The sequence below is a fragment of the Acartia tonsa genome, chromosome 5 (assembly GCF_053477335.1).
Source record: "Acartia tonsa isolate MP-2025a chromosome 5, ASM5347733v1, whole genome shotgun sequence".
NCBI lineage: Eukaryota > Metazoa > Arthropoda > Copepoda > Calanoida > Acartiidae > Acartia > Acartia tonsa.
In genome coordinates, this window is record NC_137264.1 from 44,310,267 (window position 1) to 44,454,445 (window position 144,179).

Genomic DNA, 144,179 nt, shown 5'->3' on the forward strand with positions numbered 1-144,179 from the left:
GACTTCGCGTATAAAATTCTGCGTAGTTCTCTTTGAAATCAGCATTCCAAAATTCCAAACACAGACGCCAAATCATCATCTAGAAATGGAATTCCAAATAGTTATATATATTTTTAACTTTTTAGGAGTCATCATGTAAAGGTTGAGCTCGATTGGACATTTGTAAAATTCCTAAATTCATGATCGGGTCTATCTAAATTACGGGTGGACGAACGAACTGACCCTGAAAGTACATAGAAAGCTTCTCTTTAAAAGTTATCAACAAATATTATAGAAAAGGGCAGCTTTTAATTTTCATTTCAACTTAGAACAATTTAGTTTGGGGTTAAGTTCAATTAATATTGGTTTATTAGAAGTAGCGCAACTTCTCTAGAGTTAGTGTCTGTCCATATATCCAAAGCTCACTAACCAAAAATGTAAAGATATAAAATATGTCTTAAATTGAACAGAGACCAAGAGTTTCAGATTAGATTTTGAAAAATCAAAATTTGTTTTTGTTGCGAACATTCCTTTTAATAACAATTCATAAAAGAATTGATAAAGCTGTGATATTTATGGACATACATATCCTTGTTACAAATAAATTGACAGTTATTTTCCTCAAAGTTTCTCCTCGAGCACTGAATACCCCCTCCACCTTATTTTTAAAATAATTGAGGATAGCTTTTCGTGTTTTACTTACATTAGGTCAGTTTTTGTTGAGTACTGTGTAACCCCACTCAAAATTAAAGAGGGGGGGGGGGGGTCAATATTCGATAGGCAGTTTGATGGAAAGCACAATTTGACATATAAAATACAAAACTTGACAATATAAAATTAATAAAGATGACAATAGAAGAAAGACATAAATTCTAAACACAAATTTATGAATAAAATAGATTTTTATCGAATCGTATTAAAGACAGCTTTCCTTGAATATCAAAATACCAGTTTTGTTGGCCCCAAGGGCCAGCTGCCTTGCCTACCAAAACTGGTATTAATTTTACGATTTTCATTTAGTATTCGTAGAAAATTGTCTGTATTACGATGCTATACATGTTTTTTTTTGTTATGGTTGAGGACCGGTTATAATCTAGCGGATGTCAATCAGTTTGAAGACATAAAAAAGACTTTACCCAATAAAACCATAAATTTAATAAAGCGAAGTGTTTACCTCCCTAGAACAAATCAATTGTTGGGGGAGGGGGAGGGTGGTGGGTGCGAGGTTGTAAAGTGCTATCTGGGTTGTTAACCCTTAACGGTCGGAGGGGGGGGGGGGCGTTGAACGCCCCCCCATCCGGTTTTTTCTATCTCATTTTCTGTGTGTGAAAGATAAAGAGCCCAAACTGCTTGACTTTTTAAGTATGGGTATGACACATAATTGAGAGTTGGAATTTTTTTAATATCTCCATCCTGGCGGGCACAGGATGCCAGCAAACCTGGCAGGGTCATCCAGGTAAAGAGCAAAAATATTTTTTTTGACTAAAACAAAGCATTTTTTCGACACACAGAAAACTGTCCCGAATTTGTATTAATTTTGAGGAACAAGACTCCAGTTACGTCATATTTTTCTTTCCCGAAAAAGGGAAGGGGGAAAGAAAAAAAGTGATGGGGGGAAGAAAAAAGAGATGGGAGAAAAGGGGTTTTTCCCCATCTCTTTTGAAGAGATTTTCTTCCCCCCTTCCCTTTTTCGGGAAAGAAAAATATGACGTCACTGGAGTCTTGTTCCTCAAAATTAATACAAATTCGGGACAGTTTTCTGTGTGTCCATTTTTTCATACCAAAATACTAAAAAATCCTCTAGTAGTACATCCTTATATGAAATACAGGTGTTAAAGTCACTTTCAGGTTCCAGGTATGATCCTGCAGGTCCTGATCCTCCAGGTCTCCAGAAATCTTTAAAAGGCTCCTGTGGCCGCAATTTTTGACTTAGAGACTTCAAATTTTAAATTTAAGCTTTTCTTACATGTTTACATAGCGTATTAAAATTTCATGAAGATCCGCCGCCGTTTTCCCGCCGACCGCCGACTGCGGCGGCTGGCAGCTGCCAAGTACAGCTGCGGCCGCTGAAATTTATATTTTGATATTTCTAATGTAAAATTTACATAAATATAAACATTTTCTGGAAAAAAAATTTCTTCTAGCTTCAAAAATAAGAAAATTACAGCCGTTTGAAATTTTTAAGTAAAAAAAAGACCTAAAAACAAAGTTTGTTAAATAAAAGGGTGAAGGAAGCGAAAATTGACTTAGACTTATAAAAGGTCGGAAATTCATTATCAAACAGGGGACTTGCACAAAAAATTTACCCCATTAGCTCTAATAGGAACTGAGATAATAAGGGGAGGCGTTGAAGGCCCCCCCCCCCCCCCGACCGATTAAGGTGCGGCAAGGGGCCCGACTGTAAGGGGTTAACATTGCTGAAAAAAATTGGTGATGTTTTAAACAATGTTTGTCCAAAAACTCCTCATGTACGTCCTGCCATGCATGACATAAATTATTATGTAATACTAAGTCATGCATCATTAATAAGTTTATTAAAATAATACATTTTTTATTTTGTTTGATTAATAACAAAAATTACTTTTGCTTTTTTGTTATATTTTTAGTAGCTCAGCTATTCTATAACTAGAGTTTGTCCGAGCGACGTTCGTCATTGTAAGTTTATTCCAGTTTGTTGAAAAAATTATAAAACTTTCAGGCGATCATGTCATAATTAGTGTAAAAAATTCATGACTTGTGTATTGCATGAATTACTCTAATTAAAAGAACCATAAAAAAAGAAAAACTTTTGAATTTCAGATATTCAGCTTTCAAAGCAGCGTTTACCATTACCTCGCAAGGGCGGGATTCTCCTTCGATTTAAGTTATCATCTTGTTATCCTAGCGTTTAATAGGATTTGATACTCAAGGATATTAGGTTAAGTAACATCCATCAACAACAAACCCCTTGATTTCACGACCTATGTCTGAGAAGTCCTAACTGTACATGGTAATAAGTTGTGCCTGTTTTTAGGCCAAGGCATTCCCGCTACTCTTACTATTTATGTCGCCCACTTGACTTAGCAGCAGTAGGAACTATTTTTGACGACTTTAGATATGACGCGGTGTCGGACCTAGACTCAAACCTATCACCCCCCCCCCCTCCTCCCCCTCGCCAACAACGAGTATGTCGCGACTAATCCTAAATTTAAACCCGATTGGATGCTTAATTTTTTTTTTTTTTTTAAATAGGGATTCTTTTACATAAGTCAGGTTTAGACTTCCAGAATTTAGAATTGTAAAAGGTTGATTTCCCTGAGGCTTACAGGCTGTTGATGCACGGATACAAATCCCTGTTTTTTTTTATTATCAAAGAAACATAAATATTAAGAATAGTTATTTATCGCATCCTATTAAAGACAGCTTTCCGCGGATATTAAAATGAAAATTCATAAAATTAAAACTAGTTTTATGATTTTTGTTTTCTTATTCACAGAAAATTGTCCATACTACGATGCAACACACGTTTTCAGAATAGCTGAGAACCGGTTTGGAAGCTATAACTGAAAATTTATTTAAGATTTTGATATTTTCTGTTGCATAGAGTTTAACATCTCCTGCATCCTCCTGATCTCCTCATCCTTCTGCTGGAGCAACAGGATCTTCTCAGGATCCTAAATAATAATAAATGTATAAATATACAGGGAGTAAGGGAGGGGGCAATGGGCAATTAATTCAACTTAAGAGTATTTGCTGAAAGACCTCGAAATCCAGATTAATCCAGAAAATATGGAGGAAATTTCAAAGGGAGAGTTAATACAATACAGAAAACAATAAAATAAGAAGAAAGTTCCAAGTAAAAAGCATTAATTTGAAAATTATATTACCAGCACATCAGACTGACGTAACTATTATGTAATTAATAACTAGAAAAAACTCCCTGGAACCTATTCAACCCATAGCCCCATAACCCAAAATTTAATTGGATTCTTAGATTGCTTATTAAACAAATATCACAATAAAGTTTTTATCTATGAAATGATATTTTCTGGAGAGAAAAATTTTTAAAAAACCAGCCACATCATAACAAATTAAGTTTATTGATACTTGTCTGCAATATTCAAAATTAACAAACGAGTTAGCGGCATTCTGTGCACTAGTACCCAAAGTCAGTCAGAAACAGCTAAATTCTTGCACATTCCCTTTAAGCCAGTACCCAAAGTCTGAGACTCATAAAAATTGAATATTCGATCCATTGTCCCCTCCCTTACTCCCTGATAAATATAGATGTATAAACCAGAAAACTATCTGGATCCAGTGTAGGGGACCTTTTTCTTCTGCTATCAAATTTCTTTCGGCTCATTTGTAGCGACTTGGATGTGTTAACATTTCTGACGCAATTGGCTGATATTCAAAGAACCAATTGAAAGTCGGCACATGGTACATGGGGGCCTTTAATTTATTTAACCCTTTCATACTTTATTGTTTTACTTTTATTAACAAATACAGGGTGAGTCAGAAAAAACTGAGTTTTCCAATTTTCTGATACAACCAATAGGAATATGGAAACAACAATTAGAGGTTCTTGTTCTCTATAAAAATATACATTAAACTTAGAAAAGGTGTTTTTGAATATTTCTGAAAACAACGGTGCTTATTAGAGCATAAAGATTTCAAAAAGTTTGATGTGCTTTTATACAGAGAACAAGGACATTTAATTATTTTTTCCGTTTTCCTTCTGGTTGTTTCTGAAAATCGGAAAACTCAGTTTTATTTGACTCACTCTGTATATAATTAGGTTTTTTTTTATATTTAAAGGGATAAGACAATGGCCGATAGATTGATATACATCCGAAATGGAGATACACTCAATAACCATTTCTATGGATAAAAATTAGTGGTTGAAATGTGGTCAAAATGCAATAAAATTTCCAAAGTTGTCAATATTATTTTCGGACGCAGTACAACAGGGTAAACTAAATCTATTTTTGCCAACCTCATAAGTTTCATCTAATCTTTCTGTAGACTTTGTAATATCAGCTGGTTGCTCTATACCAGCTGCTTTTAGTTCTTGCAGACAGGCTATCCTAAAATATTTAGCAACAATACAATTTTATGTTGACAAATAGCGGGAGTGTTATGTGTTAATATGTTTAAAATGTCAAAAAAGTTTAGTAGACGATTGAGAATGAAAACTTTTGTTGTTGAAAAATATATATGGGTTATACAAAGATGTTAGTTTAGTTGGATAAAGTAGTCTTGGGTTGAGATGGATCAATAGCTTTTAAAAATAGGAATTTTAAATAAACTAACCCCTTCCCAGCCCCCACAAAAAAAGTACATAATTACGCGGAAAATATGAGATTTAAAAAAAATGGTTTAAATTAGATCTTTGAGATATAATCATAGTAGTTTGACAAACAGTAGCACCAGAGATCTAAAGGGATAAGGCAATGGCCTTTAAACTGATGTACATCCCAAATGATTATACACAACATTGCCTCTTCTGTAGATTACAATTAGTTGTTGAAACGTTTGGACACTGAACTGAATGTACCAACCAATCAAATTCAATAGTCCCCAAGATTGTTAACGAATAAGAAAACGTTATTAAACAACCCAATGTTACATACCTCACTGAGAAGTACAGACATAATTGAATTACATTTTTTACGAGTTCGCTTTAATGGGTGTTGTTAGTCATTAAAAATTCACCTGAAGTTTTCATAATGAACATCATGGGTCACATCTTTTAAATCCTAAAAATATATTAAGAAATTAATTATTTGCCTAATATTTCAATATAATTATTTTGGATTCTTATCAACATTATTGCCAAAATTAAGTCCTTTTTGGAATTTTGCATATGCTGCAATGGATATATAGTACGAAGATAGTGTGAAAGATTCTTGCAAACGCTATCTAATATATAAAGTAGTATGCTTTTTTTTGTCTGTAGCGAAGGATCTCGCTAACCGCTGAACCGATTTGGTCCTCTTTTACAGTGAAGCTACTTATTGGTCTCAGGATGGTTTTAGGCTATTTTATTTTTATAAAAAGTCCGGGTAGGTAGGTTTTAGGCTATTTTTCTGCCCTTCCATATTCCTAAGATATAGAGCCCCTAGATGCTAGGGGCACAGCCGCTAGTCCTTATAATAAAGTAACAGGATGTCTCTTTGTTTGTCTGTGTGTTTGAATTTTTGTACCGAAGGATCTCGCTAACAGCTGAACCGATCGGGTTATCCCTAACAGGGTAGCTTCTATTAGGTCCTAGGGAGGTTTATAACTATTTTTGGGGAGGGTACCACAACCCTGACAAGAGAAATCGCCCCTCAAAATTCTCCCTTCCCCCCCAAAAAATTGGTTTATCAAATTCAACTTTCCCCTCTTCAAGTGCCCCTAGAGGCCTCTAGAGGCGTAGCCGCTAGTTGATGATATTCTACTTCCAGCTTGTTATATAACAATACTCAACATCTACTTCCTTAACTCCCTTCCCTTATCCTGGAGAATCGAACTAACCAATAAATGAGGCCAACTGCAGCAACCTAAATTGGTGACAAAATTTCCACTGTCATAATCTCCACATATTCTCCATTTCTACCGCATAACGCTATCAAAATAGTTCTATGTATATTCCATTATATAAAGTAGTAAGCTTTTGTTGATGTAGCAAAGGATCTCGCTAACCACTGAACAGATACGCTCCTCCTTTTTAGCGACACTTCTTATAGGTTCCGAGATGGTTTTGGGCTACTTTTTAAAAGTCTGGGTATGTTTTATAGACTATTTTTCTGCCCTTCAACATAACTCCGGATATACATAGAGCCCCTGGATGCTTGGGGCGCAGCCACTAGTTGAAAATCCTCTGTGAAAAGTAAATTACGTGTAAGAGATGAGACCATGTAACATAAAAACCATGTCAACCGAAAATGATTGATATGCTTAAAAAGAACATCAATTTTACAAAACAAGGATGACAAAATTTATGTTTGTGTAACTGTTTTGCTTTTTATACTTAATTCCCTCTTTTGCTTTTTATCCACATGAATTTTCTTAGAAAAGGCTCATATAATAGGTATATGTATTAATATTATGTAAATAACTTCCATTATTACATAAGTAAACCAGCAGTTGCGCCCCTAGCAGCTTGGGGCTCTGTATTTTGAAGTATAGGGACGGGCAAAATAGCCTAAAAACATCCCAATACTTTAATCTAAAATTAAATCAACCTAAAAACACCCCTGGACCTATGTAAAGCCTCCTTTAAAGGGAAAACAAAATCGTTATATTCGTTATCTAAATCTTAAGCTGCAGTCAGAAAAATCTTATTAATTTATAACTCGTTCCTATGATATGAAAGGTTATAGATATAAATATAAGTGATATTGCATAAAATTAAACAAAATAGAAATTCAATAAAAGTCCACAAAGTTGTAAAGCCACCAAATTAGACAGCATTATTATAAAACTAATAATAATCCTAATAAATAGTCCAATGTTACCTTTTCTGAGTCTTGGGCCAACTTACTAAGATTAAAAATAAAGAATTTAAAAGATCTGGATACTTGATGTACAAACATTTATCGGTCATTGTCTTATCCCTTTGGATCCCGGGCTGAAATAAATTAATTTTGTATTGCAACATATCCTGACAATATCACAGGTATGTAATATGCACACATACTATAATACTTAATGAACCAACTAATCAAAATCCAATAAAAGTCCCTAAAGTTGTTAAGTCAACCCAAAGGAAAGCGGTTACATAAAACTAGTGTAATAAACATCACAATGTTCCCCTCCCTCCTTGATTTTACCTGCATATGAGTCTGAATGAGGAATCTCTTGAGATGCATGAAATCACTGTGATTTGTATCCTCGATATCAACTATCCCCCATGGATATTGGCGTCCTCGTACAGTCTTATTTCCAACCTAGAGCAAAATGTTTTTGAAGATTTTAGATAAATTTGTTTATCATTTCTTATAAGGTTCTGTGATTTCGTCTTTAGTTTGGTGCTTTCCCTCAAATGGGCTGTCGATCACTGTAACCCACTCCCACCCATTTTTAATTGTAATTGTAATTTATTTCCTGTGCAATAACTCGTTTTATTGCACTGCAGCATTACAGGCCTAAATGACCATTAGCATCACGTTAATAAAATATGGCCCTACTTATATTAGAAATAGTGTACATATTTAATAGTAATAATTTTCTAGTAATATTTTTTTAAGTAGAATGAAAATAATGGGAGGGGAGGGGAGAGGGGGAGAGATGTATATCCCCAATGATGACAAAGTATTCAAAGTTTTAAAGTAAAAAGGGGGAAAGCTTTTTTTAAAACTTAGGGTAGCAACCAGTTTAATGTCCTCTCCCAGTAAATCAACCTTTTTACAACAAATTGGTATCCGAGAATTTAAAATAAAAGAACATGTTCACTTGGGTCTTTGAATATCACCAATATTGTCAGAAATATTAACACAGCCAGAAAGCTATTTACTTGCAGACGAAAATTTTTGCCACGACTGGATCCAGGTAGTTGTCTGGTTATACATCTACCTATATGTATACATTTAGTATCCAAGGAAAGGTTGCGTGATAATATATAGAATCACATAAACAAATCCTGGAAAAAAAATTGTAAAGTTACAATTTACAAGGATGACAACATCCATAAATAGCAATGTCCCAATATCAGAAATATATAAGCAAACGATTAATTAAAGACAAATTTTTAATACTTTTAAGCTTCATGTGTTCTTACATACCAACATGTAATCTTAGTTTATAAAAGAATTTATAATCAATTGTCTTATCACCTAAAATGCCTGCAGACAATACCTGTAAAGTTGTGTTTGCACCAACGACTGCAAAAGGAATACCACTCTTTAGTCTCTCATTTTCAGCCTGTAATAGTTATTCATCGTATAGACAGCTTTCCGCGAATATAAAAATATAAAATCATATCCAGTTTTGTTAGCCCCGAGGGGCTGAAGGCCTTGGCTAACAAAGGTGGTACATATATTATTTTTTATTTCAATATTCATGGAAAATTGTCTGCAATACAATGCTATACATTATTTTTTCAATATGGTTCAAATCCTGCGGATATTAATCGGTCTCGAGGACATACTAAAGAATTTTTTTAAAAAGTTTTTTTTTACAAATATAAATAGAAAGTTTTTTCTTAAAACAACAACAAAAAAGATTAAGTAAACATATTTCCGTCGTTATGATTTCGCTAACTAATGAACCGACTTGGTTTTTACATTTTATGGACGCTTCATGTAGTGGCTTTAATGGTTTTAGGTTATATTATTTTAAATTCATGTCTTTGGATGTGGAATTCTAGTAGTTAAATCATATTAAAATCTTAAATTAAAATATAAATAGCCTAAAGAACGTGTCCGACCTTTTGTAATTAAAAAAAATAGCTAGTCGGTGCTTTTAGTAAATAGTATATTTAAAATTATCCATAGAATTTAAATATGCAATCGTTTTTTTTTGTAGACCTCTTATTTTTGAAATTATCTAAATTTAAAATTAAGTTGGTTTTAAGGTACCATACGCAACTAAAAAAAATTGCCATTATGAACAAAAATTGGAAGGTCTTAAATTTGACACCTTACTTTTTTAATTCTGTTGAGTCTTTATTAAAAAAATCTATTTTGTTAAACCTTCTGAATCAAAACTTTTACTTTGGGAGCTCGTCACAAATGGATTAAAAAAATCACAAAAGTTAGGACACGTTCTTTAAAAGAAATCTGAAAATTAGTGAAGAAATGATATTATATAAAGTACCAAGGCTTTTTATCTGAAGCTTAATATTTCAGTAACAACTGAACCGATTGAGTTCTCTATTTGAGAAAAGCTTCAAATAGGCTCCGGGAGCGCAGCCGCTAGTAAGTTAAAGTTCACCTTAAAATCTTCATCTTCGTCTGAATCTGTGTCAGGAAATTGATATAGTTCTATACCATGCTCAGCTACAAAAATATTTAGCTTAGTTTTATTGTCCCTTTGGGTATAGTCCCTTTCTTGGCAACGCGCCTTAAGGGACGATTCTTCGTATTTTTCACAGTAGCTTTTCTCCTATTTCTAGCCCCTGCGGGCCGCTCTAACCCTGCGGGGCTAATTGCCTAACCCTGTGGGGCAATCACCTAACCCAATATAACCTAATTTAAAATGACATATAAAAATCCACGAAAGGGACTATTCCCGTCCCTTTCTATATCCCTGGAAATTTTAACTGTTTTTTATTGTAAATCTATGATCCATCACCAAATGCTCAGGAATAAACGAATGCTTTATTTTGAATCAATTTGTATATCCATACATCTCTAGGAATGCTGTAGTTCATTAACATAAGATTTTTTTAGCTCTTTATCTACAATCTATCAATATTTCTGTTCTATAACATCATCAGCTTTAAACAAATTATTTATTTGAGATTGATTGTCCATTCCCTAAATCCTGTGTAAACGGTGCACTGTAAAATAATGCGTAGATGTTTAAAATTCAAATTGCGCAGCTTGTGTTAATAGTAGAAAAATGTAACGAATACTGTTAGAATCGCTAAGCAGTATATTTTTAGGAAATATAAGAACTATTCTAATGCTACGTATAGTAAGGGAGCTACATGTTAAAATGTCCCTACAGACTTAAAACTCGACTTGCGAGTAAATTTTGTGACATTTTACCACCTAGCTCCTAGATTATTTGTAACACAGGACACAATGGCATAGACTCGAAATAAAGTATTACCAAACTTTACCACTAAACTGTATAAAAGAAATATGATAAATATACAAGCAAAATAACAAGTTAATGTTGAGATTCAAATCCTTCTCGTCCCTTCTTGACCATAAAATGAATTTGAAAATTTTGAATATAGATTTTAATTTCATTATAAGGATGTTGTTTTTATATGTCGTCTTTATGACAGGTAAAAATTTCATGAATATATTTCTTTAATTAAATATATAAAAAATATTGTACGATAATATCAAATTAAATTAAAAGTATTTCAATTTGTTTCATTTTTTTGGTACTAAAATCATCCCTGACTTGAATGAGAGAAAAAGTTTGTTTTGATTCAGATTGCAGAAAGAACCTATTATTAAGATACACAATAGTCTCTTTGTGAGTTTAAATTTATAGCATTATTTTTAGTAGCGAAGCTACTCTATAATTTGAAATGTCCGTCCGTCCGTCTGTCCGTCCATAATTAATGAATTGGGGGAAACGTGATTTTCTCGGCTCCTATAAAAGATAGAGAGCTGAAATTTTTTTGACAACATTCTCATCATTAAGAAGCACAATTAACTATAAAACATCAATTGCGGTCGGACTGCTTTTTAGCAGGTTTTAGGCAATTTTTTATATTTTCCAAATTTTCCCCATATCTTTGGTGTTTATGAACCGATTTTCAAAATTTGTTCAGTTAAAGATTTCAAATTTAAATTTCCCATCATTTGAAGAAAACAACAATGACGGTCAGACTGCCTTTTTGCAGGCTTTTGGCTATTTTTATATTTTTCACACTTTTCCCCATATCTTTGGTGTTTATGGTCCAATTTTCGAAATTTTTTCAGTTAAAGATATCAAAATTAAATTTCCTGTCGTTTGAAGAAAACAACAATGACAGTCAGACTGCCTTTTTGCAGGTTTTTGGCTATTTTTATATTTTTCACATTTTTACCCATATCTTTGGTGTTTATGGTCCAATTTTCAAATATTTTCAGTTAAAGATATCAAAATTAAATTCTGGCGTTTTAAGAAAAGAAACAATGGCGGCCAAACTGCCTTTTAGCAGGTTTTTTGCTATTTTTATATTTTTGACATATTTCCCCATATCTTTGGTATTTTGGTCCAATTTTAAAACTTTTTTTGCATTAACAGTTTCAAAATACTTTTTCCATTGTTATGTGCATCTAGTATGTAATTTACTTTAACCGTTTTCATCATACAAAATAAAACAAGGTTTCGTGTTTATTTTCTCCAATAAATCTATTCTTGATTTGAATAAATACACTTTAAATCTACTTCTACGTATTCCCATCCACAATTCTTTGTGCTTCACTACTTATGGATGTTGTCATCCTTGTTTGTTAATCAATTAATGAAAAAAAATTTGTTTCAAATTTGACTAAATGACATCTCGTATAATATACTTTACATTCCATCTTAAAAATAAATCTGTAAGGTATATATATGTTTAAATATCTGTAAACCACCAATTTATGACTATTGAAATTTGATCAGCTGATAGGTTTGAATACTAGATGTTTTTTTAAGTAGTGCAGCTACTCTAAATCTAGAGAATAAATCTAATTTTGCTAAGAATTTACTTTTAGGTGTTTTAAACATTGTTAATTAAAGATTTTATTTTGATAATTAATATTTTACAACAATATCTCTTATAAACTGTGAGGAAGTTTGATAAATTTACGTTTATTTTGCAAGCTTGTTTGAAAATACTTCATTATTTTTATAATTCTGACAAAATAGATTTTCTATTTAAATAAATAACATAGCCACAAAAAAGGTTTAAGTAGTTATTGAAATATTTTATTACTATTCTTGCTAATTAAATATTTGCTAACTATGTTTAATTTGCATCTTTAAAATAGACAAGAAAAATATCCTACTTAAATGCTAATTTTATGAAGTTATCTTAAACCTTTTCCAAAAGTTTGTTTAATAAAACTATTTTATTTTTCATTGATTTTAAAATTATCAAAAGTATTTTTTTAAAGGCTATAGATTAATTTTGATTAATTTAAATCTGAAAAAATATGCATGTCTTTTCAAAGAATAGATTATATAAAAAACAAAATTAAATATATTCAGGCTATCAAAAAGCAAAAAATATTCTTTTTTACCATTTAATCGCAAATATTTAAAATCATTAGATTTTAAGCTTATTTTGAATGGAAACACACTTTTTCAGTTATTTTTTTCTCAACAATGGATCTTAAATGATTATTACTGAAAACTTTTATGAAAATGTTATTAACAAAAACTTCAAATAAAGGAAATAAGTGAAGTTTTCGAAAATGTGTGCAAAAAGTTGCCAATATCTCGTTAGAAGGGACTTAATGGATTTTAATTCTTACGGCTTACGACTTAGTGGACTGTAAACTAATAGAAAAGTATGACTTTAAGGTGAAATTTTGAGGGTCAACTTTTTTTCTTTTAAAATTCGCAGTGAGGAACCGTTCTTACATTTCCAAAACATAGAGTTCATTGCAGTTCTAACGGTATGCGTAACATTATCTACTGTTAATACAAGCCGCACAATTTGAAATCTAAAAATGTACGCATCTCTTTTTGCACACCCAATTTTCCAATATTTAGTTATATACTCGCAAGTCAAGTTTTACGTCAGGTGGGACACTTTAAACACTTAGCTCCTAAACTATGCGTAGCACAAGAATCGTTTTTATATTTAATACAAATAGAATTCTTAGCGGTTCTAACGGTATGCGTAACATTTTTCTACTATTAACACAAGCCGCGCAATTTGAATTTTTAAAATCTACGCATTTTTTGCACACCTTTTATGATTGTAGGTGGGTTGATTACAAATGTCTTGTTTAAGTCAAATTATGAAAAACTTACCTATTTCGGCCATTATTCGTTTCTTTTTGGCAGCAAGCTCAGTCTAAAAGCAATTTTAATATATTCAAAGCATTTTCATATGTTTTTTTTAACATTTTTAAAATAGTTTTTTAATATAAAAGCAGCTCTACAAGTCAAATAACTTTTAGTTGTATTATTGTACAAAGGTGCAGTTTTCATATTATTTTATTTCTTAAAATTAAGTTCTTATAATTTCATTTCATATACTTCCTATTTTTTTTTATAACATACGTTAGGTTGGTTAGGTTATAATAGGCAGACTGTAACCCTGTAGGGTTAGAGCACCGAAGAGTTAAGGCACCCATCAGGTATCTATAATACAAAGTAGAACGATGTCTGTCTGTTTGTTTGTCTGTCTGTCTGTTTGTTTGTAGCGAAGGATCTCACTAACCGTTAAACCGATCGGGTTCTTCTTTACAGGGTAGCTTTACTTTAAAAAAATCTAAAATAAGAAATTGGGTTATTAAATTCGACTCCCCCCTCCTCAAGTGCCCCTAGAGTCCTCTAGGGGCGTAGCCGCTAGTTAGGCATAAAGTAAAAAGTATAGGAATTTTGATCATATGAAAAAACGTAACTTATAAGAAATAACTATAATTATATGAAACAAATTATATAAATTGACATTAAATGAATCGATACTGAATCTTTTTGATCTAATCTAGTCTAAAACGTCAAGTACGTAGATACAAAACGAAATTTTTTTTTCTAAATTTGAAATAATAGTTTTTTTTAAATATTATAAATGTAGTCACTCTACGTTTATTGATGTTCGTTTATCCGTCCGATTGGTTAAGATTGGCTTTAATTGATATTGTCATCCTTGTTTCATTAGATTAACCCCCTAAAATTTCTTACTTTTGTCAAGGAGTCAGCTTTAGCAATAACAGGTACTAGGTTGACTTTATACTGCAGCCGTTTCAGAAACTCTAACAAACAATTAAGATTATGCAAAGAAAAAATCAATGATAATTGCATTTCTCGTATTCATTCGAATCCGGTGGACAGGAACCGGTTCTCATCCATACGAAAAAAAACTATGTCTAGCTTCGTATTATATCCAGTTTTTTACGAATATAAAAATGTACAATCATAAGATAAAAACCAGTTTTTTAGCCGATTTTTCTTATGATTGAACATTCTATATCCGCGGAAAGCAGTTTATAATACGATGCGAGAAATAACTATTATCATTACTTGGATCTAACACTAGATTTTCATGATCTCTAATAAAGTAAAACATGCAGCGGGCTAAAATAAAGATCCCCTCCCTTCCTACAAGAAAAATTAACTGACGTGATTAATAAATCACAGGGAAAATAGCAACCTAACTATTAGAACTAATGTGCAGATTTAGAAAAACCAAGAATAATTTACATTTGAAACGGGAAAATTGTATATAAAAGCTGTAATCAGGTATTATAATGCCAAATTGCAATAAATAACATTTTACTTTTGGTACTCATACCAAAATGTATTCTTTTTTTGTTGTTTAAAAATGTCTTTCCAAAAGAAAAACCCTTTGCAAAGCCTAAAATGTTTTACAATTTACTACAAACCTATATATTTGGAAAAATGACAATATTCAAAATGCTTAAAGTTCAATCTTACCGATATCTAAAGGCCTCAAACCATGACCATAGGGTGAAAGGAAGTATAGGCAGCAGTGTACGCGACTATCAGTCATATTTTTCCTTAATATTTTATATTTCCAGAGCTGGATCTTTAAATCATTTTAGTGGTGAGCCAGTTCGGGGTGAGCCGAATTTTAGCTAATCACAGCGCGGCATTTCATAAAATGCTGTGCTCTCATTGGTGGAAAGTTGGCTCACCACTAAAATGATTTAAAGATCCAGCTTTGAAACCGATTATTGTCCACTGGATTAAAATCATGTGTTGTATTATACTTTAGCCAGTTACGAAAATTAAAATAAAGTTCATGATATTTTAACTATTTTGTTGGACCGGGCCTTTTTTATTTTATAATGTTTAATTTTTTATCCGCGAAAACATGACTTTCCACTAAAATCTTAAAGAGTTAAAATCTTCCCAAAGTTTTATAATAAAGTTTTCAATTTTGTTGGCGAAACAAATTTGGAGACTTTTCTTTAATTTTGAATTTTAAGTTTAAGTTGAGTGTCAAAGCGTTTCAACCAATAATTGTAATCTTAAGAAAGGGTAATTGTGTGTATCATAATTTGGGATGAACATCAATTTATCGGCCATAGTCTTATCCCTTTAGCTCCCTGGTATGCTAACCTGTTGACACTATTTTCAGATTGAAAGTAGAGGCCTAGTTGGTCGTTCACATATTTTAAACAGGCCTAAAATTTAAACATTATTTATTATGGCTTCGAAACCGATTAATATCCACTAAATTAGAACCGGTTCACACTGAAAAATTTTGTTATGTGTTTGCCTAGGCCTTCGGCCCCTCGGGGCTTGCAAAAATGGTTTTAATTTTGACAGATTAGATCGACGGAAACTTATAGTTACGACTCATTGCTAAGGAGAAAAATTGCCAAGAAAAGCAAGATTTCAAAAAAAGGCATGCATTATTAAAGCAGAGTTTGTCAGCCGCTCATAAGCCGCCTGAAAGCCATAGGGATATCAACCTTTTACAATTTTTAAAATCAGCAGAAATTCTAAACTTGATCCAAATTTTACAAATCCACTAGTAAAAAAAAATTTCAAAACATCCAAACAGGTTTCATTTGGAGCTTAGTTGTGGCTATGGCGTAGATGCCGACCCCTGTCTTAAAGTGAATAAATTAGTACCTGCCAGGCATCAGCACCCTCCAGGCCATCTCCAAAGCCTGGCGTGTCCACGATAGTCAACCTAAAAGTACATCATGCCAAATTTTAAAAAAAATTTTGCCACAATTTACAGCAATCCTTATATAAGAGTAACAGGATGTCAACCTACGGGAGGATTACGATAGACGATGTACTAATATGGGTTTCCTTTAAAGTATAACTTCCCAGAGTGAAGGTTTTTAAATATTTTGGGGTAGAGTAAACCACCGCCCCCCTCTAAGTTATCAAGAAGGTGACATCAATATTCATTGTAGGATTAGCAAATGAATGTATATATATATCTTATTATGACTGAAATATAATGAGGCTTTGCTCAATTGGAGACAAAGGCTAATATGATTACATTATTTCAAATGAATGTAATTTCAACCACTAACTGTAATTTACAGAAGGAGTAATTTTGTGCATAATCATTTGGGATGTACACTAATTTATCGGCCATTGTCTTATCCCTTTAGATCCTTATGTTATACCTAAGTTTGACTCCATTTTCTTCAATTTCCAATTTTGTTTTCTCAATATCTGTTGTCTTGGTTAGTCTCTCTGAGACTGGGGGCAGCTTACGATTACTTAAAAAAACAAGAGTAATCTTATTTTTTAAAAAATAACGACAAACAAAAATTAATAATGATAGGCCAGTGTCTATTGTAATTAACCTATGGTAAAATGTATACTGGCCTAAAATTGGTCATTTTTTGTATGGCGTTATTTTAAAATCCTATAGCACGTTTGCCAATGTCTAGTTTTTTTCTAACTTACTTAGACGAGCGGACGGACAGACATACAAATGACAGAATGCGGACGCCGTAATATCCTTGATTAATTAGACTTTATTATACGATTTTAAACTTGTAAGAAAAACAGAAATATGGAGAACAGGCAAAAATTTATGGGAACATTGTTTCAGATGTCCCAAAGGACATACTAATGACGAGCATAGCTGAGAAGTTCTAATCCATCGGATAATAATTGGTTTCAAAGTCATACTGTAAAATAACTTGAAACTGGAAACATAACTCAAACCAGCTAAGTAAAATATGGTCTGTACGTTCGTCAGTCACGTATTTTACCTGTATAGGTCTGTAAGGAAGAGTGAATTCACCAGTGTTGACTGAAAATAAAACATTCTATTAATAATTCATATGGTATTAGAATAAGTCAAACATAGACGTCCAAGGGGGGTAAAAAAAATTTGCGGCGCATTTCCCCCCCTCCAAAAATTTTTTTTTACTCCCCTTAAAATAAAAGCTTGGACGCCGAACTCAAAACTTTTATTATATAATCTTTATCTATCCTGAACAAGAAATTTATAGTAAATACTAGGGACATTACTTCTTCTTATACTAAAGTAACAGGATGATTGTCTGTTTGTTTGTCTGTGTATCTGTGTGTCTGTGCCGAAGGATCTCGCTAACCGCTGAACCGATCAGGTTCTCCTTAACAGGGTAGATTCTCATAGGAAGGTTTATAACTATTTTGGGGGAGGGTACCACCACCCTCCCAAGAGAAATCACAACAAAATCGAAAAAGATTGAAATATTCCCGCCGCATAGTGTCGCTTGCGTAGTGGCGCTGCGTAGAAACATGAATTTAACAGCTGAATGACCATAGACAAATTATTTCTTAAATTAGATATTTAAAAAAAAATTAAATGCCATTAGAGGCCTCTAAAGGGCGTAGCCGCTAGTTAATTACAATAAAGGAATGCAACAACCATGGTGGGTGTTCATATTCCACCATCCCATAGGACCTACAGGAGTAACTGGTCAGTGAACATTGAAAAGAACAGAATATGTATAGAGGGGCAGACAAACTTATAGAGAAGCTATGCTCCCACCGATAATAATGTTCTTGTATATAATTTACTTGAATGAATAATGCTTTTTTAATATACTCTATTTTAGAATTTGCCACTCCTTTTCCAAAAATATTTAAAAGGAAGGGATCACGATCCTGTTTAACCCAGTAAATCAAATCAGTATTGTTTTGTTTGCCTATAAATAAACCTGTATCTAGAGACTCTGTGTTAATGGGGATGGAAGCGAAGCTTCTCTATATTTCATACATTAGTAAATCAGTCTGTCATGTCAGCCGTTCATGCTCTGTACGCTAGGCATGTACTGACAGTCCATCTAGGGTAATGATAGTCATTTCTCGTATTCATTCGAATCCGGTGGATAGGAACCGGTTCTCATCCATACGAAAAAACTATGTCTAGTATCGTATTATATCCAGCTTTCTACGAATATAAAAATGTACAATCATAAGATTAAAACCAGTTTTATAATTGTACATTCTATATCCGCGGAAAGCCGTTTATAATACGATGCGAGAAATAACTATTACATACCTTTCCAAGGCCGGATTCTCCAACGACCATGAGGGTGAATTCAAATCCCTTTTTCACTGTTTTTCTTTGCAATTGATCCGCCAATAGTGAGAATCCTGCACACATTTTCACAAATTATTAGTTTTTAGTCACAGATCATTTTTTTAGAATATATGTATAACCAGATATCTAAAGAGATAAGACAATGCGCGATAAATCAATATAAATCCCTAATGATTATAAACAAAAATACTATTTCTGTAGCTTACAATTAGTGGTTGAAACGTTTGAACACTCAAATTAATGAACAAAACAATAAAAGTCCCCAAAGTTGTCAAGCCAACGAATAAGAAACGGTTATTATAAGACTGGTGTAATAAACAGCCCATTGTCCCCTCCCTCCTTGTTTTTGTAAAAAATATAATGTAAAATTTTAAGAAAATTAAATACAGGTGTTTGATAGGTTTACATTAATAATATTTGCGCAAGGATTATGAAAATTATAAAATTAACAGAACTTTACACAAACAAACAAAAAATACACCGAATATCTGTACAAATTTCCTGTTAGGAAATTTAAAGTTTTTTTCACTAAAGACGGTAGTTACTGACTAACCGAAAAAGGAGTGTTGACGTTTTAGTTAATTTTGTAAAAAGTTTTAACGAATTTAAAGTGCATTAATGATAAGGAGAAATCAAATACGTTAATTTTTTTTATTTGCGTTAGAACTTATCAGAGACTTATAAGACAATGGCCGATAAATCTATGTACGTCAAAAATGAAGAAACATAAAATTACCCTTTTATTGATTAAAATTAGTGTTTGAAACGTTTGAACACTCAACTTATTGAATCAATAAACCAAAAAATCACTAAAGTCCCAAAAGTTGTGAAGCCAACGAATAAGAATACGTTATTATCAGGGAGTAAGAAAGGGGACAATGGATAGAATATTCCATTTTTAGGAGTCTCAGACTTTGGGTACTGGCTTAAAGGGAATGTGCATGAATTTAGCAGCTTCTGACTGAGTGTGGGTACTAGCGCATGAAATGCTGCTACTCGCTGTGTTAGTTTTGAATATAGCAGACGGAAGAATTTGTTTTGATATGGCTGGTTTTTTTAAAAAAAACTCCAAAAAATATAATTTCATAGATAAAAACCTTATTGTGATATTTGTGTAATAAATAATCTAAGAACCCTAATCTAATAACCTAAATTTAATTCTTGTTTATAGTGACATTTAAAATCTAGGAAAATGGGTTCAACGAGTTCCATGGAGATTTTTCTAGTAATTTATTACAGATGGTTACATCATTCTGATATACTGGTAATCTAATTTTCAAATGATTGCATTTTTCTTGGAACTTTCTTTCTTATTTTATAGTTTTCTGAATTTTATTAGCACACCCTTTACAATTTCCTCCAAAATTTCTGGATTAATCTGAATTTCATGGCCTTTCTTTGAAAACCCTTAAATTGAATTAATTGCCCATTATCCCCTCCCTTACTCCCTGGTTATCAAAAACCTTTGGGGACTAGTGGAATAAACAGCCCCTTGTCCCCTCTCTCTCTCTGTAAATTTATGACAGGCTATTTCAGGGTCCTAATTTGTACATAATAATCTATGAACAATTCATGGTTTCTTAAGTTTTACATATAAACTTTATGGTTTTTAAAACTCACATATTATATTTTGTAAAACTAATATTATGTACAAAAATGGGACTTTCTAGTGTATTTTAAAAAAATATCTAGGAATGTTTATTAAAATGTACAAAATACAGATAATAAAATTTTTAATCAAATACTAATTTCACTTGTATAGAAGCAGTATTTCTGTATTTTTCATTTTTTTTGATATTTATACTTTTTTGGACTTCACCTACGGACTGAAATTTTTTTTGTAATAATGCTCATATATGAATTCGGTATCAACGTTTTTATCAAACTCTTAAGTTTATTATCCTATTACATAAAGTAGTAATGTGGTTTTATTTGTCTGTAGCTTAATATTTCTATAAATAATGAACCGATTGAATTCTCAATTTTATGAAAGCTTCACATAATTGATGGGATGTTTTTAGGTTTAAGTTGTGGGATGATTTAAAACTATTTTTGTCCCCTTTCTTTATGTCTAAGAATATAAAGCCTCTAGATAATAGGGGCACATTTGCTAATACGATTAAAAGAAATGCCTATTGAAAAGATAATTTTATAATTGAATTAAATAATATATTTCTCCGCTATTAAAAGATGTAGGTTTTCTTGTTTCAAAAAAAGAATGACAACATCCATTTAAGTCTGACCCATTTATAGAAAAGTTTCGCTTTTAAAAAAGTAAGATAAAAATAAATAACCTACCAATGAAATTTTCTTTGTTTTCTGACATTTTAAACTGTTAATAGTTTCACTATACAAAATACAATTTTTCTAGTCTTTAGCCGGCGGCGTTTAATTGAACATTATTTGCTATGATTAATGGATTTCTTTATTGTGAAAAATCTGCAATTTTATATAATTTTTTTTTGTCTGGTATCCATCTATCACAAACACTACACTACTAAACACTTGCTTGTTTAATTCAAACTAAGATTAAGATCTGATATTGCATGAGTAAATGTTATTTGAGTATCCGGTAGTCTGTCTGTCTGTATGTGTGTTTATGTACCAAGATCTGAATTTCTTTGGTTTCCGAAAATGTATAAACAAATGGTTAAACAGGGGTAAATATATTCTATTTGGCTCCGTATATGTTTTAAATATGTATAAACTGTTAAGCTAAAATATGTCAAACTTTGAAATAATTTAACGATTGTTTTTGTATTTGATTAAACCTAAAAACATTTTAGAGAGTTTTTATAATATATTATATATTAATTATAACAATTTAAAATCATAATTAACTGAATTCTTAATAAAATTATATTTTGATAGTTGTTGAACCCCTAACCACATAAAACTCTAGCGGCTGCGACCATAGCATCTTAAGTATTGAGCGGGGTTAGAAAATAGCCTAAAACCATCCTAAGAATTAAATCTGAAAATTAAATAGCCTAAAACCTTAAAAAGACCTCTATGAAGTTTACCTAAAATAGAAAACCAAATCGAATCAATAGTTGTTAAGATCTTAAGCTTCAGACCAAAAAAACCTTACTACTTTATATAATAGGATATCATCATATTTATGTTTTAACATAAAAGAATATATTACCCTGGTAAATCTACTGGTACTATGCATGTGAGAAAGCCTACTCGGCCGGGAGAAAGTCCAATTTCAGCTGGGATACAGGGAATGGCCATTGGAAGTAAAATATTTCTTCCACATATCGAAATACAATAGCAAACAAATAAGGCGTTTATATCAGAGAGAGAAAGAGAGAGAAAGAGAGAGAGAGAGAGAGAGAGAGAGAGAGAGAGAGAGAAAGAGAGAGAAAGAGAGAGAGAGAGAGAAAGAGAGAGTTAGAGAGTGAGAGAGAGAGAGAGAGAGAGAGAGAGAGAGAGAGAGAGGTCTGTTTATTACACTAGTCCTCAAAGTCTTATTCTTATTCGTTAGCTCAACAACTTTGGGGACTTTGCTTGGTTGGGTTATTAATTTGAGTGTTCAACCACTACTTGCAATCTACAGAAGGGATAATTTTGTGTATAATCATTGGGGATACATTAATTTATCGGCCATAGTCCTCTCCCTTTAGATATCTGGGTTACATAATTTTTATGTTTGAATGAATAAACTTTTCTAAAATACTTATTACTTAATCCCTGAATACAAGATTCTCGCAAAACCATTCCAGTAGAGCTACACTAGATTCCAGTAGAGCTACACTAGATTCCAGTAGAGCTACACTAGATTCCAGTAGAGCTACACTAGATTAAATTATAGTGAGCAAATGGAAAAGGGAGAGACGGGATTGAAATACAGGTATCTAAAGGGATAAGACAATTGCTGATAAATTGATCTCCAATGATAATACACATAATTACTCCTTCTGTAGATTACAATTTAGTGGTTGAAACATTTTGACACTCAACTTAATGAACCAACCAATAAAAAAAAACAATAAAAGCCCCCATAATTGTTAAGCCAACGAAAAAGAAAACGTTATTATAAATGGGAACAGTGTAATAAACAGCTTATTTTCCCCTCTGTCTTTTGTAGTAAGTGGATACATCTATGAAAAGATTTCAATCACTTTATTGTAACGAAGCTCCAGTATATAGAGCGTATGAGAGAGGGAATTATGAAGGGGGGAATATTGAATATGGTTTTCATGCTACTTACTTACTCATGGAGGGATAGGATAATGGCGCCTAAATTAATATACGATTACACCAATTTCTTCCTCCTAGAGGCCTCCAGAGGTGTAGCTCTAGTATTTGATATAGTTATTTAAATCTAAATTCTAAATGGTTAAAAGGCCTTTAAACATACAAAGTATCATATTTGAACATATAAATACCAAACAAATAATGTTTGATTCAAACACTTCTTTGTTCAGTAACTAATACAATTTTAAGTAAATAATACAAGAAATAAAATGCCTCATAAATGAATTAAGTTTTTAAATTAGAAAAATTTATTTATAAAAAATACCTTAGTTATTGTATGTTTTCTTCGAGAGCTCCTTGGAGTAAGAGGACATTGTGAAATTAGATAAACAAGAGATGAATTTTTACATTCTATAAAATTAGCCTTCAATGTTAGAATAAAAAGGATTAGAACATCTATAAAAAAAGAAGCCAAAATCAATAGGAATGACAAACAAAAATAACTCTTGTAAAGTAAAATATACATAAATTTGTTGAAAAATTTCGTAAAAACAGGATACATTAAAAGGACATTGTTTCATTCAAAGGATTTGATTATAGTGATTATACCTTGTTGCCCTAAGAATCATTTTAAAAATTATAAGAATAAGATAATTATGTTACACAAAAACTCATATTAACCAAAAAGAATTCAACATGTTTTAAATGGACCTTTATAGTAAAGATTATAGAATTGCTACGCTTTCCAAATTGTAACTAACTGATAAAGAAATCACTATGAAAAGTTTGAATTCGATAGGATATTTCTAACAAAATATTGTTGACCTGTACAGTCCATAATATTGGCTGGGATCCAAACCATTGTATCGTTGTATCCTTTGTCAAGGTCATGCATCCAGGTACAGGTTACTTTCTGATCTGAATAATTTAACCCACTTACCAATGACATAAACTAATAAGCTATATGTCTAATGCTATTCTAGCAGGGTGAGAGGTTCGAACCCTGCAGCGGCGCGAGTCAACAATAGGTTCCAGCAGCTTAAAGTAAAAGGCAGACTGTGATTTGATTACAGCTTTTATTGAACTGAAGAATAATACAACAAACATCGATATTTATAGTGCAAGTACATAAGTTATAAATAGACGTGGCAGGACACTGTTGATAACAAAAGCCTGGGCGACATGGTGGTGGCCGTGTGGGTTGGGTGCGGAGCATCTCTATAATATAATCTGGCTTCACATTACCACACTAATATTCTTATCAGATGCTATGGAAAAAAGACGATGTAAACTGATAAATATTCTTGTATATAGAAAATTCTCCAAGCCAAAGTGGTTTACATTTAGCAATCAATCTAACTATTTATCTGTAAGATATACCAAAATATAGTACTAACAATGAAAACAACATCCATATAAGTAAGGCTAAACAAAAAACATTGATAAACATAGAGTGTCAGCTATTATAATACCCAAGAAATTTGATCTGGTTATCCCAATATATTGACTTTCCAGTATTGATTAAGGTGATAAACATTCTAACTTTTATCAAAATTCAAATACAATTATGTTGTATATCATTGATATTATTTGGCCAGATAACTGGCTGATTTTAAATACTGGATATCTGGCCAGATAACTGGATATTGAAGTAGCAAAAAAAGGTTTTCTTCTTAAAAAGGTGTTTTATTATAAAAAAAAGATTAAAACTTAAAAGTTAATTACTAAGTTGAACCTACTTAATTCTATGCAATTAAGCTAATGAATTATTACTACCATTTGATTTACTTCTACTTTCTCATGGTAATGTAAAACTAAAATTAATTTACTATGCAGCAACTTTAAGATTTTCAGAAATAATGCTTGTGATTCTTTGAAAACAGGGATTTTGTTGTATAACATAAAAGATTATACTGCCAGATATCCAGCCCAACCCTATTATGAAGATATCTACCTCTTTGAGGATGTTCTTCAGTACCATATTCAGACCAGGATAATCCATCAAGTGGTTCCCAGCCACTAAAAAATAAAAATAGTTCAGAGAAATTTTGGTTATTTTTAAGAGTTATTTCCAGTATGGCTAAGAAACCGATTGATATCCAATGGATTTGAACAGGTTCTTAGTTATTGGTGATACTGAAAAATCATGTATACCATCTAGTTACAGACAATTGTCTACAATTATTAAAATAAAAATTATATTATCAATATCAGTTTTTTTGCATGGGCCTTCGACCACTCAGACAAACAAAACTAGTTTTAATCTTTAATGCTGTTCATAATTCAGTGCGATAGATATATCTATATTTTTTGTAATATGGAATTCCAAATATCCCATCCTCAATGTTTGATCATATGGTAATACTTAATTTTTTTTTGCAATTTATGATTTTTGCAATGTGATCAGATCCTCATATTGACAGAATAATTTGAATACCAATTTTCGAATGTAATACATAATTTTATCATATTCTAAGCAAAATGTATAAATAAAAGTAGGAATAAATCATACTGCAATTGAAAATTTATTGTTTAAAATAAGTTTAACAAATAAAGTTGAATTTTAATTTATTTTGATATGAATATGTCAATTTATACTTACTGAGGCAATGGAATGTCCAACATTTTGCCAGAAGGACATCTGTATATTATTTCATCTCCAAGTTCATTAATTCTAAACAAAATCTATATGATGATAATTTGGATCATGGATAGAAAACAAAGTCATTCCTTAATTAGGACAGAAGTTACCCTCCTAGGAAGGACATAAGAAGCCTTCCTTAAGTAAGAATTTGTTAGATGAAGGGCATAACTTGCCTCCCTTAACAAAGATTTTGCAAGATTGAGGACATAAGTAGCCTCTCTTCACCTCACAAAACCTAGCTTTTTGGTCCATCACATAGCAAAATATTGCAAAACTTAGCTTTTCTGTCCTTATTATAGCAAAACATTGCAAAAATAGCTTTTTGGTCCTTCACAGATAAGCTAGATTTAGTTAGATGAAGTAGCCTTCCTTGTGTAAGAATTTGTCAGATAAAGGACATAAGTCACCTCCCTTAAGTTAGATTTTGTTAGATGAAGAACATAAATAGCCTTCCTTAGACCAATTTCCAGTGACTTCTGTCCTAATTAGGAATGACTTTGTTTTCTTTCCATGATCCGATAATTTAATGCTCTCAATGTAAATCTTTTATAACGAAGCTTCTCTATGATATTTTTTTTTATCTGTCTGTCAGTCAATAAGGAGATTTTATTTATAATAGACAGCTGTTTTGTTTAGTGAAGATTTCATACATCCAGTTTATATTTTACTTGGCCAGTAGGTCTATCGTTCAGTCATGCTACAAATTTAAAAAAATAACTACTAACATTTTTAAAAAGTGAAAGGTTTAGTGATCTATTTAATTTTTTTCTTGATTTGAGATCACTTAGCATCTGCGCTTTAAATCACTAAGGTCATATTTTTCATCCATGATTTTGCATTTCACTACTTATGGATGTTGTCATAATTGTTTTGAATTAGAATATTCAATTGATTTTCTATATTGTTACTGGTATGGCCAGATAATATCCATTTTAAGTTGGGCAGATGGTATTGCATCTCTGCATCTTCTTTCTACAATCAGAAACAAATAATCACAAAATTGTTATTATAAACTACTAGCGGCTTAGCCCCTAGAGGCCTAGAAGGGGAATTGCAATCCCCAACTTACAATTGTAGTTTTAAAAAGCAAAAGTTTTAGCGTTCTTGAACAAAGATTAGTCCAGTCATAAAATAGCGGGTCAATAAAATAGTTTTTGGGGCAATTTCTCTTGGGAGGAAGGTGGTACCCTTACCCAAATAAGGTATAAACATTCCAGGGACCTAAAAGAAGCCAAATTGTAAAGGAGTACCAAATTGGTTTAGTGGTTAGCAAGATCCTTTGGTACAGAGATCCTGTTACTTGATTATAAGGACAAGCATTTGCGTACCTAGCATCTTGGGTTCTCGAAATAGTACATAAGGATAGAAAAATATCTTAAAACTATGCTATGACTTTAATTTAAAAAAGAAATAGCCTAAAACCATTTCAAGAGAGACACATTTCAAACTTTCCCTAGATGGAGAAATCAATTAATTTAGTAGTTATCAAATTGTTAAGCTACAGGATTAAGAAAATTAATATCATTTACTTTTACAAGGAACAGCAACATCTGGATTTTCCCACTCTCTGTTAGGTCTACACTCATTATACCAATAAGGAAAGTCATCATTTTCAAACATATATCCATTTTGACATCGATATCTAAACACATTAACAGTATTTAAATTGAAATAGACAAATGGCTAGAAACAATATTTTGATTGATTGATTAGCCAGAGTTTCTTACGGGTTACAAAACTCATCATGGATTAGGTTGAGACACTAGGGCCAGCTCAAGCTCCTTTGTTCAAGCACCTTATGACTTAATCTCATGAGGGCTCCACATTTTGACCTCAACTTTGACGAGTTTTTGGCAGGTGTACAAATTAAGTCGCTGTAATGAATGCAACTCTTTGCAGAGGATATTTGGATAAGGGTTGTACTAATGCCATGTATTTAACTTATTAGTATCCAAATTTATTAACAATAATCTACCTTCCTACACAAACAGAGGGAGGTTACATGATATTATTGCCAATGAGAAATTTGAGTCAATATTTGGATATTTAAATTCTCTGTATGCTACCGCTGAGCCTCAACTCGCCTTAACTATTTTATTGCCATACCTGGTAGCTAACAATCCATATTTTCTTGATGCACCAGGTCCATCATGTGAGGGTGGAGGTTGTGCAGGACAATCAAGCTCTGAATATTAACATTTAAATCAGAAGGGTGAAGAATGGGGGTGTATCCACCCCTCTGGCTAATGAAAATTGTTGATACCCCTTAAAATTCCTTTTGCCCTGTACAACCCACTAAAATTGTTTTGCAAATCTGTTTTTATTCTTTGGCAGATCTTAAATTTACTTGGGCAAAGTTTCTTTTAGTTCAGTATTTTTTAAGATATATGTCTGAAACTTTTAATTTAGATACTATTTGACAGGGAGGGAGGGGATATTGGGCTTATAATAAACTTTTCTTATTTGTTAGCTTAACAACCTTGGGGACTTTTATTAAATTTTAATTGGTGGGTTATTTTCTTGAGTGTCCTAATGTTTCAACTTCTACTTTAAATCTACTGAAGGGGTAATTTTGTGTATCACCATTGGGGATATATTTCAATTTATCGGACATTGTCTTACTTCTTTATCTATCCCTGGTATTTGTAGCTTTTGGTTTGTACAAGTTGTCTCAAATATAGGTATACATTTGCAACAGTTTTAGTATTGGTTTGAAATGTTGGACTTGACAACCTTAGTGTAATGTTTATAGAATTATATTTATGAGACCATTCAACAATATTACAAAAAAAGTTTATTGTTTACTTACTGACACACATCTCAATTTCAGGATGGCTCCACTCTCCATTAGCTTGACAAACATTGATAGTAGTATTTAGACCAGAAGATGGATAGCCCCAACCCTCTCGTGCACAAGAATACTAAATCAAACATTTATTAATGTAATTAATCTTTTGTCAATTAATAAAATTTATATTATTATTAAATTTATATTATAAAATTTTATAGAAATCAAACCTCAATGTGTGTGTTATATGGTCTAGCATTTCCTTCTTCTTCAGTCCAGTTCATTAAAGATAATCCAGAAGCATCAACTTGGAATGGAGCTTCAGTACAGTTGATAGCTACAATATACATTCCATTGACCATTTTTTTCAGTTTGAATTTTTAGCTTTTAACTTTTTATCATTTATTTATTTTCTATTTTGTTTGTCTATTTGACAAAGCCCTAAAATCGGTAGGAAGGACAAATAAGCAATACATACCTTGTAGAGTGTCAGAAAGTAATAAACAAAACAATAATTTGTGAGTCTTTACAAAATTCTACATAAATTTGTTGCAAAATTGTTAAAATACAGGATATAGTAAAAGGTTATGCTTTTATTTTTATGATTTGATTAAAGAGATTCCATTCTTACAAAATTGTATTTTATTGTCCTAGGAATTAATGTCATAAAAATCAGACGAATAGGATATTTACATATGTTTTAAATGGATGTATGGTCTTTCTGATAACAATTTTAGAGTATCTACATTTTCTAAATTGTACCTAATTATAATATAAATCATCAAAGTTTGAAATCAATAGAACAATTCTCATATGTCTAAAGTAGTTTACAGACAGACACAAACTAATTAAAGAAAAGCTTCGCATTAAAAAAAATAGCTAGATTAATACACTTTCTTACCAATGCAAAAAGGCATTTCTGGAGCTTCTGGGTAGGGATTATGTGGCAAGACAGGCCTCCAATTAGCATCTGCATCACATCTTACATCAAAACTTGTGTCAGCTATGGTTTGTTCTGTAAGCTAAAAAATACAAATCAAAATTATAAAAATCATAAATTTTAACATGAGAATTTAATGTCTAAATTAATAACTTACCTCATTTGGAAATTCCATAACAGAACCTTCAGGACATGTATATGTAACAACTTTTAGATAACTGTTCCAGTCTGTATCATTTGCAGCTAACTCTTCTGCATTGTGAACAGCTTCAACAGATCCTTCTGGGGATTCTGGGACTGTCAGGTTACAGTACACAGCTGAAATTAAAAATGCTATTTATATACATGTAATTCTAAAAAATGTAAATAATAATATTATTACTTTTAATTGTAAATAAGAAAAAATACATTCTTCGCACTTTTATAAGTGGAAATTAAAAAAAATTACAGTACAATGCACAGAATTTTTTCAATCAACAAGAAATGATTAAGAACTTACGTATACATTGAATGGTTTCAGGAAAATCATAATTCCAAGTCTTGTTGACACAAGCAGCATTTAGGACAATGTCATGTGTTCCATTGAAGATGTATCCAATTTCACAACCATATGTAACATTGTCACCATGAAACATTGGATTGTACAATGGTGAAATATCATCTGTATTACTCTATTTAAGTTTATTGATTAAGCCAAACAGTAATAAATCATTATGTAGGTAGGAAGATAAGGTAAGATAGGGGGTTTAAGCTTTTCTAAATGCAATATAGGCATTTCAGACCAAAAACAGACCTTTAGTTAATTTTGTATCTATTATAAATAAAAGTTTGGTTTTATCAATAAATTCCTTTATAAATATTTCCACATCGACTGTAGCATTTGCAGCATCATACGGCCAGGTTGGATAATGTAGTCTCTCTCTGTTATTCCAAAGTCTATACCTAAACAAGTTATGCACTGTTAGAAAAATTATGTGCATTTAACAACTTTAACAATGATGACAACAATCATTAATTACAGATCATTAATCAGACATAGATTACATGTTCAATGTTCATAAAAAAGAGAGGTAAAGAAAGAAAATATGGAAAAACAGATTCCCAGTCAAAGTTAATTATAAAGTAGCTTAGCTGATTATAATGTATTTACATACCTTGGCTTTTGACTTTCTATTTCAAACCAACTTGAAGTAAAATGAGCTTGAACACTAATTTAAGTTTGCATTTATAACTTTAATTTATCTCTAACAGGTAAACTTATTGATTAGGTCCTTCCATGTCGGACCAAACCGCCACATTAATGCCTTAGTTTGGTCTGACTCTGAGGTACTTATGATAATAACAATTATTACAAAAAAGATTAGATACTTTTTGACCATGGTTTGATACAACTGATACAATTCTTGTATGACAGAAGTAAAATATTAGTCCTGAACAGGTTTATTAAAGCAAACAATTCCTGTCAAACAATGGAAAGTTAGGTATAGGGGGTGGAGTCTCGCAAGCTGGAATAAAATCTTCAACAGGACAGTCCTTCAGGCAAGATCCCCAGGATACAATTTCATTATTGCTTCCAATTTCTAAAAACACAGTTTGTTAAGTTTATCCTTTCTAAATAGCAAAATATTGAAATAAGAATGATTTCATTTTTACAATAAAAACACCCATGTTCACATCAATGTCAAAATCTCTCAAAAAATTATCATAAACCTTTGTTTGAAAAAGTAAAATCCTAGTGACAAATATAGAAACTAATATCAGTATCTACAGGTGCTCAGCTGTGATTGTGAAATCCGAATTTTGAGAGTTTTAGACTATGAATCTGGAAGTTTTTACTTTAAAAGTGTAATCAGTTCCTTTCATTTTTAGTAGCGAAGCTACTCTATAATTCACTTTGTCCGTCAGTCAGTCCGTCAGTCAGTCAGTCCGTAACGCTATGGGGGAAATGGGATTTACTCAGCTCCTATAAAAGATAGAATTCTGAAATTTTTTGACAACATTCCCATCATTAAGGAGCACAATTAACTATAAAACATCACTGGCGGTCGGACGGCTTTTTAGCAGGTTTTAGGCTATTTTTAGATTTTCCACATTTTCCCCCATATCTTTGGTGTTTATGGTCCGATTTTCAAAATTCTTTCAGTTAAAGATATCAAAATTAAATTTTCCGTCGTTTGGAGAAAACAACAATAACGGTCAGACTGCCTTTTTGCAGGTTTTAGCTATTTTTACATTTTCCACCATATCTTTGGTGTTTATGAACCGATTTTCAAAATTTTTTCAGTTATAGATATCAAAATCAAATTTCCCGTCGTTTGAAGAAAACAACTATGAAGGTCAGACTGCCTTTTTTGCAGGTTTTTGCAGGTTTTTGGCTATTTTATATTTTTTTTTTACATTTTCCCCCATATCTTTGGTGTTTTTAGTCCAATTTTCAAATTTTTTTCAGTTAAAGATGTTAAAATTAAATTTCCCGTCGTTTGAAGAAAACAGCAATAATGGTCAGACTGCCTTTTTGCAGGGTTTTGGCTATTTTCAAATTTTTTTAATTTTTCCCCATATCTTTGGTGTTTATGATCCGATTTTCAAAATTTTTTCTGTTTTAGATATCAAAATTAAATTTCCCGTTGTTTGAAGAAAACAACCATGACGGTCATTCCCATCCACGAAATTTTGTGCTTCGCTACTTATGGATGTTGTCATCCTTGTTTTTATATAAGCTTGACAAAGACTCTAGAGGCTAGAGGCAAAGCATATAGTCCTTATAATAAAGTAACAGGATGTCTATTTGTTCGCTTTGTTAACCCCTGAACCAATCGGGCTCTCCTTGACAGGGTAGCTTCTCATAGGTCCCGGGAAAGTTTATAACTATTTCAGGGAAGGGTACCACCACCTTCCAAGAGAAATCGCCCCTAAAAAAATTACTCTTTCCAAAAAAAAAGATTTTTTAACTAACAATAAAAATGGGTGGGTGGTACACCCCCGTCCCCCCCCCAAAAAAAAAAAATTATTTTACTTTTTCTTTTAAAATCTGAAATAAGATATTGGGTTATGAAATTCAAATCTCCTCTCCTCAAGTCGCTTGTTATATGATATAATATTATTGATAAATATAATAACAGCAAGACAATAAGGTGAATTAAAATATTTTACTTCCAAAACTATTATTTAGCACCAAGGCAAAACACCCAATGGATTTCATAATTAAAACAAATCTAATTAAATAAGAAACCTGACCTGTAGGACACCAGGGATGAAAAATGTCATCCATGATACACTTTGTATGTTGAACATCCTTGTAAGTAAAGGGAAATTTACATTCTGTTCCCTCAATTGTGTAACATGCCTAGTTTATATAATTTATTTTATAATTTTTAAAACTATCAATATTATTAAGTATTTTAGCAATTGATTTCCAATTTCTTATGTAAATAGATACTATATCTTTCCTGATATTCACAGAGAGAATGATGGGTATCTACATCACAACCATCTCCATGCACAGCTACGATCCTTCCATTTGGCGCAAGTTTTAAACAATTCTAAATTTATCAGATTTTGTATTTTGATTAGAGGTATACTTAAAAGTTCATATATCATAAAAATAGAGTAAGTAAATATTCAAAAAAAATATAATAAGAAAATTTTTATATATTTGTTTTACTTTTACCTTTTCTCCTATATATCCTGCAATATCAACAACATAGCTACCAATCAGCTCTATTTCAGTGACATTTGCAAACAGGGTGGAGTTATAAGCAAGAGTACCCTCATTATCATCATTAAACTTCACCTAATATTTGAAAATATTGAATTTAGTTTCAATAAATATTTCAAAAAATAGTTAGATCATTATACAAAAAAAAACCTCTTAAAGTTTAATGGTAAATATTGACTTACTTTGAAAGTATCTGCAGCTGCCACAATTTTCACATTGAATGGTAAAGATAGATCTTTAAGGTCAGGAATAGGATATTCCACTTCATCAAACTGAGTTCCATCTGATACTCTAAAAATGGAAATTACAATTAGATATCAAACAATGATTAACTAATAATAATTAAATTTAAAAGATTTGCAATCTTTGCAAGGACTTACAATAAATAAAATAAGTAAAGATGTATAACCTAGACAACTACTTATCCTCAGTCATCTGTTAGCAAATTGCTTAATGCTCTTTTCTAGCGACTTGGCTGTGTTAATATTTGTGATGCTATTGTTTGTAAATTGATTATAAATTTGGAGAACAGGGAGTTGGTTACCTGGCAAGGGTATAACTGTGATTCTTTCCTTCTTCTCCAGTTAAACCATTCATATGAAATGTCCATTTAAGAAGATAATTGGAGTTGTCAATTTTGAACTGAATAAAAAATTAGGATTTATAAAGTACATGTATATTTATCTATAATACAAAGTAGCTTGATATCTGTCTGTCCGTCTGAAGCTTAAGATCTCGGTAACCACTGAACCGATTGGATTCTACTCTTCAGGGTATATACCTATTGGTCCTGTGGTGGTTTCAAGCTATTTTCTTGGAAGTGGGACACCCCCAACCCCGAAAAAACAAAAAATCCTCTAACCCCCCCCCCCCTTTTTTTTTGCTAGGAGTCAGCCTGTAGCATAGCCTATTTTTTTTTACAAATCTTTACAAGGCTTCAGCCTGTAGCAGTCCTATTTTTTACAAATCTGTTCTAGGAATAAGCATGTAGCAGAGCCTGTTTTTTAAAAACAAATTATATATAAGATGGTTGACTTTCTCTTACCTCATAGGGCTAAGCCCCTAGAGGCTGGGGGCGAAACCACTAGTAATTTATATAAGAGGTTAAAATATGAGTTTTAAATATATGTTCAGATTTTACAAATTGTTTTCAGCATATTTAAACATGAAATTCACCTTTATTACAGGCTTTTTTGAACTCAATCTTCTTGTACCAAACATTGCAAATACTGCAAACATTTGAGTTTCATCACCTCCTATGCTGTTTAACATGGGAACTTTAGCTGGTGTTTTTAGATTTTCAATCATGTAACCTAAAATGTATTTTTTGTGTCAATATATTTTTAAAAAAACTATGTGATATTCTTAAAGAAGATATTTTACCTGAATCCAGGAGACCTCTAATCCAAGATCTTTCTTTGGATGTATCTACTATACCCTCAGGGTTATTAAAAGAGTACTCACGATGAACCTAAAAAATTGTAAAACAAAATACATAAGTTGTTTTATATTCAACTAGCGGCTTCGCCCATAGCCTCTAGGGGCTTTTTTCTGAAGGTTCAGGGGAGAATTTAAAAAATTTTCTTTACATTTTTTTTTTTATATATTTTCTGTATTTTTCAACATTTTATAACTCTTTATAACATTTTATAACCCTTTGTAACATTTTATAACTCTTTAAAACTTTTTATATTTATTTATATTAATTTATATTATTCAAAACCATTGATTTTTTTTTTATTGTTTTTAAAATTTTTTTTGCCATTAGCCTTTTTGGGGTTTCGCCCCTACAGGAGAAGGAAGGTTTCACAATCTTTTTGATTTTGACAAAACAAAGTTTAAAAGAAGAAAATAAATTTAAAAAAAGAAAAATAATTGAAAATATGAAAAAATATAAAAAAGTATAAAAAAACATAAAAATACATAAAAATATATAAAAACATAAAAAACATTAAAATTAGAAAAAAATATGAAAATTTATTTTTAGGAGGGGGAAATTTTCATTATTGGGGGATTGGGAGTGTCCTACCCCCCCAAAAAATAGCTTAAAACTACCACAGGACCAATAGGTATATACCCTGAAGAGTAGAATCCAATCGGTTCAGTGGTTACCGAGATCTTAAGCTTTAGACGGACAGACAGACATCATTCTACTTTGTATTAGATATGAATATTTTGTTGTTTTTTGTGTTTTCCTAAAAATAGGTACAGGCAAATTGGCCCCATAGGGTAAAGGCACCATGGGTATATACATTGCATTTTTAGCCCTCCCCCCCCTCCCCCCAAATAACCTCCCACTGTTTTTTAAACTTTTTTTTAAAATTAAGAGGAAGGGGGGAGGACTTCTGTTGTCATTAGGTACTTTGAGAGGAAGAAATAAAATAATATATACCATTGGAATGTAATCCATACTTCCTTCTGCAACCCCATCAATCCAAATGAACCTTAACAAGTGTAATATGCAAAATTTTAAAAGAAATATTGAGCTAAAACAATTTTCAGACTGACTAAATATTTTATCCAATCAATATTTACATCAAATTGTTCTGCATATAAAACATGTCTTTTTTAAATTCAACTTGCAAAAATAATATCATACTTGTTTCTCTGTACCATAGCCTCAATATCTAATAGGGTTCCAGGAAGAACTGGCCTTATCAAGTCATGATCAGTTCCTTTACATGTACTGTTAATATCACTAGATACGCCTTCCCCTAAAATTGAGTTTAATTTACATATGTACATGTTCAAGATAATTGGTTATTAGTTTGTTGAAGACTAGCTATAACATAATATAAAATATTTGGAAAGTAATTTACTGAATTCTAATGTTAAATAAGTTAAATTTTACTTACCTGGCGATAAGCCATAACATGTTTTGCCATCTGCTTCATGATTGGCAAGAGTGTAATCTGCAGGACATGTTGGAGCTTAAATGAACAAAAAAATAATAATATCTAATTTATCTATCTATAATTTTTTTATTAATTATATAAAGGTGGTAAAGTTATGATCTTTTCAGCCCATAAACTGATAGGTTTTCCATTTCAGAGCAGATTCAAAGTTTTTTGATCTATAAATTATAATCAAAGTTGTCCTTAAATCTTGGGTTGGAATAGTTATTTCTCGCATCGTATTATAAACAGCTTTCCGCAGATACAGAATGTACAATTATTGATTGTACATTTTTATATTCGTAGAAAGCTGGATATAATACAATGCTAGACATGTTTTTTTGTATGGATGAGAATCGGTTCCTATCCACCTGATTCAAATGAATACGAGAATAGTTATTTCTCGCATTGTATTATAAACAGCTTTCCGCGGATATAGAATGTACAATTATGAGATTACGAAGTACTGGCTAAAAAAACTAGTTTTAATCTTATGATTGTACATTTCTTTATTCGTAGAAAGCTGGATATAATACGATGCTAGACATAGTTTTTTCGTATGGATGAGAACCGGTTCCTATCCACCGGATTCAAATGAATACAAGAAAATCTATTACTAACTAATAAACTAGAAACTGTACCCTAAACTCATTTAAATTTACTCAAATATAATGTTAAACTGTTTTTAACCTATTTTTTTATCATATATCAAAAATATACTATGACACCAGTAGAATCAGACTGCAGAGCCCAAATTTGAATTAAGTCCCCAATAAACTTTTTTGGGGGGATTTAAAAATCAATTTTATATGTTGCTGTGATCATTTTGATGGAAGCAAAAGCATTTTTTAGTTTGGGGTTAAATTGTTTCTTACAGAACAATTTGATGTGATTCAGATTATATCAATACAATAATAAAAACTCTACTCTGTTCGATGCAAATAATTTTTTTCTAAAACAATAATTTATATAGAAGAAATTTAACATTAAAATAAAACATATTATTCTGAAGTCTGAACCAATTAGAAGCCTTGTTTCATTTCAGTTTTTTACAATTCAAAAAAGAGTGTTTTCACAAAGTGACTTATTTCCAATGTAGTTAAATAATTTTTATTTAATTAAAATGAAAAGAATGAAAACTATACACATAAAAGATACATGCTTTTTAAAAATATTTAAAAAAATAAGTTTGAATAATCTTATATTTTGTCATATTTGTATATGTGACAAAAAAAAATTTGTTGTATTTCGTAAACGTTTGTTGTCATCTTTCACTATTTAACCCTTTACAGCCAATTTTTTTGTGTTTTAAATAAGTGATGGAAAACAAGCACGATAAAGTTAATTCATTGATATATTGTAAAGAATTAAGTTTTTAATGAATTAATTTAGATGAAATCAAAAGGCCTAATTTTACTCTATACCAGAATACTATATATATGAAGCAAAACACTCTAAAAGCTACGAATTTTACCCAAATAAAAAAAGACCTTTTGCTCTGATCAAAAAAGACCACAGCAACAGTAAAATTAATTTTTAAATCCCCTCAAAAAAGTTTATTGGGGACTTAATTCAAATTTAGGCTCTGCAGTTTAATTCTACTGGTGTCATAGTATATTTTTGATATATGTTTTAAAAATAGGTTAAAAACAGTTTAAGCTACTTACGATTCCAAATACAATAGTAGTTCATGTAATCTGTACAGTCAGAACCTCTTGTTTTGAAGCCTATTCCCCTCTTTGCATAAACACACAGTTTATTCAAAAATTTGACATAATCTCCCTCAAAATCATAGCTGTCAGAGTTGTAGTCTGTACCATCTGCATACTTAGAAGTAGTTAAGTTTATTCCTAGTTTTAAAATGTTGTTAATAGATGTATTGGCGTTCTCCTCTTTTCAAACAAAAATTAAACAAAAAAGAATAAGATAGACTTCTTTTCTAATGCAAAGATTAGCCCCTAAAAGCGAGCAATTAGTGATTCTAAAAAAATAATAAAAACTTCAAATTAAATACTGTTTAAGAAACAACATTTTCCTATATGAAAATCATCCATGCCATTTGCAGTTGCATGTGCTTTGAGAAAATTGTAAAATCCTGCGCTTTTGATGGGAACAATTAGTCCTCCTCTATAGGCACACTTTTCTTTAGCAAAAGTTACATTTAATTTTTCTTCAAATTCACTGCCATATAAGCACTTTCCTAGAAATGCAGAATAGATAATTAACCAAACCCAACACTATTTCACGTATGTTTTAAACTTGATTAAAATATGCAAATATCTGTAAATAAGTTAATTAAGTAAGGGAATTTGATCTTGCTTAAAAATTTTTTGCATATAATTCACACATTTGTTCTTATATTATAATTATAATAAAGTTTTTTTATAATCATGTGCTTTGGATATTTTCATCCTTTTTTTCAAATATTAACCATAAAACCTTGAAACCTACTTTTTCAGGCATTAAATCTTTGGAGATAATTTGATTGATAATGATTTTTTTGATTTAAATTTAATTTAATAAATATTAATATACCTTTGTGATAAAAATGATCAATTGGACAAAGTTGACTTTCCTCAATAGGAGTGCTACAGTAAAAGTAGAATTTATCTGTACAGCTAACAGCTCTCAACTTACTAAAAGGAACCAAATGTTAATTTCTAATGTCTTTGTTTAAAACTACAATATATGAATCAAATCAGTAGCGTGCTTGTAATCAAGAGGGTTTTGACATTTTTATTTGACACCCTTCTTGTCTTGTCTTGTAGATCATTGTCAAGGGTATTGTGAAAAGGATAAGCTTATGAACCACTAGTTGGATGTATTCACCCACTTTTTTAAGCCAGAGAAGAGCATTAATATATTTACTTGTCATGAGTGTAGTCTATGACAGCACAGTGTTTGTCAACAGCAGGTTCATTTTCAGCCCATGCTATTTTGGTAACAATTTTGCCATCACTGTCCAACCAATTAGAACCAGCAGGATGCTCTTAAAAAGTTAAGTTCCAATGGAAATTATGTAGGAAATATAAAATTAATTGAAGTCGTAAATGTTTAATGGTTAAGATTAATGAAAGATATAATACCTGTCATTCTATCTACTCCCATGAATATTGCTTCAGCTGATTTATTATTTTTTGCCATAACAAGTAAATTTAGCTGATGTTGGAACTTTAGCGGATATGCTAATCTAGATACCCTTTTACTATTAGGTGGTGATGTACAGGTCAATTGTGCTTCAACATAAGTCATTGGTTTTTCAGAGAGTTTATAACAGACCTTGGAAATAAGGATAGAATCTTCTGGACATGCTTTAGCTCTAAAGTATTCTTTATCCACATGACATACTTTAGACAACTGATATATTTGTGATTTAGATAAAGGTTTATCAAAATACTGGAAACATGACAGCTTAGCTGTTAGGGGCTTATCCCCATCTTTGTTTTTGCCAAATAAGATAGTGGGAAATTCATCAAAAACTGTAGAAAACTGTAGATTTTCAACAGTGGCAAATGTACTTTCAGCATTTGCAATTCCATATGATTCATTAATGAAAAGTGTACCAAGACTATTTGTTGAGTCATACACAACAGAAACATAATTCCACTGTAACACTTCCAAAGTTTTGTGAGCAGCAGCCATTTCACATGGGTCACCACTAATATGACACAGCTTTATGGTGACTTCACCATTTGTCATATAAAGATGAATTATATTGTCAATACTAAAGATATTCTGTTCTTCATCAATCTTTCCTGGATTTATCCAGAAACTCAAAGTAAAACCTTTCTGTGTTGACAACCCTGGTAACAATGGTTTATCTGACAGGTATGAGGTTGTGTCACCCATAAAGCTTGCTGCAGAATATAATTCAGTCTCTGAAACTGTTATATCAGAAAATCCCACAAATGATTCTGTGCTTGTTTCAGTGACAGTGTCCAAGGGATTTACATAATAAGGAAGTTTCATAGCCTCAATTTTGTCAGGATGGGGATTCTGATTGATTTGACATATGTATTGTCTTTCCTCTGAACAGGGTAGAAACTTGATTTCTGAATTTAAAACATCAAGAGCCAAACATTCACCTGGTGCAGTAACTAGAAAAGATATAAAATAGAGCATTACAATTCAACCAAATTTTATAAAAGTTTATTAATTAGTTTGCATACAAATTAGATTGAACTTACCATTAATGTCAGGCAATGTTACTTGGTGATCTAATGTTGAATGATAGATTATATCAGGGTTATCAGCAAAGTTAGCAGGGTCTTTTCTGTATCCTGTCCATAAATCTGCAGTACAAGATATCTGTTTTGCCATTTCAATAATGAAAAGTTGAACAAAAGCTGTTGAAATTTCAGCAAGCATACCACCAGCTTCTTCACAATTTATCAATGCATCAGTAAACTTGATCGAATTTGTTTCAATCTTATAACAGTCTTCTTGGAATAACATATATCCATCTGGACATATCCAATCAAAGTTTTGCTCACAAATATAACCTTTCTTATCCATAGAATCATAACCCACATTTGTCAGAGTTACAGCTGGTTTTTCATAAGTAAGAAAAGCTATTTCAAGGCTTGTTCCTGATGTATCAGCAAGGCTTGCACAATCTTTTACAGATGAATATCCATCTGAACGTAGTATTGGTCTGGCAGCTTTGGTTGCTTCTGTTATTCTTCTTGGAAATACATTTTCCAATCCATTTGAAAATAATCCTACCCAAAATAGATCAGATGTTTGTGTAATCATGAATTTTAAGTCTAAAGGAAGATTATCTGCTTGATCACAGGTTTCAAAACTAAGTAATCTTGAATTAAACTGTGAACATTGATATAAAGCTTCAGCAATAGAGGTTTGTTCCTTTTTACTAACTATTTTGAGACATTTCTTTACCCTTTTGAACCATAGAAATCCACCTTGACATTTAGACTCACAAATGTAAGGCTTCTCAATACTTTTATCTGCTGCTTGCCATGCAAAATTTTTTTCTGTCTGTAATGTGAGCTTGTAATTATCAGTACATTGATGTAGAACACATCCTTCATTTTCCTTATTATTTACCCAATCTGTAAATCTTGAGAAATTTTTTCCATTTCCTTCCCAGATCCATTGTGAGTGTTGAATTTCTCCCCCTACCCAATAAGAAGTAAGATCTGGAGAATATTGAGGAAGATACTCAATCCTTTTCTTAGAAACTATGCTTATATGTTCTCTAATTGGAGGAACAACACTGTTGTCAAGAATTGAGAGAAGAGAAGCTCCTTCAGATTTACATTTCAGTGAAGCAGCTTCAAATGTTTCTGGAAATGGAGATACTCTTATACACATTCCGCCAACAAAATCATAATTAACATTGCAGTTTGAACCTCCACTTGCTAAATACCCAGTACAGTATCCTATTTCATCTATAGTTTCATTGAACATTAATTCAGGATCTGATAGTTCTGTAGGACACCAAATATGTTCTTCTGGTTCCATGGCACACTTGCCAAACCAAACTCTTTCGTATAGGAATGGCAAATGACATTGTTTACCAGATCCTGGTCCATCATATGTTATCTCTCTTTCATCTGGACACAATCCAGTTTTGTCAGGAATACCAACATTATCTTCATCTAGCTCAGTGAAACACCAGGAATATCTTGAAGTTTCATTGTATATACAAGAATGGTGAAGCTCCACTGAATTTGCTAGGGTATAAAATGGAAAGTGACAAAGCTTACCAGTATCTGGTCCATCAATTGTTATTAAAGGTTTTGCTTCACAAATGTAACCAAGTGCCCTTGTTTCTCCGTAACCTATGCACTCTTCTGCTTTGAATTCTCCAGAAGTCGACATTACTATGCAGGCTGGGTCAGTGTATGTTGATAAATCAGAAATTGTATCAGAATTGAGTCCACCTTGCTCAGCAACTTTATATTCTAAGTAGTATGCTTTTGTTCCATCATTGTAATAAATTTCTTGAGTTACTGGAAAGTTTTCACTATATGCTCCTAGCAATAATATTTTTGGATCAAATGACTGATGACTATGGAAAATATGTTCCACTAAGTTTTCTTGTGATTTGAAAAAATCTCCATCTAAGAAGACATCTCTTGGCTGATATAATCTTGATCCAAATTCATGACAGACTTGTTCTGCCTTTTCACTATCTGTTACCAGGTCTATAGAAGTCATTGCAGAAATATGATAACAATTGCCATTTTGCCAAAAGAAACCAATTGGACAGTTTTGAACTAGGCATGATTCTCGACACTCACCTCTACTGTTGCCATCATCTATGTGATTATCATTTTCATCTGTGTTAAGGCTACACCATGAATCTGATGAATCCAGCGTAATGCATGAAGAAAATAATCTTCCTTTATATCTAAAAGGAAATAAGCAGTGTTTATTGTCTGTTGTTCTGCATTCAGTGTAATGGCAAGCAAGAACTCTGACATCACCATCATCATATACAATCTCATTATCTACAACTTGTAGGTTGGTGAAAGTTGCAGGTCCTGTTGTAGAAGCACTTGCTCCATTATTACCATTACCATTATTACCATTAGTAGATTTAAGTCCCAGAATATCTTTAGCTATTTGCAAAGATGACCCAGTAGTATCAGATTCACTCCAAGTTTTCATTGTACTGCTAGTACCAAAGTAAATTGATCCATTTTCTCTTTGGGTTCTTTTCCAACCTATAATAATTTCCAATACTATTTAAGGAAACAATAGAGACACATATTGCTTTAATAATGTTTTAAGGAATCCTGCAGGAAATACTATGCTTTTATTGCAGAAAGGTAACAGTTAGTACCAATACCTTAACTTTGAAGTGTTAAGCTTAAATAAAAAAAGTTATAGACATTTTAAAATGACACAGTTGCGAGATGAAAATTTTTTACATTTTTCTAACCCTCATATACAAAATTTCAACATTAAATTTCACCAGCCAGAAGCAAAATTAAAAGACTATTTTCAACTTAAAGTTAGAATGCCAGTAACCTAATATATTTTGTTTTATACTTTCATCAATATATTCATATAAAATAGAAAAATTTTAATACATTCTAATTTTAGCAATAAATACTACCTAGTAGAGGAAAATAATATTTGCTGCAGATGAATTCTAATGATTCTAAAAGATTTAATTGATCATGCAAGATTTAACTATTTTCAGATGTATTACCAGTTATTACAATAGAATCTGCTGGTAGGTATGTACTCATAAAATTGTCTACACCATTAACATATTCAGCTTCATTGGATATGTGCAAAACTCTGGTGTTATCTTCCATACACAATCTTTCATCTTAAGAAACAAATTAAAACCATTAAAATAGCTCTAATTTCTAATTTCTTCCTAACTTAAGCAAAGAAAAGCATTAAAATTCAAAACTATGTTTTAGAGTCTGTTTTGGCCATTTTTAGTAAATAAAATAGCATATTAAAAAAAATCATTTTTAATTCTCTTTCTTTACTATAGAATCAAAATTAGTCAAATAGGATAAATAGTTAATCAAAGTATTTTGCTTAAACATACCTGAATGATGATCCCTTAAAATAGTAGCAGATGTATCACTTGATTTAGTATTTTTCAAGCTAACACATGCTCTGGTAGGAGGTAACCAAACATATCCTTCTGGACAAACAGGTCCTAGCTTACAAAATGCCTTAACAAAATTGGAAGTTTTAAGAATAGTGTTAAAACTCTGCCAATATGAATAAACATAATTTTTTTGATTATTTCTAGAACCATGAAGTTTAGAAGTTCAAGAATTTAATTAACAGGAGATAGGGATATAAACTCATACAGTAATTTTATAACAATACTAACCTTATTATTAGATTCACATGCTACAATCTTTCCTTTAAATGAGTTTTTTGAGTCTGCAATCATACAATCTCCTGTAATAATAATGCTATTTGTTATGTATTTGAAGTAAACTAACTATAATAGGTTACCTTGATCATCAGGATTTGTCACATCAATGTCCACTTTGTGCAGAGGTTTCCTATCATTTTTAATAATAATTCTTTCAAAATACTTTTATATGTATTTTATTTGATAAATTAGTCCCCCCCCCCCCCTGTTCTAATAAGTTATGATCTTTACCTATCCAGTCGAGTCCAGACTCCATCAATTTTCTGTACTCCCAACCAGAAGGATCCAAGTGATGAATGAATTGAGTATGCACTTTAAAATTTAGAGTACACTCAGTAACAATAATCAAAATAAAAAAAGTATAAAATGATTAGAAGATTTATTTTTTTCTTACCCAAGCATACCAATACTCAGGTCTCCATCAGGAATAGGCATATGACCTAAATCTAAGTCACACTCAGTTACAGCTTCCTACAAATTACATAACAATTAATATACATAAAAATCTACTATTTAATTTATTGACAATATTTAAGAATAAATAAATATCACATAATAAAATGAATGTAAAATACTACATTATATGTTTTTTCAGTTGTTATGAGCTTAACACAGTGGTGCTCTATCCCAACAATATTTGAATTGGTTGGGCACACAACTTTAGGATCTGGCAGGACAGGTGTATCACTATCATCTTTCCAGGTATTCCTAATCATAAAATGTGAAAATCTCAAAGTACAATTTAGTTCCCATGCAAAATATTAAAACGTTTTACCTTCTTTCAAAATGTAAGAAAGATGTATATAATTTCTAAATCATAAGCCTACCTCATGATTAAAGTTAATTCAACTTACCATAATGTATCCCCTCTATTGCATTTTATGTTGTTGGTAACTGTTTTGTGGCAAACAATTTGAGTGTATCCTTGGACAACTTTTAACTAAAAATTTTCAAGATCAATTGCTAAATAAAGACATAAAAATTAATATGTGATAATATGTAAACAAGGAAAATAGTAGCAATGCTAAAAGAAACAAGTATGATTCTACAGGTGTCAGAGTATATTTTTGATATACCTTTCATAAATAGGTTAAAAACAGTTTAACCTTGCAGTATGATTTAACAAAACAATTTTAGAGAAAAATTGAAACAGGGCATATGTTTTTATCATCTCTCTTTTGTTTGAATGGACTGTGCACGTAAAAAATTCTCATCAGATTATCTAACCTTAACATCATCTCATTCATACAATATCAAAGATAGTGCATAATGGGATCTAGGCTCCTTAAGAAATAGCCTTTTCCGCCGATTTATATTAAATCCAAGATTGGAAGAATTAAAATAGAGGAGTATATAGATGTGCAGTTAATTTACTTTTTCTCCTTCTATAGATAAAACAAAACTTTTTGTCATAGCTGCCAGTTTTCCTAAAATCGAAGCCTACTTTTAACACAATTCTTGTTTTAAACCAATGTATAGTTACTTAGAAATTGATGAAATAAGCCATATTTTTTATTTAACCCTTAACGGTCGGGGGGGGGGGGAGGGGCGTTGAACGCCCCCCCTCCGGTTTTTTCTATCTCATTTTCTGTGTGTAAAAGATAAAGAGCCCAAACTGCGTGACATTTTAAGTATGTGTATGACACATAACAGAGAGTTGGAATTTTTTAATATCCCAATCCTGACGGGCACAGGATGCCAGCAAACCTGTTAGGGTGACACAGGTAAAGAGCAAAAAATTGTTTTTTGACTAAAACAAAGCATTTTATCATACCAAAATACTAAAATATCCTCTAGTAGTACATCCTTATATGAAATACAGGTGTTCAAGTCACTTTCAGGTTCCAGATATGATCCTGCAGGTCCTGATCCTCCAGGTCTCCAGAAATCCTTAAAAGGCTCCTGTTGCCGCAATTTTTCCGACTTAGATACTTCAAATTAAAAACTTAAGCTTTTCTGACATGTCTACATAACGTATTAAAATTTCATAAAGGTCCGCCGCCGTTTTCCCGCCGACCGCCGGCTGGCAGCTGCCAAGTACAGCTGCGGCCGCTGAAATATATATTTTGATATTTATAATGTAAAATATACATAAAGATAAAAATTTTCTGGAAAAACATTGTTCTTCTAGCTACAAAAAAAAGAAAATTACAGCCGTTTGAAATTTTTAAGTAAAAAAAAGACCTAAAAACAAAGGTTGTTAAATAAAAGGGTAAGGAAGCGAAAATTGACTTAGACTTATAAAAAGTCGGATATTCATTATCAAACAGGGGACTTGCACAAAAAAAAATAAGCCCTCTAGCTCTAACAGGAACTGAGATAATAGGGAGGGGGGGGGGCGTTGAACGCCCCCCCCCCTCCCCGGCCGATTAAGGTGCGGCAAGGGGTCCGATTTTAAATACAATAACAAAGCTAAAAACAGGTTTATTTGTTAGTAATAAAGTACCTTCAGTAGGCCCATCTCTCTCCCACCTTTTATTACAAATTTGTAAATAACAAAAGTGCAATATTTCTTTATAAAAAGTTGGATAAAAGCGTAATCTAAATTTTCTAAGTGATTTATTTATTATCCAATACAATAAATAAGGATATTATCATTTTAAATAATTTCTTAAATTCATCCCTTTGTAGACAATGAGGTATTTTTTATGAATTGGCAGTTTTATGTCATAAAATAAATCCTTAACAGTTAGTAATTTGTTTCAACTATCTATGACAAGTTAAATAGCCCTAGAAACATTATAATAAACAAAACGTTCAGATTTTCCTTTTTTTCCATTTTTCCCTCCCAAAATGCCTCGAAATCAAGACATAAGTCTTAGATATTTTTGTTAATAAGACATTTTTGGTTGATCAGCATTGCTAAAGGTGCTTTTATAATTTTAAGATTTGATAATCATATGAGAAAGTTTAACATGCATGCACACTCCCTTTGAACATTGAAGTGCAAAATTTGCAATTTTGACAGACAGTAAGACAGACATGAAAATCTGAGTCATAATGGATAATGAAAATGTCACCTTATTAGTATCCATTTCATATAACTGCAATACTCTCTTTTGTCTGTCCAGTGTGAAAGGAGATCCTAACCATTGGGTTTTAAAAGGGTCTTTTGTAAATTTTATAGCTGTAGATGCATCCACAAGACCTTCAAAATTCCATTCCTGTAATTTAAATCAGTTGTTTTATACTAGCTGCTGCGCTCCTAGCATCTAGGGGCTCTATAACAAAGGAAAATAGAAGGGCAGAAAAATAGCCTAAAACCATACCTAACCGGACTTTTCATAAAAATAAAAAAGCCTAAACCATCCCGTGAACTATAGGTAGCTTTACTGTAAAGGAAGTCAATATCGGTTCAGCGGTTAGCAAGATCCTTTGCTACAAACAAAAAAAGCTTACTACTTTTTATAATAGGATATTTAAGCCATTAATCGGAATGAAATATCTTGTTACACATAGGGATATGTCATCCTTACTTTAAAACGACATATGAGTTCAAATATTTGTAATTTACCTTTGCCACATCTGCAGAAAAAGATAAATCAAATTTTTTTACTGTTGGGATATCTCCTGAATGAGCTTTAGACCCCTGCAGAATGTTCTCAAAATAAATCTGAAATTAGATAAATTTTACTTGTATTTTCTTTAAGTACAATTTTAGATTACAAACTTTGATAGTGTTGATTGTACCTTGAAGTCTACTTCTGAACATAATACATGGAGATGAACTATTCTTGCTTTAGTATCAAGTATAGCATCTGCAAGCTCAGATCTAGTTCCATCAATATCAATAGTAAGGCTAGTACCACTTCCAGAATAGATGATAGATACAGTTAATAGATCAGTTTCATCCTGGTCTTTCACTGTGACAGTCAAGGCTGAAAACAATATTCACAAAACAATTTATTTTAAAATTTGTTGTTTTTGATGCTGTAATTAAAATATTTTTGGTTTATTATGATAAATTACCAGTAGTTTCTGATGTTGGCAATGTCTGTAACAAGGCTCCTAGTAATAAATGATTATATTAGACTTGTAAACATATTCTTTATTCTGTAGTGAATTTTATGTAATTTTCTACTTTGTTTAAAATTACCTGAATAATGTAATCCTCCTCCAGGGCATATATTAGGAATATTCAGTGGTTCATTTGTGTTACGCGTGGATTCTGCATTATATTAAATCAGCATAAAATGTTAACTAGTAGTTGTATTATCAGAAAATTATGTATATGTAAGATTACATTTTTGATACACAAAAATTATCTATAACTAATAATTGTTTTTACTTACGCATACTCCTAAAGTTTTTGGATTCTATCAAATCAGACACCACTGCTCCATACATTTCAAAATTTAAAACAAATTCTTCTTTGTCTCCATAGATTTTGAATTCAAGTCTAAAATTTAACAATTGACAATGTATTTCATTATGTGCAAGGTCAAAGTAGAATCATAAACAAATCAAGACAATATTCGTGACATTCTCTAAAGAATTCAAGATATTTGAAAATGTCTTCAAAAAAGAAAAAGAAAATGAGGGGACTAGACTTTATCTTCATCTTGATTGAAAAATTTGCATACCTATCTGTAACAAATCCCTTTTCTGCTAAGTGCTTTACTTCAATAGCCTTGGTATTTGAATCTTGATCATCTGTAGTCCAAGAAACTTCAGTCTCTTTCATTTTATCAGCATCTCCAGCCTCATAGACTGGGTAGTAATATTTCAATTCTGGTATAGGGTTTGTCTGAAAAGACATTTATATATTATAAATTTCAGAATTTTTTTTTTATAATTGTGCATTACCATTATTAAAAAGTTGAACGTGTAATTGTTTGCCCGTCATTCTGTCTTACTGTAACTTTAGGATGGGCTAATTTTCATTAGAATGCAGATTATTCATTGCTATTTTCTTTCACATTTTTCCTAATTTACTTTTATTTTTTTCTCTTTCTTTGTTTCTTGATTTTTTTTCCCTCTATGATTGAAAGTATATTTAACTATAAAATTTAAAAGACATAATCCTCAGTGCTTAGATGATCAATATTTAATATTTTTTTTAAAAACTTACTTTAGGGTAGACAAAGTACATTTCTTCTATATAGACAGCTTGTTCAAGTTTTAGATGAACTGTAAGTTCATTTTGATCAATGCCCCTAGAATAGACAGATCTGATTAAATGCCTTCAAATAATATAGATAAATAAACAGAAGTAATTTACCTAAACTTCTTAACTTTAAAAGAATGACCAACAAAGTCTGAAATAATATATACATTTAAAAAGAATATTGAAAACAATTAACAATTAAATAATTGAAAAAAGCTTAACCTTTTAAAATTTCTTCATCCATCTCAAAATGGACAAGGCTAGATTTCATTTTATCAAACTTGAATTTAATAACATTTTCTGAAAGCATAGGTTTTCCAGTGCCTTCACCTGTAACTGAAAAAAAATGATACATAGTTTATACTTTTTATTGTATCTTTGTCATCTAATTATAAACTTTAAATAAATATGTTATAAATTCTAAACTTACCAATTGGTTTCATACAAATTACTTTTCCTGTTCCATTCACTGGGCCAAATATAAGCTCTCCAGCATCAAGAGTATATCCAACACCATTTTCCTTATTATAAAATCTATTATAATCTAATATCTATACTGTATATCTTTGTAAATAATAAGAATGTTTTATATTTTTTTCAAGAGGTATTTACTTATCATTGCAAATATATATTGAAATTTATTATTAAAACACTTACTGGATCAGCATTTTTCTCAAGATCTATTGGATTATCAATTCTTGCATCGTTTACAATATATGGATTAGAATCTAAATATATTAATTGTTGTTGTAATTTCTTTCATATATTCTGTTAGAATATTACTTCTTATATTTTAAAGATATATTCTGTTGCTTTCCCACATGGTGGTGGTAAGGCCTCTAGGGGCTTTTTCCTGAAGGTTCAGGGGAGAATTTTTAATATTTTGTTTACATTTTTTTTAGTTATTTTCTGAATTTATAACTCTTTGTAACTTTTTATAACTCTTTATAACATTTTATAACTCTTTATAGCATTTTATATAACTCTTTATAACTTTTTAAAACTTTTTTATATTTATTCATATTGATTTATATTATTTTAAACCTTTAATTTTTTTTTTGTTTTTAAAATTGTTTTGCCATTAGCCTCTTTTGGGCTTCGCCCCTACAGGAGAAGGAAGGTTTCACAATATTTTTGAATTTGATAAAAAAAATTTAAAAGAAGCAAAGAAATTTTAATAATTGAAAATATTAAAAAATTTTAAAAAAATATAAAAATATATAAAATATACCTACAAAAATATAAAAAAAACATTAAAATTAGAAAAAAATATAAAATTTTTTTTTGGGGGGGTTGGGGGTGTCCCATCATCCCCAGAAAATAGCTTAAAACCACCACAGGACCAATAGGTATATACCCTGAAGAGTAGAATTTAATCGGTTCAGTGGTTACCGAGATCTTAAGGGACAGACAGACAGACAGACGGACGGACAGACATCATTCTACTTTGGATTATAGACATCTCAAGGCATATCTCCAGTGGGAGGGCACTATATACCTGGCCTATAACTGCATTGCCCTTATCCTGCAGGGCTACCCAGTTCACAATATAAGCTAACCTAACCTAAACTAACTATAAGTGGTGAAATAGTTGTCAATGATAAAGAATGTACTTTGGTTCCTTTAGTTTAATATTAAAACTTACAGTAAAATGGACTGTATCCTGGAATTGAAATATCATCCAAAAAATGAACTCCATCACTTTTAAGAGTTTTGATTCCAAGAACATAATAAGCAAATGGAGCCCTTAACAAAAAGTATATTAAAAAAGTGCATTCCAGAAAGCTTTACATTCCATAATAAGTTAGTCTGTAAATTGGGTTCTTTTCGAATTATCTATGTTTTGATATAGCATACTTTTTATAATTAAATAGCAAATATAATACCTACTGGACAGAAATTCTTATCTTTATTTATTAAATAATCTTAATACCCAAAAATTGCTGGAATCATAACTTCTTCTCCTTGCTTCTTAGGAGCCCATAGCATAGTTCCCTTAGAATTACAGGTTTCCAATGCATCTGCCAGAGTACCATCACCTTCGTCTTTATAACAATTTCCTCCAAACCTTTTATATCCAGTTTCACATTCTAAACAACATTTTAAGTTTGATTTATTCAACTTTAAACATGCATAAATCTTAAGTTGAAAATTGAGCAAACCTGCAATATAAGCTGAAAAAGTATTTTCCCCACCACACATTTGATTTTGATTACCAGAGCAGGGGAGGTTGCATTTACCTGTAGAGTGATAGTTTTTTCATATCATCATATAACTCTTAAATTTTAAGAATTTAAAACAATTTAATAAGGATTTCTCAATTGATTACCATTAAGAATGTTTTTTAAAGTAAGCTGAAAAAATTCATCTCGACAGGAGCATGACTTGCCATAGGTTATCAATGCAAGACGCTTATTCTGTCCCTAAGTAAAAATTTCATTAAATGAATTAGATTTTATAATCACTATTAGATGTTATTACTGATTGATAATGTGATTAAAAGATACCTTGCAATGGATCAAACATTCTGTAGCAGATATAACATCAGTTTCATGTTCACCCTTTTCAGTGCTATAGCAACCAAGGTGGTATGGCATGTCTTAAAATAATTTATTGCAGATTTTAAATGTTTTACTTAAAATACAATTTATTAAATTATTAATATTACATTACTGTTTCAATGAAAAGAAATTAGATATACATATAGTAAATTATGACATTATGCACTAAGCTAAGCTATTGAGCTACCTTTGCAAATTAAAAAAACTTACCTATAATGAGCTCTATTGGTGAAAGAAATGTATGTCCCTTCTGTTTGTTTACTTCTACCTTCATTTTAAAAGGAAAGGTTGTTGGTACAGGTGTAACTGGTGTTAGAAAAGGATCACTTTTAGTATCAGCTGTTCTTTTACCAATGAAAGTTCCTTTTAGATCGTCTCCAATATAAGCTTTAAAAGTATGTTTGCCATCTGTCACTATATACTGATAATGTACTCTAAATTAACAAATATATTTTATAAATTTTCTCAAGCTAGACTGTAAACTTAGTTAGATTTGTAGATTTGTAAAATATTATTTTATTAAAATGCTGTATTTATCTTTATTCAACAAAAACCAAGAAATAACCAATTATGTACCTAAACCAGAATTTGATGAAACCATTAGGTTGAAATAAGTCCATATAGGCCTGAGTTAATCCTACTGATTCTGCACTTTCAACAGTAGTTTCCAGTGTCCAAATTTTTTTTTGTCTTAATGAAATATCAATTACATGCATAAATGTATTCAGATTTAATGACTAACAAATAACATTGTTACTTCTATGTTAGATAGATAGATAGATGTATTTCAACATAAGCATACAAAATGATAATAATATTTCTTACACATATTTACAAAATTTTATGCATAGTTTGGTACTTTCATAACCTGGGTTGGCCGTTGCAAAAGCTGGAAGTACCGATTTAAGACAAACATATTCAAATGATTTTTTAATGTTTCTAGCTACATAGAAATTTTAATCAGATAATTTAATTGGATATATACATATAACATATAAATAGGTTTAAATAGTATAAATAAATAGTAAGGTATTAATGATGGTATTTACACTATGATACAATGGGGTTAGAGAAATTCAAATTTTGATAGTAAATTAAGGCAAATTTTAATTATTTTTACAGACAAAACATTTTTGCTTATTACAATTAAAACTCTTATATTTATCTAAAGCTTTCTTTTTGATGAGATTTTTAGTGGAATTTTTAGTTTCAGCACACCTTATAGCAGTGTCTAGGTTGTTCCATATTTTAACAAAGCAAACATTAGGAAAAGTATCTAGAGCTTTATGTTTAGGTAAAGGTACTTTTAATTTCATTACTCTGTTGGATAACATTGGTTCAAAAATATTATTGAATGAGTCTGGCATTTGTCCTGCAAGGAAACTTTTTACAAAGCTACCTATGTTAACAGTCATAATATCTTCAAGTTTAAGTAAATCAAGTTTTTCAAGTAATGGATCTACATGAGCATTGTACTTTGCATTAGCGACATATCTCACAGATTGCTTTTGTTTTAATAATAATCTACTTATTCCCTCACATTTAGCATTACCCCATGTTATAATAGAAAATTCCAAGTGCGATTTTACAAGGGAATTATATATAGATTTACGAATTTTAGTTGGTGCAAACTTTTTCAATTGATTTAATACAAAATTAGCACTAGATACTTTGTTAATAACTGAGTTTATATGGTGTTCCCACGTTATAAACTCATCTAGATGAACACCTACAAATTTAAAAGATTTAATACTACAATCATTTCCAATTCTTTCAATCTTTTCACCACCAATTTTTATGACTAGAGAATCTTGGACACACTGCATTTTTTTGGTTCTAAAAACCATAAACTTAGTTTTGGCAACATTAAGTGAAAGTTTATTTGCTTGAAACCAAAGTTTAGCTTTTTCTAGTTCAATATTAACCCTTTCCTCTAATCTTTTTAAATTGCTATCACTGTGTGCAAAAATTGTGTCATCAGCAAAAAGTGAAGAAAATATATTAATTGCATTTGGCAAGTCATTTATATATAATAAAAACAGTATAGGACCCAGAACACTACCCTGTGGGACTCCATGGGTTATGTTTTGAATAGATGATTTGACACCATTAATTTCTACATATTGAGAACGATTATTTAAATAAGAATGAAACCATTTATTTGATAAACCTTTAAAACCATAATGGTTTAGCTTGGTTAAAAGAATTTGGACATTGCAAGTATCAAATGCCTTTTTTAAGTCAATGAAGCACCCCAGTGTGTATTCTGGTGTTTGAGAATCAAGACCTTGGTATATTTTATTCAATAATTGAATTAAGGGCTGTGTTGTGTTGTGCTTGGGTCTAAATCCATACTGATGTTTATAAAGAATATTGAACTTATTTAAGTATTTAAACATTTGACAGGCAACTATTTTTTCCAGTAGTTTAGAAAAGGCATTTAATATACTAATAGGTCTATAGTTATCAAATGAATTATTCCTTCCTGATTTAAAGATTGGCAAAATTTTAGCGCATTTATAATTGTTTGGAACAAAGCCATGTTTAAATGAAAGATTAAATAGGTGAACAACAGGATCTATAATACTTGGCATAATTTCTTTTAAAAGTTTAGTAGAAATATTGTCAGGTCCACAACTTAGTTTAGGTTTTAGCTTATTGAGAGTAGAAAAAATTATTTGAGGGGTGATTTTTTGAAAGACAAAATTTTCATTGACTGGAACCCCAAGGTAGTCATTAAAATCATTTTCGCAAAATGGAATTTCATCTGCTAGGCTGGGACCAACATTAATAAAAAAATTGTTAAAACCCTCACAAATATCTTGAAAGTTTTCATAAGATCTGTTATCATCAGTAAAAAGATTTGGGATAGAATGCGTTTTTTTATTCTTGTTAATAAGTTGATTAATTGTAGACCAAGTTTTTTTCATGTTAGACGAAAATTCATTGAATTTAGAAAAATAATACTCTTTTTTGGCTTTCCTAACTGCAGATTTATAAATATTATTTGCAATGACAAATTTTCTATTGCTATCAACGGTTTTATCCTTAAATTTTTGTCTTAATAACATTTCTTTTTTCTTTCTTAGGTTTAATAAAGCTGGTGACATCCAGGGATTTTGGGGGATAACTCTTTTGTTGGGTTTTATAGTTTTAAAAGGGAAACATTTTTCAAAGTTTTCATTGATAACATTAGAAAAGTTTTCAAAAGCACTCTCTGGATTACAATCTGTAGTTATGTCAGACCAATCAAAAGAGGATAAGGATTGCTTAAATATTTCAGTATTTTCATTAGACATATTTCTTTTTTGTATAAAAGAATCTTTGTTTTGCTTAGGATTACTAACATTTAAGTAAAATATTGGGAGATGGTCAGATAGACTTGAGTAAATAAGTCCGGCATTGTAATTATCCATCCTTTTATTTGTAAAAATGTTATCAATCAAAGTGGCACTTGTTGGTGTAATTCTGCTAGGTAATGTAATAACTGGTAAAAAAGAATGAGAGATTAACATATTTAAAAAGTCGTTGGTTGGAGAATGTTCATTATATTTAAGCAGATTAATATTTAAGTCAGAGCAAAGAATTATTTCTTCTGCATTCATAATTTTGAGAGAAGTTAGAGTTGTATCAAGCCAATCAGAAAAAAATTGTATATTGCTATTAGGTATTCTATAAATATTTGCGATTATCTTAAACTTGTTTCTTGAAATGTAAACTTTAATTATTAAAGATTCAAAATTGTCATTAAAGCACGAGAATTCTTTGATAATTTCATAGTTTTTTAAGTTAGATAAATAAATAGCCAAACCCCCTCCCCTCTTTACTTCCCTATCTTTTGAGATTAGATTATAATTATTTAGACAGACTAAATCTTGATTTTTGATTCCCCACGTCTCTTGGACACATAAACAAGAGAAATTAAAGTCTTTGTTTTTGGATTCCTCTATCAAGTCTCTAAGATCATTTGATTTATTTGAAATACTGCGAATATTTAAGCTTAAAACGGAAAAAATTTCACTTTTATTACTAACTAGCGATTTAAATTCATTTTGATCAACATACTTACAACTATGCCCAAAATCACTATTCAATACAAGCTCATTCTGACCATTACTTGAAATTAAATCTATATCATCATCAAAGCCCTATAATAACAGATAAGTTTAAATTTTACAATTAAAAAGTGCCAGTTTGGAAAATTAATTTTATAAGTTATACTATTAAACCCCAAAATAGTAAACTTGATTATCATATAGTAAGAGATTGGTGACATACAATAGAGATAAAGTGTAGAGTGGTGACGTTAGTTTAGACATATATTAGATTTGATATCAGAGAATGATTTTTAAATTTAGAATCAATTTAATTCTTTTTCACATATTTTGGCTTTGTATCAGATTTAACACCAACATGATTAGGCAGATAGCTGTCGATATCACTTATGGTGTAAGTAAACGAATTTTCACTTTTGGGATAGTAAGTTAGCCAAACGGGTTTTTCGCCTTCTTTGACAGTCATGTTAATGTCTCCATTTTGGTTTGTGTCAAATTTGTGAATGGATCCTTTTTTCTTTAGAAATTTGATATGACCTAAAATCTTATAACGATTTTTAGTTAGCTGGAAGTTTATGAAGAACCTTTGTCTGGGAATGGATGACTTTACCTTCGGCCCAGGATGTGAAGAGTCACATTTCTTGGTCATATCCTCCCCCTCCTTCTTGTCCCCCTCCCCCTCCTTCTGGTCCCCATACCCCTCATTCTTGACCCCCTCCCCACGCAGAGCCCCGCCTCCATTTTTCGGTATATCTGACTTCTTTACTCCTCCTCTTTTGACAGCGGAAACCAAATCAAAATAGGGTGACCCATTTTTTCTGTTCCAAATTTTTAGCAGGACTGAGTTGTTTTTTAGTTCATGTACTGCTGTTATGTCAGATTCAGGAATTCTGACTCCATAGCACTCATGGACAAGATCTAATGTCCTATCTGTCAGAGTTCTTGTGTCCTGTTCATCATGGGGTTCAAAGAGACTTTTCCATCCTTTTTCAACATTAGGCGGGCTAGTAAGTATAAAGTTGCCCTTAAGATTACGTTGCAATGAGTAATCTGCCGTATTCAACGCTTCTTTAGCCTCAGCCTTAGCAGTCTTCACATCATCCTTCAGATTTGTGCATTTGCCATCTTTGCCAACAGTTTTCCACTCTGATCCACTAGTGGAAATTATGTGCTGGCAAACAATAAATAGGTAGTTTAAAAGTGCTTTGTTGTTATTAACATCGACTTCACACTTTTCTCTTCCTATTTTCTTCAATACATCTTTCACTACCTCGACATCAACTTTCTTGGCCATTTTTTTAGAAATAAAAATTTTGTGTCACCCTACTAGTTTAACTGTAATTCACATGAATAGGATTATAGCGGTCAAACTAATTATGTGTTGCTTGCTTGAGAACTAGATCACAACAAACATAACTTTGTATTAATTAAAGTACTTACGCTTCACAAAAGCCTGAAATTTAAAATTATATTAGCATTTGTGTACATAAAAAATTATATAATTTCAAAGAAATAACGGATAATGGAAAAAAAACAAAGGAATGAATTTCTTTGTATTTTCACAGTAGCTGTTGATAGGTTAGGTAAATGTTGATGATTGCCCTACAGGGTTAAGAAATTGGCCTTGTAATGTTAGAGCCCCCCACAAAGGCTATAAATATGAAAAAAGCACCTTAAAAAATCAAAGAAACCTGCTACTTTGTTTTCTATCCATGATCCGAAATAACTTTAGTATTGGATCTAATTTATGAAAGTATATTTTGTCATTTTGTATAAAAAAAAATTAATATCAATTCACAAACATGAATTTAACTCTATCTTACCAACATGTTCAACATAATATCCATCAGATAAGGCACCAAGTCCAAGACTGTCTAAATATTTTTAAAAAGAATATATTGTCACATATCCTAGTCATTAATTATTTTTCTAGGTTTTGGACAAATTAAATTGTATAATTTCAAAAAATGATAATTATATTTTATTTTGAAATGTACCTCTTTTTCTTTGACACAACATTTGACCATTACAATCAATGTTCTCCAATTGGTAAGCTCCCTTCCCTAATATGAAATTGAAATTTGATAAGAAACTTATATCGATACATTGCAGATTAGATTTTGTTTTAGTATTACTAATATGTAGTTGGTCTGCTAACAAAGCAAGTACTAGAATCCTAAAGCTGTATTTCAAAGTAATAGGCAGATTCCAATGTTTATTTAATGATCAAAGCTAGCTATTTAAAACGTACAGATATGTCAACCCTAACTGAAGAAAAGTATTATTGAACTATAATATTAAGAAGTAACTTAAAGCTCATGAATTAAAAGTTAAAATTATTACAATTTCTCATTACTGCACATTCTGACATTCCACTATATGGGGCATATGCACCATCGTCATTTTGAATCCACCAACTATAATTAAGATTACTTTAAGACATTTAACCAAACAAGGATGACAACATCCAAAAGTAGCGAAGCTCAAAATTCATGGATATCTGGAAAAAATAATTTATAGAGTATGTCATGAATAAAATAAATCACAAAACTTTTTTAATGTATAATTGTGATTAAAATAAAAAAACTTGTAAAGCTAGGAATCGATCTAGCAATCCAACCAATAAGCATATCTCAATAAAACGTGATGGAAATATGTAGAGTGTAAACTTATTCAATCCCTGAAAATTTTCACCGTCTATTTTGAATAAGATTTGAAAAAATCATGAAAACTTAAACATCTAGAAATCGATCTAGCAACCCAATTAATAAACAAATCTTATTGAAACTCAGTGAAAATATGTAGAATGCCAGTTTTTTTAATCCCTGAAAATTTCAGTTGTCTCTCTTGAAAAGGAGACAAAAAAATTACAAAACATAAAAATCTAGGAATCGATCTAGCACCCCAATTAACAGACAGGTTGGCAAAACAATGAATAGATTAGAGGAGCATATGTAATAAGAATCTTCACCAAAAATTTTAGATGTCTATCTTTAATAGGAGCTGGGAAAATCACGTTTCATACTTTTGATGTCCGACGAACAGACGGATGGATGGACGGACGGACGGACTGACGGACAGACGGACAGACGGACGGATAGACGGACGGACAGACGGACGGACGGACGGACAGACGGACGGATAGACGGACGGACAGACGGACGGACAGACGGACAGATGGACGAACAGACGGACGAACAGACGGACAGACGGACAGACGGACGGACAGACGGACAGACAGACGGACAGACGGACAGACAGACGGACAGACGGACAGACAGACTGACAGACTGACAGACGGACGGACATTTGGAATTATAGAGTAGCTTTGCTACTAGAAATATACATTAATTTGAAAAAATGTAAAAGTATATAAATCATGCATATATTGTACAGTTTTCAAACATATTTACATTTACATATTTAATTTCTACAGGGTATTAGTATATGTGTATTGTGTGTAGGGTCTCTAGATCTTATGCTGTCTTTTCCTTGTAAAGCATTAATTCATGGTGACTTAGAAAAATTCTGTGATTGAAAAAAAGGCATTCTTTATATGAGTAGGCTATGGGGCAGTTTTAAAACAGAGGGAGGGGGCAATTTTAGTGTTTTTGTTTTACATATGCTGTTGTCATCCCTGCTGAATATCTATATAACCTATTTACAGTTGCTGCATTATCAATGAATGGTGTCCAATAGTATGTGTCTTCTTCCCATTTCCATGTTCCACCTTTATCATGGGCATTCAGGCCAATAACAAACCGGCCTTTCTATAATGCATTTAAAAATATATTTTTATGTGACTCTTGTGTTCATTACTCTAATGCTGTCTGTTTATTAAAGCTAGTGGCTACGCCTTTGGAGAACTCTGTTTGCACTTAAGGTAGAGGAGGTGGCAATTCGACCCCCTCACCCCTTTGAAAAGAAGAAAAAATTTAGGCGGGTATTCATTCGCTCTTAAAGGTGGAAGTACCCTCTTCTCAAGAAAATAAAACATTCCCTGGACCTATAAATAGCTTTACTGTAAAGAAGGCCCATATCTGTTCAGCAGTAAGCTAGATCTTTCACTACAGACAAACAAAATCTGACTTTTGTTTAAAAATAGGATAATTTCTAATTCTAGTGATTAGCTTACTGGTCCCCATGTTGTTGCGATATAGCTCTTCTTGGCATCATCCTCATAAACGGCCAACATAGAAGCAGTCCTAGATGTAATCCAAGTTATTCTTTGTTAAAGTGGTAGTAAGGCTTTGAAGAGAGAGTTACTCAAGACAAATATTGTCCGAATAGGCCAATAGGAGAATACTGACGGAAACATTTTACAGATCTTAGTACATTAGGGCATATTTTTTACATTTCGTTCGCATTATGAGTCAGCTATAAATTGTCACATATCTCAAGCTTTTCCTGGGTAAATTAATTCGTATAGAAATATCTTTCTTGGTATAATGTAAAGCATATGACAAAAAATATATATTAAGTTCTTTTCATTAAGTTAGCTTTCTGTAAAATTATACGATCATCAAATAAATTTGTCTCAATTTTCTTCTACTGTAACTCGCATATAACAAAATGTAAACAGCATTTTAGTTTGATAAAATCATCCCTTTTTAATTTTGACGAAAAATGGGGTCAGTTAAACCTTCTTGTTATACTTTGTCCATTCTTTGTAAATAATAGAAATATGTATATTGACCAACTGGCAATATGCAATATAGAAATTGTATAATAAGAAATATTATGAACAAGAAAGCTTAAGGATTTTTGTGAAAAAAACCTTTAAATTTAGCATAGGCGTCCAAGGGGGGGGGTAATGGGGCGATTACCCACCCCCAAACAATTTTGGGGGGGTAAATACCCCCCCCAAAATACAAAATCTCTAATAAAAAAAATTTTTGCGCGCTTCGCGCGCATTTATAATACTATATATTTAATAAAATTTAAATTACCCCCCACAAAAATTTTGCCTCGGGGGTAAATTTTGGGGGGGGGGTAAACTAAATTTACCCCTGCCAACAGATTTCAGGGGGGGTAATTACCCCCCCCAAGCAAATTTTACCCCCGGGGTAAAAATTTTGGGGGTGGTAAAAAAAATTTGCGGCGCGCTTCGCGCGCCATTTTACCCCCCCCCCAAAACGAATTACCCCCCCCTTAAAAATTTTTTACCCCCCCCAAAATAAAAAGCTTGGACGCCCCTGAAATTTAGTTTTACATTGACATCTGAAGAGAGCAAACATGCTCAACAACTAAAATAAAAAAACTGTAAAACTTTGTATACCAGTATTATTATTTAAAGTTCAATATCCCCTCTCTCCCTGATCAGAGGAAAAATTATCAAGGTAATAGCAAAAATGCCTAAGTAATTTTTTACTTACTTTTTACACAATCTAGCATCCCGCCAGTCCTCTCTGTAAAAAGAGTAGTTATTTCTCGCATCGTATTATAAACAGCTTTCCGTGGATATAGAATGTACAATTATAAAATTAAATTTAGTTTTTTTAGCCCCGAGGTGCCAAAGGCACGGGCTAAAAAAAACTGGCTTTAATCTTATGATTGTACATTTTTATATTAGTAGAAAGCTGGATATAATACGATGCTAAACATAGTTTTTTCGTATGGATGAGAACTGGTTCTTATCCAACGGATTTGAATGAATACGAAAAAAAAGAATTTTTTTTCCATAATTCTTAAAATTGATATATTGCCTTTTCAATGTCACAAAAATAATAGTGTTACCCTTTTGAATTAGGATTCAATCTCAAACATTGAGAATTTTTATAATCCTCCCATCCTTGAGGGCATGCTGAAATAGAGTGTAAATTCAAATTTAGGAAATATTTCTTTCAAGCCTAAGTTTTGTATTTTTAAGTAGATAAGAAACTTAACTAAATAAAATTCAGGATATTTAAAGAATTTGTACATTGTTATTATTAGACATTGTATATAAAAAGAAATTAAGTTTATATTTATTGTTGATGTTTATGAAGGTGAAGCAAGACAATACCTGGTAAATTATCATCATAGTACGGTGTCTGCTTTGTACTTAAATAGGTTTCTTCCCTTGCACCTTCTTCCATTGTACTAAATAAATTTGATTAAAGATTTGAAAAATAAACAATAAATGACAACATTAAAATCATAGTTTTTATCAAAATATAAAACTAGAAGCTTTGTCCCTAGAGGTTTTAGTGGCAATTGAAGGTGAGGGGGAAGTCTTTAATTTTTTTTTGAAATTTCAATTTTAGTTTTAAAAAGAGAAAGTAATTAAAATGTTTTTTTTGGTGGAGTTTTTATATATACCTTCCCTCAAAATAGTTAAAAACCTTTCCTGAACCTTACTACTTTAAATAACAGGATATAGACTTTTGTTAAAATTGTTACCATTGATGAGTTTCTGTCCAGGTGGATGGTGGATCAGGTCCAGCCCAATCATTGTCCTACAAAGATTAATCATAATAAAAAAAACAATAACCTGCAAATTGTGGGAAATAAAGAGATTACATAAAAAATATCTAACCAAAGTATTACAAGACATTGGTTTATTAAAAAAATACAAATTTAGCAGTAAAAAAATGAATTATTACCTTCAAAATATTTGCTTGACTTTCATCACATTCCAAAACATAGGTAGCTCCTCCAGTGTCTGTTATCTGATTAATATTAACATATATTAATTAAAGGATGTAGTTTATTTTTGGTAAATCAACATTCTTTTTGTATGTGATTTAAATTTTATTATTACATTGATTATATATCATTATGACCGCCCCTCCATTTATGTTTACTCTTCATTTTAAAACTAAAATTTTAAATAGACAGGGGTCGTCTTCATCACAGTGCGTTCGAAGGTGCTTTGACTTTTGTGTCAGAACCTAAATTGGGACATAGTGCATTTCATTTCCCAAGGTTAGGTAACTTAATTTCACTTTTCTATAAAATCTAAAATGCAGCCGTTTTTGAGAAAATTAGATTTGAAACTTTCAAGTTCAACTTTCATCCCCTAGGAGTTGCCGCATAATCATGACAAGAAAAGCAAAGATTATATATCTAAAAAATTAAACAAGTTTGTTTTTATAAAGTTTACCATAAAACCACTCTATTTATGATTCATTTAAGGCTGAATTTCCGTGACCTTAGCAAAACAATCGATAAAAATGGCCAAGAATTAACTCACTTCAGGATTGGTTTTATGAAGAACTTTATAAATGCAACTTGTTTAAAATTTTAAATAAATAATCTTTTCCTGTCATGATTATGCGGTAACTCATAGGGGATGAAAATTGAACTTAAAATTTTCAAATCTAATTTGATGGAAAAGTTAAATCAAATTACCTAACCTAGGGTAATTAAATGCACCTATGTCCCAATTTAGGTTCTGACACAAAATTCAAAGCACCTTCGAACTTACTGTGACCCTACCCTTCCCCCTCACAACAAGAGTCCATAGAGCCCTCTGGGTTGCGTAGCTACTAGATAAAAATATTACACTAGAAGCAAACATTGCTCATACCTGCCATAAGACTCTAGGTTTCATTGGAATATAAGGATAAAAGTTACAAAATTGTTTTCCATCGTGGTCAACAAGAGAAAACATATCACATCCTGGACTCATCAAGCATCTCCTGAGATATATAAAGGATTAGAATTCTGGTTAAGGTGACTATAGAAAAGTCTTTACTTGCCCCATCAAAAATTCTTAACATTAACCCTTAACGGTCGGGGGGGAGGGGCGTTGAACGCCCCCCCATCCGGTTTTTTCTATCTCATTTTCTGTGTGTGAAAGATAAAGAGCCCAAACTGCTTGACTTTTTAAGTATGGGTATGACACATAACTGAGAGCTGGAATTTTTTGAATATCTCCATCCTGGCGGGCACAGGATGCCAGCAAACCTGGCAGGGTCATCCAGGTAAAGAACAAAAATTTGATTTTGACTTAAACAAAGCATTTTATCTTACCAAAATACTAAAATATCTTCTAGTAGTACATCCTCATATTAAATACAGGTGTTTAAGTCAATTTCAGGTTCCAGGTATGATCCTGCAGGTCCTGATCCTCCAGGTCTCCAGAAATCTTTAAAATGCTCCTGTGGCCGCAATTTTTGACTTAGAGACTTCAAATTTTAAACTTAAGCTTTTCTTACATGTCTACATAATGTATTAACATTTCATAAAGATCCGCCGCCGTTTTCCCGCCGACCGCCGACTGCGGCGGCTGGCAGCTGCCAAGTACAGCTGCGGCCGCTCAAACTTATGTTTTGATATTTCAAATATAAAATTTAGATAAAAATAAACATTTTCTGCACAAAAAAATTTTCTTTTAGCTTTAAAAAAAAAAATTACAGCCGTTTGAAATTTTTAAGTAAAAAAGGAAATAAAAACAAAGGTTGTTAAATAAAAGGGTGAAGGAAGCGGAAATTGACCTTGACTTACTTAAGGTCGGAAATTCACCATAACACAGGGGACTTGCACAAAAATTTTTAGCCCTCTAGCTCTAATAGGAACTGAGATAATGAGGGGGGGCGTTGAACGCCCCCCCCCCCCGACTGATTAAGGTGCGGCAAGGGGCCCGACTGTTAAGGGTTAAGGGGTTCATCTCCAAGGTTTTAAGTACTTAAGATTGTGAGTTATTGTTTTTTTGAACACCCTTTACATTAGAATTAAGGTTTAGGATGTAAAAATGTATGTACACTTTTAAAATTAATGAAGTCTATAATATGAGCAGGGGTTGACCTTTGTCCCTCTCTTTCCAGTTGATGTAAATAATAAAAATATATAAGAAAAACTACCTAGCACAATCTGCACTGTCTAGAACCTCTCCGATGAAATAATCAGACTCTATTGTAGAAAAGGCTAGAAATAGAAGTTGGAATAAATATTTATTGTTATATTATTACCATAGTTTCTATATTTAAAAAAATCAGTTATACAGTGTGTTTTTTTTTTAATAAGACAAAAGTATTTCTTAATATAACCCACTTGCCATTGACAGAAATTTATAATCTATATCTTAATTTCTTCATTGGGTTGGGGAGTTTTGTTTAAGAAAAAAATACTTAACGATTTTCAACAAATTATGCCCTAAAAACCGGTTTTTCCAAAGTACCTAATTTTAGAAGATTTTTGGATCATGACCAATTTAAAGGGTGTGCTAACGGTTCCATCGGGATTCCTCCCACACGGGATCCCTCCCACTGAATTCCTCCCACGGGATTCCTCCCAAACGGGATACCTCCCACACGGGATTCCTCCCACACGGGATCCCTCCCACGGAATTCCTCCCACACGGGATCCCTCCCACGGAATTCCTCCCAAACGGGATACCTCCCACGGTATTCCTCCCACACGGGATCCCTCCCACGGGATTCCTCCCAAACGGGATACCTCCCACGGTATTCCTCCCACACGGAATCCCTCCCACGGGATTCCTCCCACACGGGATCCCTCCCACGGAATTCCTCCCAAACGGGATACCTCCCACGGTATTCCTCCCACACGGGATCCCTCCCACGGGATTCCTCCCACACGGGATCCCTCCCACGGAATTCCTCCCAAACGGGATACCTCCCACGGTATTCCTCCCACACGGGATCCCTCCCACGGGATTCCTCCCACACGGGATCCCTCCCACGGAATTCCTCCCAAACGGGATACCTCCCACAGTATTCCTCCCACACGGGATCCCTCCCACGGAATTCCTCCCAAACGGGATCCCTCCCACGGGATTCCTCCCAAACGGGATACCTCCCAAGGTATTCCTCCCACACGGGATCCCTCCCACGGTATTCCTCCCACACGGGATCCCTCCCACGGAATTCCTCCCACACGGGATACCTCCCACGGTATTCCTCCCACACGGGATACCTCCCATTGTATTCCTCCCACATGGGATCCCTCCCACGGTATTCCTCCCACACGGGACTCCTCCTAAAAATGTTTCAATTTTTTCCCATTTTAAATTTTTCAGGGTGGGGTGACCTTCCACACCCCTGTAAAAAAAAAATTTTTTATAATTTTTTTTTTTTTCATTTTAAAATTTTCGAGAGGGGGTCACCTTCCACACCCCCCTAAAAAAATTTTTTTTCAAATTTTTTTTTTCTTTTCATTTTCAATTTTGTTGAGAGTGTGGTGACTTCCCACACCCCAAAAAAAATTTTTATTCAAATTTTTTTTTTTTTTCATTTAAAAATTTTCGAGAGGGGGTCACCTTCCACACCCCCCTAAAAAAAAATTTTTTCAAATTTTTTTTTTCTTTTCATTTTCAATTTTGTTGAGAGTGTGGTGACTTCCCACACCCCAAAAAAAATTTTTATTCAAATTTTTTTTTTTTTCATTTAAAAATTTTTGAGGGTGGGGTGACCTTCCACACCCCCCTAAAAGTTTTTTTTTCTTACATTTTCAAATTTTTGGGGTTGGGGTGACCTCCCACACTTCCATAAAAAATTTTTTTCAAATTTTTATTTTTTTATTTTCGGGGGTGGGATGACCTTCCACACCCCCCTAAAAAAAATTTTTTCAAATTTTTTTTTCTATTTTCAATTTTGTTGAGGGTGGGATGACCTCCAACACCCCCAAAAAAAAATTTTTTTTTCCTTCATTTTCAAATTTTAAACTTTTCAGGGGGATGGAGTAACCTCCCACATTCCCCTGAAAAATTTTTCAAATTTATATTTTTTGCCATTTAAAATTTTTTTATTATTTGAAGAAAAAAAATTTAGGGGGGTGTTGGAGGTCACCCCAACCCAAAAAATTTAAATCCAGAAAAGAAAAAAAATTTGAAGAAAAAAATTTTAGGGAGGTGTGGAAGGTTACCTTACCACCGAAAAATTGAAAATGGAAAAAGAATAAAATTTGAAGAAAAAAAATTTTTAGGGGGGTGTGGAAGGTCATCCCACCCCCGAAAATGAAAAAAAAAAAAATTTGAAAAAAAAATTTTATGGAAGTGTGGAAGGTCACCCCACCCCGAAAAATTTTAAAATGAAAAAAAAAATTTGAATAAAATTTTTTTTTTGGGGGTGTGGGAGGTCACCCCACCCTCAACAAAATTGAAAATGGAAAAAAAAAATTTGAAAAAAATTTTTTTTAGGGGGGTGTGAGAGGTCATCCCACCCCCGAAAATCTTAAAATGAAAAAAAAAAAAATTTGAAAAAAATAAATTTTATGGAGGTGTGGGAGGTTACCCCAACCCCAAAAATTTGAAATGAAAGAAAAAAAATTTAGGGGGTTGTGGAAGGTCACCCCACCCCAAAAAATTTAAAAATGAAAAAAAAAAAAATTTGAAAATTTTTTTTTTTACGGGGGTGTGGAAGGTCACCCCACCCTGAAAAATTGTAAATGGGAAAAAATTGAAAATTTTTAGGAGGAGTCCCATGTGGGAGGAATACCGTGGGAGGGATCCCGTGTGGGAGGAATACCGTGGGAGGTATCCTGTTTGGGAGGAATCCCGTGGGAGGGATCCCATGTGGGAGGAATACTGTGGGAGGTATCCCGTTTGGGAGGAATTCCGTGGGAGGGATCCCGTGTGGGAGGAATACAGTGGGAGGTATCCAGTGTGGGAGGAATTCTGTGGGAGGGATCCCGTGTGGGAGGAATACCGTGGGAGGTATCCCGTTTGGGAGGAATCCCGTGGGAGGGATCCCGTGTGGGAGGAATACCGTGGGAGGTATCCCATGTGAGAGGAATTCCGTGGGAGGGATCCCGTGTGGGAGGAATACCGTGGGAGGGATCCCGTGTGGGAGGAATACCGTGGGAGGTATCCCGTGTGGGAGGAATACTGTGGGAGGTATCCCGTGTGGGAGGAATACCGTGAGAGGTATCCCGTTTGGGAGGAATCCCGTGGGAGGGATCCCGGTTTGGAGGAATCCCGTGTGGGAGGAGTCCCGTGTGGGAGGAATACCGTGGGAGGGATCCCGTTGGGAGGAATCCAGTGGGAGGAATTCCGTGGGGAGGAATCCCGTGACTACCGTGCTAACATGCGTACATTTTTAAAAATCAAATTGCGCGGCTTATGTTAATAGTATAAAAATGTAACACGTACCGTTAGAATTGTCATGAACTCTAGTTTTTGGAAATATATGTGTCATATTCATGCTATTTGTAGTATAGAAGCTATGTTGGAAAATGTGAGAAAGGTTGAAAAGTTTTAAGTAAGTTGGGACATTTTACCACGTAGCTCCAAAACTATATGTAGCACATGAATATTTTTAAAACACCCAAAAACTAGAGTTTATGACGGTTCTAACGATATGCATAACATTTTTCTACTATTAACACAAGCCGCGCAATTTGAATTTTAATAATATACGCATTTTAGCACACCCTTTTAATTGGTTATGATCCATAAATCTTCCAGAAATAGGTACTTTAGAAAAACCGGTTTTTAAGGCATAATTTGTTGAAAATCGTATTTTTCTTAAAGTATTTTTTTCTTATACAAAACTCCCCAACCCAATGAAGAAATTAAGATATAGATTATTAATTTCTGTCAATGGCAAGTGGGTTATATTAAGCAATACTTTTGTCTTATAAAAAAAAACACCCTGTATAATATAAAATTTGAACTGACCTTTGGAATAGTCAACACAGCCCCATAGAAAGCAATCACAATCAGATGTACAATCATTTGTTAATGAACAACATTTTTGTCCACCTGACTGATCACAACCAGCTGGGATATCAGTTCCTGTAGAATAACCATTTTTTAGGTGACACTGAAAAATTACCGAAGGAACAAACTGAAAAACCTTAATTGGATCATATTCAGAACTTTTCCTGAAGTATTATCCTCATATAAAAGCAATAGAATGTCTATGAGTGTGTCTGTGTGTACCGAAGGATCTTACTAACCGTTGAACCGATATGGATCGCCCTTAGAAAAAAAAATTACCACCCAAAAAAAGATTATGTTTACTTTTTCTTTTTAAAACTAGGTTTGAAAATGGAAGGGGGTAGAATTTCACCCCTCCATTTCCACCTAAAGTACCAATTAAGGCCTATAAAGGCGAAACCTATGGTTTTTGATGAGACAAGAATGATTTTGCACAAAAAAAGATCTTGTAACTTAACAAAGTGTCTCAAAAATCAGCCATTTGACGTCATAAAACTGAGTGATTATCCATCTCTTTTTCATGGGTTTTCTTTCCCACTTCTCCTCCCATCTCCTTCATTTTTATGACGTTACAAGGCTGATTTTGAGACACTTTGTTAAGTTAAAATATCTATCTAGTTCTAACTGCAAGGTAAGCCCCCCCCCCTCCCCCCTCCTCCCCTCCTCTCACTAAAGTAACAGGATGTTTGTTTGTCTGTGTGTCTGTACCGAAGTATCTCGCTAACCGCTGAACCGATCGGGTTCTCCTTAACAGGGTAGATTCTCATATATCCCGGGAAGGTTTTTAACTATTTTGGCGGAGAATACCACCACCCTCCCAAAAGAAATGACAAAAAAATTGAAAATTTTCTTAAAATCTGGGAGACTTCAACGTAACATTAAGAGGTATCCGTAACATAAAGAATTATCGTACACTTTAACAAACAAAAACATTTAAAGTGCCACTAGAGGCCTCTAGGGACGTAGCCGCTAGTATTAGGATAAAGTAAAATTAATGAAACCTGGAATAGGATAACCATCTCCACACTTTCCATCACTTCGAAACATTCCTAATTTTATAACATTTTACTATTTCATTCAAATTAAATTTTCTGCATTAATCGTTTCAAAACTGAATACTAAGCTCTCAATATGTAGACAATGGCCAATAAAGGATGTGTATTTCCAATGGTGATACACAACATTACCCTTTCTGCTGATAAGAATTAGTGGTTAAAAGTGAAACATTTGAATGAACACTCGACTTAATGAATCCAATCCACCATCAAAATTCACTAAAGTCCCCAATGTTTTGAAGACAGAGCGAATAAGAAAACGTTATTATAAAACATTGGGGACTAGAGTAATAAACTCTCTCTCTCTCTCTCTGAGGTTTGGCTATGCATTACATATTGCTAAGTCCTTAGTTGGTGGAAACATAGACTGTTTATTTTAACATTTGCTTTTTAGCGGCGATTTTTTTCTTATATCTTATTTCAAAATGATATTTTTATATAGAAAAAACTTGATTTTGAACCTTGTTTCACCAGAAATTTGTTGTTGGCGCTTCTTAAATGTACACCATCCAGTCTAAATTGATCACAAATAAAATAATGTTAATTTAAAAATAAAATTACTAATATTTTAGTCTAAAATAAAATAATCTATTCTGTTTATAAAGTCGTCATCATCGGTCATAAATGTTGAACTACTAAAATAATTATTCTAGTAAGGCTTCCAATCCGATAAATATAAACTGGATTAGAACCGGTTCTAGGCCATAATGCAAGATCATGTAAAGCATTATATTAAAGAAATTTTCCACGAATACTAAAATAAAAATCATTAAATGAATACCAGTCTTGTTAGCCCGGGCCTAACAAACTGCTGTCAATATTATACTTTTTAATAACCGCGGAAAGCTGTCAATAATACAATGCTATAAATAACTATTACCTTCTCCATCTAGGATGACATTTCTGTGACTGCGGCTGGTATCCAATATAACCTTTTTTTTAAAAACAAAAAATAAGCAAAATAGCAAAAAAGGGATGCCAATATTCATAAAATCGAAGCTCTGAAACGGTAGGACAACGAACATTAACAATTGAGAGTGTCAGAACTGAAAAAGCAGAATAAAAATGTCTAAACAAAATTCCAAGTATTTTTTTTGGAAAAACTGCTTAAATATAGGAAGCTGTTTAGGAATTACTTAAATGCTAAACTTGATGATGAGATTATGCAACTTTTGGCAGAATTTGATAAGAAACTTTATTTTATCAGTTTTTGCTTGCTTTACTATAAGCCATGCGAAAATGATTGTCAGAGATTAGTTCCATGTTGGAGGAAAGTGGCGAAATAGGGAATGTAAATTAGAAGCTTCCCTGAAATCATGATTTATTATGTACTGCAATACTCATAAAAAACAATTAATATTTGTCCCTGCTTAAATGTTTTAAATGGACGTACAGATTTTTTAATAAAGGACATTAAAGAAATACAGACATGAAATAATATAGAGTAGATTCCCTAATAATGCAAATCTGCCTACCTTTCCCAAACAGTTCTTCCTAAAATAATAAATCAATATTCAGGTTATAAATAAGAAAGGTCATTAAAAATGTTTTTCTAATTTGCTATTAAAGATAAAATAAGATTTCAATCATAGATGGTGCAATGTCAAATTGCGTATATGTAGCGAATATTTTTTAAAGATATTTATTCTTTTCCTTCTGCCTTTGTAGTTGAAAATTCCACTATTATCTTATAATATTTGGCTCATTCACATAATATATACATTTTTTTATAAATAAATCTATAGCAGCGTATAAGCCTCTGAAATCGTCATAGTAGAACTTAAAATTCAGCTGGATGTCTAAACCTTTTCCTAAATGACAATCCATCTTTTGGATTTTTTTTATACACATATGCGGATTTAACTTTAATGCTTATGCGCGGCTGAGACGCGGCAGTCGAGCCCTGGTTTTTAACTATTTACCTGAAACATAAAGTCCATAAATGCTGCAGTTTGATTAACCACGATCCCAGTGGACATGATTGCGTCATATTCATAAAGGTCATCCCATAAACTAAATTTAAGATTTTCATAAATAATGTTGACCTTGGTTTAGGTCTCTAAAGGCATAAATAGCCCTTCCCTATTTGGTCATAAAAAACTAAGTTTGGTTTTTCATTTCAACCAGAAAACACACTAACATTAACAAATATAGAGTAACGACGACGCATTTAATCTTTAAATAAAAGTAACATGATGTTTGTGTGTCCGTTTAATTTTATGATTAGTGTCTGTACAAAAGAAGGTAAACCAAACTGTTCCAGAAATAATCATGCACAGTTTGAAATCAATTGGACAATTATAACATGCCTAAATAAATAAACGATAAGAGACACCAGTTACGGATGGATGTTCTGACAAAAAAATCAGCTTTGCTTTAAAAAGTTTAAATTACCTGTCTTTTCTAGAGCCAAGTTCGAGTGGGGAGAAATGAAAGTTTGCAGCTCTGCAATAACTTAAAATACAGGATAAAAAAATTACACATAATGATTCTACAAACATTTTTGGTTTGTTGTCAATAGCATTCTGAAAAACTAAATATGAATTTTACATTTCAGGCATTACAAAATGTTTGCTTTCTTCAGATGTAAAACTTAAGTTTAAAATTAATTTAGATTTAAAGGATTTTCATGACACAATACAATCTTTCCCGATTTTGTATTAATTTTGCGGAACATGATTCCAGTTACGTCATATTTTTCTTTCCCGAAAAAGGGAAGGGGGGAAGAAAAAAAAGATGGGAGAAAAGGGGGTTTTCCTCATCTCTTTTGAAGAGATTTTCTTCCCCCCTTCCCTTTTTCGGGAAAGAAAAATATGACGTAACAGGAATCATGTTCCGCAAAATTAATACAAAATCGGGAAAGATTGTATTGTGTCGATTTTCATAAATATGTTTGAAGATTTTTTGTTTATCATAATTTTAATATTATTTTTTTTATGGTGACTTATGTGTTAAGTTTATAATAGGATTGGTAAATTATTAATTCAAATATTTTTTGGATCAAATTTCTTGCGATATATTAGAAAAATACGGCTAATTAAATTTGCAATAAGTACTGTATTTATTGATTTATCTAGGTATAACCAACAAGCGTAATAAATACAAAATAATATTGGGGGGGGGGGGGGGGGGCAGATGTAAGGTTGTCAATTTTAATAAGTGTTGGCCCCCAGATGAAATTATGTTTAGGTTTCGTTTTTTTTTGAGTTGCACTTATCTTCATAGAAAAATAAATTTTGACTAATTTATCTTTAAGATTTCAACCAACTCATTTATTCTAAATCTGCATGTGAAAAAATTCATTTTCATGTATAAAAACTAAGAGCCTTGCCGCTAGGCTTTTAGTTTTTCTTCCCACAGATAGGAGAGATTGGGTTTCTTACGTGACCAACAAAACAAATTTTTGGATGGTTTTGGATTGATCCTAACATATAGCACAGCACCAGCTCTGGAACAATGTCAAGCTTCTAAAATAATTGTTATTCGATCGTTTGAGCTATTCACTAGATCTTATTGGACTAATACAAATAGCCTTATTTAGTATTAGCAGTTGCGCACCTAGCATCTAGGGGCTTTGATTCGAAGGGAAAATGAAAGAAAGAAAAAAAGCATAAAACCATCCCTATATTCAGCCACTTAGGACGTCAATCGGGGAAGGGTAAGGTAATGGGTATTTACCTTCTCCCAAATTTTTGGGGAATTTATATTAGATTGAAATCTTCCCCCCATGAAAATGTTATCCCAATAATGTTTGTCATAAAAAAAGTTATTACCTCCCCTAATGATTACACCCCCCTCCCCCCCCCCAAAAAAAAAGCTGGGTTGTAATAGGCAGCCGTCAATTATAGCCAGCTACTTCTAACCAAAAGAAAAGTATAATAAAAGTCTGTTTTTACTTTAAACTGCATGTCATGACCGTTTATGGCCTTGTTTAAAGTTAAGTAGCGGGACAAAGTGTCTTAAAAATCAGTCATGTGACGTCATAAAAGTGAGGGATTATCCATCTCGTTTTTAGGGGTTTTCTTTCCCACTTCTTCTCTCATCTCCCCTATTTTTATGACGTCACAGGGCTAATTTTAGATACACTTTGTCCCGCTACAAAAGTTTTTTTTCTGTACTGTGTAAATACGTTGCCTGCTTCGAGTTTACTGCAATAATATTTAATATTAAATAATTGCTTTCTACCCAATTACCCTTCCCAGAAATTACACTTTTTGCGAACAATTAATGTTTTTACTAACACAAAGGATTCAAACCATTTAAATAGACAAAATAATTAATTAAGATTATAAAACCCGCGTTGAATCAAAATTCATCTGGACAAAAAACTTTATATAATATTTAGTTAATTAGACTGCCTAAATAAAAATAGTTTAGAGTATCCTTAATAAAACAAACTCCTTACCATCCTATGTGCCAATCAAAACCTCAGGAATGACAAAAATCGTCAATAAAAAGGCTCCAGTAATGGGTTAATTTCAACATGAAAATTAAAATAAAGATATTTATAGAAATAAAAACATTGCTGCAAAAATATGTCTGCCATGGTTCTTATCTCAAATTAGAATAGTCCTCTAATTTTGAAACTTTGCATGAACAACCACAAATTCAGTACATTTATCTATTTTTGAACAACAGTTGTTTCATTAATTTTAAAACTTAGCAAATTTGAAAATTTTCCAAAAAGCTTTTGATTTATTTATATAGATTTTTGAATTATTTATTATTGTAAAATAAAATTAGAACAAGAACGTATTTAATTTGTTTTTTAAATAACTATCATAGGTTTTGTTAAGATCAAACTTACACAAATAGGCTTAATTTAGTTTCTCGTATTCATTTGAATCCGGTGGATAGGAACCGGTTCTCATGAATACGAAAAAACTATGTCTAGCATCGTATTATATCCAGTTTTCTACGAATATAGAAATGTACAATAATAAGATTAAAACTAGTTTTTTTAGCCGGTGCCTTCGGCACCACGGGGCTAAAAAATCTAGTTTTAATTTTATAATTGTACATTCTATATCCGCGGAAAGCCGTTTATTTACTAAGTATATTTGCGATAACTTTTATTTAATGAAATCTTCCAATTTTTAACATGTACAAAACGGCCTGCTTAATTGCTTCAAGATCCATGTCAGATCTATATAGGAAATAAATGTCTATAAATGAGCTCAAGTTTTCCAAGGAATATTCGTTGAAAACTCATAGTGCTCCAATAATCCATAATAAACTCTCATTGCCCAGAACGAAAAGACCCATTATTTTACTTTATTAAAAATAAATTCATTTTTTTCATTTCATGTTGCTATTTACATTATAATGAAGTATTTAATTTCTAATCATAAAAAAGAAAATTTAAATTTATAATATAATAAATTAAAGAAAACTCTGTTTTAAAAGAATTCGATTGTGGCGACAATTTGTGTGTTTAAATATTGAACTAAAATTGTAATCATATAATAACCTTTGGTGATGGTAATGTAAAGAAAAAAATATAATTTAAAAAATCTTTTTAAGATCATTTAGATTATTAAATATTTACTTCCGTTTAAATAGTAATTCCGGGTGAGGAAAATAGATTTATTGAGAAATATATATGCATATAGAAAACTAGCCAATAGGAAGATAGTTATATCGAGCCAACTCTAGTAATACGATACGAGAAATAACTATTATTAAACTAAAATATACGATAATCGCAGGACCAAGATAAATTGGTTCAGTGGTTTTTGAGATCGTAACATTCATACAAATATTAATGATTTTTATGATACTAGACGCTTAGCCCAGAAATGCCTTTAAGGTTTGTTAAAGGATGTAGATGGGAGGGGGGGGGGGGGGGAGGGCAAAAAATTAATTATAAGAATTGAGGGGCGATTTATCTTGGAAGGGGAGAGGTAGCCTCCCACAAAATATTTATAAACCTTTCCTTAACTACGAAAATATTCACTGTAGAGGAGAACGGTGAGCGAAATCCTTCGCTACACTCAAATAACTAGAGCCTAATTTTTAATTAAAATCTTAATCTTAGAAAAATCTTAAAATCTTAGAAAAAAACATTTCCATTTAAACCATGACAAAACCGAAGAACTGACACTCAATGAGGTAAAAGCGTCAATAGTGCCATACGGTTGGTTAATTTTAATTTATATTTGCTTTGCTTTTACACAACCTCATTAAATTTTCTTTTGAACTTAAAATATATATATGTATGTATATGTATTTGGTAATTAATCGTCTTGGTTTTGTCAAATTTTAGTAGCGAAAATACCCTGCAATTTTGCAAATATTTGTTTGATATCACTATTAGGGTCGAGGACGTTGTTCATGACACTTTAATGTCAGGTCCAACAACCAAGGACAAGTGATAACTAAGGGGAGCAATATCTTTTTTTTCTGAGCTGGATCGTTAAATCATTTTAGTGGTGAGCCAGATCGGGGTGAGCCGAATTTCAGCCAATCACAGCGCGGCATTTCATAAAATGTTGTGCTCGCATTGGTGAAAAGTTGGCTCACCCCGATATGACTCACCACTAAAATGATTTAAAGATCCAGCTCTGTTCAAACACCTGAGGTATTACATAGTATGTAAGGTAACAGAACCCTGCATTTGGACAATTTTTTTCCGGAATTCCTAACTGTGAATTAGGGTGGGTCGATTTTGGACATTTTTTTCTGATGCCAAAGCGGGGATCTCCAAATAATTTGTATGAGTATAATACACCTCTGGATGATTTAAAATTTATCCTAAGTCTTAAAACCGCTGACGACCAGACATTCAATTGTATAGCTATTTGTAAATGGGAGTCAAAAATTTATTGAATCAGAACTATGACTTCATGGTGCTCCCAGGAAAGGCATTAAGGAGTAGAATCGGGAACTTTTGACCGTTTCAAAAAATCTCGTTCCTAGCCTGAGAAAATCTTAATAACCTCTACAAATTGGACAATTTTCAATAAACCTTTAAAAAATGTGGTTTTTAAGTGATTTCTAAGGCTAGGAACGAGATATTTTGAAACGGACAAAAGTTCCTGATTAGGCTCCTCAAGGCCTTTCCAGGGAGCACTATGAAGCCATAGTTCTGATTCAAACATTTTTTTTGAATGTCTACTTTGCATATTAATAAGTAATGAAATATAATTTTAAATGGTAAACACAATATTTTAAAATTCTTTTTCAGTCAGAAATGTTTTAAAGGTTAATTCTATCTGTTGCATATCCCCTCTTTGGCTAAATCCGATATGATATGATATGTATGGTAATGTGTAGCAGCTGTTTCAGATATAAGACATTTACCATACTATCAATATCATGTGCCTCAAATAGAAGCTGTAATAAAAGTATAAACCAGTGGGGTCAAGATTAAAATCTTGTTTATGGCAGAAAAGTTTATCATAGTTATTTCTCGCATCGTATTATAAACGGCTTTCCGCGGATATAAAATGTACAATTTTAAGATTGAAACTAGTTTTTTTAGACCCGAGATGCCGAAGGCACGGGCTAAAAAACTGGTTTTAATCTTATGATCGTACATTTTTATATTCGTAGAAAGCTGGATATAATACGATGCTAGACATAGTTTTTCGTATGGATGAGAACCGGTTCCTATCCACCGAATTCGAATGAATACGAGAAATATTTTTAAAGTATTTTAAGCTTTGCGCACTATTAAATGTTGCTAAAAATCTTGATGTTTGATATAAATTTGTAATTTTCATTATACAAAAAGATCATTATTGTTTTTGACGTCATATATTGTTAAAATCCTCTTATTTAGAAATTAATATACACTATATAGGGGAAGGGGTAAAGGTAACCATGGAATCCCCGCCCACCCCCCCCCCCCCCCCCCACCCCCTAAGTAGTTTAGTTGTGTAAAATGTCCATTTACAAAAGTTCTCAATTCATAATTGTTCTTTTTTAAAAGCAAAGCTTTTCTATAATTAGGGTTAGTCCGTACGTAACGAATATTTTTTTCGTTAATTTAGGCATGTTAGAATTGTCATATCGATTTCAAACTTTGCATGATGATTCCTTTAGTAGTTTGGTATGATTTAGATTGCGTAGCAACTCTATAATCGTTACCAGAAAAACCGTCCGTCCATTTTAAACATTTCTTTTACTTTAAAATTTTTTTTTGATATAATCATCCGATTAATCTGTTTTTTGGAGTACTGAGCTGGATCTTTAAATCATTTCAATGGTGATCTAAACCAACCCGCGCGAAATTTCAGCCAATCACAGTGGCTGATTTTTAAAATGCGCTGCTGTGATTGGCTGAAATTTCGCGCGGGGTGGTTTAGATCACCATTGAAATGATTTAAAGATCCAGCTCTAATTCCTAACACAATAAGGTAAAATATTGTAGGCGATGCATCTCTACAATCAAGTCCTAAAAATGTCGGTATGTCCTTAAACAGAATTCTGTATTTAAGAATTTTTGCAACGTATAATTTTGTCAAAACTTTTATATTTAAATTTTGTAAATTCAGTTCAGACCAGTTGATGGTTTCCTCTCCCTTCCAAATTTCTGTAAAAGATATTTTTAGCCAAAACAGAGAGTAATCCAACTAGGGTTGGGCCGGATACCGGATATCCGGGTGATTTATAATGCCAGCTAACTGGATTTGGAAGTAGAAAAATAAATTTCTTTTTAAAAAATCCGCCGCTGTTTATATGCCGACTGCAGCGGCTGGCAGCTGCAAAATACAGCTGCCGTCGCCAAAAAATGTGTTTTGAGATTTGTAATATAAAATTTTCATATAGTTAAACATTTTCTAAAAAATTGTTCTTCAGCTTCAAAAATAAAAAAATTTAATTTATAAAGTAGTGATTTTTGATGTATAATATAAAAGATTATATTGCCCGGATATCCGACCGGATAGTTTCAATACCCGGTATCCGGCTGGATATTTAAAATGGCAAACACCTAATACAAACAACTTGTTTTATTGCAATTTTTTATTTAGTTCTCCTTTTTAAAAGCGAAACTTTTCTACAATTAGGGTCTCTCCGTCTGTACGTCCGGATGTTAATTTAGGCTTGTTAGAATTGTCCTATCCATTTCAAACTTTGCATGGTGATTCATGTAGTAGTTTGGTTCGATTTAGAAAGCGTAGCAACTCTAAAATCATTAACAGAATGTCCGTACTTCAATTTAAAACATGACGACTTTTAACTTTATTTAACATCAAGTTTTTATATGATAAAATTATCCGATTGATCTGGGTTTTGGAATACTGATTTCTAGAACAACAAAGTACAGTGCTAATGAAGTGTTGTCTAGGAATCCAACAGCATATCTCTGTAATCAAGCCCTAAAAATGTAAGTATGTCCTTCAACTTTATCATGTATTTATACAGTTAAGCAACAAATTTAATTACAATTTTGTTTCGACTTTTATACATTTATGTTCTGATTATTTAGTTCTAACAAGTATCGATGTTCGTTTGCCCTACCTTTTCAGAGCTTTGCTGTTATGAATGTTGTCATCCTTGTTTACACTACAATCCATACATTTATATAATGACTGATGATTTTATTAACTATTTATTAAATACAAATATTTTATAGCGGTGATAAATTACAATTATTTGTATACTTTTTGCGATTAATGACAAATTAGTTTTATATTTGACATATTTAATTTTTCTTTTACTCAATCAATCTCTCATATATGTACTTTAAAAAAAAATATCATTAAATCAAATTTGAATTATCCAATTGAGAACACAGTAATAGTGTCTGACTGATTATGACGTAACAAAAAAAAATAGCCAATGAGAGGCCACTATTAATTTTACCATTGGTCAATAACGGCCTCTCATTGGCTAATTTTTTTGTTACGTCATAATCAGTCAGATACTATTACTGTGTTCTCCAATTGATAGTCCTTATTTCCATTTTGAATAATTTTCAATGTGACATAATTATCCTATTCTTCTTACTTTTTGGATTAGTGATTACTGGGCTATTTGGCACTATGTTGTTTGTGAATCATAACTAAATTTTATTAACATAATAAAATCCAGCTATAAATCATATTAAATGTGTTAAGTTACTTTAGATTTATAAATGTATATCTCTGATTTCTTGAGCTTTGCTTTTATGTATGTTTTCTTATAAATTAACTAGGGTTTACACTCAAAGAGACCTCAATTTTAGTTTTAACAGAAAGATGGCTATAAACCTTCACAGGTGCAATAAGAATCTTTACTGTTGAGGAGAACCAATTCAGTTCAGCGGTTACCAAGATCCTTTGCTGCTACTCATGTTCTAAAAAGCAAGAGTAGGAGGATGCATTGGCTCAAAACAGGTGTAACTCCATACTATACATAGTTTGCAGTTTGGACTTCTATGACTTGCAGTCAATTAGTTGGTTGCATGTATTATGTTCATCTACAAAGCAATTAGGTATACTATTTTTAAAAATTGTATAATTAGATTTTTTAATAGATATTATTTTTAAATCAATTTTTTTCTATAAAAAGTTGCTTTATCGAGCTCTTCATAAATTAGGTTCTTAAACACTGACAGAAGGACACACTCGTAAAGTGTCAGAACTGAAAAAGTAAAATGTAAATGTGTAAATGTAACAAAATTTTAATATAATTTATTGCAAAACTGCTTAAATACAAGATACTGTGTAAGGACGTAATTACCCATTTTAGTTTGAAATCGGTAGGACAATTTTATCATGTCTTAATTGACAAAAAGAGCTAACCAATACGGACGGACCGACCCTCATTATTAAAAAGCTTTACTTTAAAAAAAGCTAATTATAATATACTTGCCTGGTTTATTACCATTTTTTTGTGTTTTAACAAAGGCATTAAAAAATGCAAAATATAAGCTGAAGTTTGATTGATTTTTCAATTATTCATTTCAGCAAATACAAATAACATGATACAAATCAGGAACGTCAAAGGAGGGGAGGTAAATTTAAAATTGTTAACCCCCCCCCCCAAAAAAAAAAAAAAATATAGACTTGGAAGTTGGACGTCCTATGATTTAAAGAATATTCCCCCCCCTCAATTTTTTTTTATTTTTGACCCCCCCCCCAAAAAAAAAAGCTAGGGTGTCCTTGAAACACATACTTTTATTAATAAGTAATATATTCCTTATTAATTAATTAATACATTGTGCTATTACTTAATATTTTTTTTGACTTCGGCATTTTTAAAAATTTCCAAAAGTTTATTATTTTTAAATGTAATGTGTAAGTGATGTTATTCTTTATGTTTTACTAGATAGAACCAAACCTGAAGCAACACCATAGCCTTTAGAGATCATCAATAAAACTGCTAAATAAAACCAAATTAAAAAACAACAACTGGATACTAGAATTTAGAAAACCAGATACGTTTCCAGAAGTTTTTTTGTTTGATAGTGTCCAGTTTTTTTTTAAAGCGAAGCTTTTCTATAATTAGGGTCGGTCCGTCCGTCCGTAACGGATAGCTTTTTTTCGTCAATTTAGGCATATTAGAATTGTCCTATCGATTTCAAATTTTGCATGGTGATTCCTTTAGTAGTTAGGTACGATTTAGAAAGCGTAGCAACTCTATGTCTATAATCATTACCAAATCGTTTGTCCTACCGTTTCAGTGCTTCGCTTTTATGGATGTTGTCATCCTTGTTTTAATTTGGTTTTATTTAGCAGTTTTATTGATGATCTCTAGAGTCTAAAAGCTATGGTGTCGCTTCAGGTTCTAGACCTCTCCACGAACCTTTAAACGAAGGTATCTAGTATAAGGAGGTGTGGTCCAGAGACTCGAACCCGACACCACCCCAACAGCAAGCAAACATGTTCAGTTTTATTATCCTACGTTAATCGATTTTGTTTGGCAAAACAATTGTAAATCCAATTGAAAAAGGGCAAATACAGTCTTAATTATATGTAATTAGATATTTGTACTATTTTAAAATTCAATAAAAACTGTATTTGCAAAATTGATAGATATTAATTAAAACTTATTGCTATAAATCATTATAAGTAAAAAAATCAAGGAGGGAGGAGACTTTGGGCTGTTTATTACTCTAGTCCCCAAAGTTTTATAAATGTTTTCTTATTTGTTGGGTAAACTTCAAGAATTTTTCTTTAATTTTTGATTGGTTGGTATATAAGGTTGAGTGTCCAAACGTTTTAAACACTAACTGTTATCTACACGGTTTAATATTGTGTATCATCATTATTGGTTTACATCAATTTATCGGCAATTGTCTTATCCCTTTCGATCTTTGATTTATAGTAATTTAAAATATAAACAAAAAATATATTTAAAATTCAATGAAAACTGTATTTGCAAAATTGATAGATATTAATCATTATAAGTAATAGACATTAATATATAAAAATATAAACAAAACACTACAATTAACATTATTTATTATAGAAGATATTTTAATAATTGAAGATGTGAGTCATAATGTAAATTATTGCGGGGATCTAAAGGGATAAGGAAATTGCTGATAATTTGATGTACATCACCAATGGTGAAACATAAAATTACCCTTATGTAAATTAAAATTAGTTGTTGAAACGTTTTGACAACCAAAATTAAATATGAATAATGAAATGATTAATTGGGCCTAATATATTGTCCTACTACGTTATAAAGTTGTTAAAAGAAAGAACAATTCATCAAATATATAGCAAGCCATAAAGTGTGGACATTGGACGTTTATTAAACTAGTCCCCAAAATTTTTTATTAAGTTTTCTCAGGGATAAGGGATGGGAAACGTAGGAAAATATTATTTCAGGCCTATTTCAAGCCTAGGCCTATTTCGGGTATAGTCCTTTCCATGACATCGCTCCATATGGAGCGATGATTTTAATTGATCGCCTCTTATGACATGGGGCGATGTGATGGCTCCTTGAAAGGGGCGATTTAATAGCCCCATATAACAAGAGGCGATGTTATGACTCCTTGAAAGGAGCGATTTGATAGCCCCTTGCCCTAAGAGGCGATTAAATGATCCTTTATCGCTCCTTTATCGCCCCTTCTAAAGAGGAGATGATATGTCCTCTTATCCCAAGGGGCTATTTAATTAAATATCGCCTCTTCATGGCCCCTTCACTATTATATATATCTTAGTCCCTTGATGGCCCCTACATCGCTCCTACATCGCCCCTTCATCGCTCCTCCATCGCTCCTTCTCCAAATTTATATTACATTGTACTTTGATGGCCCCTAAATCGCCCCTCCATCGCTCCTACATCGCCCCTTCATCGCTCCTTCTTCAAATTTATATTACATTGTACTTTGATGGCCCCTACATCGCCCCTCCATCGCTCCTACATCGCCCCTCCATCGCTCCTACATCGCCCCTCCATCGCTCCTACATCGCCCCTTCATCGCTCCTTCTTCAAATTTATATTACATTGTACTGTGATGGCCCCTACATCGCTCCTACATCGCTCCTTCATCTCTCCTACATCGCCCCTTCATCGCTTCTTCTCCAAATTTATATTACATTGCAACTTGATAGCCCCTACATAGCCTCTCCATCGCCCCTTAATAGCCTCTTACCTTAATTTATATAATCCTTACCTTAATATATATAACATAGTCCCTACATAGCCTCTCCATCGCCCCTAAATAGCCCCTTACCCTAATTTATATAACATAGCCCCTACATAGCCTCTCCATCGCCCCTTAATAGCTCCTTACCTTAATTTATATAACATAGCCCCTACATAGCCTCTCCATCGCCCCTTAATAGCCCCTTACCTTAATTTATATAACATAGCCTCTACATAGCCTCTCCATCGCCCCTTAATAGCCCCTTACCTTAATTTACATAACATAGCCCTACATAGCCTCTCCATCGCCCCTTAATAGCCCCTTACCTTAATTTATATAGCATAGCCCCTACATAGCCTCTCCATCGCCCCTTAATAGCCTCTTACCTTAATTTATATAATCCTTACCTTAATATATATAACATAGCCCCTACATAGCCTCTCCATCGCCCCTAAATAGCCCCTTACCCTAATTTATATAACATAGCCCCTACATAGCCTCTCCATCGCCCCTTAATAGCCTCTTACCTTAATTTATATAACATAGGCCCTACAAAGCATCTCAATCGCCCCTTAATAGCCCCTTACCTTAATTATATAACATAGCCCCTACATAGCCTCTCCATCGCCCCTTAATAGCCTCTTACCTTAATTTATATAACATAGCCCCTACATAGCCTCTCCATCGCCCCTTAATAGCCCCTTACCTTAATTTATATAACATAGCCTCTACATAGCCTCTCCATCGCCCCTTAATAGCCCCTTACCTTAATTTATATAGCATAGCCCCTACATAGCCTCTCCATCGCCCCTTAATAGCCCCTTACCTTAATTTATATAGCATAGCCCCTACATAGCCTCTCCATCGCCCCTTAATAGCCTCTTACCTTAATTTATATAATCCTTACCTTAATATATATAACATAGTCCCTACATAGCCTCTCCATCGCCCCTAAATAGCCCCTTACCCTAATTTATATAACATAGCCCCTACATAGCCTCTCCATCGCCCCTTAATAGCTCCTTACCTTAATTTATATAACATAGCCCCTACATAGCCTCTCCATCGCCCCTTAATAGCCTCTTACCTTAATTTATATAACATAGTCCCTACATAGCCTCTCCATCGCCCCTAAATAGCCCCTTACCCTAATTTATATAACATAGCCCCTACATAGCCCCTACATAGCCTCTCCATCGCCCCTTAATAGCCCCTTACCTTAATTTATATAACATAGCCCTACATAGCCTCTCCATCGCCCCTTAATAGCCCCTTACCTTAATTTATATAGCATAGCCCCTACATAGCCTCTCCATCGCCCCTTAATAGCCTCTTACCTTAATTTATATAATCCTTACCTTAATATATATAACATAGTCCCTACATAGCCTCTCCATCGCCCCTAAATAGCCCCTTACCCTAATTTATATAACATAGCCCCTACATAGCCTCTCCATCGCCCCTTAATAGCCCCTTACCTTAATTTATATAGCATAGCCCCTACATAGCCTCTCCATCGCCCCTTAATAGCCTCTTACCTTAATTTATATAATCCTTACCTTAATATATATAACATAGTCCCTACATAGCCTCTCCATCGCCCCTAAATAGCCCCTTACCCTAATTTATATAACATAGCCCCTACATAGCCTCTCCATCGCCCCTTAATAGCTCCTTACCTTAATTTATATAACATAGCCCCTACATAGCCTCTCCATCGCCCCTTAATAGCCCCTTACCTTAATTTATATAACATAGCCTCTACATAGCCTCTCCATCGCCCCTTAATAGCCCCTTACCTTAATTTACATAACATAGCCCTACATAGCCTCTCCATCGCCCCTTAATAGCCCCTTACCTTAATTTATATAGCATAGCCCCTACATAGCCTCTCCATCGCCCCTTAATAGCCTCTTACCTTAATTTATATAATCCTTACCTTAATATATATAACATAGCCCCTACATAGCCTCTCCATCGCCCCTAAATAGCCCCTTACCCTAATTTATATAACATAGCCCCTACATAGCCTCTCCATCGCCCCTTAATAGCCTCTTACCTTAATTTATATAACATAGGCCCTACAAAGCATCTCAATCGCCCCTTAATAGCCCCTTACCTTAATTATATAACATAGCCCCTACATAGCCTCTCCATCGCCCCTTAATAGCCTCTTACCTTAATTTATATAACATAGCCCCTACATAGCCTCTCCATCGCCCCTTAATAGCCCCTTACCTTAATTTATATAACATAGCCTCTACATAGCCTCTCCATCGCCCCTTAATAGCCCCTTACCTTAATTTATATAGCATAGCCCCTACATAGCCTCTCCATCGCCCCTTAATAGCCCCTTACCTTAATTTATATAGCATAGCCCCTACATAGCCTCTCCATCGCCCCTTAATAGCCTCTTACCTTAATTTATATAATCCTTACCTTAATATATATAACATAGTCCCTACATAGCCTCTCCATCGCCCCTAAATAGCCCCTTACCCTAATTTATATAACATAGCCCCTACATAGCCTCTCCATCGCCCCTTAATAGCTCCTTACCTTAATTTATATAACATAGCCCCTACATAGCCTCTCCATCGCCCCTTAATAGCCCCTTACCTTAATTTATATAACATAGCCTCTACATAGCCTCTCCATCGCCCCTTAATAGCCCCTTACCTTAATTTACATAACATAGCCCTACATAGCCTCTCCATCGCCCCTTAATAGCCCCTTACCTTAATTTATATAGCATAGCCCCTACATAGCCTCTCCATCGCCCCTTAATAGCCTCTTACCTTAATTTATATAATCCTTACCTTAATATATATAACATAGCCCCTACATAGCCTCTCCATCGCCCCTAAATAGCCCCTTACCCTAATTTATATAACATAGCCCCTACATAGCCTCTCCATCGCACCTTAATAGCCTCTTACCTTAATTTATATAACATAGGCCCTACAAAGCATCTCAATCGCCCCTTAATAGCCCCTTACCTTAATTATATAACATAGCCCCTACATAGCCTCTCCATCGCCCCTTAATAGCCTCTTACCTTAATTTATATAACATAGCCCCTACATAGCCTCTCCATCGCCCCTTAATAGCCCCTTACCTTAATTTATATAAAATAGCCCCTATATAGCCTCTCCATCGCCCCTTAATAGCAAATTTATATAACATAGCCGCTACATAGCCTCTCCATCGCCCCTTAATAGCTCCTTACCTTAATTTATATAACATAGCCTCTCCATCGCCCCTTAATAGCCCTCCATCGCCACTTAAAAGCCCCTTACCTTAATTTATAAAACATAGCCTCTACATAGCCTCTCCATCGCCCCTTAATAGCCCCTTATATCCTCCTTCAAAACAGTTATACACCTTCCCAGGATCTATTGGAAGCTACCCTATAAAGGAGAACCATATCGGTTCTGCAGTTAGCGATCTTCTTTGATACATACAGACAATGATCCTGTTACTTTTTATAAGGATTAAAAATAAAATGGCCTAAAGCCATCTCATTACCCATAGGAAGCTTCACTGTAAAGGAGAACCATGTCGGTTTAGTGGTTAGCAAGGTACAGACAGACATACATACAGACAAAGATCCTGTTACTTTATTATAAGGATTAAAATAAAATAGTTATTAACCTCCCCAGGACCTATGAGAAGCTACCCTATTAAGGAGAACGATCTCAGGACCTATAGGAATCTTCACTGTAAAGGAGAACCATATTGGTTCAGCGGTTAGCAAGATCCTTCGGTACAGACAGACATTCATACATACAGACAAAGATTCTGTTAATTTATTTTAAGAAATACAGATAAAATTGTTATAAACCTTTCCAGGCCTAAAACCATCTCAGGACCTAATTTCTGCCGTTGACAACTCGAGTTAAGTTACTATATTATTTTAACAATGTTTAACTTATCTGTTATTATTGGCTGACGAAAAGTTTGGGCAAAAAAAAAGATTTATTCTTCAATGAAATATCTCTCCAGTATAATTTTGGCAAGTGCTAATTTATTAAGAATAAAGTTTGCCACAAATTTACCAAAAAATCTCATTGTCATTTCGCCAGGGAGGATTAGGATAGTTCCCAAAGTGTTATAAGTTGGCTTATCCAAGAGTGCTGTCTAGTCTCCAAAGTTTTATAATACCGTTTTCTTATTCGTTAGATTAACAACCTTGGGGACTTTTTATTGTTTTGTGATTGTTTAGTTCATTAAGTTGAGTGTCTAAATGTTTTAACCACTAATTCTAAACTAAAGAAGGGGTAATTTTGTGAATCATCAATGGGAATAATTAATATATAAACATACATATATATACAGTGTTTTTTTTTATGAGAGCATTTTTGAAAGCAATTTTACCCTACTTATAGTTATCAGAATTTAATGAGTAATGGCTTATTCTCTTCGTTTTTTATAACCATTAACAGAAAAGCAAAAAAATATTTCAGTTTTTATTTAAAAAGTACAGTAAATTCAAAATTTCAAAACATGGGTGTCAACATCTAAAATAGTTATTTCTCGCATAGTATTATAAACGGCTTTCCGCGGATATAGAAAGTACAATTATGAGATTAAAACTAGTTTTTTTAGCCCCGAGGTGCCGAAGGCACCGGCTAAAAAAACTGGGTTTAATCTTATGATTGTACATATCTATATTCGTAGAAAGCTGGATATAATACGATGCTAGACATAGTTTTTTCGTATGGATGAGAACCGGTTCCTATCCACCGGATTCAAATGAATACGAGAAATGGTTTTAGCGCATTTTTCTTATGCTCAAATCTTCTACCCTTTCCAAGAATGGAGGGAGTACATTGGGGGGCCAGTATTCCCTCCCTGGTTGAGATATGGCCTTCAAATTTCAAAATGTTCTAGTACATGTCACAAATAGTATCTATATAAATTTTTAGCTCTATATCTCAACTTTGAAGCGTTTTGCAGCCATTCTTGCAAAGGTAGATTATAAGAAAAATGCACTAAAACCTTTTTTAGATGTTGACACCTAAGTTTTAAATTTTTTAATTTACTGTACTTTTTGAATAAAAACTGAAATATGTTTTGCTTTTCTATTAAAGGTTATAAAAAAGAAGAGAATAAGCCATTAATCATTAAATTCTGATAACTATAAGTAAGGTAAAATTGCTTTCAAAAAAGTTCTCATAAAAAAACACACTGTATATATGCATATATATCATTTTATCGACAATCGTCTTATCCCTGTAGATCTCTGATTATCAGAGCATTATTGAAATATTTGCTGCTTATTTTTTGGCTGCCTTTGGCAAAATAATTTTTTTTCATAAAAAATGTATACAAAATTATCGTATTAATTTGGTAAATATATCATTGCACTTGAATTATTTTTAAGTCACTAACGGCTAATCCCATAGATGACCCTAGGAGTACTTTAATGAATAGATGTGTTGGAGAGGGGGGGGAGGGGGAAGGTTAAGAATTTAAGGGAAGTGATACCTTCCGGGGGCTGAAAGTGTTGGTCCCCTCCCCAAAATGAAAACTTTTCCTGCGAGTAAAATAAGCTTCAATGTAAAGGAGAAGCATATCGGTTCAGTTGATACTGATAAACATCCTGTTACGTTAATGTAAATATTAGTTTAAGGATAGTCTGTATAATCTCAGGGAGAAAGGAAACATTAGGCAATTTTTACAATAGTCTCCAAAGTTTTATAATGAAGTTTTCTTATTCGTTGGCTCAAAACTTTGGGGACTTTTGTCATATTTTGGTTGTAGTGTTGCAATTTTGTGTATCGTTATTAGGGATGGATACAAATTTATCGGCCATTGTCTTATTCCTTTAGATCCTTGGTATAATCAACTGAATAACAGTTCCAACAACAAAAATTAAGATATTGCTTCGCTTTTTATGGACAAATATCCTGTTATTTTATTATAAGGAAAAAAAATAAACTATCTTAAAATCATCTCAGGACTCAGCGGTTAGCAAGATCCTACGGTATAGACAGACAGACATACATCATATCGGTTTAGCAGCAAACGAGATCCTTTGCTACAGACAAAAAAAAACTTTGTATATCGACTAGCGGCTACGCCCCCAGCATCTATTGGCTCTGTATTCAAAGGGGAATGAATTAAAGCCTAAAACCTTCCCAGGACTTAAAATAGAATAGCCTAAAACCATCCCTCGACAGAATAGCCTAAAACCATCCCTCGACTTAAAATAAAATAGCCTAAAGCCATTACAAGACAAATATTAAGCTTACCTGAAATAGAAAGCCCAATCTGTTTAGTAGTTATTGAGATCTTAAGTTTCAGAACAGAAAGCCTTACTAACGTGGACAAACGCAGGATGTTTCGGACAAATGTCGGAGTGGACATTATATAAGTAAAACGCAGAAGTGTCTATAATATCTTAAAAATTAGGTTTCAACAACATGTGTTTAGTTATTTCTACACAGGTTAGGTTAGGTTAAGATATAAATATACAAATAAGCCCCCTGCAGAGGTTAGGCATATAAAAAAACATATTTGACAGTTGTAAACAATGTGAGAAAAAAATATGTTTTAGTTTAATGAAATGTTCTATCTGTTTCAAACCTTTGCCTTTCGATAGAACTTACCTACTTTGGAAAACTGTTAGACTGATTTTAAAATTTCAGTCTGTGAGAAAAGATATTCAAGATTTTTTTGTTTTTGTTTTGAAAGATTTTTATCTTATAAATAAAATAAAAGACACTCCTGCGTTTTACATAAGCAATGTCCACTCCGACGATTGTCCCATTCCTAGGTTTGTCCACTCCAACGTTTGTTTATGTTTTACTACTTTATATAATAGGATAATATGTATTCTTCTTTTATATTTCTCTTTTCTTATTCACTTGCAGCTGCGCTCTTTTTAATGTAAGGAGGCAGAAAAATAGCCTAAACCAATTAGGGGCTTAAATCTGAAAATGAAAAAGCAAAAAACCATCCCATGACCTATGTGAAGCTTCCCTTAAATGGAGAATTTAGTCAGTTTATGAAATTTTTAAGCTTCAGACCAAAAAAAATACTTTTTTTGTTAAAAGAGAAACTTTTCTACAATTAGGGTTAGTCCTTTCGTCATTGCTCTTCTCATTAAGTTAAGCATGTGGTTTTCTCTGCTATTGTTAAAGATAGACTGTTGAGATTTTTAGTGAATATTCCCATGACATATGTATATCCAGTCTATAAATTATTTTGTCTGTCTCTCAATTATGCTTCAAAAGACTTAGGTTTCGTGATAATCTTTGAGTAATAGCATATTCTCTTAAAGTCTGCTCTATAACTTACTTTGTCTGTTTGTCCATTATATGATCCTTATTCAATATTCTATTTAACTAAAAAATTTCATTCTCTTAGTTTATTTTTTTTTCTTTATTTCATTATGTTATTATATTATTTATATTTATTTTATTAATTCATTATATTTTCATTATAATTTTCCTTTTTAAATGCGAAACTTTTCTATAGTAAGGATTGGTTTGTCCGTACGTCCAAACGGTTAGACGACATTTACTTTAATTTAGACATGTTATAAATATCCTATCGATTTCAAACTTTGCAGAATGATTTCTATAACAGTTGGGTACAATACTATATTCATTACTAGAAAGTATGTACGTCCATTTTTTTGTATAATATCATTGTCCCATTCATCTGGGTTTTGGAGTAATGTTTCTTAGGACAACAAGGTTTAGTATTATAATCAAATACTAAAAATAAAATTATGCCCTTTTACTATATTCTATACTAGCAGATTCGCCCCTAGCCTCTAGGGGCTTTGCCCCAAGAGGTGATAAAAAATTTTTTTGGCGAAATTCGTAATAGGACCAAGAAAATCTTCAGCAAAAAAAAAATGGGGGAGGGTTTTTTTGTTTTTGGGGGGGTTGGGGGTATCCCACCCCCCACGAAAATAGCCTAAAACCACCACAGGACCAGTAGGTATATTCCCTGAATAGTAGAATATAATCGGTCCAGTGGTTACCGAGATCTTAAGGACTGACAGACGGACAGACAGACGGACAGACAGACGGACAGACAGACGGACAGACAGACAGATTGATGGACAGACATCATTCTACTTTGTATTATAGATTTACGCTAATTTTAACAAAATTTATGTTTGACCTCCTGATTTTAGAGCTTTGCTTTTGTGAATGTTGTTATCCTTGTTATCTTGCTTTTTTTTCCTTTTTCATAACCTATTATATAAAGTAGTAATCTTTTTTTGTCTGTAGAAAAGCTAACCGCTGAACCTATATGGTTCTCCTTTACAGTGAAGCTTCTTTTAAGTTCATAGAGGGTTTATAATTATTTCGAGGGAGGGTATCTCCACCCTCCCAGAAAATTCACCCCAAGAAAAATATTACCCCATCCCCTCAAAAAATCTTTTTAACTTTTTAAAAGCAAAGCTTTTCTATATTAAGGATCAGTCCGTACGTCTGTAACGGTTAGCTATTTTCGTTAATTTAGGCATGTGATTCCTGTAGTAGAAAGGTACGATTTAGAAAGTCTATAATCATTATCAGAATATCCAAACGTCCATTTTAAGCATACTAATTATTAACTTACAACAAATTTTTATGTATCAAAATTATCCGATTAATCTGATTTCTGGGATACTGATTCCTAGGACAACAAAATAGAATGTTATAAGCGAATCATATCTATAATCAAGTCCAAAAAATGTGAGTACGTCCTTAAGCATTTTCCTGCATGTAAGCAATTTCTCAATAAATTTACTTACAATTTTGTTTCGAATTTTAAATTTATGTTCTGACTATTCAGTTCTGACACTCTACATTATTAATGTTCATTAAACTTTTTTCTACCGTTTCAGAGCTTTGCTTTTATAAATGTTGTCATCCTTGTCATCCTTTTAAAACTTAAATTTAAAACTGTAGAGGGTCACATTCCTTCCTTACCTTAATGCCCTACCTTCTATAATGAAGGGGCAATACAATTACAGAGGCTGTACAGGAGCCATAAAGGGCCTATGTTATATAAATTAAGGTAAGGGGCGATGAAGAGGCTATGAAGGGGCTATGTTATATAAATTAAGGTAAGAGGCTATTAAGGGGCGATGGAGAGGCTATGTAGGGGCTATGTTATATAATTAAGGTAAGGGGCTATTAAGGGGCGATTGAGATGCTTTGTAGGGCCTATGTTATATAAATTAAGGTAAGAGGCTATTAAGGGGCGATGGAGAGGCTATGTAGGGGCTATGTTATATAAATTAGGGTAAGGGGCTATTTAGGGGCGATGGAGAGGCTATGTAGGGGCTATGTTATATATATTAAGGTAAGGATTATATAAATTAAGGTAAGAGGCTATTAAGGGGCGATGGAGAGGCTATGTAGGGGCTATGCTATATAAATTAAATAAGGGGCTATTAAGGGGCGATGGAGAGGCTATGTAGGGCTATGTTATGTAAATTAAGGTAAGGGGCTATTAAGGGGCGATGGAGAGGCTATGTAGAGGCTATGTTATATAAATTAAGGTAAGGGGCTATTAAGGGGCGATGGAGAGGCTATGTAGGGGCTATGTTATATAAATTAAGGTAAGGAGCTATTAAGGGGCGATGGAGAGGCTATGTAGGGGCTATGTTATATAAATTAGGGTAAGGGGCTATTTAGGGGCGATGGAGAGGCTATGTAGGGACTATGTTATATATATTAAGGTAAGGATTATATAAATTAAGGTAAGAGGCTATTAAGGGGCGATGGAGAGGCTATGTAGGGGCTATGCTATATAAATTAAGGTAAGGGGCTATTAAGGGGCGATGGAGAGGCTATGTAGGGCTATGTTATATAAATTAAGGTAAGGGGCTATTAAGGGGCGATGGAGAGGCTATGTAGAGGCTATGTTATATAAATTAAGGTAAGGGGCTATTAAGGGGCGATGGAGAGGCTATGTAGGGGCTATGTTATATAAATTAAGGTAAGAGGCTATTAAGGGGCGATGGAGAGGCTATGTAGGGGCTATGTTATATAATTAAGGTAAGGGGCTATTAAGGGGCGATTGAGATGCTTTGTAGGGCCTATGTTATATAAATTAAGGTAAGAGGCTATTAAGGGGCGATGGAGAGGCTATGTAGGGGCTATGTTATATAAATTAGGGTAAGGGGCTATTTAGGGGCGATGGAGAGGCTATGTAGGGGCTATGTTATATATATTAAGGTAAGGATTATATAAATTAAGGTAAGAGGCTATTAAGGGGCGATGGAGAGGCTATGTAGGGGCTATGCTATATAAATTAAGGTAAGGGGCTATTAAGGGGCGATGGAGAGGCTATGTAGGGCTATGTTATGTAAATTAAGGTAAGGGGCTATTAAGGGGCGATGGAGAGGCTATGTAGAGGCTATGTTATATAAATTAAGGTAAGGGGCTATTAAGGGGCGATGGAGAGGCTATGTAGGGGCTATGTTATATAAATTAAGGTAAGGAGCTATTAAGGGGCGATGGAGAGGCTATGTAGGGGCTATGTTATATAAATTAGGGTAAGGGGCTATTTAGGGGCGATGGAGAGGCTATGTAGGGACTATGTTATATATATTAAGGTAAGGATTATATAAATTAAGGTAAGAGGCTATTAAGGGGCGATGGAGAGGCTATGTAGGGGCTATGCTATATAAATTAAGGTAAGGGGCTATTAAGGGGCGATGGAGAGGCTATGTAGGGCTATGTTATATAAATTAAGGTAAGGGGCTATTAAGGGGCGATGGAGAGGCTATGTAGAGGCTATGTTATATAAATTAAGGTAAGGGGCTATTAAGGGGCGATGGAGAGGCTATGTAGGGGCTATGTTATATAAATTAGGGTAAGGGGCTATTTAGGGGCGATGGAGAGGCTATGTAGGGGCTATGTTATATATATTAAGGTAAGGATTATATAAATTAAGGTAAGAGGCTATTAAGGGGCGATGGAGAGGCTATGTAGGGGCTATGCTATATAAATTAAGGTAAGGGGCTATTAAGGGGCGACGGAGAGGCTATGTAGGGCTATGTTATATAAATTAAGGTAAGGGGCTATTAAGGGGCGATGGAGAGGCTATGTAGAGGCTATGTTATATAAATTAAGGTAAGGGGCTATTAAGGGGCAATGGAGAGGCTATGTAGGGGCTATGTTATATAAATTAAGGTAAGGAGCTATTAAGGGGCGATGGAGAGGCTATGTAGGGGCTATGTTATATAAATTAGGGTAAGGGGCTATTTAGGGGCGATGGAGAGGCTATGTAGGGGCTATGTTATATATATTAAGGTAAGGATTATATAAATTAAGGTAAGAGGCTATTAAGGGGCGATGGAGAGGCTATGTAGGGGCTATGCTATATAAATTAAGGTAAGGGGCTATTAAGGGGCGATGGAGAGGCTATGTAGAGGCTATGTTATATAAATTAAGGTAAGGGGCTATTAAGGGGCGATGGAGAGGCTATGTAGAGGCTATGTTATATAAATTAAGGTAAGGGGCTATTAAGGGGCGATGGAGAGGCTATGTAGGGGCTATGTTATATAAATTAAGGTAAGGAGCTATTAAGGGGCGATGGAGAGGCTATGTAGGGGCTATGTTATATAAATTAAGGTAAGGGGCGATGGAGAGGCTATGTAGGGGCTATGTTATATAAATTAAGGTAATGGGCTTTTAAGGGGCGATGGAGAGGCTATGTAAGAGCTATGTTATATAAATTAAGGTAAGGGACTATTAAGGGGCGATGGAGAGGCTATGTAGGAGCTTTGTTATATAAATAAAGGTAAGGGGCTATTAGGGGCGATGGAGAGGCTATGTAGGGGCTTTGTTATATAAATTAAGATAAGGGGCTATTAAGGGGCGATGGAGAGGCTATGTAGGGGCTATGTTATATAAATTAAGGTAAGGAGCTATTAAGGGGCGATGGAGAGGCTATGTAGGGGCTTTTTTATATAAATTAAGGTAAGGGGCTATTAAGGGGCGATGGGGCGATGAAGGGGCGATGGAGGAGAGATGTAGGGGCCATCAAAGTAAGTACAATGTAATATAAATTTCAAGAAGGAGAGATGAAGGAGCGATGTAGGGGCGATGTAGGAGCGATGAAGGGGCGATGGAGGAGCGATGTAGGGGCCATCAAAGTACAATGTAATATAAATTTCAAGAAGGAGAGATGAAGGAGCGATGTAGGGGCGATGTAGGGGCGATGTAGGAGCGATGTAGGGGCGATGGAGGAGCGATGTAGGGGCCATCAAAGTAAGTACAATGTAATATAAATTATAAGAAGGAGAGATGAAGGAGCGATGTAGGGGCGATGTAGGAGCGATGAAGGGGCGATGTAGGAGCGATGAAGGAGCGATGTAGGGGCCATGGAGGAGCGATGTAGGGGCGATGGAGGAGCGATGTAGGGGCCATCAAAGTACAATGTAATATAAATATCAAGAAGGAGAGATGAAGGAGCGATGTAGGGGCGATGTAGGAGCGATGAAGGGGCGATGGAGGAGCGATGTAGGGGCCATCAAAGTACAATTTAATATAAATTTCAAGAAGGAGAGATGAAGGAGCGATGTAGGGGCGATGTAGGAGCGATGAAGGGGCCATGGAGGAGCGATGTAGGGGCCATCAAAGTACAATGTAATATAAATTTCAAGAAGGAGAGATGAAGGAGCGATGTAGGGGCGATGGAGGAGCGATGAAGGGGCGATGGAGGAGCAATGTAGGGGCCATCAAAGTACAATGTAATATAAATTTCAAGAAGGAGAGATGAAGGAGCGATGTAGGGGTGATGTATGAGCGATGTAGGGGCGATGGAGGAGCGATGTAGGGGCCATCAAAGTACAATGTAATATAAAATTCAAGAATTAGAGATGAAGGAGCGATGTAGGGGCGATGTAGGGGCCATCAAAGTACAATTTAATATAAATTTCAAGAAGGAGAGATGAAGGAGCGATGTAGGGGCGATGAAGGAGCGATGAAGGGGCACTGGAGGTAAAGGACTATGGAGGGGCGATGGAGAGGCTATGAAGGAGCCATCATGGGGCTATAGTATAGCCTCTTATCATAAGAGGCGATATTAACGCCCCTTCAAAGGAGCTATTAAGAGGCCATGAAGGAGCTATAGCATAGCCTCTTATCATAAGAGGCGATATGAACGCTCCTTAAAAGGGGCTATCACATCGCTCCATATGATAAGAGGCTATGCTATAGCTCCTTGAAGGAGCTATAGAAAATCATCGCCCCATATGGAGCGATGTCATGGAAAGGACTATACCCCCTATTTCTAGCCTAATAAACCAGTTTTGGGATGGCGCAGTGCTTCGTATAAAACGCTAATAAAAAAGCTGTGTGTGTGTGTGTAGATAAAGTATAGAATCAAATTCAGGTAGCTAGTTTAAAGTAAAAAACATAACCTTTTATAAACCTATATAATAATGGCTTTTGTTAAAATTAAGTTTTTTCTTTCCCAAAATTTTTTTTATTTTTTACTTTGGTAATTTGAACTGTCAGAAAGCTATCGTTGGGTTTCCCTCAGACAGATTTTAGTTTGTATTATTTGCATTTTTATTAATGAGTAAAAATTTTATTTGAAAATTTCATTGCTAATTAAAATTCAAAATATATAAATTAATATGCACTTGGGTAACATTCTATCAAGTATTCTTTGAATTCTATTATGTAGTGATATATTTGTACTGTGTTGTATTGTGTATTGTACATATATTAGGGTTGAGGTGTTGTATCAATTCCGTAGTAAATTTTTAAAATTCAAAATACAACATATAATTTATAAACTACCAAATGAAAATTTGTAGCTACCTCCTTTCCAAAAAATAATCCCGTCATTTTTAGTAGCGAAGCTACTCTATAATTCACTTTGTCCTTCAGTCAGTCAGTCCGTAACGCTATGGGGGAAATGGGATTAACTCAGCTCCTATAAAAGATAGAATGCTGAAATTTTTTGACAACATTCCTATTAATAAGTAGCACAATTACCTATAAAACATCAATGGCGGTCGGACCACTTTTTAGCAGGTTTTAGGCTATTTTTGTATTTTTCACATTTTTCTCCATATCTTTGGTGTTTATGGTCCGATTTCCAAAATTTTTTCAGTTAGAGAAATCAAAATAAAATTTCCTGTCTTTTAAAGAAAACAACTATGACGGTCAGACTACCTTTAAACAGGTTTTAGGCTATTTTTGTATTTTTCACATTTTTCTCCATATCTTTGGTGTTTATGGTCCGATTTCCAAAAAAATTTCAGTTATAGATAACAAAATTAAATTTCCTGTCGTTTAAAGAAAACAACTATGACAGTCAGACTGCCTTTTTGCAGGTTTTTGGCTATTTTTAATTTTTTCCTTATTTTTTCATTTCTCTTATGTATATAATCCTATTTTCCTAATTTTTTAAGTTAAGAATATCAAAATCAAATTTCCTGTCGTTTTAAGAAAAACAACCGTATTCCCATCCATAAATTTTTTTGGCTTCGCTACTTATGGATGTTGTCATCCTTGTTGTTTTTTCTATATGGCCCTTTTTTAATGTTTAACTCTAAGCAGATTTAATAATTAAGCTAATGTGATCTAACACCATTTATATTTATTTTTTAGTAGCTTGTCTGCTTCTAAAATTTTCGCCAATTGGTGATTGGTTGTTAAAAACAGGCCGATTCTTATTGGTTTAGAGCGATAGATACTTGGGAGCGTCCGCCAGTTTGATAGTAATTTGTAATAGTTGCAATATCCCTTTAGAATCTAGGCCGGGACCTAATTAATGGCCAGGTTTCCTATCCCTTATCCCTGAGTTTTCTCTTAACAACTTTGGAGACTTTCTATCTACATAAGGGGTAACTTTGTGCATATATTGGAAATAAGCATAAATTTATCGGCAATCGTCTTAATATATTTCAAATAATAAATTTTTTTCAAGGTTATAAGGTTATCTATCTTTCAAAAACTCTTTTTATAATCATGACTATGTAAATTAAAAATAAAAACACGATCGTTGATTAATTTTCTGTAAGCTTTAAATTGAAATAAAGCAAAAAAAACATGAAAATGTTCCATTTTTATTTTTCTATTGAATACGTGTTCAAAATATAGCTAATTTGAAATTTTTGTAATTTCTATGTATGGTTTACGTTAGGGTTTAGGATATGTCGTCTTTGATATTGGATTTAAGTTATTCAAAATTAATGGATTTATTATTACTTGGATCATCTTACACCAGATTTTCATGTTTTTCAATAAAGTGAACAATAGTCTCCACCATCTTCTCCCCTCCCCTCCTACAGTATCCTACTGGATAAACGCACTAGCAAATAAATGACAGAGGTAATAGCAACCTAAATTAATAAAAATTTCTCTCATAGTAAATGTATTTTATATTTTTCTCTAAAAAAAACTTTAATTTCTGATAAAATTTCGTACTTTAAGATATATTCAGATTATATAATAATATGTAAAATTTTAAAAGTATTAATCAAACATTCATCTTTCAAAAACCCATCTCTGATGTTTTTATATTACTGATCTTATTTGGAATGTCGTCTTTGATATTGAATTTCAAGTCTTTTCCAAAATTAAATATATAAGCTGGGATGAGTATATGATTTAGAACCTTTTCTATAACTAGGGTCGGTCAGTCCGTCGGTAACGCATATCTGTTATGCACGTTAGGATTGTCCAATCGTTTTTAAACTTGGTATAGTGATTTCTGTATTAGAATTAGAAAACATAGCAACTTATAATTGTTACCAGAATGTGCGTACGTACATTTAAAACAAGTTGATTTTTTACTTATTTGTCGACAATATCTAATGTGTAATAATTATCTTATTTATAGACTAATTCCTAGAACAACAAAGTGCAATTTTATAAGCGAAGCATCTCTAGCTCTAATTCTAATACAGTCCTTAAACCAGCGTTGTGGAGCCGTTTGATTTTGGTCCGGCTCCGGTTCCGGCTCCGCGGAGCCGTCTGTGATGATGGCGGCTCCAGCTCCAGTTTTGGCTGTGGCTTCGACCTAAAATCAATAAAAACTCGACATATTTTTTTCACCAGTCTATTTTTGACTTTTGAAGGTTTTAAAAGTTCAATTTTTGATAAAAATGGACTTGAAAAACTTAAAAAGGGGATTTGCACATGACAAAACAGAGTTACCAAATTATAATTTATAGAAATCTCTTTATTTATCTAGTCCGGAGCCGGAGCCGTTTTGTAACGAAAACTACGGCTCCAGCTCCGACTCCAGCAAAATATGGTGGCTCCACGGCTCCCGGCTCCGCAACACTGCCTAAAACTATCAGTATATCCCAAACATTATTCTGTATTTAAGCACATAAAATTTTGTTTATGCTAATACATTTATATTCTGACAAGTGTTAATGTTTGTTGTCATCCTTGTTTTTATTCAATCCACAGACAGAGCTAACTGTCTCTGTCGGCTGCAGAGTGCCAGAAAAAAAATTAATCTTAACTTTTGAACTAGCTGACAACTTAAATATTATAAATTACCGCAGGTCAAGTTTTTGCTAATAAATTATTTTGGTTCTAGTCTATGAAATGTCTTGACAAATGTATTTTTTTGATAAATTGATTTAGTGGCTTAGCACCTAGCTAGCATATGAAGGCTCTGTTTTACAAGGAAAGGGGTACCCAAAGTTTTAAAACACTTTATCTTCGTTGCTTGTTTAAAAACTTTGGATACCATTAAATTTTGATTGGTTGTTTCCGAACTAGTGGTATTTAAGAATTTCTACCAAATATTTCAATCTACGAAAGGGGTTAATTTTGTCATTTTGTATGTATACCAAGTGCACCTAAAAAAAGGAGAAAAAGAACAAATAATCGATTGCATGTTTAGGATTTGATTAATTTAAATCTTTAAAGTTGAAAAGAAATAGAATTGTTATCATTTAATTGAACTTTAAAAGAAATTATATTAAAAACTTATTGATATAAGATATTGTGTACCACCAAAACAACATCATTGAGAGTTTTTTTAAAGCGAAGCTTTTCTATAATTAGGGTCGGTCCGTCCGTCCGTACGTCCGTCACAGAGAGTTAGCTCTTTTCGTTAATTTAAACAGGTTAGAATTGTCCTATCGATTCCAAACTTTGCATGATGATTCCTATAGTGGTTAGGTACAATTAAGAAAGCGTAGCAACTCTATAAACAATACCAGAATGTCCGTACGTCCATTTTAAACATATCGATTTTTAACTTTTTTGACAACAAATTTTTGTTTGTTAAAATTATCCGATTCTTCTGATTTTTTGAAAACTGATTCCTATTACAACAAGGTACAATGTTATAAGCGAAGCATCTCTATAAACAAGTCCCAAAAATGTAAGTATTACCTTAAACAGTATCATCTATTTATGCAGTTTTGCAACAAATTTTCTTAAAATATTGTTTGTACTGATGCATTAATATTCTGCTAATTCAGTTCTGACAATCTACAAGTGTTAATGTTCTGGTTCATATGTCCTTCTATTTCAGAGCTTTGCTTTTATGGATGTTGTCATCCTTGTTTTTAAAGCATTTCACTTTGTTCTCTAGCTCCTTAACATTTTACTTGAGTTAACCCTAAACCAGCGGGAAGAGAGGTAAAAAGGCCCACCTTATTTTTTTTTCTTTTACATTTTTTTCTGCCTATACCTGTCTGCTCTATCACAGAGAATAATAATAGAAATGTTCTAAGTGTAACCAAGCATTACAAACGACCCAGTGCCGAAGGAGCTTATAGTGCTTAGTTAAAATGACGTCATACAATACAAATGACCAATGATAGTCCAGTATACATTTTACTATTGGTAAATTACAATGTATAATTACCTCTCATTGGTTATTTGTATTGTAATTATTTTTTACTACGCACTATAAGCTGCTCCACAACCTCTTTAATTGTCTTGCTAACCCACTGAATCACTAGGAAACAACCCTCTGGCTGATGTTACATTCCTTGGCCTTGATATAGGCCACCCCTTCGACGACCATGGATAAAAGGTTGATACAATGGCCAACACAATACTACAGCTATATAAATACCCACATTATACAATAATTCATCTAAGTGTCTATCTAACAAGGATGACAATATCCATAAAAGCGAAGCTCTAAACTGTAGAACAAATATTAACACTTGTAGATATCTAAATTCTGATTAAGCAGAATTTAAATGTATAAGTAAATTTGTTGCAAAACTGCTTAAATACAGGATACTGTTTTAGGACATACTTACATGTTTAGGGCTTGATTATATATATGTTTCGTTTATAACATTGTACCTTGTTGTAATATCATCAGTATTCTAAACATTAAATAAATAAGATAGTTACATACAGCATACAAAATTTGGTGGCAGAAAAGAAAACAACATGTTTTATGGTAACGAGTATAGAGTTGCTACACTTCTTGAAATCGTACCTAATTGTTATATGAATCATTATGCAATGTATGAGGTCGTTAGAACAATTATAACATGTTTATTAACGAAAAGAGCTAACCGTTCCAGACGTACGGACAGACGGACCAACCCTAATTCACTTTGGTTAAAAAAAAGATAAAAACTGGCAAGAAAACTCTATCTTGAGGCATAAATAAATTGTCAACAAAAAGTTGTTCCTCTTTCACTGTTTATAGATAATAGAGTGTCCCAATTTTTTTAATACTGTTTTCTTATTTGTTGGTTTAACAAATATGGGGCTTTTAATGAATTTTGATTGGTTGGTGGTACATTAAGTTCAATGTCCAAATATTTCAACCACTTTTTTTGTAATCTAAAGAATAAGGTAATTTTGAGTATCATCATTGGGGATGTACATTAGCCATTGTCTTATTCCTTTAGATCCCTGATTTTCGGATGATTTAGACTGATTGGAATTGGGCTACATTAAAATTCACGCAATTTAAGTTTAAAAATATTTAAACACACTAATACCCACTCAGAAATTGATTTGATTGACACAGCTTTTTGCACAATTTCGCTTCAGGTTAATTGTCTAATCCGTTAAACTGTTATCGGTCATTTATCGCATAATACTCCTGATATTTTTTTTCCGTTGATAGTAAAATATAGGATAAATTTGGTGTTCAATGATTCCGAGGAGTCTTATACAGAACAGTCCAGAATAGGTATTAATCCAAAGGAAATAGATTACGTAGCCAAACTGATTTAATCCCTAATAACATTTATATTATAGACATATGTACATAATCTAGTTACAGAGAAGCTACAATGTAGATTTATTTTTCCTAAATTAATTGGCCTAGAGATAAGAAAATTAAAATATTGGATCAGGTGCAAGTCAGGGTTCTAAAAGGATAAGACAATAGCCGATAAATTGATTTACACCCCAAGAATAAGATACACAAAATTACCCCTTCTGTAGATTACAATTAGTAGTTGAAACGTTTGGATACTCAACTTAATGAACCAATCAATCAAAATTCAATTTCTGAATCAAATAGAAGCCTAATATCCCCTCCCTCCCTGGGTGCAAGTTAGTGTAAAATGTTCCTGTGCTCTAAATGCACATTTATCTCACAGTGCACATAAATGCGTGGAAAAGACTGATTTAACGCGCGTTTTCTTTAGTAAAGCTTTTCCAGTGCATCCTGGATCATGGCTACTCTAGATTCTGTATAGGCCTTCTTATGCCGCTTATAACGATGTGGGGGCAAAGCATGAAAGTTCGCAGTTTGGCAGCCAGCAGCCATTAAATTTTTTGAAAGATAAGTTCCAAGGAACGTTTTACCGTGAAATGAACCAGATCCAAGATAGTATTTGTGTGTCATTTGATATAGGGCAAAACCTCTGTACAAAAACAGGCACAAACAAACAGTACATCAGATAATCCCGGGTTTTTGCACATTTTCGTGACTTAAATTGTCTTAATAAAAGCTCAGTCTTCTTTCCCAAGAAGATAGTGAACACAGGACATTAACATATAGAATGGTACCCAAAGTTTTATCTTATTCGTTAACTCAAAAACTCTGGGTACTTATTGGAAGTTGATTGATTGGTTTCATGCTAGCACTGATCAATTTTTTATGAGCAATAATTTTAATCTAAAAAGTTGTAATTTTGTGTATTATCATTGGGTATTAAGATTCCTGTTCTTTCCATAAATTAGTATTTTAGGGGGTTGGGGTGACCCAGGCCAAGGAGAAATGAAAAGTTTTACTGTGGCTAGGAATATAATATTTCAAGAATGGGCGTTTTATTTGGCTTACTCACCATGGAAACCCCCCACCCCCCCCCCCCTACATTTACAGTCTTTTATTTATAACGGGTATTGTATATACCTACATGGTTAGGATAACTCAGGTTTAAGGCACCGCGGGGATTGCATGGGCTACGCTTAGGAATAAAATAGATAAAAGTCCAAAGTATTTGTTTCTTAATTTAACCAAAAAGAGGAGTAAAACGCGCTAATTTTTTTTCTTCACCCCATGTAATTTTTTAACTTTATATTTTTATTAATATAAAATCACTAAACCTTCAATAATGAAAGATTTAGTTTATATCTACAAATACTAAAGTAAAATTTGCCCATTAATAACATTTTCGCATTGCAAAAACATTAAAGTAATACAATAGAGTAAGCAAGAGCTGTAAGTAACTATGTCCCAGCCTTGTAGACCCTATCTTGGGTCTTCAAGATCATCTTATAGATTCAAAAATAGCTTCAGCTTGGTGCCAGCAAAAGAACAGAAAGCAAATTATAAACTTAAGTATATAAATTAGTATTTAAGCACAGGGACGTCCAAGCTTTAAATTTTATTTTATTTCAATAATTGAGTTTTATTTAATCGACCGCAGCCGCATTAACAAAAGAAGGAATTTTCGAAAAATATACAAAATTAAAATAATTATCCAATTAATCTATATTATCTTGTTTTTTTTTATAAATTATCATGCCATTAATAATAATGCCAAAGTTTAGATATTAGGTTTTCTGATAATATTATCAAATTTTTAAAATCTGATAAATTTTATAACAAGCTTCTAATCTTGTAATGTGATAATGATTTTAGAAAATTATCAAATACTATTGATTTATATTTTACAATATTTAAATCTTTATCTAAAAGTAACAGGATGTCTAATTATCTATGTGTCTTACTAGTAAAGGACCGATATGGTTTTCCTCTACTATGAAGCTTTATATAGGTAATGGGAAGTTTTATACTTTCTGGTAGGGCACCTCCACCCTCCAAGAGAAATCGCTAATTCAAACAAATGCATTATGATTATGTAAGTTTTTTAACCCTTAAACTTTAAAATGCTTCTCTTAAAAGATTTACTAATTCGGTCATTGATTGGTCAGAACGATCGTCCAGTAGGACAGAATTGGATTGGATAATAGGGGTGAATGTTGAGCGTACTGTTTTATTATAGTCTGGTGCAACATCCAAGTAAAAATATATCCATTAAACCATAAGGTTAAAACTTTCCTAGAAAGCATTAACATAAAATATTTAATATGTTTACTAGATCGATAGTGAAAAAGTTTATTTAGTAGGGAGGGTATGGGTTATGAAATGATTGGGTGCTTTCTCACAAAGTGCATGTTGAGCACTGAAGTTTGAAATAAATTGAAAATAAGAGTTGTTACTTTTTTCCCTAATCTTGCGGGGTTTAAAATCGCTGTGCCCTTACTCTACAGGTCTACCCAACACAACCTAATTTTACCTAAAATAATAAACAAACATACTAAAACTATTATCTTTATTTTCAGTTTATTTTAGATTTAAAGTTGAGGGGGGAGGATATTAGTGATCAGCAAGGTACCACATAAGAAGCATGCGTCTCGAGGCATGGATCTAAATGGATAAGTCAAGGGCCGTTAAATTGATGTTATCCCCAATGATGATACACAAAATCACCCATTCTTAGATAAAATTAGTGGTTGGAACGTTTGGACACTCAACTTAATAAATCAACCAATAAAAATTCAATAAAAGTCACCAAAGTTTTAATCAACATAATGAGAAAACGTCATCATAAAACTTTGAGGACTAGTGTAATAAACAGCCCAATGTCCCCTCCCTCTCTGGTCTTAATGTCAACACTAGGTCAGAGCCAATTAATGCCCACAACTATAATTACTTCACAGGGCCTTTCTTAAACACAACCATGCACACGCACGCACACACATACACACACACACAAACAAATGCACATAACTAACTGCTTGAAGAGAGAGATGAGAGAAAAGATATTGGTTTAACTTCTGTCTACTTGTACTTGGTGAGACACGAAATTTTTGCAGATTTTTTAAGGCGTGTCAGATAAAAAAAATTTTTTACTATTGGGATAGTAATTGTTGCATAAAGTGCATTTCAGAAAACTAATTCAAGCATAGGTTACAAGTATACCATCAAACATGTAAATTTTGCAATACAATAAATATCAAACAATTAGTCGTCATGCTTTTTATTGCCCCAATAAGCTAGCTATTGCATATATAAAAAGAATACGATTTTTAAGTCTTGATATTTTTACTACATGGTAGAAAATTGAAAATCTTTCACTTACAACCCTATAAATGTTGATTAAACCAATGAACAGGAATAAATATGCAGTTTACTAAATCTTAGTTGAAATGCATTTCTTGCAACTACCCGTTTGTTACACATGATCATAATGGTAGCGTGTTCATTTGCCAATGGGAAGATTTTGGGTCCTTATTACCATGTACAGCTAAATGAACCCCGATACAAAGGTCATGCAATCAAAGGGTTTATTGTCTCTTGAACATTTTAATATTACTATTATCCTAGGGTCTAGAGCAACAATTCACTATTGTTCTCAAAAATCACTTGCAGTGATAGAAGACCTCGCCCTTAAACGAGGTACTAATTCTGTTAAAAGGTTCCTTTGAATGCTATTCCCTTTGTTGGTTAAAAGTATAAGTTTTAATAAAAAGAGACCCCCACCACCAGTACCTTCTTAAAGATCACAAAACCCTAACCTATTCTTAAATGAGAATTAGATATACAATTAGAATTTTAGTCCAATGAAAATTGTCAATTATTGCAGGGATCTAAATGGATGAGACAATGGCTGATAAATTAATGTACATCCCCAATGATGATACTCAAAATTTCTCTCTCTGTGGATTTTAATTAGTAATTGAAACTTTGTGAACCAACCATTCAACATTCAATGACAGTCCCCAAAGTTATTAAACCAACTGTATAAGAAAACTTAATTATAAAACTTTGGAGACTAGTATAAAAAACATCCCAATGTCCCTTAGCTCCCTGTAGTTAATGCCATCATCTTTTCATTTTACATGCCCCAACAAGTGTGAAACGGCAATCTTTGCTTAGATGATCCTTAATTGCTAGATGGTGGTGATACGCATTTATAGCCATCCAATTCGATTTGATAAAAAATCAAAGCTTTAATTATAATGGCAACTTTCTTGGCAACAAAAATAAACATATATTTATTTATTCAAATTATTAATTAATCAGATGCATGAGGCTATATAAAACAAACACATAAATTCAAATTTATAAGGATTTATAGAATTTAAAATAAAATTAAATCATGCCCTTAAACGTATGCGTAAAACGTTGGAAATAAATAAGCTATAGGGAAGATGCTGATATACACTAAATTCTTCATATTTAGACATTTATCTATCACAGCATCTAAGAAAATCACATAATCACATTTATTCATAACAAGGAAATCCTCTCTAGAAACATGTTATGATGGTGAATAAATATTGGGCTTTATCGCCGGAAAGACATAAAATATAATTATTGAGTAGCTTCGCTACTACAGATAAAATAAACAATTATGACGAAAAATGTAAAAAAAATCAAAAATGCAAATTATGTAAAAGTTCTTTATAGAATCATATTATAGACAGCTTTCCGCGGATATTTAAACGAAAAAACTATAATTAATATTAATACCAGTTTTGCTAGTCTCGAGGGACCAAAGGCCCTGGCTAGCAAAACTGGTATTACCCCATCTTTTTAATATTCTTTAAAAATGTTTGTAATACGATGCTATACATGATTTTTCAGAGAACTGGTTCTAATCCATCGGATATTAATCGGTTTCGAATCCATACTGGAAAGATACTGAAAGTGTTTGACTAATGATTATTGGGCTGACCATTATAATAGTTTTTTTTTAGTTTTAACTATTAACACTTAGTTCATTTAAGTGTTTTTTCTTTGTAGGCAATTGCAATCATAAAAAAGCCAAATCATTAATTAAAAAACATAAAGTAACAACGTATTCAATGTTCTATAAAAAATGCGTATTAGGGATATACTTTCATTTGAAGACTTGATCATAGAGATGCCTCGCCTCGCTTAAAGCATTGTACCTTATCACCATAGAAGTCATTATTAAAAAAAAAAAATCATAGAAATGTGATACATATTTAAAATAAACAAATAATATCTGAAAATAAACATGTTTTAAATTGACCTACGGACTTTCTAATGGGCATTTAAAATTAAATCCCCAAGTAAAGTTTAGAAACAAATGGACTATTTTAACAATCCTAGATTAACTATAAGAGTTACAGACGTTTCTGCTGGTTTGATAAAACATAGCTAGCGATAAGATAAATATTAGAATAATCTCTTTTTGGATAACATTTAATCACCCCACAACCTTGCATATAATATACTAAATTATCTTACTAACAAAGACCGTTTAGTGCCAAAAGATAAAATATATTATTTAAACAAGGATGACAACATCCATAAGTAAAAGACACCTGACAAAGCATTATGGACGCATTATATCGCTTTTATGGATGTTGTCATCCTTGTTTTTGCAAGGTACACATTTGTACTCCAAGTCAAGTATAACTGACAAGTGAAACAAATCTTAAATAATATTTGGGGGGCAAATGGATAGGTCGTCAATTTTACTATTTGTTGCCCCCCAACAACAGCTGATGTATCGTGATTTATTTTCGAATTAATTTCGTTATTAGTATAAGCTGACTCCAAATATTTCAGGTAATTTTTTTAATGTTCATTGATATCCCAGTATTCACCAAAAAATTTAGGTCTCTATCTTATACACAAAAGTCATAATGAAGAAATTAAGATTTATTTAGAATTTTTTCTAAATTTGGTGCCACCTAACCGACTTTGACCGGACGCCATGACCGACACAGACCAGATATCCTTATAAGATCAACTCTTACCGACGTATAATTACTAAACTTTAAAAGTCATGAAGTCACAACTCTCTATCTTAATTACAAAAAAATGACATTGAAAAAACTAGAGGAGGGGGTCAGGTTTTTTAAGAATCCACCTCAGGCTTGTTAAAAGAACACTTTTACCGTATGAGCTTTAATTAAAAGTTCTAACTATGCATGGTAATGAGGGGAGGGGGTTTTGTGCCCACCACTAACTTTGAGAAATGGAACCAAAATTAGGGTTGGGCCGGATATCCGGTGTGGCCGAATATCCGGCCGGATATCCGGCTATTTTCAATATCCGGCCGGATACCGGATATTGAAACTATCCGGCCGGATATCCGGCACTATAATCTTTTACATTTTACAATAAAAATATCTGCCTTTTAAATTTTAAATGGCTGTAATTTTCTTATTATTGAATCTAAAAGAACAATTATTTTAATAGTTACTTAATTTTTAAGTTTTAACCTTAATTTTATATAATAAAACACCAGCTTATGAAGAAATTTTGTTTTTGTTACTTTAAAAACTTGTGTTTTGGCCGGTTATCCGGCCGGATATCCGGTAATTAGGCCGGATAACCGGTGATTTGCCGGATATCCGGCGGTGGCCGGATATCCGGCCGGATACCGGATATCCGGCATTTGAAATCAGCCGGATATCCGGTATCCGGTATCCGGCCAAAAAAGTATCCGGCCCAACCCTAACCAAAATATCTTTTTCACTAACAAAGGAGTAACACTATCATAAAGGTTAAATGCTTACTTTTTTTACAAGGTACAAATTGTTATGTCAAGTATTTTAGGTATTTTTATGTTTGATTGGTACTTTTAAAAACATACTAGCTTACACAAAAATAGTTTGAGTTTTATCAGGAAAAAAAGGGGACAAGTTTTGGTAACGTTTTCTTGTTCGTTGGCTTAGGTAATAAATTTGGGGACTTTAATTGAATTTTGATTGGTTGATTTATTAAATTGAGTGTCCAAACGTTTCAACCAATAATTGTAATTTTGTGTAATATGGTTTGGGACATACATCAATTAATCAGCCATTGTCTTATCCCTTTAGATACCTGTTATTTTATAACTTTAGATTCAATATGTCCCAGGAAGGCTGGTGACATGGGGCTTTAAATTATGCAAGTACCCAAAGTTTTGCTCACAAATCTATTGCTTCCAAATTTTGTGTATCTTTATTAAATCTTGATTGGTTGGTTTAAACTGGCAGTGTTCAAATTCTTGTCTATTGTCTTATCTCTAACTTTCCCCTGTTTAGTAGCCAATAAGTGCAGTCAATTTTCACTAAAACCAAAAAAAAATTTGGAATAAAAGTGCAGTTGTAACGTTTTATAATATAAATAAGGATTTTGATTGCCTTTTACCTGAATAGTGTATTTTCTCCATAGGAAACGTCTAAAAACATCGGGTTTTAAAACTAATAATTTTTGTAATAAGTTGTACCAAAACAGTAGCTTTTAGTCTTATTAGAATACAAATGATGAAAAACTGCAACAAATCTACGTTTAAAGACATAAAACAGGAAAAAGTATTTAAATAAATTTATGTCTTAAAAAGTGTCTTAATTTCTTCTCATATTCATCAACTTCTATAAAAATGATACTAAATACAAAAAAATAGTATTGAATATTGTTTATGGATGAATCAGGAATAAAGACTGAGTAAATCTAAAAGAAAATTTAATTTAGAGATTTTGATGTATGAATTAGCTTTCCTCAAATATTTTAATCTTACAGAAATATATTTTAATCCTTTTTTCTTCATACATTTATTTCTGTTATTTTATATTTTATTTCTACGATTCCTATCAATTTAATATGATAAAATGATTTCTCGTATTCATTCGAATCCGGTGGATAGGAACCGGTTCTCATCCATACGAAAAAACTATGTCTAGCATCGTATTATATCCAGCTTTCTACGAATATAAAAATATACCATTATAAGATTAAAACCAGTTTTTTTAGTCCGTGCCTACGGCACCTAGGGGCTAAAAAACTGGTTTTAATCTTATAATTGTACATTCTATATCCGCGAAAAGCCGTTTATAATACGATGCGAGAAATAACTATTAATTTTTAATTATTATTTAGCTATCTATAATACAAAGTAGAACTATGTCTGTTCCGTCTGTCCGTCTGACCGTCTGTCCGTCCGTCTGTCTGTCCGTCCCTTAAGATTTCGGTAACCACTGAACCGATCGGATTCTACTCTTCAGGGAATATCCTACTGGTCCTGTGCCGGTTTTAAGCTATTTTCTTGGAGGGTGGGACACCCCAAACCCCCCCAAAAATGAAAATTCCCCCCCCCCAAAAAAAAAAAAATAATTTTCTTGAGAACACATTAGACTATGAGCAGCACCAGTAGTAATTTTCTTGAGAACACATTAGACTATGAATAATTTTCTTAAGAACAAATTAGACTATGAGCAGCACCAGTAGTAATTTTCTTGAGAACACATTAGACTATGAGTAGCACCAGTAGTACTTTATTTTTTTTTCAATTATCTCTTGGGGCAAAGCCCCTAGAGGCTAGAGGCGAAGCCGCTAGTCTTTTATAAAGTAACTACAATATCATTAAAAGGAAAAAAAATATTGACTGCACTTAGTAGCCAAGCTACTTTATAATTCACTTTGTCTATCTGTCAGTTTGTCAGTCAAACCGATAAAAAATGTGATTTTCTCGTCCTTGTTTTTTAATCTCAAAAGCAACTTTAAAAAATTCTCAAGCTTTTATTATGTTTTGTAATGTTTGGTATGTTTAAGAATGTAATTCAATACTTAATGCATTATAGACTAGAGTGCTTTTATTCAGGGAGTGATAGAACTTAGGGCTGTTCATTAAACTAGTCCCCAAACTTTTATAATAACGTTTTAATATTCGTTGATTTAACATTTTTGGGGACTTTTATTAATTTTTATTGATTTGTTCATTAAGATAAGTGTTCAAACGTTTCAACCACAAATTGAAATCTACAGAAGGTTTTTTTTGCATCATCAATGGGGGTTTATCCTTTAAGATCCCCAGATGGCTGCTACTAAAATGCAGCTTTACAAAGGAGTTAAAATATTACAATTGACCCTTAGGATTTTCTCAGAGAGAGATTACAATGGGCTGTTTATTACACTAGTCCTCAAAGTTTTATAATAACGTTTTCTTATTTGTTGGGAACTGTAGTAAATTTTGATTGGTTGAATATGAAGTTAAAGCACTAATTTTGATCTAGAGAAGGGGTACTTTTGTGTATCATCATTGGGGATTTACATCAATTTATAAGCCATTGTCCTATCTCTTTAGATCCCTGGATTTTCTTATGCCCCAACAAATAAGAAAACGTTATTATAAAACTTTAAGGACTAGTGTAATAAACAGCCCATTTTAATCTCTCTCACTCTGAGACAATCTAAAGGTCAAAAAAAATTAACCCATGAGAGGCCAGTATACATTGTAATTGACCAATGGTAATATTTATAGTGGCCTCTCATTTTTTTGACGTCATAATCTGAGTCAGCCACTTTTACTAGCTTCTTAAGGGTCAAATGTAACACTCAACTAAATGAACCAACCCATTAATCCTTACTCTAAAAAAATCAAAAAATTCAAAAATCCCAATGTTGTCAAGCCAACGAAAGAATACGTTATTATAAGACTTTGGTACCTAATTAAATAAACCGCCCAATGTCCCCTTCCTACCTGAAAAAATACTGGTCTTTGTCAACGTTGTCAATTGTAGTAATGTTAGTAAAGTATTCAAAAGAATGACTGCTAGAAGAACATTAAATGTTAAAATAAGCAATTTATATTTAGTAAACAGACTTATTTAGTGGTTAGTATCAGAACATAATACATAATATGTAATATTACTAGACCCTAAGTTTAAAAAAAAAAAAATATGAAACAAATATTTGGCAGTTTTGCAACATACTTGCATACTTTCTTTACAAGCACAAAAATTCATAATTTAATTATCTTTCTATTAAAAGAAAAATAGATGAATATACTAATGTAGGTGAATACATTAGACCATAAAAAAGAACTTGTTTTATACATTTATAAAGAAAAATTACAAAATATTAAAGTTTAAAACAATTGTTATTAATTAACGCACATGAAAAGAGCTTTTTAAAAACATTAAGATTTACAAAATATTCCATCTTAACGCTTAATATATAACTATTGTCTATTTTTTAGAGCTTTTTTGAGATTTTTTGAAACGGTAAAACGTTCCTGATTCTACTCCTACTCCTCATTGCCTTTTCTGGGACCACCATGAAGCCATAGGTCTGATTTAATAAATTTTTGACACCAATTTACAAATAGCTATACAATTGAATGTCTGGTCGTCAGCGGTTTTAAGACTTAGCATAAATTTTAAATCATCCAGAGGTGTATTATACTCATATAAATCATTAGCAGATCCCCGCTTTGGTCTCAGAAAAAAATGTATTAAATCGACCCAGCACCAGATTTTCATTTAATAAAGTGATACTCCTAGCTGGCTAAAGTACCGATACCAACATCCACCAACTTTAAACCATAGCCTTCTTCTCTAATAGATGAACGAATCGACCAATAAATAAGGTCCATATTAACAATCTAAATTGATGACAAATTTTCGCCTGCCAATATATCAATTCCTAATTACTCCTTGAGACATTTGTCGATCACATACGTGTATTAGACCAAAAGTTTAAACATGAAAAATAAGTATAATTATTTCCTTTTAATATTGATTGTACATAACTGGATCAGGAATTAATTTTTCTTCAATTTTTCTTCAACTTATTGTTTAACACTAGACCAACACAATGACTTTTAAAATTGTTTTGCTTATGAAAAATTAAAGCATAAGATATTAATTTTTCTCGAATAAATAAATAAAATTAATAGAGTAGTTAAAAAATATTCTGATTCTTTTGTTTAAAAAAAAAACAATAGTTATAACCGTGTAAAAATGACCATTTGGTAATAAAATAAATAATATTTGTATAACTAACCAAAAATATAAAATAAGAACTAAGTTATTACAAAGAAACGAGGCTTTTTGGAAAAGAAAAGGAAAAAAATAACAGAGATAAGACAATGGTAAATAAATTGATTTACTTCTCCAAAATTACCCCTTTGTACATTACAATCAGTGGTTGAAACGTTTTGACACGCAACTTATTGAACCAACCAATAAAAATTTTAATTAAAGTCCCCAAAGTTGTCAAGCCAACGAATAAGAAAAAGTTATTTTAAAATGATGGGGACTAGTGTAATAATCAGCCCAATGTCTCCTACCTCCTTGCAGATAAATAAACACTAGTCTTATAATTGAAAAAAAAATGAAAAGCAAAAAAATTAAGAGAAAGGAATGAATGACTAAAGGAAAAGTGAATCAAGTGTTAATAAAAACTAACCAATAATAAAGACTCCCAGAGTAGATTTGCAACTAGAAATGCACTGGCAAAATTTCCCCCGTCTGAAATTAATTTTTGCATGTTACTTGTTTTAACTTTTGCTTTATTTAATAAGGCATTAGACTTTGATTCATAAAAAATTAAAATATAAACCTCTTTTTTCCTCTTTTTTTCTTGAAACAAAGCTTTTATAGAAAACTAGAAAAAAGCTGCCGATAAGTAAATGTTTTTTTTTATAAAAAATAAAGCAAAGTCGTCTTTTAAGCACTTATTGTTGTTTTAAGCATGTTAGATTGTCCTATCAATTTCAAACATGCATGATAATTCCTGTAGCAGTTAGGTCCGATTTAGAAAGAGTAGCAGCGGATATTGATCGATTTCGAAGCCATACTGGAAAGTTTCTTATCCGGCCCATATACTAAGATTGTTGTGTGTTAAATAAATTAGATTTGATAGACATTCTATTTAGGAAAAAACAGAAAATTAATTAATACTTTTTCTCGTATTCATTTGAATCCGGTGGATAGGAACCGGTTCTTATGAATACGAAAAAACTATGTCTAGCATCGTATTATATCCAGTTTTCTACGAATACAGAAATGTACAATCATAAGATTAAAACTAGTTTTTTTAGCCCCGTGGTGCCGCGGAAAGCCGTTTATAATACGATACGAGAAATAACTATTCTCGTATTCATTCGAATCCGGTAAATAGGAACCGGTTCTTATCCATGCGAAAAAACTATGTCTAGCATCGTATTATATCCAGCTTTCTACAAATATAAAAATGTACAATCATAAGATTAAAACCAGTTTTTTTTGCCGGTGCCTACGGCACCTCGGGGCTAAAAAAACTAGTTTTAATCTCACAATTGTACATTCTATATCCGCGGAAAGCCGTTTATAATACGATGAAAGAAATAACTATTCCAGTTTGGCTTAGAAATCGATTAATAATCCTCTGGATTAGAATCGGTTCTTAGCTATACCGAAAAATAATACCATGTATAGCATTTTATTACAGACACTTTTCCACAAATATTAACATTAATGTCATAAGAGAAAGGAATAAGGCAATGGTCAATAAATTGATCTACATCTCAACTAATAACCCACACAAAATTCAGCCTTTGTAGATTTATAATTCGTGGTTGAAACGTTTAGGCACTTTTAATGAACCATCCAATCAAAATTCTATAAAAGTCCCTAAAGTTGTTATCACAACGAATAAGAAAATGTTATTATAAAACTGTGGAGACTGGTGTAATAAACCGCCTAATATCCTATTCCTCCTTGGGTTTCAGGTGCCCATCACGCCCCCCCCCCCCCAGTATTGGTTTATGCTGTATTCAATGCTTCTAGAGACTTCTAGTTACATGTGTATATAAATATATCCCTAAATCTCTTGGAAATGTTCAATTGTACATATGCAATAATCTATCTAATCTAAATCTATAAGTACAAACTAATTTAATACATATTTGTTGTATTTTTATTTGTAAAGTACACATTCTATAATCTCTATGCTAAGTACAAGGACGGGAGGGGATTATGGGCTGTTTTTTACACTAGTCCCCAAACTTTTATAATAACGTTTTCGGATCTACTGCAGTTCACGGTAAAATATTGCTGGTAACGAATATTGCAAAAAATTTATGAATTTTAAAGGCTGCTAGCTGCCAAACGGCTGAACGTACAGATCATACCCGCACACTATTTTAAGCGGCATAAGGAGGCCTACAAATAATCTGGAATAGCCAAGATCCAATTATGCACAGGGAAGGCTTCACTGAAGAAAAACCGCGTAAAATAGGTCTTTTTCGCGCATTTCTCTGCACTGCAAGATAATTATGCATTATTGATTAATGACTATTCCAGATTATTTGTAGGCCTTTTTATGCCGCTTAAAACTATGTGCGGGCATGATCTGTACGTTCAGCCGTTTGGCAGCTAGCAGCCTTTAAAAATCATAATTTTTTAGCAATATTCGTTACCAGCAATATTTTACCGTGAACTGCAGTAGATCCACGTTTTCTTATTCGTTGTCTTAACAACTTTAGGGACTTTAAGCTGAGTGTCCATACGTTTTAACCACTAATTGTAATCTGCTGAAGGGGTAATTTTGTGCATCATCATTGGGATGTACATAAATTTAACTGCCTTTGTCTTATTCTTTTAGATTCCTGCTAAGTACTTAGATATTTAAAATGCTTATGCAGTACAGTAAATTTAATATAAGTTTTAACAAAATGTTAAGTAAATTTGTTGGAAAACTGCTTAAATACATTGTACTGTTTAAAGACATAATAACATTTTAATGGTTTTATTATTACTTGAATCTTACACCAAATTACCATGTACTCTAATAAAGTGAGCGCTGTAGCGGGCTAAAAAAACAATCTCAACCATCCCCCCCCCTTTACCCCATCCCATACCCTTCTACTGGATAAACAAATTGACAATTAACTGACAGGAGAAATAGCAACCAAAATTGACGACAATTTGTCCCCTGTCATAATATCCACATATTTTCTACATCTATTTGTTTTTCTGTTTAAACTCTAAATAGAAATTATCCTTGATTAGAATCAGGAGACAATCCGATGGAATCCCATAATATGCCATTTCTTCCTTTCATACGCGGTCAGGCGTCATGTTGGAAAAGGTGACGCAAATTTCATATCTTAGTTTTCGCTATTTAATTTACTATTTTTCTCTACAAGATAAAAGCGATGCTTGCAATATTATTTAATTCGCTTTAATACAAAGATAATTTTTTCTCAAATCTGGGATCTGTATTTTGCGTCACCCTTCTAACATGACCCATGACGGCGTAGGACCGCAAGAAATGGCAATTTTCTGGGACTCCATCGACAATCCAATTTTAAGTTTAATTATTTGACCTACAAATTTATTTGGCAAGGAAATTACAAACCTGGAAACTTGAAAAAGTAGAATTTAAGACTACCAATTTATTTTTAAACTTGTCTTCAGTTCAGTATTAATCAGTTTTTAGCCATTTTGGAAGGTAACTGCATTAAACAGTATGCAGTTAATGTTTAAACTAATATTTAAATTTCCAATAATTCCTAAACTGCTTTTTATTGCGTCAGATCTAAATACTTAAATCCTTGTGCTTTGTATGTCTGTCTGTCAGTCTGTCTGTCTGTCAGTGTCTATCTGATATAACGTACTTCAAGGTCAGATTTGCAAGGATATGCTGTGGTCTTTTGAAAATTTTTAACAATTACACATGTGTTTAGATATATATATATATATATATCTAATTTATATATATTGTAATACAATTTTTAAAAAAATCCTCTAAAACATTTGTAAAAAATCCACGTATTTATTTTTAATGAAAAAAATAGGCTATTTTCCTGACCTCCCCCGCCTTTCCTTTTAGGCTAGGATCGATGCAACAAGTTAATAATATAAAGACATTCTTAGTTGAATTATGATATTGATTTGGTTAACAAAGTTTAATTGTTAAGGTTTTTAATAAGATAGTACAAGGGAGGAAGGGGGACATTGAACTAAGAATTAAACTGGATCTATTGAATATTCAAACGAAGGGATATATTTTTGCCCATTATAAGACAAAGGCCGATAAATTGATGTACATCTCCAATGCAATGGTTATACACAAAATTATCCTTTATGTAGTTTACAATAAGTGACTAAAACGTTGAGACACTTTACTTGATATACTAAACAATTAAGATTCAAGGCCCAAAGTTGTTTAGCCAATGTTAAAAAAGTATAAAAAAATATGTCCCCTTTCTCCCTGCATTTTTACGCAAAGTTCTATGAGGAAAGATTTTTTTCTCTGGCCGTTATCCAATCCCTGATGATACATTTACCCCTACTATCATTCCAAAGAATTGTAATATGATTAATATTCAGCTCTATATGCTCCTTTTTTAACCCGGGGGTATGTGGCAGGTTTGTAAAAGCGAAGCTTTTCTTTAATTAAGGTAGGTCCATCCGTCTGTAACGGATAGCTCTTATTGTTAATTTAGGCAATTTGGATTTGTCCTATTAGTTTCAAACTTTGCATGATAATTCCTGTAGTAGTTAGGTACGATTTAGACAGAGTAGCAATTTTTTTAAGTGATAAAATTATTCAATTAATCTGATTTTTTTAATACTGATTCCTTTTACAACAAGGTACAATGGTAAAAGTGAAGCATCTCTAATTGTTTCGGCACGTCCGAATTTCGAGATCTTACATTCAGTCAACCCAATACTTGCTGTCTGAGGGATATAAACACAGAAGTTTACGAATCTCTTTATTTGGAGATGAAAACTGTGCATCTAAAAAATATAAAATAAGTTAGATAAAATAATACATATAAATGCCACGTCACACTAGGAATGCCACACTTTAGGAGGTCTCCCGGAAGAAAAATGTCGTCGTCGCTGGCTTTCAAGAGTAAGGATTAATGGATATGGGAATTTTCATGAAAGTACACGACACAAAGACTTAAGGAGCGCTTCCTTGCGGATACACTATAATTAAATCATAAAGTGTAAGTATGTCCTCAAACAATATCATTTATTTTGTAACAAATTTTCTTTCAATCTGCTTAATTATTTCTGAGACTTAACAAGTGTTAATATCCGTTTGTCCTATCGTTTCAGAGCTTCGCTTCTATGGATATTGTAATTCTTGTTATTGTAAGTTTTGTTTTAATTTTTAAATGTTTTTGCGGTTTATTTGTAATGCCTGGCATAGTGGTGTAGTAACAGGCATTAGCGGATGTGTATATTGCGAGAAGAAAAAAATTGTAATCAATTTATTTCTAACCTTCTTAAAAGAATAGTTCATAGATATTTACATTATATCTGTTTATTCGTTTGTCTTTTCCAAGCCTTTCTAACCCTTTCCGAACCTAGAGGGCTAAAAAAGTTTGTGCATGTCCCCTGTTGAATAGAGAATTTCCGACTTTGAGCCGGCCAAAGTCTTATTTGCTTCTTTCAACATTTTATTTAACAACCTTTGTTTTTAGGTAATTTATTACTTAAAAATGTTAAACTTTTTTTGTATTTTAGAAGCTAGAAGAACATTTTTTCAGAATATGTTTATTTTTAAAAGTTAAATATTAGTTTGAACAGATAGATGCATCCCTATCTGTTAAAGAATTTTCATTTTAAATTTTAAGGCTTTGTCTATTTGTTTATACTTTTATTCCAGACATATATGTAGTTGTAGTTGTTTAAGATTTGCACAAATATGTCTGCAACTAGTTTCAAACATGGATTTTACTAAACAGGAGTGGAGGGGAGGTGGATGAGAGCCGGATCTTACATATTTTATTTAATTAGAGAAATAGAAAAAAGGTGACAGCATTTAGAGGGTAAATTTGGATCATGGAAAGAAAATGAAGTTGCGGGTTCCGTCGTATTCTGATGGATAATTTTAGGTTAGGTTAGGTTAAGTAAATGTTAATGATTGCCCGGCAGGGTTAGGTAATTGGTCCCACAGGGTTAGAGCCCCTACTGTGAAAATGCGACGAAACCCGCAACTTCGTTTTCTTTCCATGTACCCAATTTACTCTAGTAATTTAATATAACAGAGGGGTAATACAAAATGAAATAATAATAATTTGTTGTCTATCCTAATATATAAAGTAGTAAGCTTTTTTTGTCTGTAGCTAAGGATCTCGCTAAACGCTGAACCGATATGGTCCTCCCAACCAGAGAAGCTACTAATAGGTCTCGGGATGGTTTTAGACTATTTTATTTTATAAAAGTAGGTACGGTTTACGCTATTTTTCTGCCATACCATATTCCTTAGATATAGAGCCCCCAGATGCTAGGGGCGCATCCGCTAGTTATAAATATTTAGTTATAAACTTATAATCAAAATAAGAGACTTAAATGCACAATTATAATAACAATATCTAAATTTTAGAAACTTGTTGCTTCGCCTTTATCCTCCTCTAGGGTAGTGCCGGAAAGGTAAAGAAAATAGCTTAAAATCATCCTAAGACATACTTAAAGCTTCTTTGAAAAGTACAACCAATTTGGACCAGCAATTACCAATATCTTAAGCTCGAGACAAAAAAAAACACTTTATATTATAGAATAAATTTTTATTACAAAATTTGCATTATAATAATCACGAAACCTCTTACATAAATTTTTTGTATATTGAGTTCGATTTTTAGTCGACAGGGTTTTTCTAATACTATATGTCAGTACGTCACAGTGTTTGATTGACGAATAATTTAGGGAGGGAGGGGACATTGGATGTTTTATTACACTAGTCCCTAAAGTTGTATTATTATTATTAGCTTAATTTATTTTAGTACAATTACAAATAACATGAAATAAACTATAATTTGAAAAAAAACTTTATTATACAACACTAGTCCCTAAAGTTGAATGATACAGTTTTTCTTTTTTAATCGTAGGCATTACAACTTTGGGGACTACATTAAATTCTTATTGGGTAGTTCTAAGTAGAGTGTCCAAACATTTCAACCATTTATTGTAATCTACAGAAGGGGTGATTTTGTGTATCATCATTGGGGATTTACATCAATTTATCGCTCATCATCTTATCGCTTTAGGTCCCTGCGTAATGTGTCCATCGAGTATATCATCTGTTATTTAAGTCGTTTTATTTTTTATATAATATATTTTTTTTCTTCTTGTTTGTTATATTTTAGCTTGTTGTTGACTACTTACTAATATTATCATCCTTGTTTATTGAGTTTTATGATCTACTTTTACCATTAAGTAAACAATCAGAAAATAAAATTATTAAATCATTTAATCTTGAAAATTTATTGTTATAATTTGAAAAGATCATTAGCGGTAAAGATGAAAGTAGAAATAGTAAATAGAAGTTTTTTTTCGATGGTTAAGTTTGGCCCAATTTACAAATTTAGTGAAAAAATCCAAAATCATTAAAAAAAACTTAGTAGTTAAGTTTTTTTTTATTAATTTTAACTTCATTACTTTTAAAATATTTTAAAACAATACTACAACGTGATGTAAAAGTCAAAAATAAAAACAGACAATACAAAAACTTTTCTTAGCAGCCACGAATTTTTAGAACAGCCAATACATTTCATAATTACGGCTGTTGATAGTTTGAAATTTGACAGTGTAATTGCGGCTTTGGGTTGTCTTATGCCGTTGTTCGGCCTTTCAACAGCTGCGGATAGTTATGATGTTAAAGCAACTGCAATCCTTTTTATCATTATAATAAAGAAACATGATATCTATGTGTGTGTCTGTATCTTTACCGAAGGATCTTGCTAACAGCCGAACCGATATGGTTCTCATAAGTCCTAAGAAGGCTTCTAACTATTTGGGGGGAGAGTACCACCACCCTTCCAAGAGAAATCGCCCCTAGAAAATATTACCCCCCTTCAACCCTCCCAAAAAAAAATAAAAATTGGGGACTCTAAGGGCGTATCTGCTAGTTTCCTTTATAGTTGCAATTGTGAGATGACAAATTATGTAATAGTTACTGGCCTATAATAAATAATCATATGTAAATGTTGCAGGGATGGAGGGGACATTGGGCTATTTATTACACCAGTCCCCAAAGTTTTATAATAAAATGTTTTCTTATTCAATAGATTAACAACTTTGGAGAATTTTCTTAAATTTTGATTGGTTGGTTCATTTACTTGAGTATTCATACATTTCAACTACTAATTTATCTACATAAGAGTAATTTTAAACATAATAGACAGGGATGTACATTAATTTATCGGCCATTGTCTTATCTCTTTAAATCCCTAAAATGTTGGCATATCTCAATCTTAAATCTTTTAAACCTGAATTTACAGTTTTTGTTGGTAGCATAGCTTTTCCATCATTAACTTTGCAAAATGAATATCTGGAACAAAAAGCTCAAATCAGCATCAACTACTATACAGTATACAACTAAGTGATTGCCATTTTTAATTGGTTAGTCTGAAAAAATTATTTAGACTTACTCTTACTTAAACTTTGGTGACGGACCCACCGATGGTTTAATTTCAATGTTTTCTTCAGACAAAAAAAACCTTTTTAGACAGTAGAAATTATAACTGAACTTCCCAGTGGAGTATAATTCATCTTTCTATCTTTACAAATTAAAATAAAATAATAGAGAGGGGGTTAATTATCTGTATGTTTACGTGGTGAAGTCCCTTTGCCAACATTTAATTAGATCTTTTAATATTAGCCCATAGCGTCCGAAATATTAAAACAGCCAAGTTGCTACAATCAAATAAGCAAAAATAAATTTTCTACAAGACTAAAAAGGTCTCCACCGCTGGAACCAGGTAGTTGTCTGGGTTATATATCTACACTTTTACATTTATTCTTGATCTTCCAAATAAATGTGTTCTTTAATTTATTTAAAGACTAAACTGCTACTGAATTTCAGTGTGCTTGTTTGTAAAGAAAAATGATTTGGAGACACTTTGTCTGCTCAGATCAGAACACATATCTAGATCAACAATCTAACAGTTTTTTTAATGCGAAGCTTCTCTATAACTATCGTCGTTACGTCCGAATTATCCTATTGATCTGATTTTTGGAATACTGATAATTGATTCCTGGTATCTTGTATTGAACAGTGAACAGTTTGTTAGTTTATACATTTACTAGCGGCTACGCCCCCTAGAAGCATCTAGTGGCACTTAAGGTAGGAGGGGGAAAAGTCGACCTCATTTGAATTTGAGTTTCAAAAGAGTATTTTTTTTTGGGGGGGGGGGGGGTGGAGGGGGGTGAAGACACCCTCTCCAAAAATAGTTTAAAACCTTCCCAGGAACTATAAGGAGCTTCACTGTAAAGGAGAACAATATCGGTTCAGCGGTTAGCGAGATCCTTTGGGACAGACAAAAACCGTTTACTACTTTATATAATAGGATATTCTGTTTATTCAGTTCTAACACAATACAAGTGTTAATGTTCGTTTTTCCTACTGTTTCAGAGCTTCGCTTTAAGGATCCTTAGTTTTGTTTTTATAATTGAGATGTTTTTCAAATAGATGGACAAAAAGGGTGACGGTATTTTGTGTAAGATTAATTGAGCAATTAGAGAAAAATGAGAAAATATATATTTCATATGGATTTTTCATAACTTTCAAACAAGGATGAAAATATCTATAAAAGCAAAGCTCTGGAAGGGTAGGACAAACGAATAAAACACCTGTAGAGTGTCAGAACTGAATAAATGTATAAGTCTAAACAAAATCTAATTCTAAACGTGTAAAAACTGATTTAATACAGGATACTAAATACTTTATAAGGGCTAAGTTACATAATTAGAACATTACCTTGTTGTAAATCATACCTTATCATTAGAGGAATTACCATGCAAAGTTTGAAATCGATAGAATAATTCCTACAGATTAACAAAAAAAGCTAACCCTTCCGGACTGAAGGACTGACCAACCATAATTGAAGCAAAGCTGCGATTCTAAAAATAATTTTAATTGATATATTATAGCCAATGGTGATTGACCAAAACAACAACAATTGCTTTTACTGAGTCTGAAGGTGATTTCTTAGCCGCTAGTCTGCGTTGCAAGTCCTTGAATTCAGCTGCAAATTTCTTTCTGGCTGCTTATTTGAACATCTGTCAGAGGCTGTGTAATTTAGGTGGCCGCTAGAGGAAAAAAGACGGCAGAATTCAGTTGCGCCTGTTGAGCTAAAGTAAATAACGTATTAATTAATGTCTTTACTTTACCCCATAGCAACTTTCGAGCATAGACCCCCCCCCCCCCCCGTCCGGGTTATCTAACTAATTGAAAACAAGAAGGAGGGTATTTGTTTTTCCTTCTCTTGTTGTTGTTTGTAGCCATGATTCTCTGAAGTTAGGATTCAGATGCACACGGAGATTGGAGGTGAGAATCCTTTGGCCAATCCTAGATTCGTAAGCTTCGCGCACAGCTGGGTGTATTCTATGATACGTTATAAGCTGACCCACAATTCTCGTGGAAGCTACTCAATTATTACATTACCCTGGCCTAGAGTTTGGCATGTGTGCCTTATTAAGCCACCTTAATTAATGGCGCTCTCATATGAATGAAGATCATGGACGAGGGAAAGCATGATATAATTTGCTTGATATATAGAATCCCAACTTTGTACAAATCTCCCCCCTTACAACCCTAAGGCATCTCAGGGAAGGTTGCGAGAATTTGACAAATTGCGACTGCATTTGTCAACCAAGTGCATAGTCTATGGAGGGACTTGAACTCGGTTTCTCCAAACCAAAGCGTAGTGCACTAATCACTACACTATGTGACACCCTCTTCCTTCTCTTGTGCCTAACCACTGGGGAGGACCTAACTCTGTGGGGTTACCCAGTTTCAAAATAATCTAATTTGACTTATAAAATATACAAACAAACGAAAAACCATTTACAATTTTACAAAAAAAAAGCTAGTTGCTGCACTTCCCGTATTTAGCCGTTCTGTACTCGAAGGAAAGTAAAAAATTAGCCTAAAAACCAGCCAGGGAACTGTAAGAAACTTCCATAAAATGGTAAACTCAATCAGTTCAGTAGTTATCGGAATCTTAAGCTACTGACAAAAAAAACTTACTACTTTATATAAAAAGGATTAAGAAGAGTGAGTTCTGTTTTTGACTTGGAACTTTGAGGAAAACTGCCATTAAGTCTACAACATAAATAATTATGATTTAAAATGTGTACTAATGTCTGCTCGACTATAGATTATAATTTGCACAAAAAAAAGGAATCTTGATTAATGACTTCCACTGTAATCAAGAAAACGACGAGATGTGCAGATAAAACAACAATAATCATTGAATTTAAACTTAAGAAACATTAACTTTTTACAAGTACCAGAAAGTTTTAGCGATTCCCAGGAAGATTAAGTTTTCAATGTTCACACGCATTAGGAAGTTTTAGCGATTTCATAAGGTTTTCATGTATTGTTTAATGTTTTCAAAGTTTTTCAATCTTGTTCAATGCTTTTAATGTTTTTTTTTATGTTTTTAAATGGTTTTTCAATTTATTTCAATGTGTTTTTCAATATTTTAAAAAACAAAAAGATCATATTTTCTCAAAGAAGGTGTATAAACTTTTTTTTTATGGCTAGCCGGTTCTTTTAGTAAGTAGTAGATGTAAAATTTTTCATAGAATTCAGATATGCAATCGGTTTTTTTGTAGACCTCTTATTTTTAAAGTAATTTAAGTTTTTAAAAAAAAAATTAAGTCGATTTTAAGGTACTAAAATGCAACACAAAAAAGAAAGAAAATGGCCATTATGAACAAAAATAGTAAGATCTTTAATTTGACACCTTACTTTTTCAATTCTGTCAGGTAATTATTGAAAAAATCGATTTTTTTAAACCCACAAGAATAAAAACTTTGAACTTAATTTTATCATTTCACAGGTAAAAAAATATGGGTTAATATATACCTTTAGAATCAGAAAAATATTACGAATCCATTGTAAGCAAAATTGAAATAAAAAGTTTACAATATAGTATATAAACTACAATAAAAGGAATTATATGAAAATATCATATTATATTATACAGGCAACGTCTTAATTCTTGAATTGAGTATAAAAATGGGAAGGGGGTAAAGAGGGGGTAAAGAGGGGGTAAAAAAGGGAAGACGAAAGTGTTGCCTGAACAAAAAATATAATTGGCCATTTGTTTATTTTTAATTTTTTTACTTTTTTTCAATTTTGCTTACAATGGATTCGTAATATTTTTCTGATTCTAAAGGTATATATTAACCCATATTTTTTTACCTGTGAATTGATAAAATTAAGTTCAAAGTTTTTATTCTCGTGGGTTTAAAAAAATCAATTTTTTTAATAATTACCTGACAAAATTCAAAAAGTAAGGTGTCAAATTAAAGATCTTACTATTTTTGTACATAATGGACATTTTCTTCTTTTTTTTGTTGCGTTTTAGTACCTTAAAATCGACTTAATCTTTTTTTTTTTAAACTTAAATTACTTAAAAAATAAGAGGTCTACAAAAAAACCGATTGCATATCTGAATTCTATGAAAAATTTTACATCTACTACTTACTAAAAGAACCGGCTAGCTATAAAAAAAAAGTTGATACACCTTCTTTCAAAACATTTAAAAACTAATTTAAAAAAAGAAGATTTCTAAATGTTTTTTCCCAAGAATTACGTCACGTGTCCTTAGCATTAATTTACATAACTCAGAGTAAAACTTCAGAAACGTTTAAGGTACCTATTTGTTGACCCATAAAAAAAGGAAACCATGGTAAACAAATGGTAAATATTGTTTTTTAGAATAAAGTTACTAAGAAAGAGAGGGAATGTCTGATTGAGCCAATAGGAGAATCGCATCGGTACATAATTTAATTTCATTGGTTGAAATTTTGTACACATCTTGTTACGAATGCATGTTTTTTTTTCATTTCATACATAGATAAAAGTCAGCTGTAAACAGTATATTTTCCTAGTAAAAAGCTTTGCGGAATCAGAATTAATTGCCCAAAAATTTCGTTTAAATTTGAAAGCTTCGAAACGAGGTGGATTCTTTAAAAAAGGTTAGGCTGGCTACTCGCTGGTGAGGCAAAATTATTTTTGTGAAAAATTCTCCAAAATCGAATTAAAAAATTTACAAAAATTAAATAAAATCTTAAAAGGGTTATTAACATATGATTTTGTTTAATTTTTGTAGATTTTTATTGTTCTTTTGGATGAATTTTTACAAAAATAATTTTGCTTTATTTTGATTCTATAATTTTTTAAGAATCCACATCAGCTTGAGTCGAAAGTAAACAATACTTTTGTCTGCTAGAAATGTTCCTTCTTAGATTTGACGAAAAAAGGGTTCAGAATATGCTTCTATTCTTATATTTCTATTTTTTTGTAAGAAAAACATGGATGACTACATCCATAAAAGCGAAGTGACAGAACTGAATTATCCGAAATTGAATGTATCAAAGTAGAAACAAAATTGTAATTATTTATACAAATGCTTAAATACAGGATAATGATTAGGGAATACTTACATTTTAGGACTTGACTATAGAGATGCTTCGCTTTTAATATTTTACTTTGTTGTCCTAGGAATTAGTATTCCAAAAATCAGATCAATCGGATAATCACTTCGAAAAAAATTTGTTGAAAAAAAAATTAAAATCAAAATATTTAAAATGGACGTATGGTTATTCTGGTAATGATTATATAGTTGCTACGCTTGCTAAATCCTATTATCTATTATAGGAATGGACATGCAAAGTTTAAAATTGTTATGACAATTCTAACATGTCTAAATTAACGAAAAGAGCTAACCGTTCCAGATGGACAGACCGACCCTAATTATAGAACATCTTCGTTTTTGAAAAGATGTTTTTAATTTTCTTTGTAACATAGTATTAACACATAAAGGTTAGGTATGGTAACGGGTATTTAGATATATTATTTAACTATAATTGATTATAAAGCATATTATGTCATTTACTCGGGATTCTAGGATAGGCCACTGGTGTTTAAGACAACTGCCAGCTTATGCCGTAGGTGGGAAAACGGCGGAGGATTTTCACAAAATTTTAATAAGTTATGTAGACATATGAGAAAAGTTAATGTTTAAGATTTCAGTCAGATGATCATGACCTGCAGGATCTTACCTGGAATTTGGAATTGTCTGGTACACCTAAATTTTATATTGTTTTATATTACTATAGAATATTTTCGAGATTTAAAATTCTTTGTTGGAATGATTTTTTTTTGCTTTTACCTGCCAGTTTTGCAAAGATAAGAATATTAATGAAGTATTAACTTTCGGTTAGGTAAAATTGCCAGATTTTAAAAAAGTCAGTTAGTTAAATAAATATATTATTATTGGATCTTACACCAGATTTTTCATATTCTCTAATAAAGTGAAACTCGCATCTGGCTCAAAAAACGATTCACCTTTACCCAATTCCCTCACCTCCTACTGGATGAACGAAACAATAATAACATGTTAGCAACCTAGATTGGCAAAATTTTTCCCCTGTCATAATTTCGCAATGGTATTTGTTATTTTTTTGCGGATTTTTTTGATAGAAATGTTTGGCTCTGATACCAAAAAAATATCTAATTTCTTTTAAGTGTCATTTAAACAAATTACTTTTAAAAACACTTTAATTTTCAAGTTTGAATAAAATGACTAAACAAACAACCTTAAATTGGCAATCTCTCAATACTTAAACAAAGTTGGTTATGTCCAATATAAGCTTAGCTATTTGTCAAAGAATTTGATATATCAAGTAAATACCTTTTCACGAGTTGGGAACCCTGAGCCCACTTTCAAGTGTGTCTTTGAATATCAGCCAATAGCATTAGAAATATTAATACAGCCAAGTCGCTACAAAAGAGCAGAAAGCAATTTGTTAGCAAACGAAAATGTCCCCACCACTGTAACTAGGTATTTTTTTTGGTTATATATCATCTATACTTATAAATTTGTTGTTAAAATAAAAAGGCAGAGAAATAATGCGTTGAAAATTAAATACAATGTTAAAATTGCAACTATTGAATGAATGGATTTATTATTAATTGGATCTACACAAGATTACCATGTACTCTAACAAAATGACACTTGTAGTGGGCTAAAGTACCCCCCCCCCCCATTTACCAATCCCCTCCCCTCCTACTTGATAAAAGAACTGAGCAATAAATGACAGAGAAATAGCAACCTAAATTGACGACAATTTTCTCCCTGTCATAATATCCATGTATGTTCTACACATCCATTACTGAATGAAGTGTTGAGTGGCCGCGCTTACAAGTTCTTGTTTACATTCATCTTTTAAGAAAGGAAATGACGGAATGTTTGTTTTATGTTTTGTATTAGTCAGATATAGGCCTCTTCAAGTCAGGGATCTAAAGGGATTTAACAATGAACGATACACAAAGTCAAAATTACCCCTTCTCTAGAATAAGATTAGTGGTTGAAACGGTTGGAAACTCATCTAAAAGAACCAACCATTCGATAAAAGCTCTCAAGGTTGTTAAGCCAACGAATAAGAAAACGTCATTAAAGACTTTGGGGTCTAGTTTAGTAAACATCCCAATGTCCCATCCCTCCTTGTTTTAAAGTACAAATCTTGTATAAAAAGTAAGAGTTTTGTAATATTTGAAAGACAAGCTTTTCTATAATAAGGGTCGGTCCGTCTGCCCGGAACGGTAACCTCTTTCCATTGATTTAGACATGTTAGAATTGTCCTAAAAATTGCTTGTTGATCCCTTTAACAGTTTACAATTTAGGAAGCGTAGCATCTCTATAATCGCTATCAGAAAGGCTGTACATCCATTTTAAAGATGTTGTCTCTTTTTAACCTTTTAACAACAATTTTTTATGTGATGTAATGTGGAATACTGATTCCTCTTTCAACAAGATATGATGCTATAATCGAAGAATCTATATAAGTCCTATGAATGTGATTATGTCTTAAATCAGTATCCTGTTATTAGTTATAAAATGACTATTTTACTAAGGCTTATACGCGGATGACGCGTTGCTGCCAGTGCCGAGCCTGGTTAATTGTTACATGTAAAGATTAAATAACCAAGTAAATATTTGTCAAAACACGTTAAAACAAAATAAGCTTTTTACAAATTACAAAGAATCACAAGTTGGTCAAATAAATATGCAAGATAAGCTGAATGACGTCATGATGAAGGTTTCAACAGTCTACTTGTGACAGCAGCAAAGTATCCAAAATCAATATCACACTTAGCCTAAGCAGATTTCAGGTCTGAAGCTTTTTATAATGACTTTAAAAAAGGGGATAAATCAAAAACTTTTGGCCAAAGTATCCCAAATGACATCTCATTAGAGGAACCTAGTAATAGTGTCTAACTTTTTATTTTTGTGACGTAACAAAAATCGAAGTATGAGAGGGGAGGTGGGAAAGGAAACCCCTAAAAAAGAGATGGATTTTTGTTACGTAACAAAGATAAAAAGTTAGACACTATTACTAGGTTCCATTAGAGTAATGGATTGATCTAATATGACGTCATAAGCGATACTTTGGAAAATAGTTTTTCATTTATCCTCTTTTTGGAGGCACAATAAATAGCTATGCTTTCATTCCAAAAACTACCAACAACCCACTCTTATTTTTAAATTTCTTCTAGCTGGCCACATAAATTTTAGATATAGTACACATTTTGGTACAAAAGGGCATTTATTCTTTTCATTTCAATAAACAAGTCTAAATAGTTGATTTTTTGAAAGCAGTGCTTTTCTATAATTAGGGTCAGTCCATCCATCCACCTGTCTGGAACAGGTAGCTTTTTTTTTTGTTAATTTAGGCATATTAGAAATGTCCTATCTATTTCAAACTTTGCACTCAAATTGAAAATATGAGGAGGATTTGATTTTTCCCCTATCACCTTAAGTGTTCCAGAGCCTTTTAGGGGTGTAGTTCCTTACTTTTATTTATAAAGTTCAAAAAAGCTAGATTTTGATTGCAAGAATTTTGATACATAGAGATATGGGTTTTATGATTACAAAAGAGAAGTATTTACATGGCACACACATATTACCCCAGACCATGACATAGTAGGACAGAATGATGTGGTTCGAACCCTCCTAAAAGGGGTGGAAGGATCTTTTCTAACTGTTGAAAATTAATAGTTTCAATTTATTAAAAGTTGTCACAAAGGTATTAAAAAAAGTTTTAAAAAGCTAGAGTTTGCTTATAAGAAGTATGATATATATGGGATGTTGTTGCAAATATAGGTTAAAAATTTATAATTTCTGTGTAGTGAAAGTTGTTGCAAATTGGAAATTTAAAAAGTTCTAAAAGCTAGAATTTAAAAAGTTCTAAAAAGCTAGAATTTGCTTACAAGAAGTGTGATTATTGAGCTAATGATTGGGTTGTAGGACTACAATAGAGAAGTATTTACATGGCACACACACAATACCCTAGACCATGACATAGCAGGACAGGGAGATATGAGAGCCATGAGACAGCATTTATATAAACAGAGCTTACAAACCATGGATTACTTTGTAGATATCTATTGTAGGTATATTATTCTGCACCGGTTATTCACAACATAATTTAGGTGAATTTTGCAAAGTTCAACCTGATCCATTTTCTGTAGTAGTTGCCCATAACGCCCATATTAAAGCGTAACAAACAAGTTAAAATGTTCAAAAAGTGTCTTTGTTCATTTCATTTCCAAAATGAACTCCTGCATGGAGGGTGACAAATCTTTTTTTTTGTCCCAAAGTAAAGGTTTTTTTTTAGGGGGGGGGGGAGAGGCAATTTCTTTCTGAAACACTAAACCCACAATAACATAAAATAAACCTATATTAAGCTCTCCTAAAAAGTAGAACCACAGCAGTGGGGAGCATCACCGTAAGTAATCCAAAATCCAATCGTCCAAATTGTTGATAATTTTTCATTGGACAAACAGACAGACATACATTCTATTTCTACGATTTATATTTTTGCCATCTTTGGAATTCTATTTATTTTTCTATGTTAAGTAGCAACCTTTTTAAGTTGGATACACAATAATATTATATATTATTAGCCTTTTTATCCACAGATTATACACTTTCTACATTTCTGTTTGTCATTTGAAGATTATTTAACTTGTTTCAAAATTGTTTAATTTAAAAGCATATTTATGGTCGGAATATTCTCATTATATTACTTGATATTTCTATATTGATTACTAGCGGCTACGCCCCTAGAGACCTCTAGGGGCACTTGTGGAGGGGGTAGTCAAATTTGATAACCTTTTTTCTTATTTTAGATTTTAAAAGAAAAAGTAAAAAACATTTTTTGGGGGGGGAGATTTTTCGGTACATACACACAAACATACAGACAAACAAACATCCTGTTACCAGTTGGTTGTTTGCCATAGTTAAGGCGTCTTTGCTTACAAAAGTCTTTTCTAGGTTTTATAATAAAGATTGAAATAATTTAGGGAGGGAGGGGACTTTAACCTGTTTATTAATATAGCCCCTAAGTCTTATAATAACGTTTTTTCATTGTTGGCTTCACAACCTTGGGGAATTAATATTGATTGGTTGCTTTATTTAATTGAGTGTACACACGTTTTAACCACTTATTGTAATCTACAGAAGGTGTAACTCTGTGCATCATTAATGTGGATTTATATCTATTTATTGGCCATTGTCTTATCGCTTTAGATCCCTGAAAACAATTACATTTCTTAAAATATTCTGTCTGTAACCTAAATCAAATAAATTGTGGATATTGGAACTGTGAAATGATGGTTGTTTATAATTTATAATTTTCTTCATTGGGATGAAAAATGGTTTAACAATCACAAAATTGATCAACATACAAGCAAGACGATGCATTACATAGTCAACATAGCTGATTGTGTATACTAAAGTAGCTGAATGTCCTCTTTGGGTGTGTTTACGTCCATGTGCAAAGTAAGATCCCGAAAACAACAACTTTTTAAAAACATTTGTTAACACAAAAAATCACTGGTTATAACTTATAAGACCATTGAATGCCCTAGGGACGTAACGCTGTGTAAAGAGGATTTTGTCCTTTTCATTTTTCAAAAAAGGCCTAAAATTACTTCAATGACAATATATGCTTCAAAGTAAGGCATAACTACTCAACACAATTGGTCTCTTGAATAAACAATTTTTACAACTTTATTATATACTGTGCCCTTATAACACCTAGGGGTTCTTTATATGATAGGGTATTGAGGGGAAAGAAAATTAGTCTAAAACCAAGCTTAGACCAGTGTCAAGCTTCACTAAAATGGAGAACCCAATCGGTTGTGTATAAGATACAGACAAAAATACCATACTACTTAATGTAATAGTTTTTTTTTTTAAATCATGTTTACAATCAGCTATAATTTTAAGGAAGCTTTGCTGAGCTGAAAAGAGGGGGAGCTAAAATTATAGACCTTCCTTTATTGTGTATGATTGAGATATAACAAGCATATCCCCCTTATAGTTACTCATACAGAGACTTTCATACAATATTAGAGACTAGCGGTTTTGCCCCTAGCCTCTTTTTTTTTTTTTTTGGGGGGGGGTTAGTCGACCCCACTATTTTAATTTTAGTTTTAAAAAGAAAAAAAAAATTGAAGGGGAGTATTTTTAATTTTTTGAGGGGGTTCGGGGTGTCCTACCCTCCAAGAAAATAGTTGTAAACCTATCCGGGACCTATGAGAAGCTACCCTGTAAAGGAGAACCCGATCAGTTCAGCGGTTAGCGAGATCCTTCGCTACAAACAAACAGACACACAGACAGACATTGTTCTACTTTGTATTATATATAAATACTTGGAAATTTACACACAAAACATAAATCCTTATACTAAAGTAACAGGATGTTTGTCTGTCTGTGTGTCTGTCTGTGTGTCTGTACCGAAGGATCTCGCTAACCGTTGAACCGATCGGGTTCTCCTTAACAGGGTAGATTCTCATATGTCCTGGGAAGGTTTTTAACTATTTTGGGGAAGGTACTACCACCCTCCCAAAAGAAATGACAAAAAATTGAAAATTTTCTTAAAATCTGGGAGACTTCAACGTTACATATGGTAGGTATCGTAACATAAATAAGGAGACTTCAACGTAACATATGGTAGGTATCGTAACATAAATAATCAACATAGACTTTAACAAACAAAAACATTTAAAGTGCCACTAGAGGCCTCTAGGGGCGTAGCCGCTAGTAAATAATATAACATTTGAATGGATATAGAATAAGTGGATATATATTAATAGTGGATAATTTTTCGTGAATTGATATTCCTAATACTGATCCATGATGGAAATGGAAAGGGTAAAAGGGTAAATGAGATTTCAATAATTTCTAACCGTTAATCTAAAAATATCTAATTTGATTTCTTTTTCAATTTTGTGTGTGCGAATGGGGCGTTTGTCCATATTTAGGTATGGAGACCGCTCTTCTATGAGTACTACTAAAACCTAATTTTAATGCAATACACATAGACATTCTCATCGTCGGTTCGCTTGTTTAGAATGCTTAACCTTCTATTCCCACAAGTATAATACGAATTTGGTTGAGCTGGTGGAAGCTCAACAAAAGACCCACGCGAAGTATTATGTTGCTTTAACCTAAGAATAAATGGTTGGTTTTGATATTCGATTAGAATTATATAAGCATATTAAGTATTAAGGAAGGAAAATGTTTTTATAAAGTGTATTTATATTACAAGTGCATAAGTTAAGTATGAAAATATTTACAGGATAAGTGTTAAAATTATAAGTAGAGTAGGACAGAAATGTGCCCTAAGTCCCAAGCAGTGAATTGTGCTAAGTGTTAGAGTTCTAACATAAGGCCTGAGCTCAATTCATGCTAAGTACTAAGGGGCCTAAATTTAAACTACAATGCATGCCAAACAACTAAGTCATTACCTTTTAAAGCCAGAAAGAGAAGTTGATGGTAGGAGAGTTAGTAAATAACTGAATAAATTCAAGAGGTACATGCTATAACATTAGCTCTGGACCAGGATTTTAGTGTTTGTCTGTGCAATTAAATATCTGTGTGTTAATATGTGACGTAAATCAGGCATGGTTGTAGGCATACATATATGTACTGGTTGTTTATACGATTACATTAACTATAAACATAATATCTTTAATAAACATATACTATTAGCAAATCACATACAGATTACCATGAATAGGCTGTCGTTACCTGTATATGGTGTCATATAGGTAGAGACAGGCCTATGAATGCATAAATTGATACAAATAATGCCTTGGGCCTAGCTAAAGTAATTGTGTCTTGCCCCTGAGTGCTACTAGTTAATTGCAGGGCACGTGTCAATCAAAGGTTCATAATATGATCTATAAAGTGTTGATTTTATATCAAGCATAGATAGATAGTTGTGGATGCGAAGCATTTCTGTAAAAGTCTCATATGTACGTTCAAAGAATTTGAAAATTGAGGATCGCATCTCCAATGGGGGTAAGTTGTTAAAAAAGAAAAAAGAGAAAAAGAAAAAGTTTAGTAGTCCCAGTATATAGGCATATATAATAAACTATAATGTATTCCAAGCTAAGTTAAATACGCTTTCCATTAAGAAAGTATGTTTTGCGTATTTTCATAGCTGGGTATACAAGATGATAAACCTCCCAAATAGAATACATTCTTTTCTTGAGGGGTTTAGTTTTATCTAACATTGTTACATCAATAAATGTTTTTGCGTTGGTTGTTCTGGATAGTTCAGCTTCTTCTGATGATGAACTAGGTGGTGAAGTGCTCTCGTTCGAAGTGTAGGTTGAGGTTGGGGGTGAGGTAGATATGTAGCCAAGGGCGTCCACTTGTGCTACCTCGTTTCCATTCTCGTCCAAGGTGATTGAGTGATTTTCCAGGTCATAGTAGAGTTGGTTGAGGTCATTGGTAGAGAGGGACAGTGTGCTGCTGGAGCTAGTGTCACTATCGGTCTCCACTCTACTATCTTCTCTGGTAGTCAGGGCTGTATTTAACAAGAAATTCCTGATGGTGATGGACAGGTTCTCTGAGAATCCATCGTACTCTGGTGTGGTGATGATGTTGTTGTTCTCGTCTATAGTGTCAAGGTGTTGACAGGAACACAACCGCAATCCGTCCAAGGTAGGGTGGTGGTAGGGCTCCAATACTCCATGATCATCTAGGTTATCTCCAGGCTGGTCCATGGTAGATCCTAAAAAGAGTTAGTGCGCGTGCTCCAACCGGTTCCTTGGGGTATCCTGGCTATGGTAATCTAAACAAAAGAAGTTTTAATAATCTTTTATTAATCCTTTTATCCCTGGGATATTCTAGAAATTCTTTCGTTACAGATAGACCTATAATGGATTGGTTAGTTATCTCTATTTCTGTTAAATATAACTGTTTCCTGAATATAAACAATATTTTATATAAAAATGTATAAGTACAATTAGTATTTACATATCGTATTATTTTCTTTGGTTACATTACTCGTATGTATGTAAAAATATAAGATTTTACTAACAATAGTTGGTAACCCTTTGTTTGTATATTTTGTATATGTACATATGGTTTATACCATTGTTGGCATTAACTGTATTTATGTTATTTTTAACATAAATAAATTTTAATCATTTTAAAGACTAATATCTTACATTACGTCGTTGTCAAGTGTACCTTATAGACTTAATATCTACAAAATATATCGTTCGACGTCCGTAATTAAATTTTACGTAACAATAAGTTGTCAACCCTTTGTTTATGTTTGGGCGGTCAAAAGTGATAGGGGTTGGATTTGAGCGAGGTTATAAAAAGCTGGCGGCCCAGTAATTAAGCTCATTTATATAATAATTGTCTTTGCGAGCGGAGCTTGCGTTCGAGTGTTTAATTTTACCGCTAAATTCCAAGAGAATTTATATAAAAGTGATAAAGTATAGTAACCCGTTTGTTTTATATGAATGTTTTTATGTTATAGATTGTTGATATGCCCATTATTGCATTCGTTAGCCGCTATTTAAGACTCAAGAATCTTATTTTCTTCGTCGATAAGGCCTTTATCACTGTATTTTTAAACGAAAGTGGGTTAGAAGCAATATGGGTACGTCTTCAATATATGACAATTTTGTTTTATATAATATTTGTAGTTTTGATAGGACATATCTGAGTCATCAGGTAAATTGATGTACCTTGTTTTGTTTACGTTTTCCGTCTGCAAAAGTTAAATTCGTTCATCGTAAACAAAACTTATATTGACACAGATATGTTCCATCATTCTATTCGTTTTAACTTTTGATTACAGCGTTCCCCTTTTTATAATCAAAACTTATTGAGTCCTGATTCAACTCTTCTAAAACAATTTTACTATAGGTTTTAAAATAAGATTTTCTTTTTACTTAATTCAATTATAATGACGCTAATTGATAGGTTATTTACGTTACGAGTAACTCAACCATATTTATTTTAAAATGGTCGCTTACAAAAATTATATTTAGCTAGCTTTATCTAAAGTGTTTTTTAAAACATCATTGAAAATATTCAGATTTAGCTAGTACATAAGTTTTTAATTGCTTGATACATCATAATGAATATGTTTTTGATAGCTCAGCGATAGCTATTTTTAAGCGTTGAATCATGTAAAATTAATTACATATTCTTTAACTTAATTGAATCTAATAAAACAAAGTTTTAATGTTTGAATAGCTTAACGATAGCTATTTTTAAGCGTTGAATCATGTAAGATTAATTACATATTCTTTAACTTAAAGAATTTTACTTTTAGATGATAAATCAAAGTTTAATGGTTAGGAGGTTCAACCATAGTTGCTTAAAATACAAAAAAAACATTCGTGTGTACAGTCTTTTTCATAAAATCAACTTTACTATATTGCCTTTCAGAATCACTAGTCCTCTATTTTAAATTTACATTCGCTCATAATGTATGTGCCTGACAGCCTGGACGCGCATCAGAATATTAAGGAAAGATTCGAGGAATCAATGAGGGCGGCTGCGGCCACTCTTGCCAATTCCTCGTTTCTTGAAAACTCCTTAGACGACTCGAGTTCAGTGTACAGCGATCAGTCTGGGATGCCAAGCCTTGCTGATGTCGATGACTATGGGAGTACAAGTACTGTAGAGTCCGAAAGGGATCAAGGGGAGATGTTTGGCAACGAGCATCTCTCACTGATGCTTAGTAGAACGATACAAATCATCTGGTCTCTCCTCAATTCGGTGATGCAGAACTCCTGCGGTGACATTGGTGACGATGTTGCCGGAGGTGATTCTGGGTCTGCCGAGTTGGGGAGAGACCAGAAGACGAGTCTGGACACATTCAACATGGATGGCTTAATTAACATGTTGTTGGGTTTAGGCTTGTTTTCATGTGCTCTCATAGTGGTCTTCTTCGGTGCTGTAGGGCTTGAGACTCTAACACGTATTGACAACACCTCAGACAGGTCGCTGGCTCGCTGGATAAGAGATGTATGTACGCGCCTCCGAAATATAGGCGTCAGGACCATTGAGCTTCTTCACTGCAGTAACAGGACCAACAGGACTAGATCTGGGGCTATGTCGCCAACTGCGGAGCCGTCGGACACCATGTATGAAGCCGCGTCCTCTGAGATTGATGATATTCTGTCGGATACACAGGTGAGTTTTCTTCTGTTGTGTATTTCTCTTTTTTTTTTATGTTTTGTATAATAATTTTTTTTCTAGCCACCCGTTTTGTCTAATAAAGCATCATGTTGTTGCAGGGTTGTTCTGTCCTATTCTCACTTCCTCAACGTTGACTTTCGGCTCTTCCATATATATCGCTCACCGTTTGTCGTCGTTTTATGTCGCCAGAGAAATCCGCTCGATTACCGCAATTAAGTTGAGATACCAGTTAACATTTACTAAAATCTTAAGTAGCAACCTAATATTATTTCCCTCTGGGAAGGTTAAGAGTTTGCTCGTGCCGTACGTTTCTCATTGGGGGTTTAAATGTTAGATCAAGACTTTAATGTTTTCCTTTTGTTTTAGGCTCCCTCTGCTAGTCCATCGACTCCAGCAGAAGTAAGGTCCAGAATTGGCCTGTTTGCCGTACACTGTTTGTCTGCCACTGAGGATCGGGTTACTGGAAGAAATGTGCCTGCGGGCTTAGAAACCTCGACGGGAAGTCCTGGCTTCCGTCCGTTGATCGTTGATCAAACAGAGCGTTTACATGTAAGTATCCATGCTTTAGTTTTCTATTAATTTTCAGAAAGAGGCTGTACATTTGTACACGTATCTAGCGGTATTTGCAACTAAAATTCTTTTATTGGTAGAATATTAATCTTAAAATGTATGGTTGCATAAGCATTTTTGAACCGATCTAAGATTTTAATTCTAGTATAAAGTGGGTTGAATTGCTACCTAATCATATAGCTTTACAGGATTTTAGGCATTCTCATTTCCTGATTTTCCTAGATTCTTTTGTTGGCATTGCGATTAAACTAATAAGATTTATTATATTTTAGGCGACCAACTCAGTCAATCTGGAGGAACACTATACAAACATGCTAAGGTTTAGCCCACCCAATTCTGGAGGGTCTGCAGAAGGATCCAGCTATAGTTCATCCCTATGCTTGAGTCGAATTGATTCCCCATCTGCAGCGGACCTTTCAGCGGTAAGTTTGCTACATTCGTTTAATATTATTAGTCGCCAAAACTACGTGACTTGAGGTAAAGAATTTTGGTGACTTTAGCTATGCGTATATACAATAAGTTATTTTAATCATGGTGCTATTCCCGTTCCATTGGTTAGCATCATGACTTTAGCGGAGTTAATAAAAATTTTCTAAAAGTATCAAGGCTGCTCAATTATCTATATGGGTAAACATTATTATATTTCTCCCTGATTATTTGTTAAGATTTTCTATTTTAACTAATATTTACTTCCCTATTTTAGGAAGCGGAAAATACCCTTCCTCTGGTGAACGTGTTCGAGATCGATATACCATCCAGCCAGTTCGGTTCCATGGGTAGTGAGATTCGGTTCCCATTGCCAGAGAGAATGGTTGGAGGTTTAGAGCGGCTGCGTCTTACAGTCGAGACTCCCACCCCATCTCTTCCACCAGAGACTGCCTCAGAGACTGCTAGCCTGACCTCAGTTGCGCGTTCGTCGGATAACAGCAGAGAGGAGTCCGATGCTGAAGGTGTCCCTCGGCGACGGGGTTCTGCCGGCCCTAAGCGTACGCGTTGAAGTGGCGAATGTTAGCTTGGTCATAGACATTGTAAATTTTATTAGACAAAGACTGCTCAGACACGTGTGACAAAATTCTTAATCTATGTAACTAGTCAAAATAGTGATTACTATTCAGTAAAATATTAGACGTTATGACTTTCATACTGTACAAGACCAAATAATTTACACCATTGTTATTTTGTTATATCATTACATGTTAGCTTGTAAGGAACTTAGTATGTAAGGAAATAATGGTATAAGGTTGTATTTTCTTTTCCCCTAATTTAAAACTTCGTGTAATCTCAATTACTTTCGTCATAGTTGAACTAAATTTCTTTTCTCAATATTATATTAACAATTTTAATTTTCAGCCTTATATCACAATTTATTCATTCTTGTTAGCTTTTAAGGGTTATGTATATAGATATTTAATCGAGCTTGCGCCTCAGTACCTTTTCTCTAAATTTCATTTATATCCATCCCTGTGCATTAATCGTGAATTTTAATTGTGCTGTGATATATATAGAGGTCCTGTAAATAGCGTATATTTTTTGTAACCAATATCTAAGTAGACTGAAGGACTGACGTTAGACAAAGCTATTCAAATATGCTTATTCAAGTACTTATAAGAGAGATATGTAAAGACTGTTTGTAAATTTTAATATTTGAGCAATTAGAGTAGTTTCATTGATCGGATAATTTTATTAAGGAAGATTATTTAACTTATTAAGGTTTAGAATATATATCATTCCTCTTCAAAACTATAGAACTTTACATCCCTTTAATTCTTACTACAATAGCCGTAAAACTTAAGTTTCGGGGTAAAATTTTCTTAGGCCTGTCATTAAAGTTAAATCTAAATTTTTATTTCCACCAAATAGAATTTTCCTGATTCAAGTAGAGTCGTTGATAGGCTGTGTGCCTATATATATATATAAGTTTTTGCATTTATTGCTCAATTATTTTTAATGATCTCGGAATTTTTCTTATGTGCCAGTATACAGCTTAAGTCCAAAAAAAAATATTAACTAAATTTGTTAAAACTTGTCAGAAATCTTTCTTATTATCACAATTTTGTTTTCCAAAAATTTTGGTAAATGAAAGTTTATATTCTGTTTTCGAAATTGTCTTAACTTTATAATTTTCACCAAAGAGAAATATTTATCAAATTTTTATACCTTTTTCTAAAGATTATCTACTTTTGTTAAAATAAATATAGAGATTTTTAAGTAACATACATATTTTGTTAATTACTGGTTTAACATATGTTATGTAAAATTACGTAGCTACTCTATAAGCGTTACTTGTTTGTTTGTCACGTTAGTAGTGATAATAATTAAATTGTTACCTTTATGAAGCGTTTAACCTAGTTTTAAAATTCGCTTATTTTATAACGATTAAATGAGTAATAACATTACCTACTATGTTCTTTTAGTATCATAGTTACTATATATGTGGTTCATTTTCTTACCGTTTCTATCATTACCCTTTTAGATAACTCATATAATAATAACGTGGAGATTTTTATAAGAACGTGTAAGAATATAAGTGCAATATTGTATAGGTAAGTACGAGAGTATTATATTTTCCGTTTGGCAAAGTCTTTTATATCATTGGGAATGTTCGTAAGTCTTTCCATCTGGATGCATTAGAAGTTAAGTCATAGGAATCATGTTAACTTGTATATTTATCTAACTATTCTGTTTGAGTTTCTAGGTCGATAACTAGCGGTAGTCGCGGCGGGGTGACCTCTCCTGCCGTAGATTACCGTTAGGTTATGATGATGTGCATCTGGTCGTTGAGGGACAAGCGTTCTACCGCGTATACGCAAACTCCTCTGAAATACTCTTAATATTCTTTTCAAGAGTCTGACTAGGAATGTAGTGATCCTGTCTAATATTATGACCATGATAATTGTTATTGACACGTATATAGCTATTTCTTCTATATGAGCGAAGATAGTTCTAATGGTCAATGGTTCTTTAGGTTTTGGTGGGCACAGTGCTTCTGACGCAAATGGTAAAGTTCGTGCCGTGGTCTGTCGGTCATATCCTAATGCGAACTGTGCGATCGTATCTCCCAATGTGAGATTATATGATCCTCCTGTTATAATAAAAGGAGTGGATGTAATAGTTATTGATGCATTCTCTAAACTGCGATTAGTATTTTCGCTCAAGCTAGTAAAGACAATTCCATCTTGCACATGAGCGTAGGGATAAGTCTGTTTTGCCAAAGGGCAGTGCTTGGTTATCAATGTTTCATTAACGCTAAGTAGTCCCTTAAGGCACTGGTCAGCTTCAACCGGTAGATAAGCGTTATAATAAGATTGTCTGTAAACTCTTTTGGTTTTATCCAAGTAATAAATGGAATCGATATAGCACTCATCAAAAGGAATTGGTGCGTATCTGTAGATTTTTATTGGCTCAGAACTTAATTCCATGGATAGGATAGTGGTGAATGATGTGGTACCACCACTTAAACGACTTTGGACTTCCAATCCAAGATTATGAGTATAGTCCAAGTTAAGTTCTTGCCTTACAAAAGTTTTAATAGAGTCTGTGATGTCTGTCTTTGCAAGATCTTGAATTAGAGTAAGTCTGAAGTTCAAGTCTGCTTTAAGATCTTCTAAGTTCGTGATGGCTAAGTTGCTCAAGCTATCAACATAAGAGTATTCTGCTGTTTGCACAAAGTTAGCTGCTTTGGCATGAAGGATTATACCACTTACAATTTGTGGTACTATCTCCGCAAGCAATAACTGTGTAAAGTCAAACTTATCATGATCTAGCTTATAAGAAAGTTTATTTACGTTATTAGTCACTTCAATGCGGTTAGAACTTATTAAAGGAGTTACTGTTTCAATAGCTTCCTTGATTTTGCGGATAAGTTTTATTACTTCATTAAGCAAGTCCTTAATCTTTTTGGTATATAACTTGCCTATAAGTTTAGTTTGTGCTGAAGTGAATGTGCGTCCATCGTAGCTAATGTCTAATTGAGTCTTCAGGCCATCATAGATTGCTATTTCAGGCGCTGTATTGTCTACAGATATATCAACTTGAATGGATCGAATTGCTACAGCCGTGTAGCCTATATATTCTCCACTTTGATAGTGAGTGGGTATCAAGTCTGTCATTGTGTCTGCTGTTGTACTATAGTAGTACGTACTTAGTATTATTAATATTATCTTAGAATACATTGTTAAACAGTTAAGTTTATTTAATAGATGCTTATATCCACAATCAAAAGTTACTTTTCTGACTGGTACACTTACACTAATAGTTAAGGTCTTCACTGCTTGGAGTTTCCAAAATCTATTTACTATCCCACTTTCGCTACTGCTAGATCCTGAGTGGGCGTTTCCGGTTTCTAACTATAATTAAAGTTTTTGACATATTTTTTTTGTATGTAGATTGGTTATAAGCTTAATAACTAATCAAGTTCATCTCAATTCAAGGCATTTATATATAGGTTGTCTAATAATATTTTTATGCTTGTGTGATTTACATAGAAGTATTAGATATTTTAACTTTTAACTCAATTTTGTATATATTGGGTTACGCAGTGACATGCGTATATTTGTACAGTTTGTATTACTCGTTTGACTCTGTTTAGATTATACAGATTCAAAACTTATACATATACAATTTTCCTTTTATATATTTTTGTGTATAAATATTTTTGAAGGGATCGACTTATTTAGTCGACATGTATTGTATATGGTTGGTCTCCCCCTGTCAAGAGAGAAGACGTAAATTTTACCACTGGATATATAACCTTGAGTGGGAAAATTCTACATAAATTATGATATCTCTGTTATCAGATTAGAATAACATACTATTATATTGTTCCCGAGTTTACAGGGTAAACGGAAGTGCAAGTGATTGTTATTGGATTTTATTTATATCTCTCGAAATTTGATATTATAATTTATGTTTAATGTTTTATAGATATGAATTCTGTACGTGTGCAGAATTATAGGCTTTGTATTAATTAAATTTGCATTTTGTTATAATGATAGTCATTATGTTGCTTATTTGTGCATAAAGGGATGACTGTGCACATATTTTTAGTCGCAGATTTTGCTTTGGCCAAACTTATAAGCGGAAGCGTCTCGTTTAGTTAATTATCTTTTAGTCCATGACTTTATTGTAAGACTTTATAATTACTCTTTTGTATTCTCTATGAAAGTGTCAAAATATTAGCCAATTGGTTTGAAACTCTTTGATTTTGAAAGGGTATTTAACTTGTCTGTATTTATATCAGATCTCCTTTCAACCATGTTTATTTTGAAAACTTGCAATTTATTAATACTGTGAGAGGGTATGTGTGATATTAGGATTGTTCTCACGTGGAAAGTATTTAGTTAAATCCATGAATTTTCTGTAAGTTTACCTTTATAATTTTTTTTATGTGATTTTTAGTTGTAATCTTATCTTTAATTAGCAATTAAAACAGGTTTTGGCATCTTTTAAAATAGATATAGGGGAGTTTTATTATTTAAACTTTTAAATATCCCTGTTTTATCAAAAATTGCGTACAGCATATAATATTGCGTAAGGAAAGAAGAGCAATAGTGTTCCCTTCTTATAGTATGAGCTATAATTAGTTCATATGGTTTATAACTTAAATATTTTATGGCATAATTATTAGTTGTGTTGTTGTTGTAGCAGTTCAAATCTAATTTGGTTAGAACTGTAATATACCTGTTAATCATTTGTTGACAAGATGCATTGGTATTTGGGTTATATTATAGTTCTGAAGTTTAAAGAGTTCTGAAGTTTAAAGTTTTAAAGAAGTCTGAGTACAATATGCAAGAAAGAAAACTTAATCTTGTTTTGATTGAAATTTTCTTTGAGGGTAGGCAATGGTTTTTTTTTTTGCTTAATTACTAGATTTTTAAATAAAATCATTGATGGGTGAAATTGTGGCATATCACAATGTATACTGTTGCTGTGTTCTTAAATAAGAGCATTAAAGATATAGTTTTGTTCGTACAGATCCTAATCGATAGTTTTTGTCTGTATCACAATTATATACAAATTAGATGCACTTTTGCCGCAGCATGGTTTTGGGTACATGTTTCAGGCATTATTAAAGGCTGATGGGTTAAGTATCCGAGATGTGTTTCTTAGACTTAATGCTAACTGCAAGGTTACTTGGGAATTATAATTCATAG

The 144,179-nt window shown here is 32.7% G+C and overlaps 4 protein-coding genes across 4 annotated transcripts; all 4 read right to left on the bottom strand.

Annotated features, from left to right (window-relative positions):
• Positions 1–3,188: 3,188 nt before the first annotated feature.
• LOC145319613 (septin-4-like) lies at positions 3,189–21,415 on the bottom strand. The gene is made up of 15 exons (XM_080161847.1): positions 21,104–21,415; positions 18,764–18,858; positions 17,484–17,524; positions 16,887–16,982; positions 16,375–16,435; positions 15,856–15,920; positions 15,208–15,290; positions 14,455–14,525; positions 13,579–13,621; positions 9,877–9,941; positions 8,800–8,865; positions 7,776–7,892; positions 5,674–5,717; positions 4,955–5,045; positions 3,189–3,632 (listed from the first exon to the last, which is right to left on the bottom strand). The coding sequence occupies exons 1-15, from the start codon at positions 21,129–21,131 to the stop codon at positions 3,534–3,536; spliced, it is 1,065 nt and encodes a 354-aa protein (XP_080017973.1). The 5' UTR covers positions 21,132–21,415; the 3' UTR covers positions 3,189–3,533.
• Positions 21,416–23,555: 2,140 nt separating this feature from the next.
• Positions 23,556–30,053, bottom strand: LOC145319614 (sushi, von Willebrand factor type A, EGF and pentraxin domain-containing protein 1-like). Its single transcript, XM_080161848.1, has 11 exons — positions 29,880–30,053; positions 29,538–29,698; positions 29,342–29,462; positions 28,671–28,777; positions 28,462–28,573; positions 27,759–27,837; positions 27,182–27,294; positions 26,561–26,624; positions 25,611–25,682; positions 24,963–25,027; positions 23,556–23,926 (listed from the first exon to the last, which is right to left on the bottom strand). Exons 1-11 carry the CDS (start codon positions 30,013–30,015, stop codon positions 23,784–23,786), a joined length of 1,173 nt encoding a protein of 390 aa, XP_080017974.1. The 5' UTR covers positions 30,016–30,053; the 3' UTR covers positions 23,556–23,783.
• A 103-nt stretch (positions 30,054–30,156) lies between these two features.
• On the bottom strand, positions 30,157–52,281 carry LOC145320164 (uncharacterized). Its single transcript, XM_080162604.1, has 46 exons — positions 52,116–52,281; positions 51,750–51,973; positions 51,486–51,577; positions 51,308–51,401; positions 51,141–51,218; positions 50,912–51,068; positions 50,624–50,724; positions 49,636–49,706; positions 49,409–49,499; positions 49,201–49,314; positions 49,093–49,129; positions 48,943–49,027; positions 48,455–48,618; positions 48,164–48,270; positions 47,968–48,039; positions 47,841–47,879; positions 47,562–47,749; positions 47,386–47,484; positions 46,892–47,035; positions 44,726–44,811; positions 44,450–44,579; positions 44,266–44,342; positions 44,103–44,183; positions 43,952–44,001; positions 43,824–43,894; positions 43,530–43,659; positions 43,176–43,298; positions 40,180–42,684; positions 39,079–40,089; positions 38,861–38,981; positions 38,528–38,628; positions 38,025–38,192; positions 37,660–37,839; positions 35,954–36,028; positions 35,698–35,812; positions 35,491–35,542; positions 34,482–34,569; positions 34,275–34,411; positions 33,643–33,740; positions 33,281–33,389; positions 33,051–33,173; positions 32,829–32,922; positions 32,618–32,725; positions 30,840–30,960; positions 30,535–30,588; positions 30,157–30,322 (listed from the first exon to the last, which is right to left on the bottom strand). The coding sequence occupies exons 1-46, from the start codon at positions 52,253–52,255 to the stop codon at positions 30,157–30,159; spliced, it is 8,271 nt and encodes a 2,756-aa protein (XP_080018730.1). The 5' UTR covers positions 52,256–52,281.
• A 4,749-nt stretch (positions 52,282–57,030) lies between these two features.
• LOC145320165 (uncharacterized) lies at positions 57,031–71,782 on the bottom strand. Its single transcript, XM_080162606.1, has 20 exons — positions 71,648–71,782; positions 71,176–71,266; positions 70,729–70,747; positions 70,134–70,185; positions 69,715–69,767; positions 69,200–69,247; positions 68,157–68,273; positions 64,381–64,444; positions 63,105–63,216; positions 62,179–62,244; positions 61,976–62,031; positions 61,599–61,675; positions 61,331–61,397; positions 60,970–61,002; positions 59,730–59,799; positions 59,252–59,364; positions 57,938–58,011; positions 57,592–57,657; positions 57,418–57,468; positions 57,031–57,047 (listed from the first exon to the last, which is right to left on the bottom strand). The coding sequence occupies exons 1-20, from the start codon at positions 71,752–71,754 to the stop codon at positions 57,031–57,033; spliced, it is 1,353 nt and encodes a 450-aa protein (XP_080018732.1). The 5' UTR covers positions 71,755–71,782.
• Positions 71,783–144,179: the final 72,397 nt, after the last annotated feature.

Bases quoted from the DNA above. Each gene is read 5' to 3' on its own strand.
- LOC145319613 (XM_080161847.1), bottom strand. From the start codon at position 21,131: ATGTCAGAAAACAAAGAAAATTTCATTG. The intron at 14,526-15,207 runs GTAAGATTGAAC...ATTGTTTGTTAG, and splicing joins TTTGAGGCCTTTAGATATCG to AGTTTCTGAAACGGCTGCAG. The intron at 7,893-8,799 runs GTATTGTCTGCA...ATTTTGCTCTAG, and splicing joins GTGCAAACACAACTTTACAG to GTTGGAAATAAGACTGTACG.
- LOC145319614 (XM_080161848.1), bottom strand. From the start codon at position 30,015: ATGTTTCATGGTGACAATGTTACATATGGTTGTGAAATTGGATACATC. The intron at 27,838-28,461 runs GTAAGTAAACAA...GTTAATATTCAG, and splicing joins TGAAATTGAGATGTGTGTCA to AGCTTGATTGTCCTGCACAA. The intron at 23,927-24,962 runs GTAGATATCTTC...TAAATTATTCAG, and splicing joins TGAAGAACATCCTCAAAGAG to ATCAGAAAGTAACCTGTACC.
- LOC145320164 (XM_080162604.1), bottom strand. From the start codon at position 52,255: ATGCATGTAATTGATATTTCATTAAGACAAAAAAAAATTTGGACACTG. The intron at 44,812-46,891 runs GTGACATTTTCA...GAAAATTTTTAG, and splicing joins ATGAAATGGATACTAATAAG to TTAAAAGTTGTCCAAGGATA. The intron at 44,343-44,449 runs GTAGTATTTTAC...TGTAATTTGTAG, and splicing joins CAACTGAAAAAACATATAAT to GAAGCTGTAACTGAGTGTGA.
- LOC145320165 (XM_080162606.1), bottom strand. From the start codon at position 71,754: ATGTTTGTAGAATCATTATGTGTAATTTTTTTATCCTGTATTTTAAGT. The intron at 71,267-71,647 runs GTAATTTAAACT...TCTTAAATTTAG, and splicing joins CTTGGCTCTAGAAAAGACAG to TTTATGGGATGACCTTTATG. The intron at 61,676-61,975 runs GTAACAATTTTA...AAATTTATTTAG, and splicing joins TGGACAGAAACTCATCAATG to TACAATGGAAGAAGGTGCAA.